The 144,179-nt window shown below is 31.6% G+C and overlaps 8 protein-coding genes and 1 long non-coding RNA gene across 13 annotated transcripts in view; 3 read left to right on the forward strand and 6 right to left on the reverse strand.

Annotated features, from left to right (window-relative positions):
- Nucleotides 1-8,812: 8,812 nt before the first annotated feature.
- On the reverse strand, nt 8,813-36,723 carry LOC139491085 (protein henna-like). Its single transcript, XM_071278394.1, has 13 exons — nt 36,587-36,723; nt 27,837-27,929; nt 26,484-26,643; nt 24,004-24,092; nt 22,943-23,010; nt 19,033-19,083; nt 18,266-18,411; nt 17,312-17,447; nt 16,768-16,894; nt 15,978-16,073; nt 13,454-13,587; nt 10,566-10,681; nt 8,813-9,846 (listed from the first exon to the last, which is right to left on the reverse strand). Exons 1-13 carry the CDS (start codon nt 36,599-36,601, stop codon nt 9,791-9,793), a joined length of 1,287 nt encoding a protein of 428 aa, XP_071134495.1. The 5' UTR covers nt 36,602-36,723; the 3' UTR covers nt 8,813-9,790.
- On the forward strand, nt 31,473-32,235 carry LOC139491086 (uncharacterized). The gene is made up of 2 exons (XR_011656460.1): nt 31,473-31,552; nt 32,117-32,235. It is a non-coding gene; the product is annotated as an uncharacterized lncRNA (long non-coding RNA).
- Nucleotides 36,724-54,742: 18,019 nt separating the features above from the next.
- On the reverse strand, nt 54,743-56,528 carry LOC139491087 (isopenicillin N synthase-like). Its single transcript, XM_071278396.1, has 2 exons — nt 56,399-56,528; nt 54,743-55,952 (listed from the first exon to the last, which is right to left on the reverse strand). The coding sequence occupies exon 2, from the start codon at nt 55,935-55,937 to the stop codon at nt 54,945-54,947; it is 993 nt and encodes a 330-aa protein (XP_071134497.1). The 5' UTR covers nt 55,938-55,952; nt 56,399-56,528; the 3' UTR covers nt 54,743-54,944.
- Nucleotides 56,529-58,305: 1,777 nt separating this feature from the next.
- LOC139492751 (uncharacterized) lies at nt 58,306-59,221 on the reverse strand. The gene is made up of 2 exons (XM_071280902.1): nt 59,132-59,221; nt 58,306-58,608 (listed from the first exon to the last, which is right to left on the reverse strand). Exons 1-2 carry the CDS (start codon nt 59,219-59,221, stop codon nt 58,306-58,308), a joined length of 393 nt encoding a protein of 130 aa, XP_071137003.1.
- Nucleotides 59,222-61,961: 2,740 nt separating this feature from the next.
- Nucleotides 61,962-76,973, forward strand: LOC139491088 (protein henna-like). Of its 5 annotated transcripts, none has more exons than XR_011656461.1 (14): nt 61,962-62,144; nt 68,896-69,018; nt 69,339-69,516; nt 69,908-69,996; nt 70,605-70,672; nt 71,024-71,074; nt 71,728-71,873; nt 72,709-72,844; nt 73,620-73,746; nt 74,230-74,325; nt 74,649-74,782; nt 75,161-75,276; nt 75,690-75,835; nt 75,901-76,973. XR_011656461.1 is itself a non-coding variant. In XM_071278397.1 (13 exons), the coding sequence occupies exons 1-13, from the start codon at nt 62,061-62,063 to the stop codon at nt 75,746-75,748; spliced, it is 1,407 nt and encodes a 468-aa protein (XP_071134498.1). In that variant the 5' UTR covers nt 61,962-62,060; the 3' UTR covers nt 75,749-75,845. The 5 variants fall into 5 exon arrangements, 3 of the variants coding, with proteins under 3 accessions (XP_071134498.1, XP_071134499.1, XP_071134500.1); XR_011656462.1 differs by lacking the exon at nt 61,962-62,144 and adding an exon at nt 63,516-63,738; XM_071278397.1 differs by lacking the exon at nt 75,901-76,973 and having other exon boundaries at nt 75,690-75,845.
- Nucleotides 76,974-80,806: 3,833 nt separating this feature from the next.
- LOC139491089 (peptidase M20 domain-containing protein 2-like) lies at nt 80,807-89,821 on the reverse strand. Its single transcript, XM_071278400.1, has 7 exons — nt 89,697-89,821; nt 88,652-89,028; nt 87,650-87,798; nt 87,119-87,261; nt 85,886-86,040; nt 84,847-85,090; nt 80,807-80,977 (listed from the first exon to the last, which is right to left on the reverse strand). The coding sequence occupies exons 1-7, from the start codon at nt 89,773-89,775 to the stop codon at nt 80,850-80,852; spliced, it is 1,275 nt and encodes a 424-aa protein (XP_071134501.1). The 5' UTR covers nt 89,776-89,821; the 3' UTR covers nt 80,807-80,849.
- Nucleotides 89,822-97,531: 7,710 nt separating this feature from the next.
- Nucleotides 97,532-108,545, reverse strand: LOC139491115 (charged multivesicular body protein 1b-like). Its single transcript, XM_071278486.1, has 7 exons — nt 108,362-108,545; nt 104,808-104,905; nt 103,772-103,918; nt 102,622-102,690; nt 101,136-101,287; nt 99,102-99,183; nt 97,532-98,180 (listed from the first exon to the last, which is right to left on the reverse strand). Exons 1-7 carry the CDS (start codon nt 108,366-108,368, stop codon nt 98,139-98,141), a joined length of 597 nt encoding a protein of 198 aa, XP_071134587.1. The 5' UTR covers nt 108,369-108,545; the 3' UTR covers nt 97,532-98,138.
- Nucleotides 108,546-110,542: 1,997 nt separating this feature from the next.
- LOC139491112 (nucleolar pre-ribosomal-associated protein 1-like) overlaps nt 110,543-144,179 on the forward strand; it is a 51,487-nt gene continuing 17,850 nt past the window's right edge. The window contains exons 1-17 of the mRNA XM_071278484.1: nt 110,543-110,752; nt 112,295-112,434; nt 113,606-113,893; nt 114,700-114,796; nt 115,686-115,768; nt 116,101-116,259; nt 116,949-117,079; nt 117,695-117,890; nt 126,648-126,785; nt 127,438-127,611; nt 128,332-128,428; nt 129,262-129,515; nt 130,052-130,153; nt 131,072-131,324; nt 133,615-133,696; nt 134,572-134,639; nt 135,182-135,333. Coding sequence (XP_071134585.1) covers nt 110,614-110,752; nt 112,295-112,434; nt 113,606-113,893; nt 114,700-114,796; nt 115,686-115,768; nt 116,101-116,259; nt 116,949-117,079; nt 117,695-117,890; nt 126,648-126,785; nt 127,438-127,611; nt 128,332-128,428; nt 129,262-129,515; nt 130,052-130,153; nt 131,072-131,324; nt 133,615-133,696; nt 134,572-134,639; nt 135,182-135,333 — 2,553 coding nt within the window. The 5' untranslated portion in view covers nt 110,543-110,613. The remainder of the gene's footprint in view (nt 110,753-112,294; nt 112,435-113,605; nt 113,894-114,699; nt 114,797-115,685; nt 115,769-116,100; nt 116,260-116,948; nt 117,080-117,694; nt 117,891-126,647; nt 126,786-127,437; nt 127,612-128,331; nt 128,429-129,261; nt 129,516-130,051; nt 130,154-131,071; nt 131,325-133,614; nt 133,697-134,571; nt 134,640-135,181; nt 135,334-144,179) is intronic.
- Nucleotides 138,314-141,356, reverse strand: LOC139491114 (toll-like receptor 4). Its single transcript, XM_071278485.1, has 2 exons — nt 141,245-141,356; nt 138,314-140,849 (listed from the first exon to the last, which is right to left on the reverse strand). The coding sequence occupies exon 2, from the start codon at nt 140,841-140,843 to the stop codon at nt 138,660-138,662; it is 2,184 nt and encodes a 727-aa protein (XP_071134586.1). The 5' UTR covers nt 140,844-140,849; nt 141,245-141,356; the 3' UTR covers nt 138,314-138,659.

Consider the following 144,179-nt stretch of genomic DNA (forward strand, 5'->3'; position numbering starts at 1 on the left):
AGAATTATCACGATTTCCTGTGACAGCAATTTTTCGATGTATAAAAACTGTAAAAGAAACAACAACAAAAATACCATTTATTTTTGACGGAAATAGTGAATTTATCTATATATTGCACCATACCTCTGTGTAAGGTAGCAACACACAGTTAGGAAAAAAACTTAAAATAAATTTTTAAACACCCTCTTTCACCTCCTGTCTGACAAAGAAGGCTTTATATATGCGTGTTATGCATGTATATACTTATAGAACGAGAATCTTCCATAGATTTTATTTCTCATGGTCATAAGGGTGAAATATAATCCCTTTTGGGTGTAAACATGGCAACAATCTGCATTTCTTTAATAGTTACAAAATATAGCACAAAAGGGGGTGAACATGTCACAAAAGTCTCCAAAATTTGGTCTAAAGAAAAATTTCAATCAATTACAGTGATACCTTTCCTGAATCCATAGGTTTATATCTATCAAGTGGTCCAAAAAAAATCATATGCATTTCTGCTCGTTTTTCCATAAAATTGAATTTAAAAGATCGAGCGCAAAAACTTTGTTGATACATAAACACTACAATAATTAATGGACCTATGGACGGTACGAATAGGAAAATACGGACTGTCAATCATATAAATGGCCTATAAAACATGTTAAAAACAATCTAAATGTTCATATGAACCCACTAAGAAGGCTATAATATTCTTCAATTATCTAAAAATCTATTTTATTGTACAAAAACTTTCATATTTAAAAAATTCACAGGGGCCATAATGCGAAACTAAACTTCTAACTGTGTATTGCTACCTAAAGCCCCAATCACATTGTCACGTTTCAAGAGCTACGTTTTATTACGTTTTTTGAAAGCGTAGCGAAATTCGAATAAACGTAACGAAGCGTACCGAAACGTAGTGATCCTTTCTTCAAAACGGGACCTGCCCCATATGTTGTGAAAATTCAACAACAAACATAGCGAAAATTTAAATTCATTACGGTAGCTTCAATTTTACGTGAAAGTAAGGTCGAATTTTTAAAACCACAATAACGAACTGCAGATCACCGACCGTACATTATCCAAATGCTTAACTTATTTGTGTTCTATTGTGATGACATTGTCGTACGTATTAGCAAAATTGCTTCATCAAAATTGTATATCAATTTTATAATTATTCATATCACAGACTCAGATGTTCGACTTAATATTTTTCTAAAGTGTTGGCTACTGTTCTTTCTACAATAAAATATGGCCTTCAAAAATATTGTCATTAAATATTCGGTGGTATCATCAGCTGTGGATTTTCCCAAATTCTAAAGATCAACTACTTAAAATTGTTATACGCTTTACAGTCACTCATCTCACAAAAAAGAGCTTTTTATGTACAAATGGGAATCGAAGATATTAATGACTTATTTTGGGTCATAATACGTTTTTTTTTTAATAATCACACTGAGTCTTTGGAGAAAACAATGAAGAAGATACTATTTAAAGCTTGATTTCTTAATCGACAATTTATTTATTAAAATTTGGTGGATTGATATTTCCACAGACAGTCGGTATTCCAATGGGTACTCATAGTGTACACCCTCTGGTTGACTTGTTTTTGTGATTGTATCACCAACTAAACCATATTGCAGTCAGAACTTGCATCTCATATATCCCACCGATCAAGAAAAAATGATTCATACCTTGCTTGTCCTCCATATTCGACAATTTTACACTACAATCTATGACAAATAAAGGCAACAGTAGTATACCGCTGTCCGAAATTCATAAGTCGATTGAGAAAAAAAAAATCCGGGTTACAAACTAAAACCGAGAAAAACACATCAAATATAAGAGAAAAACAACGACACAACAGAAACACAACACTAAAATGTAACACACACAGAAACGAACTATAATATAACAATTGCCATTTTCCTAACTTGGTACAGGACTTCTAAGAAAAAAATGGTGACTTGAACCTGTTTTTTTGGCTAGCCAAACGCGATGATTTCAAATCCCAATTATCTGCAGTAACATACCCTCCGCTCCGTCGTATGGTAATCACATGTCTCATTTTATACATTATGCCCGTGCATGATCCAGTATACTGACAACATATACAGGAGTGTGCTCCTTACACAGACACTGCTCCAACAGAGTTATAAGGAGGACAGATTAAAAATGACACCCTGTAAATTTGATGGACACCAACAAACGTAGGTTGATCTATACGATGAGTCTGTATCTCAACTAACAAATGACATTTTAACATCGTCTTAAATTGTGTTTTAACATCTGTGTCGTGTGTCTGATGAGTACTAAACGTGAACTTTACCCAAATATGACTGATATGCATTTACCGAGTGATAATTTGCATTATAAATCTACGTGTCTCAGTATTTTATACATCTAATATTATGGTATTTATTTTTCACGTTTCTGTTATGGATCGATTCGATAATTGTTATCTCTTATCGTTTTAGTCAAAATAATTATAAAAATTTCTTTCCAATACCATCATTGTTATGGAAAATGTTGCTACACAGAAATTGAAAGTTTATATTAGGAAAAATTGATATCATCTAGTATTTTGTCGCGAAGTTTAGTTGTCAACCGACCTTCAGTGTCGATTTGTCGATGTTAGTAAAGACACGAGATAGACCGGCTTTATTTCTGGTATCCTTTATTTCCAGTTCATTCATATAAAATTAGAGAAAAAAGTAACCAATTTGTCATTTATTTAGGTGGTACTGAACACCTTGCCTAAAAATAATTTGGCTTGTTTAATTTTCATAATAGTTAAAAAAAAAAATATATATATATTTACTTTGACTTCATGACAAAAATATAAAATTTTTCAATAAAACTGACCTAGAAAACTTTATTTGAAAACCTTCATTGAATATATAGAAATCTGAACAACACTAGTTCTGATATCAGGAAGCTTCATATTTCCTTTAAAAACAGAAAATGATTAAAACGTTCAGCTGATTTTTACAGAGTTATCTTCCTGTACTGTTATGTACTACGTACGTGTACCTGAAATGAAAATTTAGTGGATATTGAAATTAAAAGATAGAGTACCGTAAAAATAAAGAAACAATTCAGCAAGATTTATATTGTTTATAAAAGTCATTTACATATCAAGAAGTACATCGTAAGTCTAAAAGATAATACAATGCGTTTCTAATAATGTAGCCTTGTTGTGTTTACATAGATTTTTTTATTTTTATGAAAATTAGAAATTAGTCATTGTTACACTTTGTGCTGATTCTATGGTACTGATGTCATAATATGATTTTATAATCAATCAAATTGAACAATTTAAATTGAACATTTATGGTTTAGTGAAACATTATCATAACTATTGGAACAATGCACTTAATTTAGATATCTGAGTAAACAATATCTTTTTTTTATATTATATAGATGTTAGTAGTGCAAATAAAAAACACTCCTTTCAAGTAACAATTTGAAAAGTAAACCATTATAGATAAAAGTACGGCCTTCAACACGGAGCCTTGGCTCAGATAAGCTATAAAGGTCTTGGCTCACACACGCTATAAAAGGTCATAAATATTGACAAGTGTTAAACCGTTCAAACAGGAAAACCAACAGTGTAGTCTATATTAAAACGAGAAACGAGAAGCATTTATGAACCACATCAATATACGACAACCAAGGAACATCAGGTTCCTGACTTAGAACTGGTGTAAACAAATGCAGCGGGTTTAAATGAAAGGATGTTGAAGGAACGATTTTTTCTGGGACAATGATCACTATTATATATACACTTTATATTCCTACAATATCAAATCACATTCCTATGTCTTATTTACATTTTATTTATAATTCGCCAACAATTTCATTCATACTTTTTGTTGAAAATCATTAATCTATTTTCACATATTGCAAACTTACGAGTTGCATTGTTTCTATTTTAAGCAAACATTTGTTAAAAGTTCGAATGTTGTGTCTAAGTGTCCTCTACCTAGTTTATTCTTTTGTGTATTTAATAAAATGACTAAAACCAATCATTATTTCAATGTATACAGCGTGTATCAACAAAATACCTAATTTTAAACTATATACTTAAAATACAATTAAACATGCGATCAGTTTTCTCAGTAAACTGTTTCAAACAACTAAATGTTGATAATTATGATATATTTTATTTGATAATAACAAAAATATTCATGATTTTATGTGCCAGCAGTTAGCCGATGTTTAAAAATATGATATTTTGCTGGAAAAAATGAATTGTCTAATTTCACTAGACTTGTGTATAACAAACAAACAGCTCGTTTAGTAAACGAATTCTTTATACATTGCAAAATTAAACTTATTGATTCAACTATTTTCATGACGATAACTTAAATGTATATTTTTACGTGCAAGTAAAGTCGAGTTGTCACAACTGCTATAACATTACACAAATGCCTAACTTTTTGTTCAATTGTAAATACATTGTCGTACGTATACATGTATTAGAAAAATCGCATCATCAATATTTTATATCACTTAAAAATTTGTAATTATTTGTATAACAGACTTAAATATCTTTCTAAAGTGTTGACTACTATTTTTTCTATACACATTAAATGATGGCCTTCAAATATAATTATTGTGATTAAATACATTCAACAAGTGGTGTCAATCAGATATTTCTCAAAAACTGTAAAGATCTATTGCTTAATCTTGGATCACAATCTCTACAATTATGAAGCAACAATAAGACCTTTGATTTTTCTACTATTTACACAACTAATCCCAATGCTTAATTCGCCATTTCATTAAACAGAGCTTTTTCTAAAACAATGGGAATCGTAGAAATGAATATCTTGTTTTCGGTCATAACAATTCTTATTTTTTTAAGAACAACTCTCATTCTATTAAAAATACAATGAAGAAGATATTATCAAAATGCTGGGACTTTTATTCGACAATATATTTCTTGAGTTTGAAGGTATGATTTTGCAACACAGACGGTATTAGGGACGAAAGATACCAGACAGAAAGTCAAAATTGTAGATCGAAAATAAACTGACAACGCCATGGCTAAAAAAGGAAAAGAAAAACAGACTTATAATAGTACACAACACATACCATAGAAAACTAAAGACTAAGCAACACAAACCGCACCAAAAATTAATGGGTAGTCATTGTTCACACCCTCTGGTTGACTTGTTTTTTTCTCGTATGGAGCAAAATTCATGCAAAACCTTCTAAATGACCTAAAGTAAAAAGCACCAGGCATAATTCTTTGATTTCAATTTCAGATATATTTATGATGTCCTATCACTGAATAACCCATATTTCAGTCAGAACTTGCATCTCACATATCCCAACGATCTTGACACAAGCAGGACTGCTTCATACCTTGATATTTTCTTGAATATTGACATGGATGGACAATAATACACTAAAATATATAATAAACGCAATGATTTCAACTTCCTAATTATCAGTTTCCCATTTTTCAGCAGTAACATACACTCTGCTCCGTCGTACGGCTACTACAAATCTTATTTTATACATTATGCTCGTGCATGCTCACACTTTTCTAACTCTAATTCTATACAGGAGAGGCTCCTTACACAGAAACTGCTCCATTAGATTAATGAGAAGGAAAGATTAAAAAAAGACAGCCGGTAAATTTTATGGAAACCATCAAGAATTGGTTGATCTTTCAGATGAGTCTGTATCTATACTAACTTATGCCATTTCGTCTTAAATTGTGTTTTACATCTATCTCGTCTGGTTGCCAATTTCCGAAAGTGACTGATATGCCGATTGAGAATTTGCATTGCTATACGACGTGTCTCGGTATTTTGTACATCCAACATTCGTGTATTTTTAATTGATGTTTCTGTTACGGTTCTGGTTTGATGTTGTGTTGTCTTATCGTTTATAATCTTAATAATTATAAAATTGCCTTTCAATACCTTCATTGTTAGGAAAATTGTTTGGACTGTTATTATGAAAATAATTGTATAAAGTTCGTTATTTAAGTGTTTCAATGTTTGTGATGTCTGAATTTGATGGAAGATTTTTTATTTTGTCCTGCCGTCTGCTTTCTGTGTCGACTGTTATATTATTTTTTTTTTTGCCTTTCTCTGTGATGATTGTTCTTGCTTGTGTTTATACTGTATTTTTGTCATGACTGTTGTCATTTTAGCGATATTTTCAACACTACCATATAAGCGGGAGTTTTGACTAGCCATAAAACAGGTTCCACTCACCATTCTGTTCTTAGTCAGGAATATGGCAGTTGTTGTATGATTAAACGTCTTTTTAAAGGAATTTATTGGTGTATAAACTCGACCAATTCACTCACAAACAAATAAAATTCTGATAGACTTTTATGATATGTTTGTGAGTGACTTGGTCCAGTTTATACACCAATAAATTCCTTTATAAAGGCGTTTTTTTAAATCCTTACAAATTCTTTACAATTGGAGATAGGGAATATAATTTTATACACTCGTTACCTTTATTACACGTTAATTAAATTTTATGTCATTTAATAGGCCTGGCGCTTGACAATATTTGTTGGTTAACGCAAAAATATTTACTCAATGAAATTTGCTATCTGATAAAAAATAAACTGCAAAAGCTCTTTTAATTATTCAAACGAATGTTTTTGTGTTTATTATTTTATTTAACGATTAACGTGCAGTGAAAATAAAATTTGTTAACGTCTGTGTTATTCTCGCCACCATCTTGTTTTACTTTGGTTACGGAAGGAAGTTCGGTCAACGTCGTCTGTCGAAAAATAACCAAAGTCAAGATCAACTACCGAAAGTCCTCTCGACCAATCATGCCAACGTATTCCCATATATGAAAATCACATACGAATTTTTATCAAGTAGTTCGTTTTTATCAAAGTTCAGTTGGCGTTTTAGTTTGTTGCACTTCAGTGTTACTGTTGTTCCTTTTTGTTTGATAACTCATTATAGAACATAGATACCATGAAATTTTGTTTTTACGCCAGACGCGCGTTTCGTCTACAAAAGTCTCATCAGTGACGCTCGAATAAAAAAAAAAAGACACAATAAGTAATCATCATTAAGTTTATTAGTTTTCCTAGGCTTAAATTTGTAACCTTGATTTGTTTTCTCTTAATCGATTTATGGCGTTTGAACACCGATATAATTCTGTTGCCTTTTTTCATGATGCAGTGGTTGTCGTCTAATCTTTACTTTTAAGTTTGAAATGTATATTCTAACATGACGTCCTTCAAACGCTTTGAGTACACACCAGTGGTAAAATATGAATATATTTCATGGGCTGTTCCCATTGTACCCCCACGTCATATGTTTTTTTTAAATGAATGAGGAACCCGACGTCATAGAAGCATTTTACGGGAAAATTCACGTTTGTGATTCCGAAAGTCATCACAACAAGGAAACGTAAACAAACGATGCTAAAATGTGGTATAAGCCATTTTTTTTATACATGTTAGACATATAAGTAAATTATAATTTAAATTCATCCAAAACTATCTAAATACGTTATTTTAAATAATTAAACATGTCAGTAATTCAGTTTGCTCCGTTCTTTTACGTCAATTTAATAGTGCGTTTATTTATGAGAACGGCAAATATTTGTCTCCACCTTGAGCGCTTTTATCCAAAAGAATTGACGTATTTGTCCTGTTAGAATCGAAATAATTCATCGGGGCTTGAATATATCTATATTTTACCACGGGTTGTCCCTTTATGTCGAAATTTAACCCCTCGCTAACGCTCAGGGTAAAATATTTGTCATAAAGGGCCAACTCGTAGTAAAATCACGATACATTCAAGCCCCCCATGAATTATTTCTTAATAAAATCATATTTTCGATTAAAAAATCTGACACTTTGATGTAAAATTATAGCAAATCAAACTATTAATCCTACTAATCTATTAACAATCTAAAGGTTATGAACTGAAACAAATAAATAGACAATTCTGTCAAATTAGCCTGTTTATAGTTTCTTCCTCCAGTAGTTTTGCAAAATGCGAACATTGGTATAAATTCATCATTGAGAGCAACAATATCTTGAAGGACTTTATTGAGCACTTCACCCACGTTGTTAATTTGTAGTTTTTTTCTTGCTGTTAAATCTTCAAGCACATATAGGTCTTATATAGCTCAATTCGGTAAACATCAATATAAAAAGAATTCATTGCAATAAGATCTAGTTGACTACACATCTATATTTAAAAGATTTTACTCACACACATGTTAAGTTGCCATCTCACATTTGTTTGTTATTTTTATAACCGAGCTCATCATTATTATAAGAATTGCTGTGCATTTGTGATATAACCCCAAAAATACTGACAATGATCCGGATTGAATACTAGCACGTGCATATGAGATGGGGTTAAAATAGTTCAAAACTGGATGTACCTCAAGAAAAAAACAGAGGTGTATTTTATTCTCATTACTAGATACTAGCATACTAGTGTATATAGGTCACTCACAACTAAAGCATATCAGTTCTCAATTGTTCAGACAGTAATGTTGCTGCCTGAAACTACTTTTGCAGGATAACATACTTGAACATTGTTTTAAGAAGTATAGAAGTAGAGGCTCAATATGATATCGAATTTCTTAACATAAAAACATGTACAACAGAACAAATGAAGGTGTAAACCACAACTGAGGAAAGCTGAAAAAGTCCAAAAGGTGTAAGACCGGATAAGTGGACAGGATAATCGTCTCGTGTATGTGTGGTATAATAGTACGGGAGCATGTTTATGTGCAAAAAATGAAAAAAAAAGTGTATGATTCCCCTGCACCCCGGTTTTTTTATGTGTATACTTTAAGACAATATACAAGAAACTTTAAAATAAGCTACTTCTTTTTATTTTATGAAAATAAAAAATAAACATATAAAACAATAAATTGTGATAGCATACTTTACTACATACATATGTTACAAAATAACGAATGTAGAGACAATAGTTGTAACAGTCTAAATACATATGTGAAAATACAATAAGAAAAACTCATATTTCATAATGACAGATCTGTAAAGTTAACAAATTACGATATACTTTAGCGGTATCGGTGTTACAGGCAAACTGTTCCTGATGCAAAACGTGGAACATCGAAAGTTAAATGGATGCATCGTGTTGGATTTTGCATTTATTGGTTTCAGATATTGGACATTTGAAAGCGTTTCATGCTCAAAATAAACAACAACAAACCCAAAAAAGAAATTATATGGACGAAAGTGATAGCTTAGGAACACCTTCACAAAAGAAGGTATGTTTACCTGTATAAAACCGTACGATATAGTTTCTTTTGTACTGATAGCATAGCAGGAACATAACAATGAAGTGAATTCCAGTCTTATAATACACAAAGATTTTTTTCTAATAATCATTCATTTTGTGTTCTTATCTATCTTTTTAAACTTTCTTTCGTTTAGCTTTCCACATATTTTCTTCATCAATTTAAATTTTTAAAAAAATGTTTATATAATATAGTTTTCTTTTCATTAAATATATTAAGAGCTGAGAGAAAACTAAAATTTAAAAAAAAAACGATTCCAAGAAAGTAAATCTTTAAATGCATGAAAGTCATGACACACCTTGTGTGTTAATGGTTGAAATGTAAATTGTCTCAAATGGTACCTTAATGGAAATGAAGTTGATATAATCTACATTACAAGAGACTAAAAACTTAATAGAATGATGCAGTGTTTTCTGTATTAGGTCATAATAATGTCTGGTGATATGATCATCTCTAGCTGTGAGATTAATCAAATAATTTGTACACTATGGTATTGTTCAAAATGTTTTCAATCGTGCACCATTTACTCTCTAAAACTTCCAATTTTTGTAAGTGTATCCTGAAGCATGGTGACTTCACCTGAAATATATATAAAGCAGATATAATAGCTATCTTGATGGTGTTTTTTTCTGTTGTGAGAGATATAAATGTAAAAAAAATATGGACATTAATGATTGTTCAGATTGATTTCAGGGTATGACTTTCTCAGTAAAGATACAAAAAAGGTGTTGCATACATACGTCGCAACGTTAGGAGCTTTAAACCCAAATTTTGGGAAAATTCATTAAACAGAACAAACCTATGGAAGAGGGTTTTTTATATGTAGCTCGACCGAAGCGAATTAATGCGTGGTATATGAGGTTGAAATTTGATTATTTTTAGTGAAGAATATTGTTATCTGTTAGTATTTCGCCTTATTGATTTGTCATCGGAGCATGAATGCCCTATATATATTAGAATTAATGTACTTTGAATGCTTTTCGTGACACAAACTTGTTAGGTTGTTTTAAACTGTTCGTTTCAACTTCGAACCACATATGGTTTTTTTCAAATACAGAAATCCTCTTTACATAAATATCATTACGCGATAGACATATCAATCTTTATGGTTTGAAAACTTTCAATAAATGAATAGTTTTGGTTATATTGCATTACTGCACTGATCATTTTGTTGTTTTAATTAAGTTTGAAGTTATAAAAAACACGATGATTTTTTATTTCTTTGTATTTCGTTTACTACAAACTATCATATCTAATCTATCTCTCAATTAATGAAAAACTTAATCTTAAAATTATACCTTGTAATTCTTTGACTAGATTAGCCACTCCTTTTGTCCCATCGATGACATCTATTCTTTTGGTGAAAGGGTTGTAACGCACATTAAATGAACGTGGAATTTTAGATGCATAATCTCTAAATAAAACAAAAAAACATAATGAGATAATATAAACGCTTAACAAGTAACAACCATGAACGCGAATTTTATGTTGTGCAGAAACATCGACATGTTGTTTCAATATCCATTCTATCTATCTACCCGTTAGTGTGATATGTATCAGAGCTTGTGTTTGCCAACTATGAATATAGGTCTAGTACTATGAATATTGTCACAGATTACTCCAAGCAACCATTTGGCCACAAAAAATCACTACATGTTAGACATATCTATTGATATGTGTCCTTTTGTCTTTTTGTGAACAGTAATAAGCAATCATGTGGAATATTCAAATTTTATATCAGTTCATTCCGGATATGTCACAAGATATTAACGTCATATTCTCCTATTGTCCTATAATTGCGTATGACGTTGCTGTATAAAAACTGCTCTGAAAATGTTGTATTAAAACTACTCTAAAATAAGCCACTAATATATGAACGTCGTAATTTCATATGAGCCACTTTTGTACTTTGAGATTCCTCACATTAACTTTAAACACCTTCAGTTATTGTTTTGTTTATTATTATTGCTTTTGTAAATATGTACTTAACAATTTCACATATTATTGAACTTTTCTCTTTACCCTTTTTACATTATACCTTTTTAGCTCACCTGGCCTAAAAGGCTAAGTGAGCTTTTCTCATCACTTTGCGTCCGGCGTCCGGCGTCCGGCGTCCGGCGTCCGTCGTCCGTCGTCCGTCGTCTGTCGTCGTTAACTTTTACAAAAATCTTCTTCTCTGAAACTGCTGGGCCAAATTAACCCAAACTTGGCCACAATCATCATTGATGTATCTAGTTTAAAAATTGTGTTTTTGACCCGGCCAACCAACCGAGATGGCCGCCATGGCTAAAAATAGAATATAGGGGTAAAATGCAGTTTTTGGCTTATAACTCAAAAACCAAAGCATTTAGAGCAAAGCTGACTGGGTAAAATTGTTTATCAGGTCAAGATCTATCTGCCCTGATATTTGCAGATGAATCAGACAACCCATTGTTGGGTTGCTGCCCCTAAATTGGTAATTTTAAGGAAAATTTACTGTTTTTGGTTATTATCCTGAATATTATTATAGATGGAGATAAACTGTAAACAGCAATAATGTTCAGCAAAGTAAAATTTACAAATAAGTCAACAGGACCAAAGTAGTCAGTTGACCTCTTAAGGAGTTATTGCCCTTTATAGTCAATTTTTTAAATTTTTTCGTAAATCTCCATGATCTTTTACAAAAATCTTCTCCTCTGAAACTACTGAGCGAAATTAATCCAAACTTGGCCACAATCATCATTGATGTATCTACTTTTAATATTGTGTTTTTTGACCCGACCAACCAACCAAGATGGCCGCCACGGCTAAAAATAGAACATGGAGGTTAAATGCAGTTTTTGGTTATTACTCAAAAACCAAAGCATTTAGAGCAAATCTGACGGAATAAAATTGTTTATCTGGTCAAGATCTATCTGCCCTGAAATTTTAAGATGAATGGGACAACCTGTTGTTGGGTTGCTGCCCCTGAATTGGTAATTTTAAGGAAAATTTGCTGTTTTTGGTTATTATCTTGAATATTATTATAGATAGAGATAAACTGGAAACAGCAATTATGTTCAGCAAAGTAAGATTTACAAATAAGTCAACATGACCGAGATGGTCAGTTGACCCCTTTAGGAGTTATTGCCCTTTTTGGTCAATTTTTAACCATTTTTCGTAAATCTTAGTTATCTGTTACAAAATCTTCTCCTCTGAAACTACTCAGCCAAATTATTCCAAACTTGGCCACAATCATCTTTGGGGTAACTAGTTTAAAAATTGTGTCTGATGACCTGCCAAACTAACCGAGATGTCCATTATGGCTAAAAATAGAACATGGGGGTAAAATGTATATTTTGGCTTATAACTCTGAAACCAAAGCATTTAGAGCAAATATGAAATGGGGTAAAATTGTTAATCAAGTTAAGATCTATCTGCCCTGAAATTTTCAGATGAATCAAACAACCTTTTGCTGGGTTGCCGCCTCTGAATTGGTAATTTTAAGGAAATTTTGCTGTTTTTTGTTATTATCTTGAATATTATTATAGATAGAGATAAACTGTAAACAGCATTAATGTTCAGCAAAGTAAGATTTACAAATAAGTCATCATGACTGAAATGGTCAAATGACCCCTTAAGGAGTTATTGTCCTTTATAGTCAATTTTTAACAATTTTCTTAAAATTTGTAAATTTTTAATAACGTTTTCCACTGAAACTACTTGGCCAAGTTCATTATCGATAAAGATAATTGTGAGCAACAAGAATGTTTGGTAAAGTAAAATGTACAAACACATCACCATCACCAAAACACAATTTTGTCATGAATCCATCTGCTTCCTTTGTTTAATATTCACATAGAACAAGGTGAGCGACACAGGCTCTAGTTTTAATAACTAGTCGATATCATTAGAGGCTAGATTTCTTTAAAAAAAAAAAATATCCGGCAGTCATTTTATTGGTATTTCTTTACTTTCTCTTTGAATATCATAGTGTATTGCATCAAGAGAATGTGATACTGATTGAAAATTATGCTAGATCTAATGAATAAATTTACAAAATGTTGCAGATCGCATGTTCATCTTCAGATACATGTATGTTCCAGTATTTGGGTCGATGTTTTAAATGCATATTGAAAAGTTTTTTTTAAGAATCTTCTTTACCTAAATGACCATAAACTTTTATCATAAGTTCATTTAACCCTTCCTTAAACTTCACATTGCTTACTTCATTTTATCTTTAGCAGACTTAAACGAATCAGCAACATAGTAAATTGGTTGAAATCTAGTGATAGGATATTCTTGAATAGCTGCCTTTTCTGGTTCAAAATTGCGTCTCTCTGGTTCATCTGTCTGACAGTACTAAATAGTAAACACAGAAATGGTTAATCACTAATACAATAATCTTTATGTATGAATATTAATATGAGAGAATAAAAAAAACCGCTCACTTGTCTGTCTTTCAAAAGCATCGAAAATAGTGGAATAAATTACTTTTGGAGTGTCAAGAACTCGTTGGAAGTACTTGATAAATTGCATGCTTATATTGGTGATTTTGAATCTGTTCAAAGTTTTGATTTTTCTACCCTGTATACCACATTGCCTCACATTCTCATTAAGAAAAAATTCACACACCTAATTAAATGGGCATTCAAAAAATCAGAATGTGAATATATATGTTCAAACTCTTTTAGGTCATTTTTTAGTAGCAATAAACAAAAAAACTATGTTAATTGGACATGCTTTGATACTATATATGCCCTTGAATTTTTACTAGATAACATTTTTGTTCGCTTTGGGGATTCCGTATATCGTCAGATTATCGGAATTCCAATGGGGACTAACTGTGCACCACTTATTGCGGACCTGTTTTTGTATTGTTATGAGTTACAATTTATGACAAAAATAAGCAAAGACCCATCGAAACAACATCTGATAAACAAATTTAATAATACTTTTAGATATTTGGATGATATTTTGGCTCTCAATAATGACGACTTCAGTATGTATATTAATGAAATTTATCCTGTTGAACTTACTTTGAATAAAGCTAATACTAACAATGACCACTGCCCTTTTCTCGATCTTGATATCTATATCACTAATGGAAAGCTGAATACAAAAATTTATGATAAAAGGGATGATTTTTCATTTCCTATCGTTAATTATCCGTTTTTAGATGGTGACGTTCCCTTGTCACCATCTTACGGTGTTTATATATCTCAACTTGTACGATTCGCTCGTGTATGTAACAATGTTTTAGATTTTAACGAGAGAAATTTATGTATTACTGAAAAATTATTACACCAGCGTTTTCGATATCACAAACTAGTCAAAATATTTACTAAATTTTATCATCGGTATAAAGACATCATTCGTAAATATAGCTCAACATGCAGACTTCTAATACGTTCAGGTATTTTACATCCAATTTTTTATGGTAATATTCTTTATAAAGCACAAAGGTGTCAGTATTCACCTCAGAAACTTACAAAACCTTTGAATAGACTTATTAAGAAGGGATATAATTACGATACTGTTGTCAAGTCATTAAAGATTGCATATTTTGGCGTTAATATTGAGTCACTGATAAGGTCTTTGCATCGGAACTAAACACATTTATTCTAAAAACAGTTGTTGGCATGACACGGGTTATGTTCTTCTCATATATGTTATGATGGTATGATACTAAACCCCTAACGGGAAGGATTGTGCCTGATGTTCATATGATGAAATCATAATCTTTCAGTCAGTTTAATTGAAGTCTGGAGCTGGCATGTCAGTTAACTGCTAGTAGTCTGTTGTTATTTATGTATTATTGTCATTTTGTTTATTTTCTTTGGTTACATCTTCTTACATCAGACTCGGATTTCTCTTGAACTGAATTTTAATGTGCGTATTGTTATGCGTTTACTTTACTACATTTTTTAGAGGTATAGGGGGAGGGTTGAGATCTCACAAACATGTTTAACACAGCCGCATTTTTGCGCCTGTCCCCAGTCAGGAGCCTCTGGCCTTTGTTAGTCTTGTATTATTTTAATTTTAGTTTCTTGTGTACAATTTGGAAATTAGTATGGCGTTCATTATCACTGGACTAGTATATATTTGTTTAGGGGCCAGCTGAAGGACGCATCCGGGTGCGGGAATTTCTCGCTACATTGAAGACCTGTTGGTGACCCTCTGCTGTTGTTTTTTATTTGGTCGGGTTGTTGTCTCTTTGACACATTCCCCATTTCCATTCTCAATTTTATATATCATAGACAAATGTATCCCATATCAGTTAAAAGTAATTTTAGTATAGCACACGATATATGTAACATATGGGTTTAAGTGGATTTACGTTATGCACGGAATATGTTTTTAAGAAATTCAACAGTCGAAATCTTTCTGTGAAAATAGGAATTACAATTAAAGATCATTCTATCGAGCACTTAGATCATATCGCATTAAGTGCATAAACTACGTTTTTATATCATATAATAGATAAATAGTCTAATAGCTGACGAAATTTTTTACTTGACAATAAAGTAGATACTTTTGCAAATATTTAAACTTTTATATTGTGTTTTCACTCAAGTGAAATGATAAAGGCTCTTCATTTTTTTTTATTACAATTGAGTCGACGCCATTACTAGCGATAGTTTATCAACAGTGATGTGGTATTCCTAAAACATATTGTAACAATTTAGGTAAATACATAAATTTATTTTCATATCCATTTCAATTGTGTCTTTAAATATGTAAATGCCTACCTCTATTTCTCCAAATGAAGACAGAATACCAGCACCATACGCTTTTACATCTTTTCCTTCACGACAGAGTCCAAACTCTATGGTAAACCAGTACAGCTACAATTAAATTAATTAAATATGAAAATCATATCACTATAAAGATAACGGCAACATTAGTATACCAGTGTTATTAATCGATTGAGAGAGAACAAATCCAGGTTACAATCTTAAGCTGAGGGAAACACATCAACTTTAAGATGAGAACAGAAAGAAGGTGTTTTCAATTGTCTCAATTTATTCATACATCATACCAGTTTTATATGGATATTATAGTATCAATTGTTTTTTGATGATAACATTCCAACTGAAAACTGATTAACGAGATGAAGTATATGTTTTAAAGCATCTTACAAAAGTAATTATAAAACCGTTGTAGTATATTCATTGTGCACCTATTTGCGAAAATGGTCTGTTAAACGGGGTAACAAATCATTGATTGCTGACAGAAAACGATCTGTTAACTTTCGTATTCGAATTCTCTCTTAACGTCTGCTGTTTGTACACTAAAGCCAACTTTCAGTTTCATGAAACAATTTAGTTTTCATGACAGCCGCTGTTTACTTTTAACCCAGTAAATAACTGTGTTATAAATCTCGATATCGGTAATATCAATTTAGACATAAAAAGTATAACGAGAACAATACTACTTGTGTTAACAATGTTACTGTTTTTAAGTAATGAAACACATTATTTATTACAATACAAATTAAACCCTCCGAATTCTTAACTTGACTTGAAAATTCTAACATACCGTTGCAAGCTTTTTAACATCCTCTTCTGAAGCTCCCAAACTGGCTAGTCCTAGTTCTTGTGAAAACTGTGCAAAATCAGGATCTGCAAACATTGGCACGTGACCTAGTAACTCATGGCAGACATCTCTGTTAATTCAAAAACCAATTTAAAACACAATGATATATATAGAGAGATATAAGGCATTCAAACATCAACTTACACAACCGGTTAACCGGTAAATCTGTCGAACGATTACCCGAGTAACCGGTTAGTTAAAACTGTACGATTTGACAACACTAATAATTATAATCCTGGTACCTTTGATAACTATCCAAGTCAACACATAAGTGCTGACAACTATGGTTACAATGAATTATAATGACTTGTTCATTGCATTCTTATTTTTGGATGCGCCAACTACTCACATAGATTAGTCTTTCAAAAATCATGAAAAAAAATCATAAAAAATCCTATATTGATATATGAATATATAGTTGTCTCATACCACATCATCTTATTTATATGTGTACATTCATTAATACTTTGCGTAAGATGATACTTACGGTTCTGGTGTATAGAGTGGTTTCGAACCATGTCTAATATACTGAGTTGCATGAAAGACACGAAAAGCTAATCCTGCCAGAAAATCTCTTGATGATAGCAAACCAGCTACTGGTCGTAGAGAGAATCCGGAACGATCTGATTAAAATAAATGATATCAATGTATAAGTATTAATGGGTGCTTTGACGATATCAGTTCTCTCTCATATTTTAGAAAACGTTGTTAACAGTATTGATATTTTAAGGAAAGGAAGAAGTAATTTGATATCCAATGAGGCATATAACCAGCAGATACCCAACCAATAAGGCTAATATACACGAAAGGACGACGGTTTCTAGTTCAGCCCTTGATAATAAATAAAAACTTTACAAAATATTAAACTACAAATGAATCTGACGGGAGGAGTTTTAAAACAACTAAATAGAATTGATTTCAGATTAATAAAAAAAAATAACAAACAGAAAGTATTAAATGGACAACAACCAATGACTAATAGACTCTTGACCTTTCGTTTTGAGTTCTAACTTTTAAATAAGACAAATCTCCTTTTCTAATACTAGCAGCGTCTCGTATCTGCCTTCCTTAATGCACAATAAAACATACAAAGTTGTTTAATGTAATGGAAGGCTGTATTTGCATATTGAGACATCTTGCAGTTTTTGTGATATTCAACCGCTTGCAATAGTTACCATGATTTTCTTGCAGGAAAGTTTCAATTAAGAGCTAGTAGTTTTGGAAGAAACAGATCTGAAATCATCTTATCGAAAGTGTGATATGTGTCATCAAAATTAAATGACTACGACATTCATGTGACTTCGAGGACAAGGAACATATTCCGCTTGTCGTACGTTATTAATTAAAAGAAACCCCAATAATCGCTTTATTTTCCCCTTCCTTGAACAAAATATCTACCTATTTTAGTAAGTTACTAGATAATATATCGTAACATGCTCACCTCTCAGAAAGTTTGATATATCTTCCAGCTGTGGAATGTTATCAGCACTATATCCACATTTCTGTTGTAGAAGTGGAAATGCTTCCAGGAACTCCTTACAAGCATGTTTTGGATATAATGCTGTTAATCTTGTATAGATTGCGTTCCTATCAAAATGCAAAACAATATTTAAAATACTTTTCTTAATTCATGTAGCCAGATATTATTAGTAAAATTTCTGCCAAAGATGTTAATGTATACATGCTATCATTTTATGTTCATTCCCTATTTTAACAATCATTTCTTATTAAAGGTATTGGTTATAAGACTAACGATGTAATCTCTAGTTCTTTTCGATCGTTTTTTATTGAAGACGTCTCCATCAATATGATTTTAAAAGACTATTTAGAAATATGGGTATCCTATTACGAATGGCTTTCTTGTCTTGATGTGTTGACTTTTGATGCCATGTTCAAGTGTTATGAAACTAAGAAAAAAAATTAGAATACCGTGAAATGTAAGATTTGATTGTCTGCTGTTTTGATAATTTTATATTCTAGGAGTTCTTTCACTCGTCAAACTAAATATATTTTAAAGTATTTATACCTCTACTTCACTAAAACTAAAAACTGGAGTGATTGGCATGCAAGCTTGTCATGTATTGTGTTCTGTTATGACGTTGTTTTCCTCTTAAAGTTGATGTGTTTCCCTCGTTTTTAGTTTGTAACCCGGATTTGTTTTCTCTCAATCGATTTATGACCTTTGATGGAAATCTCGTAATAACTTACCACGTTTTTACTTCATCCTCTGTATACTCTACACGTGGAATAGATTCTCCACTGCAAACAAAATATTTTAGGTGATTCATACATTTGTATTGCGTCTCTTTTTCAATAATTCTTAAATTGATTATTTGAAAAGAAAGTATTCGTGTATCTTTTATTATCTTTTTTTTTCTTAATTGATTATAAACATAGACATATGGAACTCCAACATATTAAAGTTTTTCTTTCTTTATTACGCATTTGCTAATCTTGAGTTTGTATTTACAATCGTATTACAAAACTTTTCTTCGATTCGGCATAGGTATTAAACATATATATATATATATGTTATGTACAAGTTATTATTTTGTAAAAATTATAATTTGTACAAAAATATCGTGCAAATTATAATTTGTATTTTGACTTTGTACAAATTGTAATTTGTACAAAAAGTGCCTATCCACATTATAATTTGTACAAAATAAGGCATAATTTCACTTATAACTTGTACAATATTTTACATATAATAAGTGCACAATCAAATGATAAAAAATAATTTCAATTTTAATTACGAATTAATATGAAACACACTGACAACTCTATTTACAATACTATACAATAATATACAATGCTTTTATTTGTTGGAGCAGGTGAGCGAACCATGACACCTTGAATTACACAATACATTCTGTTTTTTGCATTTACACTTCGAATTGTTACAGCCGCCTTCGGATTTGCAAGAGAGATAACCCTGTTCACCAGTTTTTGAAATTTTTTTCGCAGCTTCCATCTGGGAAAATTGAAAATCTGGAATTTGTGCAACGGACAAAGAAGAGTCACTAATTCATTCTAGTTGGTTTGTGCTAAAGACTCCTGATAAATTACCAGCTATTGTCCCTACACGATGGCCAAAATTTACTTCTTCTACAACAACACCTTGTATATTCCTCTTTCAGATTCTACCGATTCAGCATCTGTGTTTCTCTCCCATTATCTCTTTGGAGGATATGGGTGAACCAAAGAGAAGAAAAATGTCAAGTAATTGATACGCAACTTCAGCAGCTCTCTTAGATTTCAGAGCTCTAAGCACGCTAAATTTGGTCAGATGATCTTGATGGTTAGGGACAGATTGAAGGTCTACAAGGTCAATCTGCCCTCTACAGTTGAAATCAGCAGAAAGTATTGGTTTAACAACTAGTTTTGGTATGTCAGTACGTTTTCGTTTCAAGATACATTGTTCACAATTGGTTGTAAATCATGCGTATAGCTTCCCGGCTAATGTTAGCAAAATGTTTTTTTAAAGGTCTTTGTTAGTTTTATGGAGACCTCAAAATGGGTTTTTATAATATCATACATACATTATCCTCAAGGGGTAACCATTTTTTTAACACCTTCACTTTTACTTGTGTTAATGACCATGTGAAAGACAATTGAACAGAAGTTCAATTTATAACCTCAAGGCAATATAAATGAATCAATATGACTTTAAAAATAGCATTGAAAAGTTTTTATAGTGGGTATCAACACTTTTTTTGTCACAATATCCATATGATAAATTATTGTACAAGTTATAAGTGAAATTAAGCCGTATTTTGTACAAATTGTAATTTGTACAAGCACTTTTTGTACGAATTATAATTTGTACAAAGTCAAAATACAAATTATAATGTGTACAAGTTATCATTTTATACAAATTATAATTTGTACAAAAAAATTGTACAAATTATAATTTGTATTTTGACTTTGTACAAATTATAAAGAAAGAGGGACGAAAGATACCAAAGGGACAGTCAAACTCATAAATCTAAAACAAACTGACAACGCCATGGCTAAAAATGAAAAAGACAAACAGAAAAACAATAGTACACATGACACAACATAGAAAACTAAAGAATAAACAACACGAACCCCACAAAAAACTAGGAGTGATCTCAGGTGCTCCGGAAGGGTAAGCAGATCCTGCTCCACATGTGGCACCCGTCGTGTTGCTTATGTGATTACAAATCCGGTAAATAGTCTAATTCGGTAGGTCACATTCATGAAAGAGAAGGGGGTTGTAGTTACGACGTAAGGAACATATCCGATATCATTTGTGAAACGGTTATTCCATAACGGGCAACCAACTCGTGATGGCGTCCGTAAAATTTACGAAGGGATGATTTCAACTTCACCATTTGGAACTCTTGGTTTAATAGCTTCCTTGTGAGCAGTAACCCTCTATTAAGAAAATCATGATAGGAAATGCAAGCACGGGAATATCGTATCAATTGGGAGATATATACCCCGTATGCAGGTGCTGCTGGAATGTTGCTACTTAAAAATGGAAAGTTCACAATTGGAAAGCTGAAATCATCTCTTTTGTCGTAAAGTTTTGTTTTCAACCGACCCTCATTGTCAATTTCTAGATGTAAGTCAAGATATGAAGCCGACTTAACTGTATCTGTAGTATCCTTTATCTCCAATTCGATGGGATAGATGCGTTCCACCTAGTCACCAAGTTTTGAATTGTTTAGTGAAAGAACGTCATCTATATAGCGGAAAGTAGAATTAAAGGATATTGCTAACTTCTTATCTTTCTTTCTAAGAAGTTCCTGAATGAAGTCAGCCTCATAATAATAAAGAAACAAGTCGGCAAGTAAAGGGGCACAGTTTGTTCCCATTGGGATGCCGACAGTCTGTTGAAAAACACGTCCTCTGAACGTTACAAATATGTTGTCAATCAAGAAATCAAGCATCTTGATAATATCGGTTTCAGAGAAGTTTTTGTTTGAATCAGATTGATTCTTTACAAAGTATGATTTATCCCTACCTAAGACAAGATACTTGTATCTACGTTGGCCATTCTTTTTTATGAAGCAAAGTAATACCAACTCTTTCAATTTGTATTTTAGTTTGGAATGTGGAATACTTGTGTAAAGAGTAGAAAAGTCAAATGTTTTAATACTGTTACAAGATGAAAGATCTTTGGAATTTTTAAGTATCCACATCTGATTCACGCCACCTCTAGAATAGGCAGTTTCACAATAACTTTGAAGCCCGTCTTTGATTGCTGATAAAATAATTGTTAATAATTTAGAAAGAGGTTTCGTGGAGCACTTGGAAGACCCAGCAATATACCGTTGTTTGTAAGGACACTTATGTAGTTTAGGTATCCAATACAGTGATGGAAGATCCAGTTCTTCATCTTTGTTTGAAATACCAAAGGAACAAATTTGTACAAAAAGTGCTTGTACAAATTCCAATTTGTACCAAAAAATGTAAGCCTCATATACATATGAAACATACAACTGAATACCCAAAGAAACAACCAAATTTAAGACGAACAGTATTATATACTCAATTCTCCCGGAGCCTCTGACATCACCCAGCTTTTTATTGGGTATTTTTGTTCAGTGGTTAATTTTTATTTGTTGTGTAATGTATATTATTGTTTATTTTTTTATTTTGTTTTTTAATGCTGTTTGTTTGTTTGTTTGTTGTTGGTTTTTTTTTTGTTTACATAGTATTGTTGATATAGTCATTTTATTTTCGATTTTCGATTAGTTTAAATATTCCTTTGATATGTTTCGCCTTCCTGGCTAAGATGTGTCGAATATATTTGTTATTTGAACTCAGCAATTGTTTTAATGATAATTGAAATAAGTGATGAATAGAAATATTCTTAAAAAATTTATGGAATCATGGACTAGTAAGTGGTATCGAATGACATGCTATTTCAAAATGCCATCGCATTCAACATGGCAAATTTGAACTTTCATCAGAACTGCCTTATCAGTTAAATGTGATAATTGGACATAATGACAGTTGTAAACTCCGCTTCATTAAGTTGTGATATAAAAAGGGAAAAAAACATCGTTGTAGCTAAACAGTCTTACAATTGCTTTAGAAATTTTTACAATAAATTGTTTTAACTGTATAAGTTAACAGTGCTTACTGTTTGTAATTTAAAGCTATATCTGCAAAGTATTTCCTTCTCTTCCGGTATACTGCATCTGTAAATCCCTATGAATAGAAAAAAAATATTTACAACTTTTCAATCTGCTTCCAAATTTAGATATAGATATTTGGATTTATCATATATTTAGTAATACATATAGTAGTTTTGAAAATTAAATAAATAGCTTGCTGTTTAATCCATATCGCGTAACTTTCATGGGCACCCTTTATCATACCCTTTATGACACCCTACCCTTTATCCGACCCTTTATCTCAATTTATTTTCATTTTACACAATTTCCGTTTTAATCTATGCAAGTTTCTTGAAGACATATTTTTCCTCAAAATGGGTCTTAAATGAACGGTCATTCGGGCGTGACGCAATTAATTGAATGACGTCATTAATTGTCATGTGACGTCACAAACGCCGAGTTTTCATATTTTCTGGCACACTAAATGCAACTTTAAAACAAAATCAATGAAATACAATACACAACACACAAAAAATACAATATACAAAATATTTTTAAAACAACAGTACGCAAATTGTAAGGTGACCCAGGTGCTTCGAATGAGTAATTGAGCAGTTATTTTGAACTTTTAAAACACGAAAAAAGTAGAACTGTAGATAACCCAGTTGCTAGGGATGAGAGAGCAGTTCATATATCACCCTCGATCAATATCTAAAGGCCCTCGGGTTGATATTGGTATCTCGGGATGATACGGCATATGATACGGATTTTGCCATGTATTATTCTCTATTGAACTTACTGTGTCGATACAAGTTGGTATGTATAGCGAATAGAATCTGTGATTCAAGAGTAAAAAAGGGTGTAGGTCTTAAAGATATTTTAGCAGTCAATTGTGAAAAATATGTATCTCAAGTCGATCATCATGACTTCATACTGACGTTAATGTTTGTATATTATAATACAGTGTTTATGCAAAGAAGTTCATAATTGCTTTATTATCGCAAACATTTTAACGAATTAATAATGATGTATCATTGTCGTCGGTTTCTATAATTTTGAAGTTACGATTTGTGCTTGTAAAACTTACAGGATGGTCTGCTTCTAGATCCTCCCCAGCGCTCAGAACTTTGTCCACATATCTGTCTAGATCCGAAACGTGTTTAGGGATCCATATGTCTGTAAAAAAAGTCAATAGTTTATTTAATAAGTTGTAAATAGAAAATTGCAGATGACATACTATGAAAATGGTATAAGAACAAAAGATGAAGTGTTTTTTTACAGCAGTCACCTTTGTTTATGTTGGCTGTTCTTTTAATGCTTTAGACTGGACTTCCATGCGACTGTCATTAAAGTGAATGGTTTAGCTAGCTCTAAAACCAGGTTTTATCTACCATTTTCTACACAAGAAAATGTCTGTACCAAGGCAGGAACATAACAGTTGTTATCCATTAGTCTGATGTGTCTAAGACTTTTATTTTGCTATTTCATAAGGGATGTTCCATTTTGAATTTTCCACGGAGTTCGGTATGTTATCTAAATTTTTTTTTAATTTTTATTGGCTAAATCGCTTATTAAATGTCATTCAATTTTAAAAGCCAAACGTGTGACATTAATTGGCGTTTCTGGTGTGTACTAATCCAGAAATACATATCAGGTGTATAGACATAGTACGAATAAGTTTGATTAAAGTTTTCAAAAGAAAAATCCAAGCGTCAAGACATAGTGGACAACCATAATATTTTACGGACCATTATAAAAAGTAATCTAAAAATATCCTTTTCTGAAATTTAGAACCAGCAGAGGACAACATTTCTGTAAGTTTTCACTGGCTTTGAAATAGCTGGCAGTAGCTGCAAATACTAGTACTCTCAAATGGATATTTACTCAGTGTCTTTTTATTGTTGGGATGTACAAGTAGCTGTCCACGTCCACACTATGTTTTATTAGATGTATTTCTATTTGTATCCATCTTATTATGATTTGTCTAAATTTGTTTTATGTTGTACTGTTACACCACTGTCATACGTTAAGAATTGTTTAAAACTTATTTAACCCCGCCACATTATGTTCGAACCTGTCATAAGGCAGGAGCTGTAATTCAGTGGTTGTCGTGTGTTGCTGTGTTACAAATTTGTTTCTCGTTCATTAGTTTGTACATAAACTAGTTCATAGGTCTACTCGTTTAAATTGTTTTACCTTTGTCATTTCGGGGACTTTTATAGATTAGTTTACTTTAAACATATTTATTCATAGTGGATTAGGAATAAAGCAATTACAACTTATATTAATCCATTTCCACTTTGCGGGTGCAAGTGCTGCCTTGAAGAGGCATACGCCTGCTCTTTTTCAAAAAGTATTTTACGTGCAAGAGATATGACTCTCTCTTAACACGGGTGAGCTATTTGTTCTCCCATTCCGACGGACTATCATCGCTTCCGCAAGACCATACACGCAATTGGTGTCAAGAGAGAGCCGAAAATTCAGTCTGGAACGGGAATCGAACCAGGAACCTTCGTGTTAGTAGTCAGATGCACTAACCACAACATCACGGCTCTAGATGACTATGTGGCATGTGTCATTTGTTAAAGGCCGTACAGTAACCTATAGATGTTTATTACTGTGTATCTGGGTCTCTTATGAAAAGTTGTCTCTTATTGGCAATCATAAAACATCTTCTTTATATAATTAAATCCCGGAATATCGTATCAATTTTGAGATATATACTCTGTATGCAGGTGTTGCTGGAATGTTGCTACAGAAATCGTTTCTTTCGATGCAAAGTATTGTTCTCAATCGACGTTAATTGACAATTTCAAGATGTAGGTCATTATATGAGAAAGACTTGTGTATTTCATCTCAAGCTCGATGGGATACAAGCGTTTATCATAGTCGCCATATATCAAACTATTTAGTGAAAGAACATCAACTTTATATTTGAAAGTGTCGTTAAAGGATACTGCTTACTTCTTTTTTAATCGTAAGAAGTTTCTATATGAAGTCAACCTCATAAGAATAAATGAAGTCGGAAAGATGAAAAGCACAATCGGTTCCTATGGGAATTCCGATTGTTTGTTTAAAACAAGTTCTCCAAAGGAAACTAATATGTCTTCAATCAAAAAATCATGCATCTTAACTGTTCACGTGTTATGATCATGATGATTTGGTTCTATTTAGTATTATTGGCATGTGCCTCTTTATGTCGTCTATGATACAGACAATAAAACATATATTAACTCTTTTCTTATCTCATTTGTATGGTTCCTCTGTGTAAGCTTTGTTATTATACTGATCAAAACTGATAGGGATATATCAGAACTATTGGTAAAAATATCTTTGTTTGGTTTTAGATCCATTGCAGTTTAACAGTAATGTTGATCACTTCCGCACGTTTAATATTGTTCTAAGCAAAACTTTGAGAAAATCATCTTCCACACAAGGTGCATCATCTTTTTTTAATACCTTATACATGTAATTTCGTTTAAATCTCTCTATCATTTTAAAATAAAATATCTAATTAAAAATAAAAGTATACGCAAACAAAAATATTTATGAAATAACATAACGTACCTTCGCCAACAATGGTGACACATTTGCCTATTTTCTTCAGTTCGTCGATAGCAGTTTTTAAACCATTCATTTGTGTTGTTGGTACCACCATAAAGTCATGACAATCTTTAAACTCTTTTGATTGACGTGATTCGACATGAGATATCTTAACATCATGTTTCTAGAGAAAAACAATATTCAAACATTCTTTTAATCAGAACATTGAGAACTGTTTTGAAGTACTGTTATCAAACGAGTTTTTAATACAGAAACACCATCAAATAAGGCAAGTATTTAACATATTTATAGATATTTTAATAACTTTGCATTAATAATACAAATAAGTGCTACAAAGTGTGCGCCATGATACGACTATACAGATTTAGTTTTAAAGGAAGTTTGACAGATGTGTATGATATTGAAAGCAAGTGTGAGCAGTAAACAGTATTCCACAACTATCCTCTTTCATTACAACAGTTAGAATATACCATCAGCATTATATTAGAAATAAAAATAACGCATCCGTCTAATTGATAAAAAAAAGACAATGAACAGGAGGTATACTGTACGTATTCCTTTGCATAGCATAATGGCTTCGATTGCATGTAACAAATGTATATAGATAAGACGCATATGTAAGGTAGTGTCGTAAATTAAGGCAACAGTAGTATACCGATGTTCAATATTTTTTGATGAATTAAAACAAATTCGGGCCACGAACCAAAACCGAAGAAAGACATCAACTATAAAATAAAAACCAGAACAACAGAATAACTGAACTATAAGAAAAAAATACTAGTTACATAGAATCGGACTATTTGATAACAACTGCCATATTTAAGACATGATAACAGGACATTTTAAGAAGAACAAATGGTTGGTTAAATCATATGAGTTGATATTTATTTGAGCGCTATTACAGACTATTTGAGAAAGGACATTTGAGCTGAATGTAAACTGAAAACATTTTGTTGTATATTAGAAATTTAGGGCAACTAAAACGCACCGTACTCCAACTAGAAATGATTATGACTTTGTTGGTAAACCAGTTGGGGTCAATTACTTCAGAATGGAATGGAGACCTTCATCAGAATCCATGCAAAATCCAAAAAATGTACAACAAAACTAGTGAACACACTATGCAAGGTTCATTTGTGTATCACAAGAGGTGACAGAAAACAAAGACAATTTCAGACTCAAAAATGAAAACAAACTGTTTACCATGGCAATAACACAAAAACAGCATCAAAATACCAAACTACATTATATAAAACACAACTGAGAAAAAATAAAACTGAGGAACACAAACTTAAAAAAAAACCCAAAGGTGATCTGATGAACTACAGAAAGGTTAGCAGTGCATAATTATTATACCTCTAATATTGTAAGTGCTGGAATTAAATTATCGAACTTAGTAGTAAACTTCACAGCTTCGATGTTGCCTATCTGGGCCGCACTCTTTGGTTCCTAGAAAAAATTATAAAAGAGTTATGTCGGTTAGAAATATTAACGGTATAGTAAAAGCGATACTGCTTTTTTTTTGTAACCTGTTTGCCTAATGCTCGTAAAATTGACTTCTGCTTGATTTTCAAACGACGAACACATAATCTTTCAATGAATTTATTTCAGATCTGGAGCTGGCATATCAGTATTGGTAGTAGTCTTTTGTTAAATATGTATTATTATCATTTTGCTTAGTTTTCTTTGTTACCTAATCTGACATCGGAATCGGACTTCCTTTAAATCGAGTTTTACTGTGCGTACTGCTGAGTGTTTGTCTATTGTACATTGGCTTAAGGTATAGGGGAGAGGGTTGATATCTCATAAAACAGTTTTAAACTTGCCGGATTTTTGGCGCCTGTCCCAAGTCAGGAGCGTTTGCCCTTTTTAAGTCTGGTATGTTTTTAAGTTCATTTATATTTTTTTAAGTTTAATGACGTCCATTTTCACTGAACTAGTACATATTATTGTTTATTGACCATCTGAAGCCCACCTCTGGTTGCAGGGTTTCCTCATCGTTTGGTGGCCTCGGCTGGTTTATACTCCTTTGTCTTTGTTGTCTCTTTGACACAATCACATTTTCAATTTTCAATTCTATTCTATTAGATATTCACTTTTATGCCTCTTTTTTTTATTATGCAACGGGCAATTCAAAATGTATCAGCACTTAAAAAAACTCGAAAAGTACATGTAAATGTATTCTTTTAATCAAGTTATAGTGATAAGACAAAACATTCTTTCATTTCATTTCTTAACCATTACATTAAGTATTGCTTATAACCCATGGAAGCTTATTTAAAATATTCATAGGTTCTCTTGTGAGCGCATAAAATCTCTACTTTTAAATACGCATTTAATATAGAAAAAAGCCTTTGCATGATCCTTCTATTATTCTGGTACAGGAAATACGTATTTGAATCTGCAATTCATTTTGCGCCAAATTACCGGTATATATATTTGACAAATATCCTCAATTTACCAGTTAAAAAATAAATATAGATGGCTATTTACTCGTGTGATATACACAGTAGCATCACTACCTGAATGAAACATATACAACAGCCAGAATAGATCAGAATAAGCAGACACTAATCATAAAAGTATATATATAGAAAAAGGTGCAAAAATTAGCCTTCAATTGTTAGTGTGTGTCGACATGCTGTTTTCACGATAATAAGATTAACATAACCACAGGCATAAAGATAGGGATATCGGGATTTTGATTACTAACCCACAATTATCTTCTGATAATCCTGTAGCACTAGTCGTACTAAAATTGTCAATATACAAAGTGAAGTTTTATTTTTTTAATATTTTTTCGTTCAGGAATGTTACTTTCTTATTCTAAGGAGGGATGTTAATAGATGACCTCTCTTATTTGAATTGTGTTTTATCTGTGTTGCTGCATATGATAATAGATAATGTTATAAAAATAAGAGCTGCAACGAAAGCATTGGCACAGATGAATTATGGCTCAAATGAACGCATTTTGCCGCAAATTTATATACCTGCTTACAACATATTTGTGATCAGAAGCCAAATAAGTTAATTTCTTTGTAATAGAAATGAAAAGATTCTTATTTTTGTTTCAAGATCAAAACAGACGTAGATATTGCGGAATGTGATTATTGTAAACTCTGACCTTTCGTGTTAGATTTTTTCGTACTGATTTTTAAATATTATGCAACTTGTAAAGTACATGTATTATTGTTTTTCCTGTTGTATCAACATTTCTTTGAATGACGTCTGTTAATTGTTTAATTCTTAGTTTTTAGCTACCGCTTGATTAAGTATGACTATGTACTCTCATTTCTTGTAATTTATATGGGGAACAACTATGAACTCTTCATATAGATTTTAAGGTCTCAATATCAGCCGGGATGGTCATGAAAACAAGATTCAACCATTTGCTATTTAGTATTTCTTCAAAATATATACATACAAGATAAATAGCTTTTCCTTATAGGCACATACTTCATTTTTTTATGTAAATTATACTAGCTACTTTGAAAACAAGTAGCACAATGGTAGCATTGCTGCATATACCTTTTATCTCAAAATAACGCATCTTGGCGCAATTGGATATTTCCACCGAAGCCTTATATATATAATCAGTACTTTGTAAACTAAAGACTTTTTTAAGGATACCAAACAACGAAATTCCGTAATGTCACTTCCTTATTCTCAGGAAGGGTGTTGTTAGATGACCTCTCTTATTTGAATTGTGTTTTATCTATTTTCAAATATTAGGCAATTCGTAGTCTTTCCTCTTGAATCACACGTGATACGATTGTTCGTCTACTTATTGTTTAATTCTTGATAATTATCTTCCACTTGATAACTCTGACCTATTTACACCAATTTCTTATATATAAGTAATAAACTAAGTACTATTTATATATTTTTAATTAAGTTTAAATAGCCAACCGGACAAAGGGCACAGCGATTGGTTTGAACTTAAGTGGAGATCGGAAAATGGTGCAATCAGGAATTTAATCTAGTCTATACAAGGATTTGACACGTTTTTAAGTATATGATAAAAAAGAAATGGGATCTCGTGACAGTGAATTTGAATAACTATGTTGAAATTATTTATTTTCTCTTTGGGTTTTGTTTCATAACCTTTAAGCAGAAACTCATTTTCTTGGTTTTAATATGATATGAAACAAAAAAATATATATTCTTCTTTGAAATTTAATATCGTGTCAATCACCCTTCATTTATCTTTTCATTTGTTTTATTCTATATCTAGTAGTAACATTCTGTTCGTTTTAGGTGTAATACCACCAAATCATGATACGCCACATCCGGTTGCATACGAAAGTAGGTCTAAAAAAATATTCCCTTGAATTTGACAGTTGTAGAAAATTAACCCTGCATTTCAATGCACTTAAATTTTTCTGAGTCATAAACATGTATGTTGGGTGTCTGAAAGCATCATTCCTTTTTTATTTGATGGTCTTATAAAATATTTTGGAAAGTTAAGGTTACATAGTTGCCAAAGCAGGTAACCAGTAAATAACCTGGTAAAAATGTGATTGTTTACTTCCGGTGCAGGTTACTTTCTTATATGCAATGAAATGTAGTGTGAAATTTTCACTGTAGCACTGGAAAGGATTAAACTTTATTCATGCAAAGTATTTCTTTGGTTGAAATAAAGGTAAATTCTGTACATTTTTTTTAAAAGTACCAATTTAACAAAGACTAATAGGGAAAAATCAATGGTGGTATTACACCTATTTAGGGAAACTACATGTGCACTCGTGACCTTATTGTACTTTCATTTTTAAAAGTTATTAATAAACCAGTTCATACATTGTAAACATGGACTATTCGGAATGGATTGAGACACAGAAAGCACGTTTGAGGTAAAATTGCCTTGAAATGGGGGTTTACGGGTGTTTTCTAAGTCAAATGGGTGGACAGACAAAGCTGTATTTAGTTTACTGTGTTAAATTTTAAATAATACCCTAACAGTTTTGTTTATACAACATGTGAATTTTTTATTTCAGTGTTCACATGTTCTGAAGAGCATTCTGTTGAAAAATCTTATATGTGAATTGGTCTGCAGATGACACTTCAGCATTAAAGTAAGTATCAACTATCATCATGTTTTTTGTGTTTTTTTTGGCCGCAAAAGTTTGCAATTTGCCATTGTGCCATCTACATTTTGCACAGACAATAAATCATCTAAACACTTATTTGCCCTGGATTTATACACATCAGAATCCAGTCTCACATACTTAAACTTTATAATTCTTACCAATTATTTTTTGTACCAGCATTCCAAGGGACATAACCCTTTTTAAAAACATTTTGAGGTATTTTTTATTACTCTTTCTCCCCATTTTCTAATGTAAAATACAAGAAAGTGGACACTTTGTGTAAATCTATTAGAAATATACTGTTATGAGTAAATAAAAAGACTTTGATACCAGTAACAATAAATGGTTGACTGAAAGGGAACCGTTATTTGTCACACTAGGCGAACAGACTAAAAACTCGAGTTACACATAAGGGCTTCTAGAAACTTCCGTGTAGACTGTTAACATTTATAGAGACAGTTCTTTCAGCTAAAACACTTTAATTATTGATTTAACATTACATTTATATCATTTTTGTGGGGAAATAATCACATTTGTTTTATTTTTTAGACAAAAGATATCAAGTTTTGATGAAAAAGGAAGGAAGGAGGAAAAATGGACCAAAACAGACCAAAACAGACCTTCAAATGAACTCTAAAAGGTGCAATAAAATTGTTTATCATCTAAAAGTTGTCTTTTGTATTCTATTTAATTGTTTGAATGCATAGATCATGAGTTTTTGATCAGATATTAGTCAACACTGCATTTTATAATGATACACTGAAATTTGGATTTGTCGAAGAAATAAGACTGAAATTGCCGTAGGATATGGCCTTACATTATAGTGATTTTCTCTGAAACTATAGATCTGACTGAGACAAAACTTGGCAGTTATGCTTGAAATAACTTGCAATTGGAGGGAAAAAAATTACATTAAGTTTATTTGACATTTAGGTGTTCTTTAGGTGTAATACCACCAAATCATGATACGCCACATCCGGTTGCATACGAAAGTAGGTCTAAAAAAATATTCCCTTGAATTTGACAGTTGTAGAAAATTAACCCTGCATTTCAATGCACTTAAATTTTTCTGAGTCATAAACATGTATGTTGGGTGTCTGAAAGCATCATTCCTTTTTTATTTGATGGTCTTATAAAATATTTTGGAAAGTTAAGGTTACATAGTTGCCAAAGCAGGTAACCAGTAAATAACCTGGTAAAAATGTGATTGTTTACTTCCGGTGCAGGTTACTTTCTTATATGCAATGAAATGTAGTGTGAAATTTTCACTGTAGCACTGGAAAGGATTAAACTTTATTCATGCAAAGTATTTCTTTGGTTGAAATAAAGGTAAATTCTGTACATTTTTTTTAAAAGTACCAATTTAACAAAGACTAATAGGGAAAAATCAATGGTGGTATTACACCTTTAAAACTTTTTTTCCTTTAATTAACATGTTCTTGATCATACTTACAACATATTCAAGTAACACTATTTTATATGTACCCATGTTAACATTACATTTGTTTTTTGTCTTTTTCTATTTCTTAATTCTATAATATTATCTTCTAAAATGTACATTTAAATTCATATCTTAAAAATAATTATACTACAACAATATTGCTTCAATAACATGCTTGTTTTTTTTGTTTTTTTTAATATATATATATTTTTCTTTAATGTTTTAAGCGATGTGAAATGTGTTTCTAATGTGTAAATAATCGTCTCTCATAATTCTATATGAATGGCTTTTACATATGTGTAATTTGTTTTAATCTATGTGTTATGTTCTGTTTGTAAAAGGTGAAACGTTAATAAAATATTGTATTGTATTGTATTGTAAATCACTCAGAACCAATTAAAAACATTTGATAAAACTCATATTTCGGAGTCCTTTAATCTTCATGTAAAAAAAACTTGAAATATTCATCTCACTGACTTTTATTTATGCATAACCTCTCCTTCAATTTAAATTTTCATATATAATGTATACAGAATAGTTAGATTTTTAGCAATATGGTTAAAAAAAATAATCTTCAACCGTTTGCATAACTAATATTACTTTAAAATTATACAAATGCTATATATAAAGATCAAATGTAGTCTTTTTTTCGATCTTACAAAAAATTCAATACATCTGCAGAGTCCATTTTAATCTGTAATAGTATGAAGAGTTCCCTACTATATAAACACGATTTATATCGATTTCAACACACGTGACTTTTCCTGCTATTTCTATTGAACTGTAAATCTATTTTCAGGTTCTCATTTTAGCTGTCATATCGAAAGTAATGATATTATATATACTTGGAAAAGTATGTTAACTTAAAATTAATATTCTTTAAAATGTCTTACGTTCGTAAAACTGACGATTCAAATACGTTATTAGGTGACATTATCTTCTTGAAAGAATTTGAAGAATGTCTTAAAATCTTAAAATGAAAAAAACATAAGCAAATACCGGGTCAAAAGATTTCCTTCCAATATGGTTGTAAAAAACAATTACCGCTTAAAACTTTAATTTATGCTATGAACTCTTTTTCTGTTTAATTTTCATAAACATAAGTAATTTTTGGTAAATGGCGTGTAGTTGATTAAAGGGACACTAGCTACGAGATGTATAAAAACAATACTAATTTATTTTTGCTCAATCAATAATGAAATGCAAATAGTGAAACAATAATTAGCTTTTAGCAGCCAGTATGGTTCAATTTTTTCACAATTAGCTAAAAAAAACATTGATTATGAATTATTCACTTGTAAGTGAATAATTCGACCTCATTGAATCCGTATGCATGTGAACTTTAATTTAACCCCTTAGCTTGAGATTGATAACAGGTGCATTGTATGTAAAAAGTTATTTAAAAAAAAAGAATGTCAACATTGAAAGTGAAACAAAGATAAATCATTTGAATGACTGATTCGATCCACAAAAATTCATTCTTATACAGGTAAAAACGATGATAAACATTTATTTATCATTTATTATATGAAATTAAATAGACCTAGAATAAAACAACAGCACGAGTTTGCTTAATCTATTTATATCTATATTTATGTTTACATCGCTTATATGGTCATCGTATGACTTTTGAGGTCAACTCGATAATTAATTAGATGGCTTCTGGACTAAAATACACATGAAACGAAGCTACGTATTTTCATGCTCGTGCCCTGTTTATTAGTTATTTTTGACTTTTAAATGTTTGAATAAATGTTTTAATTGTTATAAATAACATATGAGAATTTAATCAAAATCGGTGAACATGAATTTGACAGCTAGTGCCCCTTTAAGTATATATGTTCTCAACAGATGTATAACATGTCTAGGAATTAGAAGTTTGGTGTATACAAAGAATGGAAATGTATTTTATCGCTTTTTTGTACATTTTTCCTTTGATCTTTTTGTGATAATTTTTCATATCATGCTACTCGCTTGAGATGGAAAACTATCGCTAGAAACAAAGGAGGCACACGGCGTTGCTAATGAAATTGACATGCAATTGACAACGTCGTCATATGTAAAATAGCGATAAACAGATTATCATTGATCATCTCAACGTAAATCTATAAATATGAAAAAACCTATATGGAGACTTTCTTAAGTGTTGGTCAACTGCAGTGAATACAAATATTTCATTTTTGGAGCAAATATATTACATAGTATTTTTAGAAATAGAGGATCAACGGTAGCATTGGCACAAAGGAACACATTTTTCTGGCGCAACTCAGTGACGGATACAGAGGGGGTTCCGGGAGTTGGGACCCCCCTTTTAAAATGACTGGATCCGCCCCTGCAACTGGATATATATCCGTTAAAACATACTTGTTGTCGAAAGACAGTTAATCTTAATTTCATTGTAAAATAAATTCCGAGAGATTTTACGTTAAAGATTAAGATCAAATGAGACAAAGACATAGCGGAATGTTACTTCCTTTTTAACTCTGTGGTAGAAAATATGTCGTTTCATACTTGCATTCTGTCTTGCTAATTTATAAATATTAAATATTACGCATCTCTTAAAGTACATGCATTATTGTCTTTTGTTTTTGTATCACAAATTCACAATTCCTGGTAATTAGCTTTTGCAAGAAGAGATAAGACAAGATATGTACAATGTGACTCATTTCTCGATATTAATGTGTATTACAAAAATAGTCGTCATATATTTTCTTTTAATATCAAGTGCAAATATCCGCCGCGATTTACAGAACAACGATTGGTTTACACTTAACTAGAGGTGGGAGAATATGGAAATGGGTATTTTGGTTGAGTCTGTATTAATTATATATGCAAGCTCTAAAATAGATTTAAGTATATGATATAAAAAAAAAAAAGCATCATGGGACCTCTTGTTAGTTACATGTACTGTTGATAGCATGTGTTAAATTGGGTTTGTCTCATATCTGTTTGTTCACATTATATTCTTTAATATAATATGAAAGAAGAAATATCTTTTATTTCAATTTCAGTTTGTGTCATTGATAAATGCCACCCCAACACTCATATTATTGTATCTAATTTTTATTCCTCAATTTATTTTCTTTTGTTATAAACAGATACATTAGATGGATTCATAGATTTTTTAAATTTACTTATTCTTGTTTATACTTTAGTTATACAATTTGCAGTATCTTATATGTACCGCCCGTTTAATATTTTGACATTGCATTACGTTTACCCTCAGTGAAAACAAATTCAAAAATTATATTTTATATGATAATCTAATTTATTCAATTTGGTGACTTGGAACAAATAAAGCATTCTGATTCTATTATTATTTAAGATTGTCCTTCATTTTATATACTAACATATTTTAATGTTAACTCAAAATATGATGTCGTTGTTTCGTATCTTTTCTTCTTTTTTTATTTTGCATTACGGTCTCTTATAAAAAATCAAATATTATTTGAATATATTAACTCAATCTTTTCCATAAAATCAACCACCAATTTGCCTGATTAGTATATCATTTTTTAATTCATTGTTTTATATCAAATGCAGTACCTATTTTTACAATACAGTGCATCATTTCTTACCTCTGCAGAGTCCATGTTGATAAAATATTGTTCTAAAAGCTCTTTCTAAAAGCGCACTATTTTATATTGATTTGGCAAGGCACGTGACGTGATTTTTTTTTTAAACCAATGTGCACTGAAAAACTATGAGAAGTTCCTAATTTTAGCCATTAAATAGAAAGAAGAAAAATGTATTATATCTTTACTTGGAAATGCAAGTTTATTTTTAAATGGTATTCCCTTAAATTCTTTCGTTCGTACAATTGACGATTCGACATAAACTTTATGTGACATATCTTTAATTATCAACTCTGTCGAATTCATAGAACATTTCTATAAAAACATTCATGTAGAAAGTATACACGATCTTGTGACTATCATTTCTTGTATCTGCGAAAGATAGAAACTGAATAGCTAGTTCAAAATTTATTTATTTTTTAAATTGCGTAGACACAAGATCTTCCTTGAAATTATTCATATCTAATTAAGGAACAAAAATGTGGGAACATTTACATAGAGTTTACATAATATATTTTTCATCATATATATAGTAATATCAAATTCTAATATCTTCTTTTTCTGTTGTAAGAAAAAAGTTCAAAGTTTATTTCTTAATAAAAGCTATACACCTTATTTTATTCCACGGTTTTAGGAAACAAGTATACATGACCATTAGTAAATCACATCGGTAAAAGAATTCATTCTTTTCAGAAATGTAAAACTTATCTGTAAAAGTATTTATATTTTAAATTTTTCCTTATCTATTTTTAAACCGAAAAAAAATAACGTTTTAAATTTTTTGATCTATTGACACACTTTAAATAGACTTGCTGCAATATCGGAAGGTTTATACATGACACTACGTGGGACTGTTCATTAATCATAAACGTTCTTGACATACTTGGAGGAGAGCCATTTTTAATATTGGAAAATAACCAAATATATTGATATATATTTTTAACACATAAAACATTTGTATTGTAGTTTTATGCAATAGTTATGCACATTTATGATTAATCGGATTTCTTTTAAAAGAAAATGTAGCTTAACTTTTGTTATTTGGAATGTAATTTACTTTTCAGAAATTCATGAAACATATGATATCATAACCACAATTATCGATATAAACATAAAAGAGGGACGAAAGATACCAAAGGGACAGTCAAACTCATAAATCTAAAACAAACTGACAACGCCATGGCTAAAAATAAAAAAGACAAACAGAAAAACAATAGTACACACGACACAACATAGAATAAAATATGGAAATGAAAACATCAATGAAGGATAAAATAAAGCGCTAACCAGTCATGTGTTTGTCGGGGTCATTGCTATATTGACTCAATTGTTTTATTCTGAATTTCATGAGAAAATTATTTTATTTCTAAAGAGAAATGAAATAAGAAGTTGGTTTTCTTTCAAAATAAGGGGTATACAACCTTGAGTTTTATTTAAGAAAAAAAAAAGGATTAATGAAAGTACAAAACAATGTGATTGTCTCAAGAACAAATCCCATGCCTTCTTAAAAAGATGAAGAACCTACTTCAAGGTTGATGTAAGGGCACAATTATTTTGTTTATCTTTTTAAAAAAGTTTTGAATAGCTTGTATTATACAATTTATAAATCATTTGGACATCAGATAAGAAGTTGCAAAGCATTGTAAACCAATATTTTTAAACGGGTTTATACCAAATCTAGCTAAATGACCCCATCATTGCTATTTCATAATAGCACAGGGGATCTGACCATTATTATGTTTGAAATACAATTTTTCCCCGATCCATATTAGTTGTTATCCTTGAAAAGAAATGGATCTAAGGTAAAAAGTAAAAAGTAAAAAGTAAAATAACAAATATACCGAACTCAAGGAAAATTTAAATCGGAAAGTCCGTTATCAAATGGAAAAAATCAAAACATCAAACACATTAAACGAACTATTGGAAAACAACTATTACAATCCTGACTTAATCATGTTGACAGGAATTTCCTTATGTAGAAAATTTAATGTCCTTTATTTTGGATATATTTCACTAAATCCATGCATTCAAAATAGGCAACTTTTTCAACATTCAAAGCATACATTTGTTAATGTGTATCACTAAAAAAAAATATGACGATATGTTGTTTTCATGCTTTCGAAGCGTTTTCTGGATTTACCTTCATCTGAATCGCTCAAGGTTGAATATTTGAAAACAAAAGAATTATAAGAACCGAAATAGTTGAATTTTAAGTTACTGAAGGTGTTCATAATTATAGATGATTGTAAACTTCAAACAGTTTATTTTGTAGGTACAATTAGAGACCGTTATCAAGGCACAAAGTAGAAATTTCATATTTTAGGGTAAAGTAAAACTTACTGTTACTAAGGATAGGACATATAGTAATAGGACTTTAAGAAATGTAAAGAGGAAAAAAATAATAATTGGTTGCGCCATTGCAATTCATTTTGTGTATTGTCTTTGGAAGCCAATCTTCACGTACGTTGGTTAAAACCTGAATAATCAATTGCACAAAGTCTCGATAAATTACAATCTAATTACAATGTAGATCTCTGGTTTCATTATACTAAATCCAATGAGAGTTCCATATTTTAATTAGATTGGATAAATGAGCAAAAAGGAGAACACCCCTTTATCTAAATAATAGTGTGATGTTTATATACATATAGAAATAACGTAATATACATTTACTCCGAAATGAAAGAAGAACTATATATTATTTAAACTGTATATGTATAGAAACGCACTTCGTAAACAGTGTATAACACTCAATGTCATATTATCAAATAATAGGATCGATGGTGTTTTTCAAACAGGAGTTCCTTAAATATATTTAGTATGCACTTTAACTAGCTACAAAAAATTGTAATGATTAAATTAAACAATGTAAGAATCCTTTGTGGTTTACATAACGCATTGTTTTTCGTTCTTACTAAAACCGTTTGGAAAAACCGAAAACTTCAAAGTAGAACACAAATTTTGTAAACACCTACATATCTAGACAGCCTTGTGTGCATAGCTCAATTTTACGGACTAGGTTTCAATTGCCTATTTACAATTGATCGTTTTAACCCTACTGATTTGTAATACGAGATGACATTATTGACAAATTATTCGTGACATGCTTGTCATAGCATAGCTTGCGTCGGCCAAAATAATCCTGTGTATATGAACTATTCAGTGGCGAATTCAGATTTTTTTTGTATAGAGGGGGGCTGACTGACCTAAAAAAAAAAGGGGGGGAACTCCAGTCATGCTTCAGTGATTCCCTATATATATAATCAACTAAATTCTGCCCTCCAAAGGGGGACCGCTCTCCATCTATGCTTTTATTTTTTAAAAGTCTTAATTGCAAATTCAAATCGTCCGCTCGGCGGGATGAGGAATATATCCTTTAGTTTAATATGTTTATATATTCATAAGCTGGTATTTATTCAAAAATCTTTACGAAAATCTCGAATGCAAAACGTTACAACTGTCTATATTGCATGCTAATCATGCTCTTTCTTACCAATGTTTTTTCTCTCTCTCTCAAGATTTTTTTAGTTGCTTTATATTTCTTAAAGTTTAAATGAAAAGTTCAGAAATAGATAGTACAGATCATGAACGGTACTGTTTACTGAAATTAGCTAAATATCTATATACATGGTAGTCCTACAAGATTGTCGTTGTAGGTCGAATTAATATATTTTGTGAATTTTTTTCTCTTCTTGACGTGATGTTTGTTTTTCCTGTTTTACTTTGACTGATATACATTTTTTAAACGTCTCCCCCTTTTTCTCTCTTGATGTTTAGGAAAACGTTAACCAATATACTTTGATTTATTATTTAGACTAGTTTTCATTATTAACAAATTGAGGGAAATCGCACTCGAATTCAAATAAGATATTATTTAAAATGACATCATCAAGATGCAATTGTTTTTATTGACAAGATATTTGTTACTTTAAAAAAGAAGATGTGGTATGATTGCCAATGAGATAACTGTCCACAAAAGACCAAAATGACACAGAAATTAACAACTATAGGTCACCATACGGCTTTCTACAATGAGCAAAGCCCATACTGCATAGTCAGCTATAAAAGGCCGCAAAATAACAATGTAAAACAGTTCAATCGAGAAAACTAACGGCCTTATTTCAAGGGGGAATCTACGTCATCACGCAGGGTGTCGGCGATTGAAATTGGACCACCATCTTGTCGCTTCAAGGTAAGAATTTTACTTATTATGCCAGTTATATGAGGGTTATGATTATACAAAATAGTCCACAAAAGACTATATAAAGTAGGAAAATAAATGAGCCATCGCTCAATATTATTTGTTATCTCAATTTTGCAAACACTTACTTTAAACATATATTTTATTTCAAAAAATCATGTACATGGCATACACATATAAATACAGTGATAACATATTACAAAAGGATTCGGAAACAAGGTTTCCCTTATATTAATCCGTCTCCCTGTAGAAAAAAGATAAAGGGAAATAACTGCAAATAAAAAAGTAGATTTTTTTTTTCATCAGATCTTTCCTATATATATATGTACCGGCGGCGGAGTGTGTTTACAGGACTTTGTCAAGACTGTCTCACCCAATTACGATCTTTGTCATGCACGAACGACGCTATTAGCCAAAACGCTTCGAATCTACCAAAAATTGTTGCACTTGTTTAAACACGAGTACATTTTCCTCTTGATTGAGGTTATTGCAGCCAAATAGGAGTGTTTCTATATTGTATGGGAAGGGAATTTTTTCTATCGTACGTTTTCGGACAAGGGAGTAATTATTACACTCGAGGAGAAAATGCTTACTGCTCTCGATTCTACCACAGGTACAGTTTTTACTTTCTACAAGATTTCTCTTAAATAAATGTTCGTTCAGATTGCTACAATCCATCCGAAGTCTGGCATGAAGTATTTGTCCTTTCCTGTCTCCATAAAAATAATAATTTGGCATTTTTCTTACATTTTGATTAAGGTAACCTTTAAGTGTTAACTTAGATGGACTTAGTCTGATATCGTCCGGAATAGCATTCCAGGATCGAATAACTGAGGGGAGAAAGGATTTCTGGTAAAATGCAGTTCTACACTTTATATGTTGCGTGTCATTCGTTCGTCGTGTGTCATAATTATGAATATTGAACAATTGTTGAGGGATAATGTCGCTTAAATAATCAGGGGTCTTATTGTGAAACATTTCATGAAATTTTATAATTTTGTGTTTTTTACGTCTTTCTGATAGTAACTCCCATCCTGTTTCGTCGTATAATTTATTTATGGACGATAACTTAGTACCACCAGTAACTATCCTAGCCGCTTCAAGTTGCATATTTTCTAGTTTGTCACTTAAATAGTCTGGAATGTTGTCCCAAATGATATCTGTATATTCAAATAAAGGTCGGATAAAACTTAAATATATAGTTTGTAAATACTTTCTTTTCAATTTGAATTTCAAGGCACGAAATAAATTTAATCTAGGTGTTATCTTTTCAATTATTTTATTGACATGAGAATGCCATGAACCATCCTCATGAAAAATTAAACCAAGGTGTTTATGGCTTTCTACTTCTGAAATCATATCATCATTCATATAAAGAGGTGGATGATGGGGTTTAACTGATTTCTTGGAAACTGTCATAGCTTCAGTCTTTTTTGCATTAAAATTTACCAGCCATTGGACTGACCAATTGTTGATAGTCTCTATATCAGAATTAAGTTTGCTCGCTGCTGCATATTCATCTTCAACTACTATGAAAAGGGAAGTATCATCAGCATATAGTTTTATGTTACAGTCTATGTCGTTTACAATGTCATTTATATATACTAAAAAAAGTAAGGGGCCTAATATTGATCCTTGAGGGACGCCAGCATTTACACCAAAAGTATCAGAGGATTGACCTGAAATAACAACTTTTTGTTTCCGATTTGATAAATAGCTCATAAACCACTTTAATAGGTTTCCTCTTATTCCAATATTTTTAAGTTTATAAATAAGACCTTCATGCCAGACTCGATCGAAAGCACGACTTATATCAAAAAAGACAACACGAATCTCTTTTCCTGCGTCAAGAGCTTTGCCAAATAAATCTGTTATGTGTAAGAGTTGGTTAATTGTAGAATCTCCAGGCATGAAGCCTGACTGGGCACTTGTTATTATTTTATGTTTTGTTAAAAAGTTAAAGAAGTGCTTAAAAACACAACGTTCCATACTCTTACCAATGATCGACAAAAGTGATATCGGTCTATAGTTTGATACCAGTTCTCTATCACCACTTTTGAAAACTGGTATAACGCTTGCTAATTTCCAGGTTTCTGGATACACAGCTTCACGTATAGATTTATTGAAAAGCTGAGCCAGGGGCCTACTTAACTCTCGAGCAGCATACTTCAGAAGCCTACCGCTAATTTCATCAGGGCCCGTCGCTTTAGTGACATCTAACAAAGACAAGTGATCAAACACTTCCTCTTCGGTTATTATAATATTGTTTAAAATTGGTATATCATCGGACATGGGGGTATTAGGAAAAGACGCTTTAGAATCATCCACGGTAGCTTGCTTACAAAAAAAGAGATTAAATGCGTTTGATTTTTCATTATCGTCTTCTATATATTCATTATTTACTAACAAAGGGGGGTAATTTGACGCTTTCGAAGGCTGTCCAGATAAATTTCTTAAAAGCTTCCACCAATTCTTAACATTGGTTTCTGGATTCTCTAATATATTTATTTGTTTGTTGAAAAAGTCAAGTTTAGCTGTTTTTATGAAATTTATGCATTGATTCCTAACATACCGAAATTGTCGCCAAGAATCAGCAGTATTTTTCTTTTTTGCCATTTTATGAAGTCTTTTTCGGCGCCGAATTAGTTTTTTTATATGACCAGTTAGCCATGGCGGGTCTTGAGATCTAAACTTGACAAATTTACAAGGTATATGTTTTGCAGCTATTTTTAATATAGTTTCTGTAATTTTTGTCGCGGCAACATTTACGTCATTATTATTAATAGTATCATCCCAATTAACTTCACTTAGATCAAATTTATATTTAGTTAGGTCTGCGTGGTCATAGTCCCAAATCTTCCTATTAAAAACTTTATTTGGTGTTTTTTTAATGTTTATTATGCCACTCACAGGACAGTGATATCTTACATTAGCTTCCAAAATATTATCACCGACTTCAGTATATAAAAGTATGTCAGGATCATTTACTAAAATTAAATCCAGTAAAGATGAACTGGTCTCGCAGAAGAATGTCGGCTGATCAATTGCTTGGTTCAGGCCGTTTTGCAAAATAATATTTGTAAGTTTTGTGTTTCGATAATTCAACAAATTTTCGTTGAAATCGCCCGTTACTACTATTTTATCAATACCCGAATTGAAAGCATTTTCTATGGACAAATTCATATTATCCCAGTATTGCGCATTAGAATCAGGGGGTCTGTAAAATACTCCAAACAGACATTTACATTTTTGTGTGTTAATTTCTATCCAGAGACACTCAAGATTTTGTATTTCAAGATCATGACGTCGTTTACTTGGTATATTATCTTTTACATAAACTAAGACCCCACCACCGATTTTGTCTCCATCCCGATCCTTTCGATATGGATTTTTAAAATTATCTAATTTTAATTGGCTATCAGCTATGCCGGACTTGAGCCATGTTTCGGTAAGTAAGATTATGTCCCTGTCCCCCAGCTCAGCTTCGACTATAGATTTTTTAGGGAGCAGACTTTGTATATTTAGGCATGAAAAAGTCAAAAGATCTTTATAACGATAAAAATCTAACATATCAGTTGAACTATCGTTATGGTTATGCAGGTAGTTATTCGGTGAGTCGGACGTTGGCCCCGGATTTAGTTCGATATCACCTGCCATATAAATAATAAGAAAAATATATAAAAATAACTGACAAATCGATAAACAAATGTCATTTGTATTTTCATATCTACCCATCAAAGGAGTTTCTTTTTTGGTGTCTAAAACCCATCTTGTACTTTTTAAATGCGAATTCAAACTTGATAGCAAATAGGTAGAACAACTTTGATTTTTAAAATTTGTTTTTAATTCGAAGTATAAATATATTGTGAGAGCCTTTGTGCCAATTTGGGCAAACAAATTAACTAATATAACGGTATGTAAATCGATCGAGTGAGACAGTCGAGTAGACCTGACATAGTGTAGCCCAACACGTGCCCTATATGTATTTAGGTCACTTCCCATTGTTTACATTTAGTGTAGACGAATATATTACAGAACAAAACACATGTTGGGAGCACTACAATAATAATAATATTAGTGGTAAGAAAATGATAAGTATAACACTGATTCACACATCCGACGCCGGGACAACAAAAAGGAAGCAAATAAACAGTAAGTAACAAAAATGTAATTATATAAACAAGTTTTAGCATTTTCTTTGGCTTGGGAGTTTTACCCATGACAGGAAAATAAATAAATTGTACACAGATCACAATGCACGATAGAGAAATATTAATGCACATTTTAATTTCAATTTGAAGTATCCAAAGAAAGAGTAACCCTTTGTTCATTTATATCTGAATTCATAAAGTGATTATCATTTAGAAAATACCGTCACAATTAGTCACACACCTTCAAAAAAAGAAAAAAGGGGGGGGGGGGGGTTGGTGTTACAAAAGGACAAAAAAATGATCACCTATACATGCACGCTCAACTCGTTCTCAAAGAATCACTGCATAACTTAATATAAAGTGGGGAAATCATTGGTTTGGTTTAATTTGATTTGTTTTTGTATGTATTCCCGCTCGCCAGTTTACATATTACTGCCAAAATAAAATAAGCTCACCCACACATCCACACACATTGTATAAACACATTCATTCCCAATTCAATATGTAAAGGTAAATATAGAATGATTAATACAACAGTATGATGTAGCAAATAACATAAAAAAAAACAAACCCAAAAACAACAAAAACACAAAGTAAATTAGACAGAGTCAAACTGAACATGGTTAATTTTATTAGCGTCCACCGTTTCCAACATCTCCGGTAATGACAGACATAGCATCATCATCATGTGTCAATAATCGTTCTCTAGTAGCAGCTGGTGCTTCATCTGGTTGTTCGGACCATTCGGTTGGGGGTTCAATTTCAAGCTCATCTAACATTGCAATGAAATCATCATTATTTCGTACTATGTGTTTGTCATCTTTGTTGTCTACAATATATATTTTGCCGTCGACCACCCATGTTGATTTGAGCTTCTTGTTTCGTACCAGAAATCTTGCATAGTATGCAAGTTTACTTCTCAGCATTGTTAATTCTTGGTTAATGGATATATTAGCAAGTTGAGGGTTTTTTCTGTTAAATTTGCTCAATCGAAGTAGAGATTCCTTAACTCTATGACTGGATAAACGAATGATGATTGGGCGCGGACGATCAGAATGTTGCTTCCCAGTGCGGTGACTTATTACTATGTCACTCTGTGACATTTGGACATGCATTTGGCTTGCGATTTGGAGTATTTTGTTGTCAGTGTTTTCACCATAAGAGAAAGGAACCCCTGTAAAACGGAGCATATATTTCCTACTATGCTGCTCTAGGTCATCGCATTTGTTTTTAAGATATTTTATTTCTGCCTTTAAATTGTTGCTGACTTCAGAACTTTCATGAACAGTAATAATATCCTGAAAACTTTCCACTTTTTTGTCAAGATCATCATATTTGATTTTTAACTCTTTTAACTCGCGTAGAACAGGTTTTTGTTTTTCATCAATAAGGTTATGTAAGTCACCAATAAGAAATTCTTTCACAGTTTGTGCTATTCTTACAATGTCTTCCTGACTTATGCTTACTACAGGTGCAGCTGTGGAATTACTCATGCTAGTTTCAAATAAATGCTCATCAGATGAAGAGTGTAATATATCCACAGAGTCTGTATCAAACGTTTTTTGCTTTTTATCTGTTTGTAGATTTTGGGGGGATGGTTGAGAAGATGGGCGACGTCTTCGCTTTTTAAATTCACTGTTTGTAGTATTAGATTTCTGCATCAAGGATTAAAGATCCGTTTTACATAGTTAAATACACAGATATCTAATAAGTTGCTGGCATTAATAAAAATAAAAGTTCTTGTAGAACAATGGTCACGTTGGCATTCGGTCCACTCGACTGAGTATCAGGTGTGCATTATGTTTTAACAAATTATATGTCTTTTGAAAGTCTCAAATTATATACAGTTTATACAGTTTGTTTGTGCATGACTTACTAATTCTTTCCTGTCATTGGATAATTCAAAACAAAATGCTTATTCACATTATTTTACTGAAGATTCGACCTGATATATAAACACGTCTTTCCCATCCGAGCATGCGCAAACACTTCGATACCAGTTTTAGGAATTAGGTCAAACATGCAGGATATCGGCAAAAATTTTCATAACAACATCTTGATTATCAAGAACCGCCTACTTTATCAACAAATGAACATGTCCGAATTTTTTATTGTACTCGGGAAAATACTTGTTACTCACAAATATCCGTCATTATGGTCGAAAAACGTCTTATTTTAAAAAAAATGGAAAAAGGATGTCGGCAACACATCGAATATCGAAGGATGTCGGGGACACATCATATACTATTTTTAACACTTATGTTATTCAACATGTGACTAGATCTAATTTCTTATTTTTTCAGATAAAACTAATGGTCATGACAAGAAGCAAATCAAACTTAAACTTGGCCGTGTACTTGTACATCCCAACATTAAAAAGACACTAGGAATAGATCTGAGAGAAAAGGATCATTTCTAAATTTCCGACCACGGTTAACAACATTTCTGTAAAAATTAGGATGTGCTATCCCGTTTGAAATAAGTTTTCTACAGGTACAACCAAACTTCAAAACCAAATCTTTATATCTATGGAAAATTTAGTAAAGGTTTTAAGTAATTTATGGTAACGATATCCCGGGTTTAATACGTTTGGGGAACGTGCTTTCAACAGAAAATGGGCATTCATAGACGAGCAAACAGTGCCCCTCTTCTGGACACTGGAACATGATGCAATCTTCAGTGTATGAGCTTCTCGGGAAAAACGTAAAAAAGCAAACATCCTTTAGTTTCGCGTGCTTCTATATACTAGTAGATAATGTTTCCTCAATTAATAAATGTTAGATTGTTATGTTTACGCAAACACACTTTAATCAACTGATACCACAGATTGACCAAAAGAGTTAGTTGAGAACTAAACATTACGACCAAAATAGATGGTTTCAGCTTTTTAAATGGTGACATTTCCCCTTCTATGTAGCATCATTCCAGCCGAGCCTTATATGGAGTGTATATATTTAAGTTGATACGATATACGAGAGATTGTTTTTCATAGAATTTTGATTTCTTTTGTAGAGGTGTGCTGCTCCCAAGGAAGCTATTGGAACAATGGTTTCAATTGATAAAGTTGATGTCCTCCCTTCGAAAGTGTTACGGACGTCATCTTGATTTGGTTGACCATTATATATCTAAGTGATAGTTGACCACGGATACGTTGTAATTGTTGTAGCCATTTTTGGCATCATCGAATGCGACTTAACATCAAAGACTTATATGAGAAGAACGAATGTTTGCACTACCGAAACACATGAGATCATCCTCGGTTTTTGTGAGGCTCATGTTGCTCAGTATTGAGATCTAGCAAATTAATTTGCTATAACAGGTGATTGGGTCGTCTTGGACTTTTAGTGAGGTGTGATCGTTAAGACCTCGTCTGTGACTTTGAAATACAAACAGCAGAAGAATTGCTATTCCTTGTCCTGTTGGTATTGTCAAGTGTGTGCATGATTTTGTGTTGTTGGTTTCTAGTTATTTACACAAAATCATTTCTTTTCAATTATAATAAACGTTTTTATATTCTTTTGGTAGAAGGCAATGTTTTCACGTGGAGACTCATTTCTACAGTATGTGTATTTATAATTAAAGCAACTTTGCTTAAATTTACGACTTAATTGGGTTCCTTTTCAGTTCACTTAGCTTATAGCAATTGTATGCAGATATATTGAATAATTTGCCTTCTTCATATATTCTGAACTCCCCGCCAAGTCATCTAATATTTATCTTACCTTAGCTGTATTTGGCAAAACTTTTAGGAATTTTTGGTCTTCAATGCTCTCCAACTTCGTACTTGATTTGGCCTTTTAAACATGTTTTGATTCGAGCGTCACTGATGAGTCTTTTGTAGACGAAACGCGCGTCTGGCGTAATTATAAAATTTTAATCCTGGTATCTATGATGAGTTTATTTGATGTGACCAGTAACTGCCTTAATGATCATAACCAATATTTCTGTATTTACGATGAAATAGTCGACTTTATTATGACAATATTTAGTATATATCTTTGCCTGAATTGAACCTGCAATGTGGTGTGCGATTTAGCTTCATGTTGGGGACGATCTCACAGCGATTTGAAGCCCAAGGACAGTAGAGTTCCTCTCTTTTTTTGTTTTGTCAGCGTATCATGTATGCAAACCGTAACCATAAACTTCCTATTCAATGTGATCGAATGTTTTAAATATTCGATGGGGAACATTAACATACTTTACAAACAAATAACTTAAATGGTATTCTGAAATTTTTAAAAACGAACATTTCTTAAAACAGCTGGAACAGTTCCAAATGTTAAAAACTGTATTTTGTGAAATCGTATTAAAATAACTTATAAACTGCCACTCTGAATTTTTTAAAATGATACAATTATTGGAGAAAAAGATTTGTGTAATGTATATTTTTAGTCTACTACTAGTATTTACTAAGTAGACTAATCAATGATTTACTCCGTAGCCTTGATTATAAGTGTGAATAAAATATTTTACAACTAATGTTCTTTAAATACCTCTAAATTTTCATATTTTAAAATTCAGTTTAAACATTAACACGATTAAAATTATTAATGATTGTCGCCAAAATGCAGACGTGGAAAAGGGGAAAAGTAACTGTCTTCAAATAATTACATTTTCTTATATTTGATTTGTACTCATTTTTGTAATCTTGGTATCTTTAGTTATATTTTTTTACTTTTATAATGTTATTTTTGGGACTTATAGGCATACATTGAGATTAACTGTTGCATATTCCAGGTTCACAACGGCTTCTTTTTATGTATAAGATATTGGTGTCAACAAATCTTAAGAGGTTTGAAAAGGGAAAGGTTAAGGAAATCAAGTAAATTAATTACTAGTAATATGAAACCCAATTTGAAAGACCATTTGTCTGCATATTCAAGTTTAACACACTCTTTCTACAAACAAAAATTACCTTAAAAATATAGAATAGCCTACACTGACCAGAGGTCATCATCAACGTTAACCATACACAAGACAAGTATTGCAAACCGAAATCTTGGTATTTGCCTTTATTTCTGCCTTGCATCTTTGCGCAGTTAATCTATTCAGAAAAACATGCCATCTTTCAATTTTTGCAACAAGCAATCAGTAGATCAGAAGTCTGCATTATAAATGCCATTTTAGGAATGACTGTAATATTATTTCTGTCTATGAAGAAATAACATACAAAATTTGGTGCACACTGAATAACGCGCGTAATTTTAAATTTCATTTTAAGGTGGTACCTAACACTACAGGGAGATACATGTAACTCTGTAAAGTCAGCTAAACGTTTTAATTACGTTGTGTTGTAAAAGGAATATTAAGCTTCTTAATGATCAAAATTGATGTTTGTCAATTTGCTATATAACCATTGTAATTTTTCTGACAAAACGATTGGTTCAAATTTTTTTTTATATTTTAATATTTTTGTTAAAGGGTCAAAGTGAATACTTGATAAAATTTTATGAAAATTAAACGAGCCAAATTAATTTTAGTGAAAGTGTTGGGTACCACCTTAAATCGTAGAAAACTATGAAAAAACGTTGATGACGTCACGGTCACATGACTAAATTATGTCTATGGGCTGATAACAAAATAACATCAGCCAATCAGAAGACGTGTTACATCCAAAAATTAAATTATATTGATATAATTGAAATGAGGTTGGAAAATCATGCTTAGGCAACAGCATTCTGACGACACAACTAACAAAAAGGTATCTACATGAATATAATCAAATGATGTTAAACAAGAGCCTATAATGCAATATAAACAGCAGTAGAAGTGATATTCCTTTTCATTTTGGTACTGTCAAGTGCGTGCATGATTTTGTGCTGTTCGTTTCTAGTTTTTACACAAATTCCTTTCTGTTCAATTATATCAAAAGGTTTGATTTTTTTGATTTTTTTTTTAAACATGTTTTCACTCTTACTTCTACAGTTATTATGTATCTATTATTGAAGCAACTTTGCTTATATGCACGACTTTTTAGTTCACTTACATGTAGTTTGTCGCAAATGTATGCAGATATTTTGAATAATTTACCCTCTTCATATGTTCGGAACCTCCCGTCAAGTCATTTAATACATTTCTTGATGTGACCCGTCTCTGCCTTAATGATCGTATTGTTTCTATTTTTGTCGGTGGGATTGTTGGACAAATAATGACAATATTTGTTATATGTCTTTGCCCGCATTGAAGCTGCAATGAGATTTGCTATTAAGCTGCATGTTGAAGACGATTTCAAAGCTACTTGAATTTCAAGGTCACTATTCATTACTTTTGGTTTTGACTAGACTAAGTGTATCATGTATGCAAACACCATATACTTCCTATTTAATTTTATAGTCTTTTTTAAATCTTCGATGGGGAACATTTACATACTTTATAACTTGAACAGATAACTTGAATGGTATTCTGAAATTTAAAAAATCGAACATTTCTTTAAATAACTGGAAAAGTTCCATATGTTAAAAACTGTATTTCGTGAAATCGCAAATAACTTTGAGGCTGCCGATCTGAATTTTTTAAATGATGAAACTATTGGAGAAAAAGGTTTGTGTAATGTACAATTTTAGTTTACTATTTAATAGTCAATTTGAATTTCATTATTTACTCTGTAGCTTAGATTTTAAGTAAAATTTTGTAAATATGGCGAAGCATTCTTGTTATATTTTAGGTTAAACTAAGTCTTGTAAAGTTGTTTAAGATTAGTATAGCAAAATGCGTCCAAGTCGTCTCCTTTTTTACATGAAAATGAAGAAATTACCCTTTTTGTCGAGAAAAATCAAAATACCAAAGGTAGTCTTTCTTTTCCTAAAATGATGAATGAAAAACACGTTATGAATTTGGTACTTTTCAGTCTGGATTTGCCTTTATCAGAATTTCTCAAGCATATAACTACTCGAAAGCAATAGATGAATAAATACGTTAAACACAACTTACCCGAGTTTATATATGTGATTTTTTAATTATTTAGTTACAATTACGACATTTAAATAAAATATTGGATGAAAAACAATGTCATGTATTAGCGTTATTTTTTTCCCTTTGTAGACTATTTGGAACGTTATCGTCTAGCTCACTGGTTTCGTTATGAACATGATGCAATTTTTAATTAATGACCATGAAAAGAAAAGAAGCCAGCATATTATCATTTGATTTCGTATTCCTCTATATAGATGGTGTCCCCATCCTTAGATTATTATTTACATAAACGCCATTAATCACAAGCACTTAAAAAAGAGGGGGCAAAAGATACCAGAGGAACATTCAAACTAAATTGAAAATAAAACGGACAACACCATGGTTAAAAAAGAAAATGACAAACAGACAACTAATAGTACAGAAGACACAACATAGAGAACTAAAGACTAAGCAGCACAAAACCCATCAAAAACTGGAGATAATCTCAAGTGCTCTGGAAGGGTTAGCAGATATGATAAACAAGTTTTGAGGCAAGTGCCTGTGACTTGAATCCAAGGATTTCACAGATACGTCTACCTCATATTTTGACGTACATCTAGAAATTGACAAATTTGCATACAAGTGTAAATACGTCTATTGTCAAGTGCGTGCATGATTTTGTGTTTTTATTCTAGTAATTTACACATTCCTTTCTTTTCAATCATAGCAAATGATTGGATTTTCTATTGGAAGAAGATCATGCTTTCACGTGTAGATTTTACTTGTACAGTTATTGTGTATTTATTATTGAAGTAACTTTGCTTATACATTCGACGTAAGTGTGTTCCTTTTCAGATCACTTAGTTTATCACAGTTGTGTGCATATCTTTTGAATAATTTGCCCTATTCATATATTCTGAACTTCCCGTCAAGGCATCTTAATTAAATATGTATCTTGATGTGACCCGTAACTGCCATAATGATCGTGTTGTTTCTGTATATTTTTATGGGGTTGTCGGGCAAAATAAGACCCAAAAAATATATATGTCTCTGTCCGTATTCAAGCTTCAATGATTTGTTCTATAAATTCATGTTGAAGAAAATCTCAAACCGACTTAAACCTCAAGTACTGTAGTAATACGCACTGTTCATCTCCTTTTGATATGTCAAGTGTATCATGTATGCAAACACCATATACTTTAATTTCTATTCAATTGGATCAAATGTATTAAATCTTCGATGGGGAACATTAACATACTTTACAAACAAATAACTTAAATGGTATTCTGAAATTTTAAAAACGAATATTTCTTTAAATTGCTGGAAAAGTTCCAAATGTTAAAAATTGTATTTCGTGAAATTGCAAATAACTTGGAAGCTGCAGGTCTGATTTTTTTTTTAATAAAAACGTTATTGGAGAAAAACTTGGGATTTGTGCAAAGTATTTTTTTAGTCTACTATCTACTTTTCAATTTGAATTCCATTATTTACTTCGTAGCCTAGATTATAAGTGTGAATGAAATATTTTACAACTAATGTCCCATAAATACCTCTAAATTTTTATATTGTAAAAGTCACTTAAAACATTACCAACATTAAAATCATCTAAGATTGTCGCCAAAATACAGACGTCGAAAAGGTCGGAAAATCACAATGACGGAAAGACAAAAGCTGGCAGAATATTTTGGAATAAGGCGAAACATTTTTTTAAGGTTAAGTCATGTTTTGTGATTTTTATATTCTTGAGTTATATTTACGGCGTTTCAATTATAAGAATTGAATGCTTCTTTTTGTAACTTCATTTGAGGTGTCAAAGCGTTGACCAAAGTAGATTTTGTATGAAGCGCGGGTGCTCTTCTTTCTTAAAAATGTGTGCACGGTCAACGCCTTTACAACCCTACGAAGTTACAAAAAGAAGCATTCAATACTTATAATTACATTTTATAGCTAGGATCATGAAAACACGATTTTTATCAAGTTTTAATTAACTTACCTGTGCACTTTATTGTGGGACCTCGTGTCATCATGAATGATAAATTTTATTGTGTTATGAAGTTGATTAAGCAATAATAATATAACGCGAGATTGCAGTTAGCCAATCAAAATCACGTTTTATGATGAAACATACAATATTAGAATATGGGATGAGAGCAATGTCTTATATGCTTTTTTTCCTTTGTAGACCATTTGGAATGTTATCAATACTTTGTTTTATTCATGTTTGAACCTGGCAGGTATTTGTGGGTTTCAGAATTTTTGAAAAATTGCGGGTCGACTGGGGTATATAAATATGGCTACCTGGATTCCCGTCGCATGTAGATCCATGCTTGTTGTTTGTCGTTTGTTTGATGGTGTGTGATGTATGTATATGTAACACTTACACTTACAATGACTCTTTTGGGGATCCATATGTGGCCTGCTGCAAAGTGGACATTTGAAATTAACCCTCAATTTCAAAGGTGGCAGTTCATATTTCTAAAATCATTATTACGGTCATTACAATTTGCAGATTGTACTTTTCAGATTGTTTATTATAAAAGCTGTTCCAATTCTGAATAAGCATGAAATATTTGTCACTGGAAGGTTTGAAATTCAGGAAATCGGAAGACCGCATTATTATTGACATATACATGTACATATAAATGAAAGGAGACATGGATATACATGATGTGGAGACAGCAATCTATTACGACACAAACAGAAAGATACATAAATGATTACCATTGCACGGTTTTCAAAAAGAGTCTACACATTTTGTTAAGCTCTAAATCGACACACGAGTCTGAAATTATATGAATGGATTTATTAAAGGTGGCTATAAAATTAAAGATAATATCATACTCATTTATAATTAACAATTGTTTGTAATCATATCTCATTGTTGTCTTTTGCTAAAAGAAGGAGAAACTGTTTTATTTATTTTTTTGTATCTTTGTATCTAATTGGTTAATTGGTATAATGTTTGCCTTTTTGGAAATAAAAGAGAAGAACTTATTTACATCTATTTATCTCAGAGGTTAATCGGTAATTAGTAAATTTGAGTAAATAAAATATATAGCCGACTTTTGATATTTCTAATTTTCTAGCTGCAAATGGGTTTTTTTTATACATGTTTCGTTTAATCTTCTATTTCAGGCAAGTCTCTATATTCAAAATATTTGATTTCGTGTTTAATCCGATGAAGGAGCCATGGACCGAATTTTTCAGGAACATGCTCGGGTCCATTTGAATTGAATTTAGACATAAAATTGACTCCAATATCACTGTCAAAAGATGGAGACAAGAAGAATGGAACTGAAAATCTATCTATCCCGATGTCTAAAACCCGGTGTCTTGTTGCTTTAAAACGTCCAGCCATCATCCGTGAGAACGTTACACCTATATTCATAATTAAACTGTTCCGCCGAGGTGGAACAGCTATCCATTTATTATCCATGTTAAGAACTTCGAGACCATCATAATTAAATATATGAAGCAATGTTAAAAAATCAGAGTCCATATGCTCTGGCGTAGTCACAACTTTTCCATCCTCAATTATTGCGTTTTCAGGAGGTGTCCCTTCCCATGGAGGATAATGCATTATACGGAAAGTCGAACAAGGTTTATCAGAAAATAAATGTTCGAATGCGTTTTCTTCTATCCCTAATCCAAGGGCAGCCAGTCGTAGTATTTCCTGTGATGTTTCGTGAACTATTTCGTACATATTTTGTAAGAATTCCTTAAAAGCAACGGTGCCGTTTTCCTCTGGCCAAACTGATTTTTCATACATCCAGTTGTTCGGCGAAACTGTTTTATCGTCTGCAGGAACATCCCGCGCGAATTCAAAACCCTCCTTCCGGCTTGGTTCACCCTCTACCACCGGAAAATATCCTCGATATAGGTTATTGTTTTCAGATTTGAAGTTTTTTCTTGTTAAATCCATTTTTGTTTCGATCGGCAAACCAAAGAACCACTGACATATTTTGAATAACTTATCAAAATCAATTCCTTTCACATTATCAATGTATAAAAATCCTATGTTCTCAAGGGCATGAACTACTTCTTTTGCAAGTTGTGTCCGGTCCGTCTTGGTCCTAGATAAATCTATCACCGGTATCGGAAGTTCCGACATTTGTGTTGTTCAGTTCTGTAAATGAGAAGCAATGATAATGTTTCAATATTTAAATTTTCCCTGTTACTCGGAGTATGTGGATGAACGAAAGGAACAGAATAAATTCAGAGTTATACAAATGATAAGAGAGCTAGGAATGAATAAGCGAAATAATCAATTTTACGACAAATCTTTCAAATAGCGAATTTTCTTTTATGAACAGTAATGTTCCTCCATGTTTTTATTTGGTCTTTATTTACTCAACTTTTGCGACCGCATGTTTCTTATAGGGTGAGTGTTAGATTACTCAATTCTGTTCATAGGAAAAGATATTTGACATAGATCAGCTGTTTAATCTGTCAATATTTTTTTCACTATATCAATTGACTATACACAATTCAAGACTGAAATTTACAAAGTCTCTCACAGATTGATAGGGTTTTTATTTGATATTTAAAGGAAATTATTGTTGATCAACTTACCTGTTTCGTCAGGATGAATACCTCTGGACACAGTCCAGTTTTTATCTTATAACTATCAATCGTTATGTTTGAAATGCAAACATAAGTACATATAAACGGAAGATATATGTATGATTACAAGTACATGGAAATGTATAGTTATATACATGTACCTTTATATACATAATATACACCGCTTTATACAACCACGATTATGATACTTCTTCTATATTTTAAAAACTCGTAACACATGACAGAGGCAAAATTCCTTTGATCTTACTGTGGCATAATATGGATAATGCACAGGTCAGGTGTGCATTAACTACTTCAATTATTGCACAGGTCACGTGTACTTCACGTCCTTGACATATGTTTGTTGTACAGTAATTTACGTTTGTTGATTCCATTGCTACTACAGATATTTGTCTTTCTCCATTTTGTAAGAAATATCAAGTAGACACATGTATCTATACTCGGACATAAAAATCAGTCACTTGATAAAACATAAGAATAGAAACCATACAAAACAAATGTAGTAGTATTACAATCAACAAAATACAAATAAGATAAAGAACACAGGTTGTTATAATACTCAAATCATTTTTTCATCAATATAAAATAATTGTCATTAGAAAAAATGAAAATAAATAATCATCGACATCTTCCTATTATTTTCTGATCTGTAATTCAAAAGATATGTCACCGTGACCTGACACAGTGAAAACTATAAAAAAAAAAAAAAAAAGGCTTTTTCATACATTTCTATGTACGGCTTAAAAACAACTTAAAATAACGATTCAATGTTAAAAATTGATGAAAATAAATCTGTGAAGTTCACACCTGACACAGTGAAAACTATAAAAAAAAAAAAAAAAAAAAGGCTTTTTCATACATTTCTATGTACGGCTTAAAAACAACTTAAAATAACGATTCAATGTTAAAAATTGATGAAAAAAATCTGTGAAGTTCACATCTTCGTTACAAAATTAAACACGCAATTCTGAAAAGAGCTGTTACTTGGCAGTCCCCGATATTTTCCATCTGGTTTTGAAATATTTAAAAATGCATTTTCTGTATTTTCAATATAATCTTGTTCAGTTAGGATTGCACGAGTATCGGTTATTGGTTTGGGATCCTCAAGTTTTATCTGCTTATTAGATGGATTCAAAATGTTAGAGACATCTTTTAGCATAGAATCCGCAGGTCTTTTGTAGGTACGAACAGCCTTTTCACTCCTGTGACCTGTTCTATCCATTATCATCTGCTCACTGACTCTTGGTACAATCTAGTTGCAAGTGGTTTTTTCCCCGAGCGGTTATTAAAATTCCCTTTAGTTCTCCCTTTTGGCATATGTCTTCATGAGTGACCATAATCTATTAGCACCCAGTATGTGGTCAAACTTAACAGAACCATCTGATAAAACAGGTCTACGATAAAAAGGACTGCTAACAGAATTATCAATTTCATATATTGCATTCATATACATCTTATTCGAGTCAAGTATCTGACAATCCTTCTCTAAATATTTTCTGACAGATTTTGGTGCAATATAGCGATGGCGTAGCCCTCCATTATACGTTTTATTATCCTTACCCCGGAATTCAATATAGTTTCCGTTATCATCTTCTCCTAACTGTATTTGTGAAATTTAACGGTGCTCGTCACGACCACGTAGACCAAAATATTTACAGTTGTGGAAAAAAACAGTATGCAATAAACTTTCGGATGAATGATTACCAAACACAGACTTGTTTTCTTCCTGTTCAACTGAAATCGGATCTGCTTTTTTTTACGTTTATACCATACCCATCTGATGTTAGTTTTTCCATCTGTGCGTCAAGTATTTCTCTAAACCTCAGAAATTTGTCATCAGACTCGTTCATAAAGTTAAGATTAGAAACACCTTGTGACCGCATTCCTCTTAGAAGTCAAGTTACAAGAAGATAAAGTGTGTTCGCGGGATATTTCTCTCCATTCTTTTTTGGAACTTCTACAACAAATTTTCCTAAAATGCTGTTAATATCTTGAACAGACAAATCCTTCAGGTTTGGTATAATTAAACCACTACCAATTTTAGAATTCTTCCAGTCTTCATAGACATTATCTGTCCATTGTGTGGCTTTCTTTTTGTTTTTGTTCTCAGTATCTTCAATAAGTGTATGAATTTCATGGTCTGTCATTTCTGCAAACCTTGATTCGAATCCTTGTCCCTGTTCTCCAGGTTTTTCATCCTGAAATAAGATAATATCACATAATATAACATATGGTAGAGGCAAAATCCGGCAGTGGCAAATATCTCATGATATTCCGGATGATAACAATTAAACGATAAATCTAAACGGAAGTTTCCGCAAAAGATTATATCAAGGGTCCAAGTAGCGGATCCAGAACTTTTTATTAAAGGGGGAGGGCTGACTGACCTAAAAGGAGGGCAGTCCAGTCATGCTTCATTGATCCCCTACATAATTAACAAATATTTTCCCCACAAAAGGGGGACCCGGGACCCCTCCCTTGGGTCCGCCTATGAGTTCACACCTCAAACTATGCAATAATGGGTCTGCGCGTGGCAGATAATTCTAAAAAAAAACGTACCTTGACGGTTTTGGTCTTTCCGTTTTCAGAAGGAACATACAACCATAGATCTAAGTCTAGTCCTAAGTCAAATGAAACAGCTCAAGTGTCGATAAAATCTCCAGATGCATTCTCATCCATCACATTACTAGGAAACTCTCCAAAAAAGTCCTCTATATTTACATTTCTCAGTTCCATTTCATCCTCCAATGTTTCAAATACTTGTGATAAAATCATATCATCCTCCGATAATTCATGATGAAATCCATCCATTTCAGCTTCTTGTTGGGAAGATGTGATTTATGCGGGAAAATAGTTGACGTCATGTGTTAAAACAGTTATTGGCAAATCAAATCGGTATACATGTATACGTCGTTCGGGTTATTGAGTCATCTCGTGCTGTGCAAATTAAATGACATATACCGACTTGCTTGGTCAATAACTATAACATATGTAGATATTACAACACAAGTTTATGAAATTAGTATTCAAAATTTCACGTTTTTAGTGTCGTCGTGCATTCTATAAAAAAATCATAAATGATATCAGACACGCATGACGCGCGTATCGTCTACCTAATACTAGTTAGTTACATAGGGGACACTTACAGACAATTTCATGCGGTACAACTGCGTGGTCGTAATAGTACATGTCATCGCTATTTTGTGCATATTTCCTTTGATCTTTTTTGTGATAATTTTACATATCATGCTACTCGCTTGAGATGGAAAATTATCGCCAGAAACTAAGGAGGCACGTGGCGTTGAAAATGAAATTGACATGAACTGACAACGTCGTCATAGGTAAAATAGCGATGAACAGATTATCATTGGTCATCTCAACTTGATTGCTTTTCTCACGCTTTCGCCGTACCGGCTCAAGCGAGAAAAGCAATCTCGTTGAGATGATCGACGATAATCTATAATTTTTGTCTGATGAATGATTTATTCATATTGAAAGATGCTTGAAGAGTGGATGCTCTTTATTTCAATACGATTAACGTTTCGGTTTAATTGTAATTCCTATGTTTCTTCGGATTATACATAGATTGATAATTAGTTAGCTGAACATTGGTATTCTAGCTTTAACCATAGTAGGATAAATAAGTACATATCCATCCTTAATTAAAAGACAGAATTTCTTTTTCATTATTTATGAATAATCTGACATTCATAGTAAGTGATGTTTAAAGGGGTTATGAAAACTCACTATATCGAGATTCAGAATTAGCAAAATATTATTTCCAGCAATTCTCTTATAATATGAGACATATAGAGAAAAAAAACATAAGTTATATAATTTAGCATTCATTAACTACGTATATAATACTACAGTTGTAATGATATGGACGCTGAAACATATCTTAAATAGTTTCTGGGAAAAGGGAGTTAACTCAATTTAAACTATATGTCTTATACGTATAAAAAAATATAGAAGCTGAGGTATGATTGCCAATCAGACAACTCTCCACAAGAGACCAAATGACACAGAAATTACCAACTATAGGTCACCATACGGCCTTCAACAATGAGCTAAGCCCATATCGCATAGTCAGCTATAAAAGGCCCCGAAATGACAAATGTAAAAACAATTCAAACGAGAAAACTTACGGCCTAATTTATGTACAAAAATGAACGAAAATCAAATATGTAACACATCAACAAACGTCAACCACTGAATTACAGGCTCCTGACTTGGAACATGCATGTGTATGTTTAGGTTATGTCACATCTCATGACGCCTTTGATCACTTTCCTGATAGAGTGTTCATTCTCCGTTAAGATTATAATATTTTGGTTAAATATCTTTTTTAATGATTACCTCGGGAAGAAGGACGCTTACATCCGATTAAGCGTGTCTATGTTGCGTTCAAATAAGCATTCATGTTCATATTACACTAGTGATCACTATTTTTTCACTCGTCATGCAAGTAGTATTTGCCACTGGACATTAAAACAAAACCATCATCATAATCAATACCCCAAGGGTGACTGGGGAATAGAAATATGGTCACTTGGTCTTCTCCCGACCGGCAGTAAAACGCTTGCTGAAGTGGGGCGTCCGTTTGGCTGTGCGGGATGTATCAAGTTCGCAGTCACGTCCGTCGGAATGGGGACGTTAAATCCGATGTCTCGTGTAAAGAGAGTGCCACGCTCTTTGCACGTTAAGAACCCTTGCAACAACTCTTTGAGGGGTCCGTAGGTGGCCTGTTGCAAGACAAAATTTCTGTCCCTATCCAATATACCCTCATTTTCCAGTGGCAGTCCAAATTTCCCCGACCATCATCCCAGATGACCTCTGTTGTGACAAGACCTACCAATTGTATTTATTGTGAACTTGTTCTCTTCCTGAATATGCATGAAATATTTGCCACTGGACGTTAAGCAACCAACAATCAATCAATCAATCATCATAATCAACATAACTGGGTTTGAAGTTAATAGCATGTCTTTTTTTTAATAAAATCTCATTGTGACAAGTTCATAAGATCGAACATTTTGATATTCAAATAAGTTTTAATTCTTACTGAATTGATTTTCGTGATTTTATTTACACGTACTCATTAAATAAACTGATTGTAATATATTTCTATATAATATTTGCTGTTATTCAATTGTTTCTAGTATTATAATGGTTAGATTATTTTGCTCCCCTGGGATCCTCATATAGGGAATAAAATTCTTATTCTCAATTATTATTTGTCTTATTCTTATTCTTATTCATGTTTACCTAAATTGAAAGATCTCTAACCTGCGAGCGTTTTCTTTCAAAATTTAAGTTCTTTATAATATATGATTACAATTACTCATTCAACTGTTTCGTCTTGCAGTTAATTTCTATTGTACTTTGTTTTGATTAAGGATCTTTCCAATCCATGTCCATCACTTAATATTATATCTATGTAAGCTTGTCTGTATTTACGTCTAATAGGCTTATCACAAATGGAACAAAGGTGTGTCAGGTTTAACCAATGAAATCCTTTGTTTTCATGTTTAGACCAATAATATTATTTATTCCATTTAAAGCAATGTGAAGGTCGTGACTTTTACGGTAAACTCGCCAACTGTAAAAGTAAATACGGGCAGCATATTTGCATTAAATAAATCTAAACATGGACAATGGAATCAGTTCTAAGGTCGGTAATGGCCCGACCCCCGAGAAACGACAGAAGATTGAGAATGGAACGGGATCTGGGGTAAGCGTAATTAGTTTTTATAATTAATATCTGTATGGAAAGTTTTGGAAATGCAATTTGATAAGCATAATGATATTGAATGTCCTTCAATATGTGCCATGGTATAAACTATAGTCCTTTCAATATATTAAATAAGAAACTAATCGCAAAATTTGTAAATATATATGGATGACATACATTTTTTTTATTGATTTCACAAAGAGAAGACCCAAGGTTGTGATCGATTTCCTATAACCATATTAACAAATGCAATTTATATTTAAAATACTGACCCAATATTTTATCATAGATAAAGCGTCCTGACTTTGTAAACTATGTGGAACAGCCGTTTTTTGTTGGTGCACAGGACAAAACCATTATTTGGATTGCATAAGTCTCTTTTTTTTTTACCAATTTCGCCTTCAACAACGATTCATTATATTTTGACATGTTCTCCAGTATAAAATTCCCTTTTTGTTTATAAATGTGTCAGTTCATTCAGTTTAAGTGTTTGTATATAAATTGTATGTAATTTGTCATTTTACAGGTTTAATCATTTCCTTTAAACAAATCCGCGTTTATAAATAAGTATATTTACTTATTGAATTACAACGTTTGACCTAAAGTTTTACAATGAATCCCATGGTGTTCATAATGGTATGCTATTTTCTATTTTCTTAATGTAATACCCTCTTGAACATTTAAGAGTCAGCGGTCATCTCTTGTGGTCATTTCTCGGCACCCCAAAAAACGTTTCTCATACAAGGAAAGGGGAGAAACAGTGTGCTCATGAACAAATCCCGCTTATTTATAATCAACTTTTCCCTTTTCTCCCTTCTTGTTTTCAATTCAACCTTTTTAAGCCCTATATCCTGCATTATAAAAAAGGTGCCATTCCTATCATACAGATAAAAAGGGGGTTCAATTACCTACCAGGTAGTATATATGTATTGTTGTATTGATGTTTACAAATAACTGTGACGCTCTTGTGGGAAATAAGGATCCAATATATGCAGTTTCGAATAAAAAGAATAATCTATCTGAGGACACGAATGACACCCCCCTTTTTAATCTTGCCTATGATACTATAAAATAGAAGATGTGGTATGATTGCCAATGAGACCAAAAATTAACAACTATTAATATGTGAAAATACTTTTGGGGCTTAGATTAAAAGCATTAAATTAAACTAAAGGGGACGTTGCTGTTTTTAATTTTATAACCATTTACTCTAAAAATCCAACTAGTAAACATCTGTCTAATAAAAATATGCAGTTTTCAAATTTGCATCCTTTTCTTTTTATTTCTTTGACCTTTTTGGCATACTAATTGAATGGGGGTCGGCAGGTGTATACAACAGTGATGCAATTATAAAGGAAAATGATGAAATACAAGTAACTATACATTTCATTGTCGATCAAAAATGTCAACCGTATATAAACCGATGATTGAAGGTTTTCGGATATGGTATAAATGCATTCGAAATATACATGCAATACTAAAATTAGACGGACCCAGGCACAGCTGGCGAGTTTAGAGTTCTATCCATATTGGATATTAAGCGTTAATTTATTTTATTATAAATATGGAAGGATTTATGTTTTATTGTATTCAGGTCAGTTTAATGTTTTACACTAATGCCCTTGCTCAATATGTAGTGGATAAATAAACGTTTTTTGTAATCGCTATATAAGACCTTTTAATCGGCCTAATCTTTGTTTACATTTTATTTTTGATGAACGATTGCAATATTATTCAATTGAAATTGTCAATTCAGCTAAATAGCTTTGATAACATTGAACGTTAAATAACACAAATGTAAATTTCAGTCAGATAAAAATTTATTAAACGCAAATTATACTGAAAATTCGTATTTGCAATGCGCATAGGCACTGCACACATCCATCTAGAACATCAATATATTTAATATAATTCAAATTATTCTTGTGTAATGATGTGCGATTCGAGAATTAGAGTCAATTAATCGTCTATATAGTACAATTTCATACCCGAATGTGAAGTTTGTTAAAGGACAGACTAGCGTTGACAAAATTCTTTGGACACAAAATGCATCTTTACTATATATATTGCACCGAAAATAGGACATATCTAGTTGGAAACACAGACTGTTTTAAACACTAGCATTAGCAATATACAGACACATTTGCTCATCTTCTGAATTTGTCTTCGTGAATGGATACTTTACTATTTAAAGATGCTATTTGCAAAAATAGAAAGAGGGATTATTGTTTGTCTATTTGAACAGTGACTGTTGTATAATGAATCAATTTGTATGTATTATAATTATTCGTCTCAAGGCGATATATAATCTTCACAGCAATTTTCTGTAGAACATTATGATTTGTAATTATACGTCGCGACACTTTTTATTCATAACTTAACCTAGATCAGAAGAAGTTCAGACGGGTCATTTATTTGTAGTCCGAGATTGCTCTGACATCCCACGTCTGGCAAAATAGCCGTTGGACTTGTATCTGAGTTTTTTAAAATTACGATTTTTCAAGTTTTCTTGCATTTAAATTAGGGAATTAATTCAAAAGCGAATTGTAGATTTTTTTTATCAATTTTTTCCAGCTAGATATACAACCAGGGGAGTTATTTATTCGGTTGTCCATATAAATATACAATGTAGCCGTTTATAAGTCGTTTTGCAGCTGGATATACAGCCGCAGGGGGAGTTATTTAGTCGGATGTTCAGTTTTATAATATAGTGTTATTAACTGACTGTTTCTGTATTTTACACTCGTATAGATTCAAGGTTTGCTGTAAGGGGCCCATAGGGTCAAGGGTCAATACAGCTGAACGAGAATCTATACCAGTGCCAAAACAGAAACAGCCAGTTCATAACACTTATTAAATAATCCACCTTTTGCAATACAGACTTGTTCTGAATGTTGTATTACATACATCAAATGTGAATATAGGGCCAATATTTCCAATACGGACTGGCAATGAACCCTGAATTACATGCACAATATATGTTTACATGTAATTCAGGATTCATTGCCAGTCCGTATTGGAAATATTGGACCGGGCCAAAAAGCAATATAGATCACGTGATTTATATGACCAGGACGACGTCACCAGTATGACACATGCCGTTTTTGTAGTATTAGGACTGTTTTAATCGTATTATTTAATAAATATACGCGTTTATACTAAATTTAGTCCTGGTATCTATGATGAGTTTATTTACGACCACTGGGTCGATGCCACTGCTGGTAGAGATTTATTTCCCCGAGGGTATCACAAGCCCAGTAGTCAGCACTTTTTGTGCTGACATGAATTGTCATTGATATGGTTATATTTATAAATTTACTGTTTACAAAATTTTGAATTTTTTGAAATACTAAGGCTTTTCTACCTCAGGCATAGATTACCTTAGCTGTATTTGGCAAAACTTTTAGGAATTTTGGTCCTCAATGCTCTTCAACTTGTACTTTGTTTGGCCTTTTTAACTTTTTTGAATTCGAGCGTCACTGATGAGTCTTTTGTAGACGAAACGCGCGTCTGGCGTATACTAAATTTAGTCCTGGTATCTATGATGAGTTTATTTACAACCACTGGGTCGATGCCACTGCTGGTGGAGATTTATTTCCCCGAGGGTATCACAAGCCCAGTAGTCAGCACTTTTTGTGCTGACATGAATTGTCATTGATATGGTTATATTTATAAATTTACTGTTTACAAAATTTTGAATTTTTTGAAATACTAAGGCTTTTCTACCTCAGGCATAGATTACCTTAGCTGTATTTGGCAAAACTTTTAGGAATTTTGGTCCTCAATGCTCTTCAACTTGTACTTTGTTTGGCCTTTTTAACTTTTTTGGATTCGAGCGTCACTGATGAGTCTTTTGTAGACGAAACGCGCGTCTGGCGTATATACTAAATTTAGTCCTGGTATCTATGATGAGTTTTATATACATGTCTGCTCTATGGTTGGGTTGTTGTCGTTTTGACACATTCTCCATTTCCTTTCTCAATTTTATATACAATGTAGCTGTTTATTCGTTTTTCCAGCTGGATATACAGCCAGGTTTATTGAGTCGGTTGTCCAGATTTATATGTATAATGTAGCCATTTAATCGGTTTTCCAGCTATGTATACAATGAAGCTGTTTTGTTGGTTTTCGCACTTTAATAATAGGTTCCATTTATACTCGTGGACAGTAAATTTGTCGACTTCCCAACAAATATTGGAGTACCCCGTTCTACTTCGATTACATAAATGAAATATAAGCAAGTGTAATTTTTATATCATCAAAATAAATAACTGTAGCAAAAGTGGTCAAAATTGTCAAAATTATATCCTTGGTCAAATACCCCGTCTGCCAAAAAAACACCAACAAATATGAGTTAATCTCGGATAAAACTGCATTTAAAATTAACTTGTCAAAACCCCAATTTTTGAACGACCGTATCCGGAAATATACTAATATACTATAATACATGAATATAATTCATGAGAAAATATTCTTCATTCATAAATTTCTTTAATGTATATTTCATTCAAGCGGAAGCATACGCATGTTTACATATTTGGTTCAAGAGAAAACATATGTTCGCATATTATAAAGAAATGAAGAAGTATTTATAAATATGCGTCTGGATGATAAAACTAAACGCTCAGAAGAAACGACATGCATTTATAAATAAAGTTTAGGTTGAGAGAGATTTTAATACGTGGCAACATGTCTACTTATAAATTAAATACCAAGTATACTTGTTATATACTACACTCATTTTATGCAGAAATCGTTCCTATGGTAAATTTCCTCTGTACTGAGAAACGCGGAAGGGTATAATCATGCATACACTGTGCTAAAATAATCTTTTTGACACGTATCCCTTATATCTCAATACTATATAATGAAGAAAACTAAAAACCCATATATTAGCTGAGCTGAACTAGAGAACACAAAAGTGGTGTAAAGCTTAAATTAGTATAGGACCACAACACAGCTGTTTTAAGCTTATATGTGTATCCACATTTAGGACAATACCGTTAAGTCATACTTGAATATGGAAGGATTCATGTTTTATTGTATTCAGGTCAGTTTACGGTTTTACAATATACTATACCTTATATACATTAACATTACACATTTTTTTGTAACTAGTACACATTTTTGTCTAGGGGCCTGCTGAAGAACGCCTCCGGGTGTGTAATTTTCTCGCTGTATTGAAGACCCATTGGTGGCTTTCGGTTCTTATCCGCTCTTTGGTCGGGTCGTTGTCTCATTGACACATTCCCCATTTCCATCCCCACATTTATTCAATATGAAAAGGACAACAAATCCAACAACACAAGACATGTAGTCATTTGAAAATTAATGAAAAAGTTTAACAAATTAACGAGGTCCTTCTAAACAACTTGACCCCTTTACCGTTCAATCTTTTACATGATTGTGCTGACGAAGTAAGGTTACTAAGTCAGATTAACGTAACCATGAAGTTCATGTACATACTTAGCAGCCTTCGTTACATTTTTTACATTATCTTTCTAGAGAACAAGGTGATTACTCCCAATCATTCAAAAATGTTAACGAAGCAGATTCATTGGTAATTCGAGTAACAAGTCATTGATGAAAAGGTCTCAAGCGAGAGTGAATACAATTATTCTGTGTCAGAAACCTATTATGTGTCAAATATTTATTAATAATTATAATCAAAATTCAGACCTGTATCAAGCGCGAATATTGTGTCCATTTTTGCCCAAACTTTTCAGGGTTGGACCTCTGTGGTCGTATCCAGCTGCGCTCGGCGAAGCAATTTATTTTTGTATAAAATGTCTGCTATCTGCAGTCAAAAACATGCAATATTGCAATTGTCACTAATAAATAATGAATCGAACCAATTTTTCGCCTGTAAGGGTTATTTTAAAATTTGAAATAAAAATCTTTGACACACTACGTTGAGCTCTCAAAGGGCTCATTTTTACCAAATTACCATAGACAACACTATACTAAACGTGGAACAAACAGTGGCAGATCCATAACTTTTTGTAGATGGGGGGGCACTGACCGTCCTAAGGGGGCCCACACCAGTCATGCTTCAGTGATTCCGTATATAATCAACCATATTTTTTTTTCAACAGAAAGAGGCCCTATGGCCTCCGGGATCCGCCTATGACAAAATACAACGAAACTTTCGCAAGAGGCATCAAAAGAGAATTCTACATCAAAGTCCTCGTTCAAAATCAATTATGATAGTAAAATAACTTTCAAATTACCAAGAACAAGTGTAAGATGTTCCCCAAAAATACAATTCATCGATAACTTTTTTTTTTATGTTAAACAAAAGTTCTAGCTTTCTTTACAGTGCCTTCACTTTTTAGCCTACCGATAAACAATTCAGAGACATTGACAAGCGTAAGTTTATTGTTTATGTCTAAATAGTAAACCCAAAATAAATAATTAGGTCATAGGATTTAAAGTTAGTTAACACAAATTATATTATTCAATTCTCGGTAAATGTTTGTTTTTCTTTGGTGAACAAATAAATATTTATATACTACATTGATTGTTCTCTATTAGACCATTGCTACCAATTGTATATACATGTAGACCTATTACCTGACTACTTGGACAGAAACGTGAGAAGACGACTTCAAGATAACCTGATCTACATAGATATTATGAATTTCTATAGATAAGTGTGCAGTGAACATGTTATTCTGTGAGAGACATGCATGAATAAAAACTTTAAAAAAAAATGAGTATTCATAACAATGCACATTTCGGTTTATTACAGCATTCATCAGTGCAGTATCACGGGTATCTAGACGAAAAACAGGATTACGATGGTAGCTTTAGTTTAATTTTTACATTGCCAGAGAAAGTCGGGGCACTTTGTGGAGCATTGCGAATATTCGAGGCAAGTAGATTAAGTAAAAAGTATATATTCAAAATAAATACTCCTAAAAATAACTACAAAATACATGTATCACATAAATACGTATAAGAAGAGACATATACAAATAAACGAAAACCTTGGATACTAAACAAGTAGCATTCATAAGAAATACCCTATCGAAGCAGGGAAAAGAAAAATAAGTTGGTAATGACCGACAGATAAAACTTTAAAAAAAAAGTCAAAACAATACACTTCACAGTGCATTAAATATTATGTATATACTTTTAGTTTCCTTCTTATTTCATTGTAACCTGATTAATGTTCGAATATAATTATTTCAGAAACACCGTGTAAACTTACATCATATAGAATCTCGTCCCTCCAAACAAGACAAGGCATTGTATGCGTTCTTCGTATCATGTGACAACAAAACAGGAGGACTAAAAGAAGCCATACAAGAACTTAAGGAGAAATCTACAACATTTAGTATATTATCCAGAGATTCGGATAAAGATGCTAGTAAGACTTTAGTATTATCTTTTTTTTTCAAACAAGTCTTGCATAAGAGTATCAACAAATTTTTAAAATCGTTTCTACCGAAACTTTGCAAACGTAGAGCGCTTTTATTCGCTGTTTTGAAGGAATATGCAAAGCTCTTCTGCTTTGTAGAGGCTATAATTAACTGTCTGATTATTCTGTCACTTTGTGTTGTTCACAATTCTCAATTTATAACCATTATATAGTTCTGTTTAAAACCAATATACAGGTGCTTTTTAAAAACGGAATTTGTTGTATATACTTTTGAGCCAAGGCTTGAAATTCGCGCTTTCTCTATAAGTGTCAGCATATACATTGTCTGGTTTTATTTGCCATCTTACATACCCAATAAACATTATTTTGTTTACCATAGTTCCATGGTTTCCACGAAAGATAGTTGAGCTGGATCGTTTTGCTAACCAGATTTTAAGCTACGGATCAGAATTGGATTCAGATCACCCTGTAAGTTTAGAAATATAATATTTGTGCTATCTCTTTAAAAGTTTGATATATTTTGATAATAGGTTATTGAAACAATTTCATTTGTACTATACATCGATTTCTACCACATAAATTAGCGTACGTAATATACGTACAATATAGTAGTATACACAGCACAAGTTACGGTTGTGGTAATTTTTCATTCTTTCAAAGACTGTACAGAGTGAGTATATTTTCCTGGAAAGAGTGAGTATATTTTCATGGTGCCATGACATTGGATACTCACTTTTACACACATATGTATATATTTTATATATGTCAAGTAATGTTAATAACAAATTAAAAACTATACGATTCACAAAAAAATAAACTTAATCTTCACGAATTTGCAATCTAATTAAAAACCGATCTCGTCGCTCGATCCCGTTTTCTGATATGTCGCGTGGCATATCAGAAAACGGGAGCGACGAGAGATCGGTTTTTAATAAGATTGACGAATTTGAAGCGTATATTTAACGTCGAAAGTTCTTCCTTTGTCTCTCCTTTTGTCTTTGGTTCCTTTCTTTTCAATGATTTACATTTTCCGCAATGGAATTATTACTTTGATGAAATTATTATTTTCTTAACAGGGGTTTACTGACAAAATATACAGAGCAAGACGAAAAGAGTTCGCAGACATAGCATTTAATTACAAACAGTAAGAGAACTTTGTCAATGGTTATGCATGAATAAGCTGTTTATGTTATTCAATTAATAATCAAAAAGTAGATGGAACATATATTTACTTCGGCTTTGTGGTTGAAAAAATTCGGCATATTAACCGTTGTTCCACTGTAACAAATGCACAGTTTTGTAAAACCAGGTGCTTTTTTTAGCAAATTTGCATATATACAAATGCATTTTAAAGATCACTTTTTCGTTAATACATCTTAGATGAACAAATAAAAAGTAACTACTTTTAACTATTGGCAAGAATGATTATTCTTCGTTTATAACTTACCAACTTCAGTTTTATAAAGCAAAGTAAAATAGGTAAATTTTCTTTCAGTGGTCAAGAAATACCAAGGGTTACCTACACGCCAGCCGAAATAAAAACATGGTATGTATGTATCGGTAGAATTTGTTTTTAATTGCAGTGTGGGCTTTTTAAATACTTTGTTTGTAAGATCTGACCACACAAAATGGCTATCTGCATTAGGCTGTGGAGATCGCATATTTCGTATATTTGACAGGGGACGATTCCTTGATTTAACAATAATTATTGCCGTTTTAAATTATATTTGCAACATCAAAACAATCACGTCTAAGTCATTATACAATATATCAAACACACTACGCATGCATCGGCATATATGCACTTTGTTCCAGGACACAATTTTCAAACCCAGATTTTGTCACAGGCAACAAGTGTTTGCAAAACAGACATGCACACACATACGTGATCTAACATTTGTCTTTGCCAATTCTCGACGTTTCTGCAGGGAATATTGTTACTTGCTTGTTGTCTACAGTATCGTTTTCGGTATTTAAGATCAGTCTTCTTAAAGCTCACAAAGAATAAACCTATGTTTGGTGCTATTGATTAAGACCTCTGTTTGACTTTGGCAGCCATTCAATCATATTCAGATTCTGTTGCGTCAGCTTAAAGATTACACGACAAAGTCCCTTATTTTTGTTAATTTTATTAATATTGTAACATTCAAGAAAACATAAAAATTATCATTTCTGTGACATGTCTTATTTTGTTTGTAGGGGAACAATCTTCAGAGAATTAACAAAGTTATACCCAACACACGCTTGTCGTGAATTCAACCACATCTTTCCCCTGTTGTGTGATAATTGTGGTTTTAAAGAGGACAACTTACCACAATTACAAGATATTTCAAACTTTTTACAAGGTAATTACCTTTAACAAGGATATTTACTGTAGAAACATGGTTGAAAAAGAAGATTGATTATTGAACATCAAAGACATCTTCGATCAAAAATAATGAGAACATCTGTTACCGAGAGCAGAGAACCAGACACCAATAGTGTTATATTAGTTCACAGTGCTAAGGGTGTCAATATAAAGCTTATTTACAGCTGATTTACAACATTTAAACACAATGTATTGTAAAAAAAAAAAGCCGCTTTCTTTAATCTGCCTTCATCAGAAACGCTGAAACTTAAACACCTGACTGTCAACGATGTAGAAGACTAAAACACGTGCAGAGCGTGCGTGAAGACTAAAGAGAACAAAAGTTACATAAGTTGCTGAATAGTATTTGGATATATCAACGGCGAATTTTGGAAGTTTGTTAAAAATCATGTTAGTATCGAAACACAAACTACGAAGTTGATGATGCACTCGGGAATTAACAGTCCACTAGTAGTGGTACTAACGTAAGAAGACAATTATTACAAATATTTACACATCAGTTTTATTCATACAAACCTTCATATGAAGACATTAGGTTTTCACGCACAATGGCGAGGTTGATACATGCATACATACAATAGCACATGCTCATTTTAAAAAGCAACATGACGTTAACATTTCTATAAAAGTATTAAAGAAACTTTTACTGAGATGGAAAATGTATGTTCAAATCATTTATCGCTACATGTATGACTTATCTTGATAATAATTCTAATATGTAACCCTATGCATGTACAGAATGGTCAAAACAACAAAAGAATCAAAAACTAGTATTTCTCAAAGTTTGTTCAATGAACATTTTTTAACTTTAGACTGCACAGGGTTCAGATTACGGCCTGTTGCTGGATTACTCTCGTCACGTGATTTCCTAGCTGGTCTAGCGTTCCGAGTATTTCATTCTACACAATACATTAGACATGGATCAAAACCAATGTACACCCCAGAACCGTGAGTAGCTAGTATTTAAGATATTTGATTTTGCTTTATTGCATAGACATATGTCATATGCTTTCTTAAGACTTCACCTGCAATAGTCTCTCAAAGCGATAGCTTTATTAACAAACAACTTTGACAGTAATGCAGTTCTTTTCACTTAGTATCGAATAAATTGAGAGATCTTCACACAGTGTTGAATCTTAATTTTCTTCAAATAACAATTTTCATTTTCTGTCTGTTTGTTTGTAAACAACACATTGTTTTCGTTTTAAAATAGACTAATTATGGTATTACATTACAATTAACACACTTTACCTTGACATATTTGGTGTATTATTGGACATAACTTTTTATGGAGAATTGTGCAAAAAATAGTCATATTAACCTTGTTATTTTATATGACTAACTAACCTTTAATTGTTAACATTGTTGACCGACATACGTTTTTTGTCACATGTCCTTTTGTATGTGCCTGTACCAAGTTAGAAATATTTCATTGATTGGTTGTCGTTTGATGCTGTATATCATTTTGTTTTTTGTTCATTGTCATTGTTTTGTACATAAATCAGACTGTAAGTTTTCTCGTTTGAATTGTTTTACATTTGACATTTCGGGGCCGTTTATACCTAACTATACAGTATGGTTTTTTCACATCGTTGAAGACCGTATGGTGATATATAGCTATAGCTATAAATAGCTATTAACCTCTACCGGTATGTCAATTGTGGAGAGTTGTCTATTTGACAGTTACCACATCTTCTTAATGTTTATATTTTTATTTTCATAGAGATATATGCCATGAAGTACTTGGACATGTGCCTTTATTTGCTGATCCCTCATTTGCACAGTTCTCACAAGAAATTGGATTGGCAAGTCTTGGTGCACCAGATGAATACATTCAAAAATTGGCTACGGTTAGTTACAAAACACATGATTTTCTTTTACGTTTTGCTTTTTATAGATGCAAACAATATTTTCAACGTTTGTATTATGGGCAAAGGTTGGTTTGACAAGACGATGCTATAATGCATGTACACAGCTTCAATACCCGTATATTCATTCAGTATAGAGCTTATTCGTACATTATAGAGCTGAGAGAATGAGAAACTTTCATTTCTTAAAATATAAGATCGTTAATCATTTACCATGTTTACGTTAGGGTAAAACGCATTTGTGGTCAAGCTCCATCCACTCATTATATAAAATTTTAACTTTTTACTTTTGATTATGACATGCTTCTATGGAAACGATAGCCATTAACAATTAACTAATTTGGGTGCCTCCACTTCTTCTTAACCACTTTCATTTTTTAATAGCCCTTAGTTTCGTGCATATTAATTTAATATCAAATAAATACCACTGCAACGCATTTATAAATATTTGTATTTTCACTTCAGTGTTACTGGTTTACGGTTGAGTTTGGATTATGCCGACAAAATGGTGAAATAAAAGCTTATGGTGCTGGACTGTTGTCTTCGTTTGGTGAATTACAGGTAAGTTAAATGAATTAAAAGTATTTTTGTTGACATTGTTAGAATATGGTTGTAAGAAATATTACATCTCACAATCCAACTTATTCAATCAGTACTTAATTTCTTAATTGCATACAAATAAAAATAAAGAAACATAAATTTGACAATTTCTCTGTCTGTAGATGGTACTCGACATTATAAACTATCAAGATTAATCCTTTATTTTTCTGGAGAACATACTACTCCTGAAGGGGTTCTATAAAAACTAGAACCGAAAAATACCAGCATAGGGCGTCATGCTTATCTATATACATAAAATATTATGTTCCTTGTACTTATTTTAGTATTGTGTTAGTGACAAGCCTGAAACAAGACCATTTGAACCATCAAAGACAGCTGAACAACAATATCCTATTACAGAGTTCCAACCAATCTATTATGTAGCTGATAGCTTTGATTCGGCTAAGGATAAAATGAGGTAATATCAGGAATAACATATAGAAGTGAATATGTATTTATATATATATATCGAACCATTAATGTTTATTAATGTCAACATTCAACATCAAAAGTCAAAATGTAAAATAAATTAGAATAAATAGTTGTCAGTGAGCAATTTTGTACTCTGATTCAAATCATCTTATCTTAAACTATATTTTTTTCTATGAGAACAGTTCTTTAGATACAATTGAAAATTGGTACTGATCATCTGCGTGTAGAACTTTATATAGATAAAAACGTGAGGTCTACATGTAAAACATATTTGCAATGATTGGAGTGTATTAACAATTTTTAATCATTTTCACTTTAGAGACTCTTCAAAGTGTGCATTTAATAAACATTGTCTGTCTTTCAGGGCATTTGCATCGACCATTCCCAGGCCTTTCAGTGTCAGATACAACCCTTACACACTCTGTGTTGAGGTTATTGACAGCAAAGATCAGATAATTAATCTTACAAAGACAATCAAAGGTAATTTGTTACACAATTATAATTGTAAATAGTAAAAAGAAAAAAAAAGTCAGTATATATGTTACATTATTTAAAAGAATTCTGAAACAAATTCATATCAAAAGTATTACCATGGTCCACACTAACGAAGCACAAACTTTAGTTTTATTTGAATAAAAATCGACAATTTAGTATGTATGTCTAACAGTTTTTGCAGTTTATGATATTGAATCCGTAAAAAATTTCCTTGGAAATGTCAAGATATAGAAATTCCTTCATAATATAAGTTCGAAGTGGAAGAAATATTCTGCAATATTGTTTCCATTGAATAAAAATTACAGTACTTGTTTTTTTAAGGGAAAACGGTATACACAATAACTGGAATAACCAATTTAATATGCATTATACATTTAATTCGTTCTCTTTTTCTACAGGCGATTTATCACTGTTGGAGGATGCTTTGGCAAAGTTGGGAAATAACAAGAAAGCATAATTATCGTATCATTTGGCAGTAAACATCTGACTGCAGATCATACACATGACAAGAACTTGATCTATGTTGGACTTTTGTGTATGCATTGTTGACAAAATGTAAACCTGTATATTGTATAAGGAGACTTAGTTTTCTCCTTATACAATATACAGGTTTACATTGTTCATATATGTTTTTTTAATATATGTTACTTTGTTGATTTTGTTTTATTTTAATTTTTACACAAAACGAGAATTTTAACGGTTATTTATGCATTTAACGTTTAATTATTTGATATAATGTTACATTTAAACATTGTATATATTTGTGCTTTTTGGTAATGATAGAAATTGATATTTTTAGAAGATTTGAATTCTTGTAGTTATTGTATTTGTGTATGGATTTATATCAACACAACAATGATAAATCTGCTGTTCCTCACTCGCCGGGATTCGAACTCATGTATATATAACATGTATATAATACATAGAAATTTTATTCAAAAGTTTCGATTAGCAAAGAAATTTCGCTCTGAAAAATTGTTCTTTAAAAAATGAAAGATTAAATGTGTGAAATATGTCGAAGTTGTGCTTTATTTTAGTCATTGCAATACAATTAAATGATGACAGTATTAATTCAATATAATGATTTTGTTAACAACATTGTTATCTTAAAATGTGAAGGTTTGTATCAAAAACTCAATAGGGCATATTGTATTGCACAGAGATTATATGATTATAGAAGGTGGGTGTTAGGGCATACGGAATTCAGGATTTGCTTTCGAAATACAAAACTGGGTTGAAGAATTCTTACATTTTAATATTTTTAATTGTTTACACATTATACAGGTTATATTATACATAATTTAAATGATAAACACTTTGGATACTGGTATCTAGTCATTTTTTTAATTTCATAACATATTTTACTGTTATATTTTGATACATATATGTTGGGTTTTTTAACTGCCAAAATTTCATAAGTTTATCCTTGCTAATTGGCATCGAGAAAGATACTTTAAATACTGACAACATAAATTGCAGAATTTAAATAACTTAGGGTTTAGCTACAAGAGCTTATCATTGTTAGCTTCAAAAGAAAGATCACCAAGTTAACGAGAAACATTTTTGAAAGTATGCTTGTATTTTTGATGTAAAAATTGTCCTAAAACCACAGATGTTATTAGAAATTGTTATTTTATTCATGTTTGACGTGTTATTTGTTGACAATAAACAGGTGATATATGTGATGTGTTCATGTCTCCATGTCCATGTATGACAAGAAATTAATTACTTATGTGACACCATATGTATTGTTTGTCTGTAATACATCACTGTATTTTAAATAGGTCAGGTATTCACAGTACAATAACGCTAACTAAAAAATCATGTGTAATTTGACTGTGTAGATTACCTTGTGCAAATTCAAAATTTATTCAAAATTGTATTTAATTATTTTTAATTTACCCAATATTCTACAATATAAATGCAAATACTTTTCAATAAAAACTATAATGTATTTTGTGGCATAAAGTTAAATCATAACCAGATGCTCCGCAGGGCGTAGCTTTATACGACCGCAGAGGTTGAACCCTGAACGGTTGGGGCAAGTACGGACACAACATTCAAGCTGGATTCAGCTCTAAATTTGGATTGTGATTAAATAGTTGACACAGCATAGGTTTCTGACACAGAATGAATGTGTTCTAATGAACTTAAAATTTTTGTTTTCTCTTAGAGCAATTCACTATGCGGTTGAATAGTAATCCTCTCAAAAAAATGTTTGAAGAAATTTTCTTTTTTATTTATGAAATTTCAAATGAGAAAAATTGAACCCAATTTTTTTAATCACATCCCCCTTTCCCTTATTCCAAAACTAATCTCAATTAAAATTTCTAATGGAGTTTGCAACAATAACTACTCATCTAAATACATCATAAAATATTAAGATGTAAAAAAACTGCTTGTTATCACTGAATGGTAAAGATTATTTTAATTTATCAGTTGGTAGTAAAAAGTGAATATACATTGTATATTGTATATAACAAAGATTTAAGTTGATTCTGGACAAAGAAAGATAACTCCAATTAAAAAAAAATCTTGCTATTGCACAATATTTTGCAATTAGATATTTCTTGCTTACTATTCTGGACAAAGAAAGATAACTCTAATTAAAAAAATTTTTGCTATTTCACAATATTGTGCAATTAGATATTTCTTGCCATTGCGCAATACTGTGCAATTGAAAAGACTTGCTATTGCACAATACTTAATATAATAATTTTAGATCCTGATTTGGACCAACTTGAAAACTGGGCCCATAATAAAAAATCTAAGTACATTTTTGGATTCAGCATATCAAAGAACCCCAAGATTTCAATTTTTGTTGAAATCAGACTAAGTTTAGTTTTGGACCCTTTGGACTTTAGTGTAGACCAATTTGAAAACAGGACCAAAAATGAAGAATCTACATACACAGTTAGATTTGGTATATCAAAGAACCCCATTTATTCAATTTTTGATGAAATCAAACAAAGTTTAATTTTGGACCCCGATTTGGACCAACTTGAAAACTGGGCCAATAATCAAGAATCTAAGTACATTTTTAGATTCAGCATATCAAAGAACCTAACTGATTCATTTTTTGTCAAAATCAAACTAAGTTTAATTTTGGACCCTTTTGACCTTAATGTAGACCAATTTGAAAACGGGACCAAAAGTTAAAAATCTACATACACAGTCATGACAGTTAGATTCGGCATATCAAAGAACCCCAATTATTCAATTTTGATGAAATCAAACAAAGTTTAATTTTGGACCCTTTGGGCCCCTTATTCTGTTGGGACCAAAACTCCCCAAATCAATACCAACCTTCCTTTTATGGTCATAAACCTTGTGTTTAAATTTCATAGATTTCTATTTACTTATACTAACGTTATGGTGCGAAAACCAAGAAAAATGCTTATTTGGGTCCCTTTTTGGCCCTTAATTCCTAAACTGTTGGGACCTAAACTCCCAAAATCAATACCAACCTTCCTTTTGTAGTCATTAACATTGTGTTTAAATTTCATTGATTTCTATTTACTTAAACTAAAGTTATTGTGCGAAAACCAAGAATAATGCTTATTTGGGCCCTTTTTTGGCCCCTAATTCCTAAACTGTTGAAACCTAAACTCCCAAAATCAATCCCAACCGTTCTTTTGTGGTCATAAACCTTGTGTCAAAATTTCATAGATTTCTATTAACTTAAACTAAAGTTATAGTGCGAAAACCAAGAAAATGCTTATTTGGGCCCTTTTTGGCCCCTAATTCCTAAATTGTTGGGACCAAAACTCCCAAAATCAATACCAACCTTCCTTTTGTGGTCATAAACCTTGTGTTAAAATTTCATAGATTTCCATTCACTTTTACTAAAGTTAGAGTGCTAAAACTAAAAGTATTCGGACGCCGGACGCCGACGACGACGACGACGACGACGCCGACGCCGACGTGATAGCAATATACGACGAAAAATTTTTCAAATTTTGCGGTCGTATAAAAATACTGAACTTCCGAGGAAAATTCAAAACGAAAAGTCCCTAATCAAATGTCAAAATCAAAAGCTCAAACACATATATAACGAATGGATAACAACTGTCATATTCCTGACTGCGTACAGTCATTTTCTTATGTAGAAAATGGTAAATTAAACCTGGTTTTATAGCTAGCTAAACCTCTTTAAATGTTTGAAGAGGCTAGGAACCTTCAACAGATTCTGATTTTGTCTCTGAGTTAAAAAACAAACTTTACGAATTAGACATATTCACTTCAACTTCAACACAATATGAAATAGAACAGTAAATCAGTGTTGGTGATTTGACGGAAGACGCACCAACGAAGATATTTGTAAAAGATTGACTCAATTATAAATATTTTCTCAAATGGATACATTTGATGTGTGTGTCTACGTCAATTTTTTGTTGTTGGAATATTTATTTAGTATTCCTACAAATAGAACTGTCCTTCTAATTTAAGTTGTGCTGCCAAACTAGTATATACTGAGAGTATATAATTCACAAGTATAATAATTTTACTTGTATAACAATAAACGAATATATTGAAATCTCCCCCAAAATATGTATACCTATTGGGGATTATGACGGAACTATATATTCCTTTTTATTACCACTGGGTGTTAGATTGTATCTGTTTGTGACAGCACATCGGTCCATTTTTGGTTCCGTTTGCTACACCCCGCAATTCAATAACCAGCTACATCTTTTTTTTTATAATTAGGAGACTTTAAATTCATTAATATGTTATAATTAACCAGCATGAAGAAAAATAATGTTTAAAGTTGAAGGGCTTCCTTGTGTTGTATCCCTTTCTTTAGCAACATAATTATTTTTGCTATATTTGTTATTCTGCATATAATTAAATAAATGCAACATGTTCATGATGACAGAGACAAAAAATATCAGACACTGCCTTATATATATTTTTTTATATCACGCTAGTACAAAGAATTTATGTCTTATCAAGCGTAAGATGAGATTGCAATACTTATGAATTAACCGTTTTTATTATTTTGTATGTTAGTGAATACTGTCTACACTAAAACTACATACAACATATTGTTCTATCATGTTGTTTTTAGTTCACGTACTAATCCCTGCAGATCTAGTTGTGAGAGGTTTTAGCTAGCTATAAAACCAGGTTTAAACCGCCATTTTTCTAATAATGAAGTGACAGTACCCAGTCAGGAATATGACTGTTGCTTTTTTTTCTTTGATGTGTTTTGATTTTTAATTTTTCAATTTGAAAAGGGCTTTTCGATTTAAATTTTTCTTGGAGTTCGATCTTTTTTTTCCCTTGCATATTGTCTAATTCGAACAACCTAACCAGCGGACCATGGAAATAAGGTCGACACAAATACTAATGGATAGGTTTATATTATGCAATCTCTATGTTCTTTGAGCCTTTTACCTTTGTAAAAAAACACTTAAATAAAACCACTGATCCAACACATACAGTACCAAATAAAGTTGGTAGTACGAACAATATCAGTAGGACACATTCAAGTACAATACGAATACGGGCGCAAATTGTTTGATCATTTTAATTACAAATAATATGTTAAAATGTTATTTATTAATGTAACTAAACTCTTCCTTTATCTCTTTAAGAACAGCTGGCTTTGTATAGATATCTAATGCTGTCATTGCCAATGCTTTTGATATAGCTAATGTGTATGTTTGTGCTGCTGGGTCGCCTATAAAATATTATGAACATTTATAAGCAGTTAATGAGACTTCCATTATCAAATCTAATTTGGAAGATACCACATGTAGCAGAAGGTGTATATTATACAGACGATTACAGACATTTAATACAATAGATAGATACGGTATTCGTCAATTGCTATTTGATCAATGTTCCGTCTTGTTTCATTGAGTTTTAATTACTTTTCATTTTTAGTATTATCATATCTTGACCATATTATTTCTTTTTAAAATTGAAAGTGAGTTGTCACATACAGAGAAACCATGGAAAAAACTAAAATCAATTTACGTCACATTTATTTTTCTACTTGGAAATGCCCGTTACAAATCTATACAAGAGGCTCTCAAGAGCCTGAATCGCTCACCTTAATTCTTTTGGTTAAATCTCTCATCAATGATTATTTTGGCTTTTCAATTTATTTAAATGTTTTTTGGATCGTCCTATTTTCTTCAAAAGCCAAAAAAATAATCATTTTCTCCTATGTTCTATTTTAGCCATAGGAGCTATGTTTCTTGACATACAAGGAAATAAAATATAAAATTTATACTAGATACTCTGAAACTCATTTAGCCTAAGTTTGGCTGAAATTGATACAGCAGTTTCAAAGGAGAAGATTTTTTTAAGTAAGTCAACATGATGAACAAATTGTGAAAAAAAGTCTTTAAAGGGCAATAACTCCTTAAGGGGTCAATTGACAATTTTGGTCAAATTGACTTAATTGAAGATCTTACTTTGCTGAACATTATTGCTGTTTACAGTTTATTTCTATCTATAATTATATTCAAGATAATAAACAAAAACAGCAAAATTTCCTTAAAATTATCAATTCAGGGGCAGCAACCCAACAACAGGCTGTCTGATTCATCTGAAAATTTCAGGGCAGATAGATCTTGACCTGATAAACAATATTACCCAACGTCAGATTTGCTCTAAATGCTTTGGTTTTTGAGTTATAAGCCAAAAACTGCATTTGACCCCTATGTTCTATTTTTAGCAATGGCGACCATGTTTGTTGATAGATCATAACTTCGGATACAATTTACAAACTAGATACCCTAAGGAACATTCAGTTAAAGTTTGGAAGTATTTGGCCCAGTAGTTTCAGAGGAGAAGATTTTTGTAAAAGATTACTAAGATTTACGAAAAATGGTTAAAAATTTACTATAAAGGGCAATAACTCCTAAAGGGGTCAACTGACCATTTCCGTCATGTTGACTTATTTGTAAATCTTACTTTGCTGAACATTATTGCTGTTTACAGTTTATCTCTATCTATAATAATATTCAAGATAAGAACTAAAAACAGCAAAATTTCTTTAAAATTACCAATTCAGGGGCAGTAATCCAACAACAGGTTGTCTGATTCATCTGAAAATTTCAGGGCAGATAGATCTTGACCTGATAAACAATATTATCCCTGTCAGATTTGCTCTAAATGCTTTGGTTTTTGAGTTATAAGCCAAAAACTGCATTTGACCCCTATGTTCTATTTTTAGCAATGGCGACCATGTTTGTTGATAGATCAAAACTTCGGATACAATTTATAAATTAGATACCCTAAGGAACATTCAGTTAAAGTTTGAAAGTATTTGGCCCAGTAGTTTCAGAGGAGAAGATTCTTGAAATAATTTACGACGACAGACGACGACAGACGACAGACGACAGACGACGGACGACGACGGACGCCAAGTGATGGCATAAGCTCACTTGTCCCTTCGGGACAGGTGAGCTAAAAAGAGGGACGAAAGATACCAGAGGCACAGTCAAATAGTTATCAAAAGTACCAGGATTATAATTGTATACGCCAGACGCGCGTTTCGTCTACATAAGACCCATCAGTGACGCTCAGATCAAAATAGTTCAAAAAGCCAAATAAATACAAAGTTGAAGAGCATTGAGGACCTAAAATTCCAAAAATTTGTGCCAAATACGGCTAAGGTTGTCTACTCCTGGGGTAAGAAAATCCTTAGTTTTTCGAAAAATTCAAAGTTTTGTGAACAGAAAATTTATAAAAATGACCATATAATTGATATTCATGTCAACACCGAAGTGCTGACTACTGGGCTGGTGATACCCTCGGGGACGAAACGTCCACCAGCAGTGGCATCGACCCAGTGGTGTAAATAGTTATCAAAAGTACCAGGATTATAATTTTATACACCAGACGCGCGTTTCGTCTACATAAGACTCATCAGTGACGCTCAGATCAAAATAGTTCAAAAAGCCAAATAATACTTATACGTTATAGCAACACAATAGGACAGTCAAACTCATAAATCGAAGCCTGGCTAAAAATGAAACAGACAAACAATAGAACACATGACACAAATGACACTATAAATGACAGTGTTCCAGCAACTAATAGGTTAGCGTTTCCTACTTTATTCCTCTACCTCTGGACTTGCATTGTCCTATTGTGTTGCTATAACGTATAAGTATTATTTCACATTCTTCGTATGATTTCAGGAACCCAACAAATGAGTTAGAATATAAGATGCAGCATATACCAAAAAATGGATGAAAACTCTATAGTCGGAGACAAACTTGCACAATTATGACAAAACATTAAAATTATCGGAAAGACCAAAAATCCAGACTTCAAAACACTAGGTAACACTAAAGGAAGGAAATCAAACCCAGCCAAAAAACCGAGGTGATCGCATGCGCTCTGGACAAGTCCACGTTTTACATTTAAATTATCGGGGACAACCCTGAAACAACAATCAACATTCTTTTTTTAAAAGTGTTAAATCTTACGTAATGAAAACATTGGTAATCTTACACCATCAGGGTATTTGATTTGTTTTTAAATTTACCTAAAATATCAGTAGAGTTCGATGGACTCAAAGAAAATTATTTGTAATTTTTAAAATCTTGTCGACGCATCCATATTGTGAAAATAATTGTATAAAGTACGCGATTGCATGTTAGTTACGTAAGCGCGTCACTGTTTTGATACCCTGTGGTGATTGTCGTTGATGGAATAGGTTTGTCGTTGTTCTGCGGTTTGCATGTTGTGTCGACTACTATATTATTTGTGTGTGCCTTTCTCTGAATATTAACGTGTGTTTGTGCTGTATTTCTTTCACGTAGTATTTAAGCGATATATCTTTAACATTGTCATAAATCGAAGTTTTCATGCCATTAAACTAGGTTTAACCCACCATTTTGTCTTAAAATGTCCTGTACCAAGTCAGGTATATGGCAGTTTTTTTTTATAAAATAGTCCGTTTCTATGCGTTTTAGCGTTTGTTTTTGTTGCACTTCGGTGTTCCCGTTGTTCCTTTGTTTTCCTCTTATAGTTGATGTGTTTCCCTCGGCTTTGGTTTGTATCCCGGATTTGTTTTGTCTCAATCAATTAATGACTTTTGAACACCGGTATATTACTGTTGCCTTTGTTTATATAGAATATTTATATCGGTTGATGAGATCTAAAAGACCTTCCTTTTCTAAAAAAAATAATACTGTACTTCAAACGTCAAAAAGACATATAAACAATTATCTTATTTCATATGATGATACTAACAGAAAAAGTGTTGGACCCAATTTTGTATTTTAATTTGTATGTGGGAAAGGAAATGCCTATCCAAACTTATCATTGTGAAGCAATATTTTCACTTATAGAAGTATTCATAGATAATTGACGTAGTTAAAATGATAGTCTAACAGATGGTATTAAGTTAACATTGGAATAGTACCTAATGCATACGAACACACAAGTTTTCAATTGATAAAGTTTTGTATACAAGAAACAATCCATGATGTGTGTGTCTATTTGCCTGGATTATGCAGATTAGTGACGAAATTGGGTACTATCATGTATTGTAAACAAACTACGATACAATTGATAATGACTTACCCGAAGCTGTTGTAAATCCTTCGTTGTGATTGCATATTTTTGTTCCGATATAGTACTTCGGATGTATACTCGGAACAATCCTTGATACATTTCCCATGTCCGTAGCACCACCATATTTAAGTACAACATCCAGATCATTGTCAATATGGACGCCAATAGATGAAGCATTTTGTTCAAACAGCTGTGCCATTCTGTTATTTGACATTAATGCGGAATAAAAGTGGTCGGCAAATTTGTATGTTGCCTATAAGTGTAAATTAAAAAAAATGTGCGGAGCTTTCTATCTCTGGATGTCTTTAAAAGCATTGTTTAAACTTATTTAAACCAGATTAAGAAAGTATAATGTTGAAGGTTTCTTTTTTTAACAAGCACATATTTGAAGGGTAATAAAGTTATGAATATATTTGGTTTCTGTACACGGTGAAGGGTAATCTAAAGAAATTATCAAGTTTTCACAAGACGTGCAGCACATTAAGAACAAGATTTGAATAATATCAAGTTGTGAATTGAAACAAAGACAGAAAGACAGAAAGAGGATAAAATGAATTAAATTATACTACATCATGATTGATACAATCGTCAAAGTTGCAGTTGATAAAATTTTAATGTAATCTTTATCCATGGCTCGAATGAAAGGAGATGTAATATATACATAAAAAGTAAAATCACAAAAATACTTCTAGTAAACTCCGAGGAAAATTCAAAAATTCAAACCGGAAAATCACTAATCAAATGGCAAAATCACAAGTTCAAAAACGTCAAACGAATGAACAATAACTGTCATATTCCTTGCATCGTACAGACATTGTCTTACGTAGAAAAATAGTGGAATTAATATCGTTATAGCTAGCTAAACCTCTCACAAGTTTTTTTAACTAGTACATATTTGAAGGTTTATAAAGTGATGAATATATTAGTATAATTGGTACAGCAATACAACTTAAATAAAACAAACATAATAAGTCAACAGGGTCCAATATATATAATATACCAAGCCTCTAAATTGTTCCTAGCGTCAATAATATAATAAAGTGTGTACCTTACATCCTGTTGCAGTTGCTGCACCTTCAATACAACCGACAAATTTCTCTTTTAAAATATTGAGCTCTTCATCTGTTGGTGTGCTGAGGTAGTACTCGAGTTCAGCTTCATTGGGAATAATATTAGGAACATCCCCTCCCTTTTTAATAATACCTGGAATAAAGAAATGTACGTTGGCAAATGTGACGCATTTTTATCAATTAAACATCTATATTCGTTGTATGCAACAAAACTATGTGATGAATGTGTCTTTTTGTGACTTTACAGATTCGGATACATTATTAATTCATAACAATGAGAGTAACAGAAAACAACTATCGATGCCACTGCTGGTGGAATTTAATTCCCAGAGGTTATCACCAGCCCAGTAGTCAGCACTTCTGTGCTGACATTGATTATCATTGATATGTTCATATTTGTAAATTGACTGTTAAAAAAACTTTAGAATTTTTGAAATACTAAGGCTTTTCTACCTCAGGAATAGATAACCTTGGCAAAACTTTTATGGAATTTGGTCCTCAATGCTCTTCAACTTCGTACTTTATTTTGCCTTTTTAACTTTTCCGATTCAAGAATCACTGATGATTCATTTGTAGACGAAACGCGCGTCTGGCGTAAATACAAAATTAAATCCTGGTATCTATAATGACTTTATTTACAACCACAGGGTCGATGCCACTGCTGGTGGAGTTTTAATTCCCCGAGGGTATCACCAGCCCAGTAGTCAGTGCTCACATGAATGATCATTGACCTGTTCTCATTCATAAATTAACTGATTACAAAACTTTAGAATTTTTAAAATACTAAGGCTTTTTTACCTCAGGAATAGATTACCTTAGCTGTATTTGGCAACACCTTTAGGAATATTCGTCCTCAACGCTCTTCAACTTCGTAATTTATTAGCCTTTTTAACTTTTTTGGATTCGAGCGTCACTGGTTAGTCTTTTGTAGACGAAACACAATATAAAATTAAATCCTGTTATCTATGATGAGTTTTTTTAGTGGTCTATAATTCCGACATTCTTGATAATTGATTCAATCAACCAGTTTGTTTAAACCGACTTGAACTTGTACAGTTTTATAGATTTAGTACTTTGGGGAATTTATTGGTAACCAAACTTTCAAATTGGCTACATAGTATATGATACCCTTTGTTATTGCCCAGTAAAGGTTGAATACGTGGCAGCGACTGAGGTCACCTTGTGCGAATTAAACTGGTATTACGTCTTACCCATAGCTCTCCACATTGGTTTCATCTGCTGTCTCATACATGATATATTGTTATAACAAGTTACAGCTGCGTCTAAAGCATTCACTCCGTCCCAGGGGAAAGATGATGCATGTGATGCCTTTCCGGTAAAACTAATGTTGACGCTGAAATGTAAAGATGAATTGGTATAAGGAACTTAACTTTAAATAATGAATATAATCCATGATTGTTTTGTTCCAACAACACGGATATGTACATTGTTATCCCTATTTAAATTAGTCATAGTCTCAACACATTTCGTAACATTTCCTAATTCGTTGTTTAATATCGGATTAAGAATTAAATAATATGATGATTGACTGATAGAGGCAAAACTATTTACACTTTCAGAACATCTGAAATAATAGAATATGTAAAAGATTTGTTTTACTTACTAAAAAGGTTCATTTTTTAAAGACAAAGAAAAGAAATTAAGTAGTGATTATTCTTGTCCATTCATCAATAATATATATCGATACAGAACTTGACTCTACAGTATATATAAAAACTTACGGAGTCATAGCAACCATAAGAGGTTTAGATAATGTGAACTGTGAAGGATGAGCCATCATGGCGACATCTACGTCATCAAATACACCTGCAGTTATCAGATAGGACTTCCCACATTTCCCTTCTTCTGCTGGTGTACCAATTACCGAAAGCTTTAAACAGATGCAAATGACATTATCATTAAAAGATGTTAGCAAACGTCTGTGTTTTGTCATCTTTTATAAACAAAAAGACTCAAAATCGCCTCCTGATGCCGGATTTTCTCGCTTTGTTGAAGACCCATTGGTAATCAAGGGCTTTTTTCTGCTCTTTGATCGGGTTGTTATCTCTTTGACATTTTCCGCATTTCCATTCTCAATTTTATATCTTTCAATATTTTTTTTCGTAAAAAGCAATGCTATTTTAGTTCAGTGGTACACAAAGTAGTTAACAAAGAAACTGAATGCAAGACACTTGATCAACATTGACATTCGTGTCTTTGGTAACATGAAAAATAAGCCTAAATCAAAGCAAACCAGACTTACATTATTCAAGTGTAATATAAAAAGATTTTTTTAAATATCTTACACTATATGAACTAGCAGATTATTGGGTTTTTTTAAATTACAGAATATAAATATCAATTAATATTTAATGATATTGCACAAAAGTGTTGTACTATAAATGTGTCATTGTAGTAAAGTCAAAGGTGTCATTAAAGTCGGATATTTTCAAAAATGGAAACATTTTGCGTTCTCAACGGGCAATAAATTGTATAAATAAAAGAACGGTATAGCAAATTATTACAAGTCCTGAAAAACCTAACCATGCTGTCTTGGTTGACATGAGAGTAAAAGAGCGATAATTATTTGAATTCAAAACAGGGAATCAATGTTACAGTGCGCAGGTGTAGTAAAGTTCCCTGTAATGCATAGTTATTACATTGTCTGGCATAACTCTAAAAATATCCAATTAAATATTTAAATTTAAGCAAACGATGATGTTAATTTTGATTTATATCCTTACCTTTCCACACTTCAGGTTTTGTGTTGACATTGCTTCCTTAATCGCAATCCCTGTAGCCACGCCTACTTCTGCGATAAGGTTATGGCCACATGCATGTCCTATATTTGGTAAAGCATCATATTCACAAATAACTGCAATATGAGGTTTTCCCTCACCATAAACAGCTCGGAAGGCAGTGTCTAGTTTGTACTTTCTAGTCACATCAAATCCATTTTCCTCTAGAAATTTTGTAAGCACCTCATGTGCATGGAATTCTTGGAAACCCAGCTCTGGAGTTTTCCAAATGTCTTGGCTGATGTCATTGAGTCGATTCTTATTTTCGTCGATGAATGTACAAGCGACGGACTTTATATCAGACATACTTTGATGGTTGACTTCTACAATTAAAATCAAAATTAATTCCGACTTAGGTATATGTATGTGATGTTGAATAAGTTAACTACCTTCGTATGCATTAATTGTAATTAATATTTATGGGAGTAGGAATGTCCTTTATTATCAAGCGTCAATTAAACGCGTCCATTTTCAGCTACCGTAAGAGTCAAATGAGCCTGAATTCTTTATCATCAGCGTCAAATCTCATTTGGTGGCTCCTGGTAGCTTCATGCATGGAGACTGTTTATCGTATTTTACATGATTTTAACACTTGAAATATTGTACCATCATTCGTCATGTGGGGTAGGTATCCCGTTCATAGTCTCAGATGTAAGCTGTAGTTTAGTGTGATATAATAAGTCAAGATATTCAAACGATTCTGTTGATAAAACGTGCTTTAATATGTTTCACCAAATTCAATTATATTTAAATGCTACTACTATGACTACACATTAATTGATTAGTATAAAATACAAAAGAAATGTGAATTTAGTACATGATATCACTTCCTAAAACATGATCCCAAACAGTACAAGCTTAATAGAGAGATTTTGTAAATGTTAAATCGGCTTTCCTTAAGTTTGGGTGTTACGTACACTTAGTAAACTTTGTAATTAATTTCTGTCAATGAAATTATGTTATAAACATATCAAAATTGTTGTATACAAACTGTGTAAACATAGTGTCCTTGTAATGTTCAATGTCTGACAAAATCTTGTCCGAATTCTAAAAACTGTGGCTATAAACATTAGTACTGAAATTTACTGGATTTTAGATTTATGGAAGACCATTAGTGTAAACATACCCTGTATAATGTTTATATTATATTATAGTTTATGTTATAGATACACATTAGTCCTCACCTGTTTTATAGGTATACACAGTTTGAAGTGTGTATCGTTCTAAATTCATATAGCAAATTTTTGCTTATCAGTTATGTTTTCAAAGGACGTTTTGACCTCTAGGAAGTCATATATATATTATATATGTTCGTCTTTTTCGAGGATGCATATTTAATAACACTTATCAATTGTTAGTTTTTTCTTATTAGGGGTGACATCAAAAGATCAATGTAGGATAAATAACTTAAATCAAATAGTTTAAAATTGGAGGGGGTTTGTGAGGGGGGGGTAAAAATTGCTGCAAGTTTTGTTTATTTGACATCGATTTTACATATTTTGGTCAATCAATTTTTCCCAAATTAAGTTACGAAAGGGGGAGGGTGACAGTGAAAAAACTATGTGAATTAATAAAATTGAGAATGGAAATGGGGAATGTGCCAAAGAGACAACAACCCGACCATAGAAAAAAAACAACAGCAGAAGGTCACCAACAGGTCTTCAATGTAGCGAGAAATTCCCACACCCGGAGGCGTCCTTCAGCAGGCCCCTAAACAAATATATACTAGTTCAGTGATAATGAACGCCATACTAATTTCCAAATTGTACACAAGAAACTAAAATTAAAATAATACAAGACTAACAAAGGCCAGAGGCTCCTGACTCCTGACTCCGGACAGGCGCAAAAATGCGGCGGGTTTAAACATGTCTGTGAGATCTCAACCCTCCCCCTATACCTCTAGTCAATGTAGAAAAGTAAACGCATAACAATACGCACATTAAAATACAGTTCAAGAGAAGTCCGAGTCTGATGTCAGAAGATGTAACCAAAGAAAATAAACAAAATGACAATAATACATAAATAACAACAGACTACTAGCAGTTAACTGACATGCCAGCTCCAGACTTCAATTAAACTGAGTTTTTTTTTTTTTATCCTACATCGAACTTTTGATAAATATCGAAATTCCATTTTATTTTATTTTTTAAATTTTCATCAAATTTTGGAAATTATATTATGATCTTCGTTTAAGAATTAAACAGTTTCGATAATTAAGAAAACTTTACTAATACTTAGCTGAACGTAAAGTTTTAATCATTTTGATTTTTTAAACTGACGATTTGACAGTTTTTATTTTTGAAAGTTTGGATATTAAAAGTGTAGTATGTGTATTTTAAATTTGATTCAAACTACTTTCATTCACATTTGAACAATTATAAAACTTTGGATGATTGTTTTTCTGGGATGGGTGGTTTTCTTTGTTTCTCATTTACATTGATCTTTCTAAAGTCTAAACATTAACTATAAGACATAATCAGACGCATGTCATCTACATAATGATAAAACTACATACCCAGACAACATTGGTACGTTGGCACAACGTTGGCCCAACGTATCTACATGCATTGGCCCAACGTTATTTTTAAACGTTGGCCCAATGTATAAGTGCAAAGTGGCCCTATGTTGGCCCAACGTGATGGCTAAACGTTGGCACAAAGTTGTAAGGTTTTATACAATACATTGGCCCAACGTTGGTCCAATGATGGAATAATACAAAATGTACGTGCTGATGTTGAACAAACGTTAGGCCAACATAGGCATACAAACTGTTAGCAAACGTTGAAACTCTGTTGGTTCAATCTATAAACCTTTTTATCCAAATGAAGGATACAAAAATCCCTTCCAGGCAACAACTGCAATAACTCCTGGTTCTTATATCAGTTCAAAATAGCGAAACTATTACTTTTTTAAATGTTGCAATTATTGCTTTTCCATATCCACTATACCATGTTGTGTCTTACATACTACCCAAAAAATTTGTATTTTGCCACTTTCTCTCCATCTTCCTGAACATGCATGAAATATTTGCCAATGGACGTTTCAGTAACCAACAACCAATCAGTCTCTCCAGGAATTGTACTTCTGAATTTTACAAATTTTAATGAATGCAATCAACATATCCATGTTACCCAATTACTTAAATAAGGTAAATACAAAAGTATGATTAAATATAATTTATTATTAGCTAGACAAACAGCAAAGTTTTAAAAAAAATCTTTGTATCTATACGTTGCTCAATCAGATCTAGAATGAAAATTATAAAGTCTATTCATGATAATTCATTTTTCCCGTTTGCATTAAAAATATCATTACAGTTTAAGTAGAAATATCAAAGCTCTGTATGAAGGCATTGATAATTCATTTCATACAGCTATTTTTCTAGTTCTGTATTCCAACATGGTTTTTATTCACAAGAGTTTTCCCTTTGTTTTCTGCTACACTTTCTTTTGTCACTATTTCTGGCTCCGTCTTATGTTAAATCCTTTATCCAGTTTAGCATATCTTCATATAAGTTATTTCACTGACTCTGTAATAAAGTAATGAATAAATGAGTACTCAATGTATGTATATTTTGAATATATTAAATCCTCCTAAAAATAAAATAATAAAAAAAAAATACAATGTTTCTGGTGTCCTGGCACTTTAAATTTTTGTACAATAGTTAGAAAAAATACTCTTTTTTTAATATTTTCCCTAGCCTATACAAGCCAAGGCAAAAAGCATATTGCATGCTGTTTACCATAATTGTTAGACTTCTCCAAACTAGGTAGGTTAAGCAGGACAATTGAGTGTAGAAATGGTTACAGAAAACTTTGTCAAAAAATGTTCGAAGTAAATAAATAAAACTAGTGGAAAAAAAATACAAAGTCAAATCTTAATACACTAGCATTAACGAAAGTATTAAACATGTTATGCGTATCAGTATATCTGTGAAATTGGAATCCGATGTAGCATAAAGGATGGCTATTATGTTAACTTACTTTCTTAAAATTATTCATTCTGGGCTATCAAATGGTAGAATGCTTTTTTTTCCCATCTCCATTCCCATGCATTTCCTAACTAGGATGTTGTCAATAATTCTTATTATTCCTAGTTCTCTTTTTTTCCTTTTGCACTCCGATTTATTTTGTCTTCTGTAGTACTGAAATACCTGACCTGTAAATTTATATTAAAATGTAAAATTTTATATTAAAAAGAAAAGCTACTTCAAGTAATTCAGACACTAATTTATAGTCTTTTTTCTTTTATAAATATCCGTCTGTGTAGTATAGTTTTTTACCGCACCCCCCCCCCCCCCCCCCCCCCCCCTTTTTAGGACAAAAAAACTAAATTCAGCCGAGTACGTATAAATATATACAAATAGCAACATATTATTGCAATGAATTTAGATAATATTTGTAAATAAGATTACGAAATAAATACTCTATTTAATATCTAATACACTGTTACACATGCAAGTGTGTATATGATCAGTTTTCACAAATATATCGTATATGTTTGCATGCGATTTAGAAATACAATAAAACTAACAAATTCATTTATATTTCAATGACGTCGAAATCATTTTACCACATTTCTGAAACATTACGGAATAAGGTACATCTTAAAGATTTTTTCCATTAACTTCAGTAATGGTAATAAATGTTATCGTTATAGATTTTAGAAAAAAAAAGCTATTAAAATATTTATAACTTACAATTTGTTTGAAGATAATAATGTTCATTGGCAAATATTTCATTATGATTAATACATGTAGGATTGAAATGATTTAAAATCTAGAAAATATTTCGCCCGAAACGTATAAACTTTAACTGTTTAAGATAAACATTATAAAATGATAGAAATTAATATAATATTTTAATTTTTAACAACATATCCCTCAGATTATAAAATAATATTGCAATTGTCATTTTTAATCGTATTTAGATTTTTTAAAGTTACAACTTACATGTTAGTGACTTTCTTTCTCTTTGAACCTCGGATGATATGATTTTCTCTATTGTTTTCTTCGTTTTACTGCTTTCTTACAAATACACAACAGGAAATAACCACAAAAGTGACCATCCCATTAGATTCAGATTTCTTATAAACTTAATTACCATAGCAACTATCTTTGAAATTTGTCGAACATATGGTCAACCTTATCAGAATGTGCTTGATTAACAGACTGGCTGTATCAAATATCACTCTGCATATAATTGCTAAATTATTATGTTTCAAAAAGTTTAATGAATAAAGTTATTATATATAATGATTGCAATAAATTTAAACTTTTAACCAGGCAATCTATGTTTACCATATACATTTTTTTTATTACAATAATAATATTCCATAAATTTTACCTGGCTTATATATAAAGTATAATATATGATCAACGTTGGGCCAGCATTGGCCCAACATAGAGTTGTATTAAGCATGTAAATGTAATTTCAGTTGATAAACACTTTCGGTATAACATTAACTTTTCATAAAGCATACAACAATCAAAATTATCCGCCTCCCAAGAGAAATAAAGCGTAAAATATTTCATAATCAATTTTTATTAACAAAATTTCATATCGGCCCTATGTTGTTACTAACATAATGCCAACATTTTCCCGATTTTTTATTACCAGCATGAGATAATAATATGGATTTATAACAACAGACCAACGTAGGGCCAATGTTGTGCTGCCAACACCAACGTGCGACCAATGTACCGACAATTTGCCAACGTTGGGCCAATGTTGTGCAGCCAACATAAACTTGCGACCAACGGACCGACAATTTGCCAACGTTGGGCCAAGGTTGTGCAGCCAACACCAACGGTCGACCAACGAGCCGACAATTTGCCAACGTTGGCCCACTGTTAGTCTGTTGACTGGGTATAAACCAAGTTTTGTTGAAGAAGGCACTCACACCACATCTTCCTATATCTATATATTACGAGATTTGTTTTTTTAATTTTCAATAACCAATAAGTAAAAGAAGGAGAAAATTCATAAACAATATCTTTGCCAAAGGATATTTTTATATTTTTATGAAAAATTCATATTGTTAAATTTGTTTAGTGTAAAAAATTGATGTTGTACATAAAATTACGTGCTTTTGATGATTCTGTTGATTGTATAGATTGTTGACTTTTCAACTGTACACTACACTTTCACACGATCTTATCAAACAAAAGTTTCCCTATTTAATAAAATAGTCCTTTGACCGTATTTTTGTGATTTTACTTTTTGATAAATCTGAATGTAAATATATTTGCTGCAACTCATTTAAAGCCTTCTTCTCTAATGAGAAAGGTAATTATGCTAGATATACTTTCTGGAGGTGTGATGAGATGATTGAAGCTGTTAAATTTCTTATTGATAATATTTATGTACGTTTCGGCAACAAAGTTTATCGACAGGTTGTAAGATTTCCTGTGGGCAATAATTGAGCCTCTTTCATAGCAGATTTTTTTTGGTACTTGTATGAATCACAGTTTATGATCAAACTCAGTACAAACCTGCCAAAATTGCATTTAATTGATAAATTCAACAGCACTTAGGGACGACATCAAAAGTTCAATGAAGGATAAAAAACTTAATTCACATAGTTTTTTCACTGACCCCCCCCCCCCCCCACCCCCCTCTTAACTTAATTTGGGAAAAATTGATTGACCCATATGGATATATGTAAAAATCAATGTCGGATAACCAAATCTTGCAGCCGTTCTTATTGGCTTTAAACTAGCTGTCAGTAACTGTGAGCACTCTCGGATCTTATTGTTGTTGGAACGTACAAGTACCCGGCCATGTCCACTGTGTGTTTTGTTAGATGTATTTCTTTTTGTATCCATCTAATTAGTTAAGCCTTTTTGTTCGTTCTTATGTCTTAATCATATTGAATTACTTGTAATCAATAGTATGAAATTAATGTTGATTGTTCTGCTCCTTGTGGGCGCTATGATTAGCAATAAAATATTTGTTAGTTTGTTTGTTATGTTGAACCCTGCCACATGTTGTGTGTGTGTGCCTGTCAGGAGCCTGTGATTCAGTGGTTATAGTTTGTATAGACAGTAGGCCATTAGTTTTCTCGTTTAAATTGTTTTACATTTGTCATTTCAGGGTCCTTTCAAGCTGACTATGCGGTAGCGGCTTTGATCATATTTGAAGGACCTAGGTATGGTGACCTAAAGTTGTTAATTTCTGTGTCATTTGGTCTCTTGTGAAAAAATTGTCTCATTGCAATGTTTATCATACCACATCTTTTTTTTTTTTTTTTTTTTATAATAACAGTATTGACAAGCACAAAGACAATTGGATAGTGAAGTACCTCCAAAACAGAAAACAGATAGAAGTACTGTAGATTGGGGTACCAGTATAACATTCTTTACAGAAAACAATATAATAGAAAGTAACATGGAATCTAGAAATGCACAACTACAGGGTTGAAGGCATAAAACTTTGCTCAGTGCTCGGAGCACAAAAATCATGCTCGAAACATGAAATCCAGCAATTTGATTGGTTGATTTTCGAGTCTGAGTACAAAAATCATGCTCGAAAGTTTTATGACCGTGAGGCAACTACACAATTTGTTTAGAAAGGAGGTATATCAATGAGAAAATGTCCTTCAATCCATGCATGAGGGGGGATAGGACCTTTATTGGGACTCCAGGATCGGGTGTTTTTAAGCGTGGGATTTCGGGATTGACCCTTTCGAGATCGGGGAATTCTTTTTTCTAATTTCGGGATAAGTTTATTTAAATAAGCCTGGGATTTCGTGATCAGGACCCCTCCATCCCCCCCTCATGCATAGAAATGTTCTTCAAGTTACTAATCAGGACATCCATTATATGAACTTAAAACTAATGTCTTTCACTGTACAAATGTTGTTGTCCTTAGATAATAATCTATATATACATGTATGTACATATATTATATTATGTTTCATTTTAATCCCAATGAGCTAATGATTTAATGATAAATTAGTATAGGAAAGTAACTGGGTCTGTATTTACAATCCATTGTATGCGATTAATAATGTTAAGAGATTCTTTTGCAGTATTTATATTATGGATTCATCCACTAATAGATTAAAATGGGGAGGGTGTCTTTATGTATATTAAGGTTGCTATCTGATAAATGTTCAAATTCTCCCTTTATTCATATGTAATATTTCTATAACTGCAAATAAAAAATAACAATCAATCAACCATAAATAGGCAAATTTTGATTACAGAAACTGATAATTTGAGTTCCATAATGTTTAAACTGTAAATTAGTACACCTACTCTAAAATCAATTCGAAAAATTTAAAGCAAAGTGCTGTCATCTTTAGCAATAGCATCACCAATGAAAATAATATAACTATTGCAGACAACAACCATTTTTAGTCAGTATCAGTATCGTACCTGATTCAACATTATACTTCAGAATAACCATCAGATATAAGAAAGCTATCTGAGTTTCATGTTTCAGATCAATAAAGTCCAGAAAAAAGGATTTAAAATTATGAAAAAAAAGGCACCTCACCAGATTAAGAAGTCAACCATAGGAGTTGGACTCCCCTGGGCTTCAACCCTACCTAAATCTGCCAGTAAAATCTCATCATTTTCAAAACTGAAAGGGAACTAACAGTCACCAATCCCAACAATAATATCAAATTGTTAAAATCCTATAACTCTGAAATTGAAAAAAACAGAAAATTTCACAAGTGAGGGTGAGGTACCTTTTGTTTATTCTAATAACAGTGTAAAGTTTCTAGTAAATCATTTCGTTCAAAGCTGCTGCTGCCAGATAGTTATCCCAATGTCTTGCATTATGCAACTTTCATGGCAGCCAAGACAAAACTAAACCAACATAATAAATATGTACTTTATGTAACATTCACTCATACAACATGTCTAATTAATATAACAAAGAGAAAATGAACAGACGAAATATTATTTGTACACAATTACATAATAAAACATTGTAAAATCATAATAATATGCACATATTTAAAAGTGTAATATGTGTATTTTTATTCAATCTACTTTCATTCCTATTTGAACAATAATAAAACATTGGATGATTTTTTTGTCTTGAAAGGGTGGTTAACATTAACATTGATCTTTCAAGATATAATTAAGACAAATATCATCTACTTCATGATGAAACTACATGTAGAAATAAACCAAGTTTTGTTTTTATTACCAGTATATTGATTTGAATTTTTTAACCAATAGTCAGTGAAGAAAAGTCCAACAATATCTTTGCCGAATAATTTTTAGTCAAACAAAAGATGTAATCTAGTAAACAATACAATACACCTTTTTAAGGAGTCTTAGTTGCATAAACTTATCATGCAATAAGTTTTGTATGAATTAGAAGATAAGTGTCTATGGAATTCACAGTTTTGATCTTTTGCTAGATATGAAATATAATGCGCTATAATTATCCATGTTCCTATTTTCAATAATCCTTCACATCTGCCGTAATTTTGCCAGTCTATTTGATAATTCATCCTAAAAATAGAAATAATATTTTCAATAAACATCCAAATATATATAAATAAAGAGCACACAATGCTGTTGAAAAATTCTTTTGTCATGATTTTTCAAAGTTAATATTGGTATTAAAGGACAACTACTTTGAAATACCTGTCTGTATATTCAAAACATATGGTACCTTGTACTTATTAGAACTGGGTTCTTAACCAAAATTATTGTCTCAATTATTCTGTTTCACAGTGAAAAGTGTTGGAAGTTTAAACATACTAAAGAGATCGATTAAATTTTTACCAAATACAGTGCATTTTCTTTAAAAAAATTTACTGTAAATTCCGAAATTATTGCTTGCATTTATTATTGCAATTTGGTTGATGTTGTTGAGAAAAATCCTGTTTAATTCATATAAAGTATTTCAAAATGAGAGTTTAAATTATTGCATTTACAACTCTGTCGCATTCTTCCCAACAATAAAAACCTCACAATAATTTCTGAATTTACAGTATTCAAAAGGATTTTCTTACTTTCTTTTTCATTTGATGAGAAATGAAATGCTTGAAAATTTGTAAACTATATATATAGGAACCTCAAAACAAATTTTGGGGTAAAATATCCCTGTGCGTGCAACGTATACGCACATATATGTACATCTAATGTATTAAAGAAATTTTGGGTAAAGTCTAGATATAATCAGGTTTATTTGAATTTTTGTTTTTTCACCGCTTTAAAGCACCACTTTTGGCTATATTAAGGCGGCCAGTTATAGTATGCTCTGTACACTATGAAAGGCAATGAAGCGATAACAAGGATTTGTCTCTACAAGGGAGACAGCTAATTCTAACAACTTAAAGTGCTCATTATTGATCTTTGCCAAGCATTAAATTATCAGAACTTGTGTGTCCATTTATAGAACTTAATGATATAATGACATAAACCAACCTGTTCTGACGATGCTTGTGTTGATGATGCAGTCCCAATTGCTGACCCCTGAGCTGATGGCAAGTCCATATTTAATTCAAGTCTGCAATATAAAAAAATGTCAAACTTAATTATTCAAATTGAAGGGTTTTATTTTCATATTGAAAGCACTGAGTTTAATTGTAAGGAAATAAGGCATGGGGACTATGAATTTCATATCCTTTAATGCTTGTGCATGTTGTGTGCATGTTTAAAACATATGCACATACTCTATGCAGGGTTAATTAGTGGGCTAGGGAATGGTCAACCTTCTGACCCAATCCATTATATACTGTATTTAATTTTTTATGTGGCACACTGGCAGTGTAAATCTTTACCTTTCCTTCTAATAAACCTACTTTGCACTTGCAGTACCTACATTTGTACAGCTATTCTTAAATGTATATTATTGTGCGTATTTTTATGCGTTTACTTTTCTACATTGGCTAGAGGTATAGGGGGATGGTTGAGATCTCATAAACATCTGTTTAACCCTGCTGCATTTTTTGGGCCTGTCCCAAGTCAGGAGCCTCTGGCATTTGTTAGTCTTTTATCATTTTTATGCCCCACCTAAGATAGTAGAGGGGCATTATGTTTTCTGGTCTGTGCGTCCGTTCGTTTGTATAATATACAAATCCTTGTATTAACCATCTAATTTTTGAGAGTAGAAATATATATGACTGTAAGTTACCACAAATACGTATAAGTCAAATCTTCCCTTATATAAATACCAAGGACTCTGCAAATTCAGAAATTTATACATCACTTTATTTATTTCTTCTGATAACTAATAGAATAGCTAGGCTTAATTATAAGAAGTCAATATTGAAATTATGCATGAAATATTTAAGTATTGCAAACCTGATAATGCAACATTTATAAAGACATGACAAAAATTTCTGAATATACAATATTATAAAATTGTGTAAACAAATAGTTGTAAAGTAGACAAGAATGGTCTACACATGAAAAAAGTATCCACAAATTACTATGGATTAATTTATTTACGTGGGTATCAATTTCCATCGATTGCTGAAAACTTGCATACTGTGAAGTACTTTTATTAGTGGGTACCAATTTTCGTGGTTTTCGTGGTTGACTTTATCCATGAATTTAAGTGCCCAACGAAATAAAACAACCATTGTCCAAATCAAGACATGGAAAGATCCCCATGTAGGTTTGACTACTGTAATGATCTAGAGAATATATTGAATAACGCAAAATCTGAGAATACTATAAAAGAATTCACAGGGCAAACGCACTATGAACTACAACTGCATGCAGGATAATACCCATTTAATCTTTTATAACATAAACTGTACAACTTCTGATCTTTTTATTCTCATAAAAAATATTTTTGATCGATGAAAGTCAGATTTCCGGTATTGATATATATGCTAGTATGTTAAAGTGTTCATTTTATATCCTTATAGTTCTCGTACATATATCTGGGAAATAATAATTTCATGCTGGGCTTGATTTTGATAAGAATCATTTTACAATTCAAGATACATGTACGTTTATAGCATTTGATTATGTTACTATTTTCTTTAGGTGACATATTTATGAACTAATTAACACATTTGATGGTCTTTAATCTGACTCTGTTGATCACTTTATCTTAGGTTTATTAGTGTTGTCACTACGATTTATACGGGTCAATGTTTACTTTGCAATTTCCTTCAATCCAGATTAATTGTAACCTTCATTTCTTATGGCTTCAATATTTCAATTTTTTTTCTTAAATCCACAAATTTAAAAATCCACGTACCGGTACATGTAAATATTGTTGAAACCACGAAAATTGATACCCACGAATTAAAGTACTTTCACCGAATTTGTGGATATTTGATTTCATGCTTTTTGCCAATCTCTGTATACAAGGACTATTGAAAATAAGTTATTCATTGAAAATTTTAATTCGTGGTACACCTGTACCTACGAAACACAAAAATTGGTTTACAAGGAATAATAATAAGTTCACAGTAATTTGGTTTACAAGATTATCTTCCTTACCCTGCTTCATCTGCTACTTGTTGCATCAATCCATCCACCTCTCCTTGTGGTGTGGTTAATGTTGAGGAATTACACATGGTGTTCTCCATTACTTGTGATTGCACATCTAAGTTCTCAAACTGTGTTTCAAATCTGTCCATTAACTGTGATACCTACAATGGAATATTTAGTCATCAGTTCTACTTCAGATTTTCAAGTCATCATCATCATCATTCATGATAATGCACAAATGTTCCCAATGTAAAAATTTTACTACTGGTACATTTAAATACATACATTGCTTGTATTTAACTAAAAAATACCAGGAACTTACTACAAACAGTAACAGACTAGTCAATCAATTATTCAACAATTTAATCATTGATTGGTGTTTATCACCATTTTCATTAAAAGTCAGCTGTGTGTTCAAAATCTTTACAACAAAAGAGTTGATATCTTCTTCCAAATTGTGAACTTTCCATATATATGTAGCAACATTCCAGCAGCTCCTGCATACAGAGTGTATATCTCCCTTGATACTATATTTCCTATTTCCTTGATAGAGAGTTGCTGCTCACAAGGAAGCTATTAAACCAAGAGTTCCAAATTAAATGGTGAAGAATTTTAAATATCCCCTCGTAAATTTCATGGACGCCATCACAAGTTAGTTGACAGTTATGGAGTAACTATTTCACAGATGATATCATATATGTTCCTAATGTCAATACTACAGTCCCCTTTCCTTTTCACAATGTGACCTAACGAATTAGACTACATACCAGGTTTGTAGTAACATGAGCAACTCAATGGTTGCCACATGTGGATCAGGATCTGGTTACCCTTCCGGAGCACCTGAGATCACCCCAAGTTTTTGGTGGAGTTTGTGTTGCTTAGTCTTTAGTTTTCTATGCTGTGTTTTGTGTACTATTATTTGTCTGCTTGTCTTTTTCTTTGTTGGCGAACAAGATTGCTGGGACAGAACCAACAACCTCAACAGAAAAACTTAATCAATTTAGATTGTAGTCGAGTGCACCTACCATTTGCTGGGTTTTGAACTCACAACATCAGTGTTGACAGACTGGTGATACATATTAAGTTTAACTTCTTAGACCACTCATCCATCAAGGCCCTTTTAAATTAATGACAAAACTTTCTAAACCATTAACATTCTTAAACATTTTGTATTATATTGTTTGATTTTACCCTTCTGCTTCTGTTATACAACTACTTTTTACCCTACTACATCTGTTATACAACATGTATTTATCCTACCACATCTGTTATACGGCTACTTTTTACCCTACCACCTCTGTTATACAACTAGTTTTTATCCTACTGCCTCTGTTATACAACTAAATTTATCCTACCCCTTTGTTTAACAACTTGTTTATATCCTACCGACACTGTTGTATGACTAATTTTTTACCCTACCGCCTCTGTTATATGACATCTATTATAAAACTAGTTTTTATCCTAGTCTCTATTATACTGGTCGATGTTACCTTACCTTTTCTAAATTCATTGATTTCATTGCAGATTCCATAGACTTCACAACACCTGCCATAGATCCTGTAACCTGAAAATTCCAAGGAAATATTTTGTTAGAAAAAAAAAATCAGCTTTTTTCATTATAAAGGGGTATAACTCAAGAACATCAAAATAACGCCACCCAATTTTTCAACTTGATCTGTATTATGTGGACAGTGGTTATAAACTTATGTATAAGTTTCATAACAATTAGTTGAGGCAAACTCAAGTTTGAGAACAGAAAAGAAAAAATCAGCAATTTTCCATATGTAAAGGTGCATAACTCTAGAAACATATAAGTGATGTCGACCCAATTCAAGTTTGATCTGTGTTTTGTGCTTATAAGCATTGTTTATAGTTTCATAACATTTGGGTGAGACAAACTTAAGTTAGAGTACTAAAAGAATATGTCGGCAATTCTTCAATTTGTAAAGGGGCATAACTCTAGAATGTTAAAAGTAGTGCCATCATATTTCAATTTCCATAGATCTGTGTTTTGTTGTTATTAGCATTGTGTTTAAGTTTCATAACATTTGTTTAAGCTAAGTCAAACTTATGTTAGAGAATGGTTACCTTTTTCAGGACTACAAACAGACAAGGGTAAAACTTCATGCCCCTCTGCTGATGGGAAGACATAAAAATATTACCTAGCTTCTGATCAATAATGGTGGATTCATTTATTTACAGGAGTACCAATTTTGTTGGTTGAATTGAAATTGTATTTTTGTGGATTTTTTATTTCAAAGTTTTGCCAAAGTAAAGTCTTCATATATCATTATATAATCCCTATGAAAATTTATACTTTGTTGAACATTTAAATTTGTGGTTCCCAAATACATTGATATACCCATGAAATCAACACAAGTTGGTACCAAACAAATAATATTGAACCACAATATCATAATTGTAGCTGTTCATTTAGAATACTTTTATGTTTTTTTAGAGGTATTTTTTTAAGATGAGGAAAATGGAATGACCCTATATATAGTTCCAATAGTTCTAAAATATGTCATGTATGTCACTGGATAAGGTTGTGTCTGATGATGACTGAGTATATAATATTTCAAAAACTTAATTCATGAACGTTGCCCGTCATGTTTGTATTTTTATACAAAAATCAATGTTTATACCTGTTTTGTGGTTAAAGCCGTCTGGACTCTAGCAGCTACAGCATCAATTCTGGCACTCATTCTACGATAATTTAGTGCTTGGTTCTTTTGTCGTATGGCACTTTCTGCATGTATTTTGGCCCCCTCCATGTTACCTTTCTGAATTGCCTATATTTTCAAATATAAAAACTGTCATTAAACATGTTAAATTTAAAACTACATCAATGTAAACACAATTTTAAACTTCCTTTCATGCTGGGCTTCTTTTCTCTGTGGTGTAAATTTTATACCTCAAACTACAGCAATGTAAACACAATGTTACACTCCATTCATGCTGAGCATCTTCTTTTCTCTGTAGTGTAAATTAAATACCTCTGATTGTTGACTATGTATAGAACTCTTTTAAAACAAGTTTAGAATACATTATGTTATGTTTGATACTTATTACTATATATGACATACAAACAAATCTTTATCATATATATACAATGTAATTGTTTTTTCAATGTTTTTTTGTATACATCTTCATAAATCAGGCCATTGCTTTTCTTGTTTATTTTTTTTTCTTTTTGTCAGACTAGGCATTTGATACTTGCATTGCTATAAATACATGTATTCAAAATATAAAAAAGAATATTTGGTATGATTGCTAATGAGACAACTCTCCACAAAACTTGTCAAAAGACCAAATGACACAGAAATTAACACCTATAAGTCACTGTATGGCCTTCAACAATGAGCAAAGCCCATACCACATAGTCATCTATAGAAGGCCCTTAAATTACAAATGTATAACAATTCAAACAAGAAAACTGAAGGCCTATATTCATGTCAATTATTATGACGTGGGTTTTGCTCATTGTTGGAGACTACACAGGGCCCTTTAGTTGCTACTATCTATGCATATGGTCTCTGGAGAATAGTTAGTTGTCACATGGCCATGGGCAATTTTACTACTTCTCCTTACTATAATTTCATAATGCAATCATGATTATTTACATGTATGATAAAATAAAATCAATAAATGTTGATTTTACAGCCAAATATTATGGTTTACCTTTTTCAACTTTGTTTTTTCTTCTCTTTCTGACTTTTCACTTTTTTTGGCATTTCTTTCAAGATCTTTGGCAGCAAATTTAAGATTAAATAAATGTTCTGAACATAAATTAAGGAAAATATAACAAATACAATTTTTTTATGAGAATTGGTTTAAAACAGATGAATGAATATAAGTCAGAACATCTAGATCTGTAATCCAATGTCATGAATGAAAAAGTCAGTTATTTTCTAAATTTTATCCATTTGCAAAGTCTGAGATGGCAAAGAGTAATATGGGGACGAAGTCCCCAATAACAGTAGAAAATTCAATAAAAAAAAAAATTCGGGAAAATTTCCCGAATTTTTCATTGTACTAATGAACTCAAAATCGTTCAATTTTTTTTATGTCATGTTTTGAAATCCCGGACCTGCGCAGAAATGTACAATATACTTCCTTTTTCCGGTCTCGTTTGTATGAAACTTTGAGTAAAATATATATTTATCAGTCTAGTATAAGATAGGAAGAAACGCGCAATACCAATTTCATTTTTAATAATTCCTTGATATGAAAAAACGTTACCTGATGATAGCGTTTCTTTGTTTTCATTGCATATGACGTCATAATTTAAATAACGTCACAACTAAAATCCTTAACAACAGAACCAAAATCGGAAACGTTACGGTATTTCCGTTTCTTTTTTTTTGACAAAAAATTTAGTTACAAAAAAATAATTCATACAGACTTCGTCCCCATTTACAGGTAATGCCTGCCTCATATTACAAAAGGTAGAAAATATACTGTCATTTTAATCGTTCCAAGTTCATTTCCAAATATTGATTAAAACATTTTTAAAGGGCTGATGATTATGCAGTGAAGCAGTCGCAGTCTACACTGTTTTCCACTAGTCTGATGCCCTAGACAAGTCATGCTAGTAGTAAAATTTTATTCCCTCCAGTAAGTTTCTGCAAAGCTTTGTTTAGACACATAAAGAAAATGTTGGCATATTGATTCTTTGGACTAGTAGTCAGAAGAGATTTTGGTGCCGACTGAGTCCTTACAATTTCATTTATGCAGAGCTAATGACTCCTGGTTTTAAAACATAAAGAGGAACCCATTTTTTGTTGATTAGGAATGTCCCGTAAGAATTACCTACATTTGTAAGTGAAATTTTTTGTAACAAGATTTTCAGATCCTTTTTCTCATCTAAATCATTTAGCTTCGTGTCAGTCAAATCATGCAATAACTGTCTATATTATATTTGTACATGCCTGTAGCCTTTAAAGATCCAGGTTCTTGAAGTGGGTCTCATTGGGGTCCAAGCATGACGCGGGATTGCCAATTTTTTGTAAGTGCGACACGTGAAAATCAAAAATATTGTGCCATGGAAAAAACGGGACTTGCAGGACACAGGAAATTACAAAAAAAAATAATTGCTTATGTACATAGTGGAAGCGGGATACAGGAATCCGACAAAACAATAAGCGGGATCTGGGATCAGAACCCCCCAATGAGACCCCCTTGAAGGACTTGCCCATATGTAAAACTAGAAATATATATCCTTGGTCCCCTACTTTATATGAAAATGAAATTTATTGCATCTCACATAAAAGTGACTATAGTATTGTACTCAAACTCCTGGCTGAAACAACTGTTGTTTACCTTTTTACAAAATAAGACAATGTATGACATGCCCTTTACCAGTGGTCTCGCTAGCCCAAAATAGATGGGCGCCGCGCCATGGGTGCCCTCAACTGCGCCCTGGGTGCCTTCATCCGCGCCCTTCTGCCCTGAGGCTGACGTCTTTTCCCAAAATTATCTTGCCGTGCCGTTTTGGTAAAATTTTGTTTCATCAATTTCTGATCTCCAAGTTAATTACATATATGACACCTGTGTGATTGCCCCCAGGTTAATCATGTCATTACAATCAATTACAATGATAAAGACTTCAAAGGTGTTAATAACTAGGTAATTTAATTAGGACAATGTATCTTTTTGTCATACTTTTGATGAAGGCAGTGTCTGCGCGTACCCGCATGTGGGTACGAATAGTCAAATTGTCGGTCTTGGCTGCACGTACCCACATCCAGTTTTCTATTAAAATGCCAACGGATCGGCAATGAAAAGTGAAATATATACGGAAATTATCGATAATATGGGGATTTCGTGTAGAACGAGTGAAGAGGATGAAAAATAATATTTTCAAATTGTATTTATTAAATAATGATACATAATAAACATTGCAGCGCAGAGAAAAACAATCTATTTTTTTCTCGACAAGTCGAAAACAATTTTTTTTTTCAATTTTAGCATTACATATAGTGATCTATAGTGGCAGCTGAGGGTGAAACAAACAATTTTTTTTTCTCAAAATCAAAAACAAATTATTTTTTTTCTCCAAAAACTGGAAACAAACTTATTTTTTCCAAAAAAAACCAAAAACTGGATGTGGGTACGTGCAGCCAAGACCGGCAATTTGACTATTCGTACCCACATGCGGGTACGCGCAGACACTGCCTTTGATGAATGTGTCAGCGAGTGTGTTTAGTTTGGGTCGGCATTTTCGATCTCCAAGTCACATTGGAAGAGCGTATATACATGTAAATGAAGACTTTCATGACTTTAGAATTGAATTTAAGTCAACAAAATAAAACTATGCCTCCATCCATCTCAACTTGTTAGCGACAAGCAGAGTTTTTAATTAACCCAAATGTGGTGGAAATTGATTTTGGAGTTACTTCCCCTGTTTTAGCTTATTACAAATTTGTGCTCTAAAAATATTATCTAGTACCAAAAAAAAGGAATAAATTACCAATTGAATATATAATAACATAATAATGTTACCTTAAAGATATTAACTGTCTTTGAACATATTAAAAAATATATATTGCAATTTCTACTTGATAATTATACTTTTAGCAATCCATGTTCTAAACATTGTTATATATTAGTAATGCTCTCTGTATGAGGTTATATGATGTATACAAAGCTTTAATTCCTATATAGATAAAAAACAAAAAAACAAAAAAAAAACCCACATATTCTTTGATAATGGGTAGAGTGAAGTTGAACTGTAAAAACATAATATGTTGATGAAGATGTACTATATCAATCATAACTACACAAACAATGAAATAAAGACTATAGTTGAAAAGCATCTTTACTTAAAAAAAACAACATATACAGTAAAAAAAAAAATAGATTCGTTAACTTGTGATACACACAGAAACGTAGACAAAAAAAATGAGCAGTGCCTTTTCTTATCATAAAAAGTGCCCTGCCCTCCACTGGCACCCTGCCCTGCCCCTTTTGATTTCTAGCTAGAGCACTGCTTTAGAATTATCAATCAGTGAGCTAAGGTGCCCTTTTCATGACTGGCTTCCATTTTGAAAACCAAGCTGGAACAAAGTAATACTCTTTGTGGGAATAATATCCATTTATAAGCCTGGGGATCTTCCCCAACTTGTAAAACTTACTTCCGTTGTACATATTTACATTTAAAATTTAAATACAACAAAACTCGTATCTTTCTTGAAACTTAGACACAAATTTTCTTCATAATGTATAAAGGATACTGTCCATTTTGTCTGTGTATAATTCTGGAACCCTAGTTTGTCAAAAGAAGATTTATAAAATGACTTTTTCTCTTGTGATCCTGTGTTGTTTTTGTTCGTGATGTCATTCAAGTCGTGAGTAAAATCTGGAACGATTGCTGGTTTTTTTCTAATTTTAGAAACAAATTATTCGGAACTTAAAAACGGGTTACACTAAAGACCTGAAAGTGGACCTGAAAAGACCTGAAAAGACCTGAAAAGACCTGAAAATATACAACTAAAATTATTCAAATTGCAATAACTTTTTTATTATTGAATGGAATTTCGTCAAGTTGGAATTTTATTAGTTGTCAATATCCACATTTCATTGAAATTAAAATTTTTTGAATTAAAAACAAAATTTTGATGCCAAAAGTTGGACCTGAAGGGAGAAATTAAAAGACCTGAAGGGACCTGAAAATCTATGTTCGGACTAGTTCTAACTTCAATAACTTTTTTAATATTGAATGGTTATCTTTCAACTTTAGATTTTGTGAAACTAAAAATTCAGTATAAAGATAAAATAAAAAAAAAAGATATGAAAAATATCGTTGGGGTGTGAAAACTCGGACCTGAACGGAAAATTAAATAACATAAATTTGCTTGAAAAGACTGTGGTCAAATTTATTCAAAATCTTTAACTGTTTTCAATCAATCTCCTTGAAGTATGAATTTTGTTATAGGAAAGGTATAATTTATCATTAAAATGATAAAGAATTTTATCGAAAATATAATGGTTGAGCTACAAAATTCGGACCTTGTCGGGGAAATAAAAGACATGAATAACAGGATCATAGGGGTAGATGTATTTAAACTCGCACAGCATTGTCTTTTCTATTTGTTTTAATTTTAGACAAGTGTCCATTGAAGAGAAAGAATGACTTTATATTTATACAGGAACATATTTGAATACAAAATACCTTGTTGATGATGAATCCTAAACCTAAAGAGAAAAAGAAGATTGCCCGGTGAAATTATTCAAACTAATTCAACTTGCTTATACTGCATTAATTTATATATCTTAAACTGTTTTATTTATAAAATAAAAATAATAGTATTGCTACCCCATGAACCAAATATGTAATTTAAAGCCGTGTGTTCGTCCATTGGAATTTTTATTTACATAACGTGTGCCAGTTGTAATTTACACCTTGTATTGATATTAAGTGATAATTGGATCAATAATCTAAATAAACATTTCACTTTAATCTTTTAATTGGATTATCGTTAAAATTAAATATTTTTATCACAATTTAAGTTGCTTTTGACTCTTCTTGAATGAAAATGCAAATGTTTTATAAGCTATGTTGAATTAACTATATATGTACACAGGTTCATTCAGGACTTTATTTTTCATCCAGCAGGTCCGACATTTGTCACAAAGTGCAGGTTCCAGACTTGGGACACACACACAACGATTGTGATGGGGTTATCATAGTTTAAAGACACCAAATCTTTTTCTTAATTATTTATTTCTATGGTATATCATGTCTCTTTGACTTATGAGTTTTGACATGTGAGTTTTGATTATTCTTTGGTATCTCCCGTCTTTTTTGTATCAGTTTTGCGTATCATATTAGTATCTTCCGTCAATAAAAATTAGAAAGAAGGATGACCGAAAGAAAGTGTGATCCCAATGAGACAGTTTTCCAAAAGAGAACAAATGACACCGAACATGAAATGTTAACAACCATATTTTTCGTTTCTGTTTATTATTTTCTTTTGAAAAAAAAATAGCGGAATTTTAGGCACATTTAGATTTTTGAATTTACGTTCAGGTCCGAGTTTTGACACCCAAACGATATTGTTCATGTATTTTTTTATATTATCATTATATTGAACTTTTTGTTTCACAAAACCAAAAGTTGAAAGGTATCCACTGTATATTAAAAAAGTTATTGAAGTTAGAATTATTCCGACCATAGATTTTCAGGTCCCTTCAGGTCTTTTCATTTCTCCCTTCAGGTCCAACTTTTGGCATCAACATTTTGTTTTTAATTTAAAAAAAATAAATTTTAATGAAATATGGCTATTAACAATTGATAAAATTCCAACTTGAAGAAATTCCATCCAATAATAAAAAATTTGTTGCAATTTGAATAATTTTAGTCGTATACTTTTAGGTCTTTTCAGGTCTTTTCAGGTCCACTTTCAGGTCTTTAGTGTAACCCCTTAAAAACGACAGAAAACTCTAGAGGTCATTAGAAAGGAGGAAATGAAAATCACATGTGAGCATGAAGGATAAAACTCTAAATAAGAGAAAATCAGATTCGACTGTAATTAAATCACCCAAAAAGAAGAAGACAGAAAAAGATGAATACACAGAAGTTCATTTCAAAGTTGAATTAAAAGATCCCATCACCACATTCTTAGGTAAGACCAAAAAATATTAGTTTTGAACTTGATCATTGATAGTCCAAATAATAATGACGTCTTGAAAGGCTATTATAATTTTTTTCTTTGACGCCTTACTTCGTCGAAGTAAGGCGTCAAAGAAAAAAATCTGATTATTATTTATCGCCAATAAGAAACAAATTAGCTCTATGTTAAAGATATAAATTAGATGTGGTGTGATTCCCAATTAGGCAACTCTTTACAATAGATCAAATTACACAGAAATTAGCAACTATAAATAACTATGAGTCTTGAAAGGCTATTGTACTTTTTTGCTTTGACACCTTACAGGGACGCTGATGCTGTAAGGTATCAAAGCAAAAAAGTATAATAGCTTTTTAAGACGTCATAGTCACAATAATTTTTAGGACTAATCAACGTCTTTGAACAGTCTTTCACCAGAAAAGATCGCCAATTTTGCACGCCTTTATGATGTCATTTCACAGGCACTTGTGTCATTTACCAGATAGAAGGCACACCTGTATCCCTGCTCTTTAAAAGTTTCCAGCACTTTCATACTCATCATTCTGTAAGGTAGTAGAGACATAATTAATGTTCAGTAAGTACATAAAAGGGATTGCCGTATGACTGAGGGAGGGTGACCATCCTTTTAGATTTTAATTTCCCAAATATTTTGTGCAGTATAAAATAAAACTTTTCACCTGTTTGCTCAACATTTGTTGGAAATTTCTATGCATGCATACATTTTTGTCACGTTGTGATGGAAGTCACATGACAGATTCGTCTGAAAACCGTATCCCGGAACTGGCCTATTATAATTATGACGTCTTCAAAGGCTATTATACTTTTTTGCTTTGACACCTTAGGCCTAAAAAAAAAAGATATGTGTTTCCGGTAACATCATTTTGAAAAATAGGGTCGGTAGGTCGGAATTTTTTTTTTTTTTTTTTTTTTTTTTTTGACATCGTAAATGAAATCTGGAAAATTATCATGTTTTTTTCCAAGTCCGGATCCGTAATTAGTTTCAAAAACCGGAAGTGTGCCATTTGCAATGTTTTTCAAGCACCTGCTGTGCAAATTTCTTGGATTTTAACCTATTTGGAATACCTTTTGACATTAATAAAATGTTTTACTGGCTTTCTATGCAAGAGGAAGCAAGAGAGAAAAAATATTATGTCATCTATCAGAAGCCTGTGTCAATAACAGGGTCGGTTGATAAATTTTTTTTTTTTTTTTGGAAGATCCAATAAAAAAGTTAGGGTCGGGGCTAAAAAAACAGGGTCTGTCGGGTTACCGGAAACACGGATCTTTTTTTTCTCGGCCTTACAGTGAGGCTGTCAAATAGACAAAAATAAAAACGGCTAACAAAAACACAGTGGACATTGCCAGGTATTGTACATCCAAACAATAAAAAGACACAAAGTACAGATTGGTATGTACTAGCAGTAATTGAATATATGCCCTCCATAAAATGGATCCAAATTTGTGTAAAAAATATGTAATAAACAATTCTACCTACATGACCTATGATATGAATATTTAATTTATATGGTTTTGTAGCTTTAGACAAATTCCATGATGCTGCGGACAAGTTTTTAGAGGGAGAAGGATATGACATCGTAGCAGGTTACTGTAGATCATCAGAAGAATGTACAGAAATATTGCAACTGTTAGAAGGAGGGAAAAGAAAACCATCAGAGGTATTGTACTAGTATATATTTGTTTAGGGGCCAGCTGAAGGACGCCTCCGGGTGAGGGAATTTCTCGCTGCATTGAAGACCTGTTGGTGACCTTCTGCTGTTGTGTTTTTTTATTTTGGTCGGGTTGTTGTCTCTTTGACACATTCCCCATTTCCATTCTCAATTTTAATATTTTACATTTATCATATACTTAGTGTAAATACATGAAATAGCTTGTATTTTTATGCCCCATTTATGTGACATTATGTTTTCTGGTCTGTGGGTCCGTTCGTCCGTGCTTTCGTTTGTTTTCGTTCCGTTTCAGATTAAAGTTTTTGGTCAAGGTAGTTTTTGATGAAGTTGAAGTCCAATCAACTTGAAACATGGTAAACATGTTCCCTATGATATGATCTTTCTAATTTTAATGCCAAATTAGAGATTTTATTCCATTTTCACAGTCCACTGAACATAGAAAATGATAGTGCAGATGGGGCATCCGTGTACTGGGGATAAATTCTTGTTTACAGTCTGATAATAGCATTGAATTTGCGTGAATTCCCTATTTTCTGAATTGGTGTTTAGCAGGGTTATCACATGGCATTCTGGCATTACTCTGCAAATTCTGGTAAATACACCTCAATGGTAGGATTTCCGTGAAAACAAAAAAGTTGGATACAAAACAATTATTAGGGAACAGGAAATATATAACATGTATAATGTAAATGCCCCAAAAAATTGGTACAATAATTGCATTTTCAAAGTTTTCAGCATAATTTAAAAAGTTACTTTACACAATTGTTGACCTTTCAAAAACAGTGTTCATTATGTTTTGTTGATTTTTTAATCATCTATATAAAAATATATTATACTTTTGTTTTTCACCTCTGTTGACAATGGTTAACATGGTTAAGGTATATAATAGAAATATTTCAAATCGAATGCATTACATTTATTGTATGACCTCCCTCCCCCTATACCCAGAGACAATGTGTAATAAACAAACATACAGAAATAATCACAATAAACTCAGTTTAAGAGAATTCTGATGTTAGAACAGGTAACAGAAGAAACTAAGCAAAATGACAATGATCAACATAAATTGATAAAGTACTTCTAGCAGTTACTGACAGACCTCTACTAAATTAAATAGTTTACAAAATTGGAATAATGAAATTTGTATTTTGATTTACAGCTACAGTTGATATTTGAAGCTTTAGAATGCATTTTGATTCGTTTGGTTGACGATTTGTCCAAGTATCAGTCTGTTGGACATACGATTGTAAGGAAAATATGGGGATCCCACACTGGTTCTTTATACTCCAGTTTGTCACAGAGGAACAAGGCTAGTCAGATCAAAACAACGCTGAAACTGTTGTCAGCTATGACCATGCTAGGAGAGACTTCAGCAAGAGCTATCCTTACACAGATTGACTTTAGTAATCCTAACATACAGTTGTTATATGGGAGAAGAGATAGAAAGGTTAGTTCTAATTATGTTGGCAGTATTATGGTTTAACTTCAGTCTTAAATATACATACAGGCTTTAAATTTTTAGTATTAAGACAATTGAAACATTTTCACTAGTTGCCATGGTAATTGTAGTGGCAAGGTATAAATGGCACAGTAGCATAACCAATGTAAAATGTTGTGATAAACTGTAACAAATGTACATGTATATCGGCCTACTTAAAGTGGAAAATGGTAGCCGGTTTCTATATTTACATTGGCATACCACCAAAATGACTGTGTATTCATCAACTATGCAATGTACATGTACCACCATATTTAAGGGGGGGGGGGGGGGGCAAATAATTCTAAATTATTTATTTAGTACTTTAGCTTACATGTTATTGATATAAATATATAGAATGTATAGGAATATATATATAAACATGGATTGTTGATTTATCATGTTAATGAACAATAGCTACTACAAATGTAGAACTTAAATTAACAAACAGATCTCTGAGTAATGCCAACAACCTCTTATCTTACATTGCCTTTAAGTTTTCCCAGATTTCTGTGTGTTTTTGAGATTGTATCTAACAAAAATGTATACATACAGTCTTTATTTTATTTAATGAATACAAAGAGATGTGACAGCAATCTAACAACATAATAAGACAGAGTAAACTTGATATGCAAGCAGACAAGAATATTTATAACATGATAGATGTACAAAAAATATAGCAAATTTTCAAAAAAAATGAAAAATCATTTTACTAATTGTCTGGTCATATATTAGATTTATTTATTATCTATAAGTTTTATCATGTTATTTTTCAGGATCCACAAGATGTACGGACTTGTATGATTCATTTTGTTCTAGGTTTTCTGTTGTCAGGAAGTGATAGTGTTATAAGACAGCTCATGGATTTGAAAGGTAGATAAGTAATCTGCATAATAAAAAATATATAAGAAAATACCAACAGGGGCTGATTGTTTGTGCAAGGAGTAAAAAACTGAAGGACAGAAACAACCGTTGTTGAAAAAATAAACAAAAAGACAAATTGTTCCATAAAAAATTAACACAGAAAAATTGAAAATTATGAAGGTGACAAAACAACAGTGATTAGGCCTGGGCTCTCTGTCATAAAACTTTACTAGGTACAAAATTTGTTCTCTGAACACCAAATCCAGTACTTTGATTGGTTGATATCTGAGTCTTGAGTATGACACGCATTCATTTTTGGCCAGGCGCTCTTGAGAGGTTTAGATAGCTCTCTCTCTCTTATAGTGGCAACTGTCATGTACCTTTCAATTAAAAATTCATTGTTATATTGTATGAGCATGGAATTTTCTCGATGTGTTATATGAGTGGGGTATTCTTTGCATAAAGTTGGGTTCAACTCCTTGTTCTCCTTGTTAATCTTTAGGTATGAGCTTTAGGTTATTTGAAATTATCTTTGAAATATTTTCTATGATTTTTGTTATTGCAAAAATTGAGGTTGGATAGGTATTGCAAAAATAGATGGAACATATATATAAACAATAGTAAATATCAAATTGCATTCATATGGTTATTCATTTTAAAATATAGATCAAAAGTTCATTTGTTATTAAAGTAATGGATATCAATGTTGGGGTCAGATATAGCAACATATAACATTCTTTAATCCCTTTAGGTGCAATTTAAATATGTGTGAAGTGATAAAGTTAATTATGTTTTAATCTTTAACATAGTATAACAATGTATAAGACTACCAACAATGACCAAAAGATATTCTTATATACATAAATGAAATTGATAAACAGCTATTTCTGCATTTTAGATTTTTCTAGCGGCTTATTTAGTGGTCTATGTTATGACAATATAGAAACAGTACAGCTTGTTCTTAATACATTACTGGAGAAGGTAAGATTTTACTAACTAATTACTTACACACTATGTTAAACTACTTGTTAAAGGAGATAGGTCCAAAAAAATCTTCAAGCATCAACAAAACAGTTTTTATAAGTTGTTTCAGAAACATGCTTACATGAACTTTGATAAAGATGTTGTATATCAATTCATGTCTTATTTCGCATGTGTAATTTGTTCACCCAACTGCTCAGCAAGCCTTACTTTTAAACCTTTGTTCTTGTTTAAAGAAATGCCATCCTGATCTGAAAGTAGGATGGAATCTATATGTTGATAAAAGTTCTTCATTTGTTTACATGTATTCATGGTATTTGGCTATATTACAGGTGATACAGAATCCAGTGATTAGTAAGACTCAGAAAGTGAGAATATTCACTGAAGAAAATATGAAACATTTAGGAAATCTCTACCACTGGAAGGGTATACAAGAATGGAGGAAATATGACAAGTACGACAAGCATGATAAGCAAGATGATGCTATGGAGGTAAGGGAATATAGAAGAAATGTACTGGTCCAGTACAAGTTATCGGCAGAAATTCATCTTTTTTCTAAAATAATGGGAAATACTTTTGGAAATATTCTTTCAAACATGTAAAGGGTATCAAAAGTTTGATTTAGGACCATCGACTCAGAATTTAATTCATCTTATTTTATAGGTATTGGACCTATGACTGACACTTACAAATCGAGATCCTAGATAATATAAATTTCCAATAAATTAATAAAACTAATGTCATACTTTGCTGTTTTGATGCAAACAGAAAAAGAGATTTGTCAAAAAAACCAATGAAATTGTCATCCTGACCATAAATTTTGAATCTCTCAGACTTTTGCCTAATTCTAAACTGATGTCTATGTTTCAGCCTGTTGGTCAGGTATTTTAGATTACATTTTTTATTAAGGTAGTTGATTATCAAGTTGAGGTCACATAAACCAGAATCTTAGTACACAAGGTTATGAGGATATGAACATTTAAAATATGCCAAACTATGGTTTTGATCCCAATTCAGCAGGTAACTAGATTTGTCCTATGGACACATATTCTTGTATTTAAAAAAGTTGTAAGGAGATTCAGAAAATTTATTTAAAACAATCAGTTTGCATTATTTGGTCATTTTTTGTTCAAATCATCACTACGATGTTAATTATTACATCTCAACTCATCATTTTCAGGTAGAGGAGACTGATAATTCGGAAGAAAAGCAGATGGCAGCTGAGATGGTTCACCAAATACTGCTAGAACTTTGTACTACATATAAATATGGAATTATTTTCTTTGATAAATCTTTTGGAACATCTCAGAAGTAAGATAACCTGTACATCATTTTAAATATCAGTCTATATTATACTGGTGTGAAACATCCCAGCTAATCCTGCAATTTGATTGGTTAAGTTTATGTGGTACCTGTAGTAAAAGCTTTATCTTAAAGATTTTCAAAGTAAAATCATTCATACTCGGAGAAGCAGACCAGGCATTTTAGCTTGTGCATTCTTGATAATTTTGTTTTCAAGTAAACCTTTTAATGTTATAAATATTTATTTATCAGTCAGACCTCTGACAGACATATACAATCTGTTTATGTTTCTGACTAATATAAGTCAAATCATGTATTTTGATAACAATGTATTTACAATTTCAGACTTATCTGAGACTGAAAACAGCAGGCTTGTTTTATTCTTTTTATGCGTCATAAACAGGATGAAAACACATTATTTGACTTTGTTGTTGAAGTACATCACCTATGAGGCTATGACAATAATATATTTTCTGAGAGTTTGCAAGGACCTGAGCTGTCTACAAGTAGAAGATATGATTTATAGTACATATAAATATACAAAATATATGGCATACACATTTATAACACATAAGGAATTAATCTGTTTACTTCAAGTTATTATAATAAATGTTTTTCTTTCAGAAGCCAGAATCATGTTATCACAGCCTTTTTAACATCCCTGACAAAAGTAATAGAAACTCCACTGATACAAGAATTGGTTGTAGCCTCACTGGTGGCTTCCCCTGATCAGCTACAATATTATCTCCCTTCGTTACACAGTTCTGTTACACCTAGAGTTTCAAAAAAGTGGATAACAACAATGGACTTTCTTATGAAGGTATGATAGATTTCTACCCTTTTTGATAATATACCATATTCCCTTGCTTTTGATATTGTACTGATGATAAATCATTGTAGATGCTTGTAAACACAGAAATTGCTATTTTTTAAGGCAGACTGGTAGAGATGCAGTGAAACATTACTAGGCTGAACCCTGTTCAAATCAGAAACGTGCCTAGACTGAAAGTTATACATAAAAGAAACCTGTGTAAACTTTAATAACTCATATATATAGCATATAGATGAGTTTAACTGTACAAATAATGTAATTGAAGCCAAATAAAAGAAATATTAAGTTTGTATTATATTTTTTTATTAGAAGATGAAACATGTTATGCCCCACTTACGATAGTAGAGGGGTGTTATGTTTTCTGGTCTGTGAACTCGTTCGTTAGTCTGTCTGTTCGTCTCACTTCAGGTTAAAGTTTTTGGTCAAGGTAGTTTTTGATGAAGTTGACGTCCAATCAACTTGAAATTTAGTACACATTTGCTATGATATGATCTTTCTAATTTTTATGCCAAATGAGAGTTTTTACCCTAATTTCACGGTCCACTGAACATAGAAAATGGTAATTTTTGAAATCTCAAGAAGAGATTTTATATGAATTTATAGGGTTAAATATACTTACCATGAAAATACATTTATATTATATAGAATATGTTTGCTTTCACAACATGTTCTCATCGCAATTAACTAGGTGATTAAAAATTACATCCATGAGATGTACTCACCTACGTCATAGTTCACCTGTGTAACATACACTAGCTTTAGTTTTAATTTGTCGTTTAATTGAATAATTTCAATTAAGTGAACAAAAAAACTGAATTTATTCCAGGGGTGGTGGTGGATTGTGGTAAGTATATTTAACCCTATAAATTCATATAAAATCTCTTCTTGAGATTTCAAAAATTACCATTTTATATGAATTTGGTTAAATATACTTACCATGAAAATACATTTATATTATATAGAATATTTACTGATTAACAAGCAGTATTTCATTTGGTGGAGGATAAATTCTCTCACACACATACAATTTCAACATATAAAAAATTATGTGAAATTTTTTAAAAAGTAACTCCATTAAATTTTGTAAATACGGATACATATTAGTAAAAACCGAAATTACTGAATTTATTATACAATGAAGCTATGCTGCATAACTATATGTATCAATGGCAAACTTTGCAGATTGTATAAATACAAGTATGCAAAATTAATAGACTTGATGTAGAGTTGTCTCAATGGCACTCACATGTATATATACCCCATCTTTCTATATCTGATGAATAAATAATCTGCAGGTCAGTATAGAAATAATTATATTAAAGCTCCTTCATTATGAGCTAAATGTGTTGTAATATTTATGCAACAGTAAATAAGCATTTATTTCTGAATAGGTTGTTCTTGTTGCTTGTACAAATCGACAAGAACTAATCCAACCTTAATTTCATTACTTTCCACTTTGAAACTTAAGTTTATTTGGAAACATTATTACCTTTCTTTAACTTTCCATTGTTTTCTCTATGTTAATATAATAACAGAATATATGATTGCTGTCATCTTTTGATAACCTGATCAATATCACATCTTTGGAAATAAATTTTTTTCTACTTAATTAAAGAATTATAATCAATTAAAATATACTTTGTAAATAGGTGTCCTTAATACAATCAAAGTTTATTAAAGACTCAAACCAAAGTTGTTTCATGATTATGCTAAATCTGGATTAATCTTTAAACTTTTTTAAAGTTATAGTCCCTGAGAATTTGCTTCTCTGCTAGATATACTACTTTTAATATTTTATAGATTTAGAATTAAATATTTTCATCAAGAGAAGTCTTGTACTATTGTATAATGACAATTCTCTAAACTGACTAAATTTAAAAAATCTGATAAAATTTCTATGAGTGGTAGAACCTTTGAATACAATTTCTACCATTTCAACCATGACCAATATTTTTGTTTTGTATTGGACTACTCCAGTGTAAAAATACAGAAATGGACAAATCAGTGGAAAAGTTTCAGTATACATGTTTCCATTGATATACTGCTTCCACAGAACATTTGGATGTTGAGCTGAATTAAAGCCATGATTGTTGTCCTTATAAGTCCAAAAAGAATGCTAACAGATGATTTTCTCCAGCTATGAAAAATCTGTCTAAAATAAAATGTTTTGATATTTCTAATTAACATTTGACAACGGTTAACTTTCTAGAATATCTTGCCATGTACAGTTCCAAATTTAAAGAAAACAAAAATTTGACATAATGAACAACTCTTGTATGTTGCTCTTGATAATTGTTTATATTAATTTCAGAAATTATTTCGCTATCAGAAATACTAAAATGCAACTTGTCAAATATAGTTCAATAGTTGTATTTAAAGAAAAACACTTGTTTGGCAATATGGAAAACACTTGTACTAACTTGCAGTATCCTTAAGTGTTCTTAGTTATTTCAGAAATCGTTTCACTATCAAAAATGCTCATTTTATTTCTGTCTTGGTTCACCTCATCTGAATCCTATACATTCTGATATGATTCAATATATATCAACCAAACAGCTTTTGGTAGTATTTTGTGACTTCAACCCAGTCATGTGGTTAACTTAGTCACTCAGAAGAATTTTGCATTTGTCCCCAGATTTGGCAAAAACAAAATTAATGTGATTTAAATAATCACATCTTTCAAAACAAAATTGAATCAAAATTCAAAGTAATTGTTTAAAATAAACACATTTCAATTTTGTGTAGCATATTCTTGCATAAGATACTAACTCTATGCTATATATTTATATTATTCTGGCTGGTAATATGGAAATTGAAAAGTGAATAAGGTAATATGGAAATTGAAAAGTGAATAATTACCATCAATTCCGAGGTTAAAATCACATGCATTCGGAAAACCTTCCTGCATATAGATAATACACAACTTGACTTTGACCAGACTAGATTTTTGTAACTTTATGCTTATAATGAGCAAAAATAAAAAATAAACAGTGACATTTTAATATTTAGGTATAATGTTAAGAAAATGTCTCGCATTTGATTTGATATAATCATGGAATTATCATACTATATTTTACTTCCATGTACTATTCTTAGACTATTGAAAGCTATTTGCTAACTATTAATCAGTCTTTTAAATAAATTGCTTTTCCTACATTTTGCTGTTAGATTAACTGCTTCTACACTGGTGCTAAAATTTGAGAACCAATTGAAAAGTATATATATTACAGTATATGTTTATATTGGTACATCATGTGTTACTCCAAAAAAAAAACTCTTCTTTTTTTTTTCTGCATCTCGTAAAGACTGACTAATAAAAGGTTTATATAAAGAGCTGTATAATAGATAGTTTCAAATCTTGAGAACTACTTCAATTTCCTAGACCATGTCTAGCATTTTAAATAAATCCTGCATCCACAATGCTTTAATCTTATTTATTTATTTACCAATATTTTTATACGACCGCAAAATTTGAAAAATTTTTCGTCGTATATTGCTATCACGTTGGCGTCTGCGTCGTCGTCGTCGTCGTCGTCGTCGTCGTCGTCGTCCGGCGTCCGAAAACTTTTAGTTTTCGCACTCTAACTTTAGTAAAAGTGAATGGAAATCTATGAAATTTTAACACAAGGTTTATGACCACAAAAGGAAGGTTGGTATTGATTTTGGGAGTTTTGGTCCCAACATTTTAGGAATTAGGGGCCAAAAAGGGCCCAAATAAGCATTTTCTTGGTTTTCGCACTATAACTTTAGTTTAAGTTAATAGAAATCTATGAAATTTTGACACAAGGTTTATGACCACAAAAGGAAGGTTGGGATTGATTTTGGGGGTTTTGGTTCCAACAGTTTAGGAATTAAGGGCCAAAAAAGGGCCCAAATAAGCATTATTCTTGGTTTTCGCACAATAACTTTAGTATAAGTAAATAGAAATCAATGAAATTTTAGCACAAGGTTTATGACCACAAAAGGAAGGTTGGGATTGATTTTTGGAGTTGAGGTCACAACAGTTTATGAATTAGGGGCCAAAAAGGGGCCCAAATAAGCATTTTTTTTGGTTTTTGCACCATAACTTTAGTATAAGTAAATAGAAATCTATGAAATTTAAACACAAGGTTTATGACCATAAAAGGAAGGTTGGGTTTGATTTTGGGAGTTTTGGTCCTAACAGTTTAGGAATAAGGGGCCCAAAGGGTCCAAAATTGAACTTTGTGTGATTTCATCAAAAATTGAATAATTGGGGTTCTTTGATATGCCGAATCTAACTATGTATATAGATTCTTAATTTTTGGTCCCGTTTTCAAATTGGTCTACATTAAGGTCCAAAGGGTCCAAAATTAAACTTAGTTTGATTTTAACAAAAATTGAATCCTTGGGGTTCTTTGATATGCTGAATTTAAAAATGTACTTAGATTTTTAATTATTGGCCTAGTTTTCAAGTTGGTCCAAATGGGGGTCCAAAATTAAACTTTGTTTGATTTCATCAAAAATTGAATAAATGGGTTCTTTGATATGCCAAATCTAACTGTGTATGTAGATTCTTAATTTTTGGTCCAGTTTTCAAATTGGTCTACATTAAGGTCCAAAGGGTCCAAAATTAAACTAAGTTTGATTTTAACAAAAATTAAATTCTTGGGCTTATTTGATATGCTTTATCTAAATATGTACTTTGATTTTTGATTATGGGCCCAGTTTTCAAGTTGATCCAAATCAGGATTCCATATCAAGTATTGTGCAATAGCAAGAAATTTTCAATTGCACAGTATTGCACAATAGCAAGAAATATCTAATTGCACAATATTGTGCAATAGCAATTAATTTTCAATTGGAGTTATCTTTCTTTGTATAGAATAGTAGTTGATAATATATGTTGGAAATTTGCCAGACATGACTATGATGTCATTTTCTATTTTTATTTGCCAATAACTTTATGTAAATAACTTCATTGGAAATTTGCCAATATAAAATGTTGCTGATGAAGCTTTTTTTCCTTATCTTATCTAAAATGTTTTAGATAATGTATGTTGGAAATTTGCCAGACATGACTATGATGTCATTTTCTATTTTTATTTGCCAATATAAAATGTTGCTGATGAAGTTTTTTTTATTGTTTTATACAATAAACAATGTATATTCACTTTTACTACCAACCAATCTTTACCATTCAGTGATAACAAGCACTTTATTTTACATTTTAATATTTTATGATGTATTTAAAAGAGTAGTTATTGTTGCAAACTCCATTAGAAATTTGAATTGATATCAGTTTTGGAAAAAGGGAAACGGGGATGTGAAAAAAGGGGGGGGGGGTTTAAATTTTTCTCATTTCAGATTTCATAAATAAAAAGAAAATTTCTTCAAACATTTTTTTGAGAGGATTAATATTCAACAGCATAGTGAATTGCTCAAAGGCAAAAAAAAACTTTTAAGTTCATTAGACCACATTCATTATGTGTCAGAAACCTATGCTGTGTCAACTATTTAATTTTAGATTTAAATAAGAAGAAATCTTTAATTGATTTGTAAAATCTTGACATTTGTTTTGTGTAAAAAAAACCATGTAATGTCAAAAATTTGATCACAATCCAAATTCAGAGCTGTATCACGCTTGAATGTTTTGTCCATACTTGCCCCAACTGTTCAGGGTTCGACCTCTGCGGTCGTATAAAGCTGCGCCCTGCTGAGCACCTGGTACTAATTTTTTTACAAGATCTAAATTAATGATAATCTTGTTTCTATAAATCAGCATATTTGAGTCCTCTATACTTCAGAATTCTGAATCAATATTTAACTCTAGAAAAAAACAATGTGTAGCCATTGCATAAACTGTTGGGTTCTACCAATCTCACATTAAGAATAAAACAGACCCAATGAATGAATCCTTATAGCAGAAAACTTGCCCATCTGTTGGCATTGCTTAGAAAACTTAAGATGTAAATTAAGGCATAATTTTCTATCTTAAAAAGAACATCCAAACTCCTTTTGCTTTCATGATTGGAAGATATATGTATAATTTGACAGTGATTCCCATATAGTGAGGGTAAGATAGTCTCTTAAGTCTTACGTTATCACCTCTTTTTTGTGTACTCAAAACAAAACAGAATTAGTACATATTATATTTAATAAATGCATTGGCAATGTACACTCTGAATTATGTAATCAATATATAAGCTATTACCTTGAATGAGTCTTTGTGAAATGCATCATGGCATCCCCTAAACTCTTTATTCAATAGACAATCTAATGTTTACATAAAAACATATAAAAGCCTTTGTTTCCTTACTGCCGACAAAAACAAACAATTGGTTATAGCAGTTCATACTTATAATATTCATGTTCTTCTTGTCATAAGTAAACTGACCATGAAATTTAATATTAGTAAAAAGAGTTGTCACAAGCTATCAACTGTATTTAAAACAGTGCTCCATTCTTACTGTCTCCATGTCTGTTAGATCATTGGAGAATTATTTATCAGTAAAAAAATAATTAAATATTTACAGCAATTTGCTGTTCTGGAAAAATATTTCAGGCTTCTAGAATTACTGTCCTGATTTAAACTGGACATATTTAAAAGAAGTATGTATTGGTATGCTTAAACTACAATCACATTTGTATTGTACTAGATAACAATGTATCATTTTAGTGTCTTTAATATCTGTCTTGACTATTCCAGACACTTGTTCAATATATTTTCAATATGAGCACATATGTTAATTGACTAAACTGTTGGTTCATCACAAAAACAATGTGCAACCAAATATTAGCTATGCTTGTGTTGTTTTAAAATATAATAAAAGTAGACATAATGTTCCCTGGGTGGAAGGATGTCTAGAAAAGTCAGATAGACCTGGACTTAAATTCACTAGTCTGATTCTAATTTATTTTATTTGCAACAATCATCCACGTGCAATTCTATGCTCCATAAATATCAATGTGCAATCAATAAATAGTTATGATTTAATTTTATGTAAGATATCAAATCTGTATTTTATTAGAATGAATGCAACTTATAGATTCTAAATCATGCATGTTGTTCTAGTTTCTATGTTTCCTGTATGAAACATGTCAACATTAATCAAATAGACTTGGGCAAAATCCCTATTCTATTTTAAGTCTATAGTGATCCATTGAGCACGTTTTATTTTCAATAAATATGGTTTATGTTCCCTGAATGGAAGGTTAACCAAAAAAAACATCATCAGTTGTGGGCAAAATCCCTATTCTGATTGTGATGTATTTATCAACTGTTAAAACAGTATCACTGTTGGTCTACGCTCCCTGTATGGAACGTTTTCCAAATAAAACAATCAGAAATGGGCAGATTCCCTTTTCTGATTGAAATTTATTGAACCAATTGAGGTTCTAGTCACAATAGTGGTATACGCTCCCATACGGACGTTATCCACATTAAAATAATCAGATCTGGTCAAAATACCTATTCTGATTTAATAGTTATGTGTTTACACAGTCTCGTGTACCAGGTGTACACGTAACAGACTGAAAATTGTAAACAATCGAACCAATTGAGGTTCTAGTGACAATAGTGGTATACGCTCCCATACAGACGTTTTCCACATGAAAAACAATCAGATCTGGTCAAAATACCAATTCTGATTTTAATATAGTGATGTGTTTACACAGTCTTGTGTACAGACTGCAAATTGTAAACAATCGACTTTATCCAAACTTTACACTCGACCCGTTTCGTAGCATTGCTCTAATGCAGTGAAAAATCCGGTCAGCTGAGCGTGAAAAAAAAAAATAAACATCCGTTTAAAAATATATCTTTTTAAAAACGTAGCACTCACGTAACATGTCCGATTTTGACAGCTAAATTCTGCCTTTCCTCGGAACCGATTTAATGTTTGAAAATGGCGGCTAAACAAAGGTCATTTTCTATGTCGTCGTATTTCCAGACTCGTAAGCTGTAAAAATGACGAAAACGTGCATATCAGAAACTTGGCAGAAGCGCTGTATTCTGATTCACATTAAATTAATCGTATACCGATATTCCGAAAACAAATAATGTCTTTTATAAAACATAAGGATTTTCAACAGTAAACTGTTAAAAATCCTTGCCGACGAGAAACATGCGTTCTCTTGAACGCAAAAATTAAAACTAAAGCTAGTGTATGTTACACAGGTGAACTATGACGTAGGTGAGTACATCTCATGGATGTAATTTTTAATCACCTAGTTAATTGCGATGAGAACATGTTGTGAAAGCAAACATATTCTATATAATATAAATGTATTTTCATGGTAAGTATATTTAACCAAATTCATATAAAATGATAGTGCGAGTGGGGCATCCATGTACTTATAGGACACATCCTTGTTTTTATTGATGTTTCAAACCACTTTCTTTTTATGCCCCACCTACGATAGTAGAGGGGCATTATGTTTTCTGGTCTGTGCGTCCGTCCGTCCGTTCGTCCGTCCGTCCGTCCGTCCGTCTGTCCCGCTTCAGGTTAAAGTTTTTGGTCGAGGTAGTTTTTGATGAAGTTGAAGTCCAATCGACTTCAAACTTGGTACACATGTTCCCTATGATATGATCTTTCTAATTTTAATGCCAAATTAGAGATTTTACCCCAATTTCACGGTCCACTGAACATAGAAAATGATAGTGCGAGTGGGGCATTCGTGTACTGAGGACACATTCTTGTTTTAAAGATTAAATAACCTTAATTTTGATCAACTATTTATTATAATTGCATTAGTTTTACAAAAACTGTTTTATTTTGTAAATAGATTTATAGTTGCCAGCCTGAGAATTTTAGTTTGACAAAGATAAGGGAGGTAATGCCTGTCAGAAAAATGATGAGAGTTCTGCTGACGACACTCCTCCCACCATCACAGATATTTCATTCGGTAATTCAAGGATTAAAGGTAAGAACATTCTGCCTACCATAAGCATGTTGGCCATCGATAAAAAAGTAAAACCATTGGTATAACAACTTTAATTTTGTATGCTATGCTTTTTTGATAGATAGTTAAAAAAAAATGAATTTATGGTTCACCTAGCAAGCAATTTACTCAACTTTGTTGTAACAAAATAAACACTGATGGTTATTTTTTTATGCTGTAATATTCTACAATGAAGATAATGTCTGAAACTGTCAGAACAGCAAGCTGTATGTTAGAATTTAATCTAGAAAGTCTATTTGTGTAAAGCCTACAAGAAGAAAAAAGAGCATATCTTTAAGTAAAAAAAAATTAAAAAACAAAAACAAAAACAAACTTCAAATCTGATATTTTACTTGTATCTTTGGGATAGATTATAAAATATTAAATCCCTATAAAAAAAGAAAATTCACCAAAAAAAAAAGATTGAGAAAGAAAGTTCAATAAAAGTGACATACCAGGACAAGGGAAATACCATTATTCAAGATACAAACCTAACTCTGTGAACATTCACAATTAAAAAGAAACAAAAGCTTTTTAAGATTTTTTTGTAAACAGGTGATGCATCTCCATAGTGACCTGACAAGGTACCAATATCATTTATCTAAGCTTTTTTTATATTATTTTTCGTCTTCAGCATAAGGATTTAGCAGTCAGACACGTCGTACTGGATTTTCTAAAGATAGTTCTACAGAGGCTTTCAGCACTACTCAAACTTCTGTCTGGTCCCTCTGGATCAACCTTAATGTCTTTATACAGTCAGGAAGATTGGAAGAATATAATTGAGGGAGTAAAGGAAGATATTTCTAAGGTATTAACATTTTCTGAATAATTAACAAAAGTATACAACTTACAGACATAAGGATGACAATATGAAGATATTTAGAAAGATGTGGTATGATTGAATTTCCAATGAGACAATCCACAAGAGACCAAATGACATAGAAACTAACAACTTTTGATCACCATACAGCCTTCTGCAATGAGTAAAATCCATTCCACATAGCCAGCTATAAAAGGCCTCAAAATAACAAATGTAAAACAGTTGAAAAAACCAGCTAAGTTTGAATGCAGATTGTCTAATAAAATATAGATAAGCTTTATTTTAAGTCTGCATAATATAAAACACAGACATTACATATGGAGCTTTTAACTGTCAATAAAATTGTGCCATTTAATGAAAATCTCTGAGGGAATGCAGTACAATTTATATGTGTTCATATGCCTGTTTGATGTAAGATAGTTCAAGTTACAATAGCTTTGTTTAGGCATATTTAGGCCAAAACACAATTAACAGTCATATGGTTTTTTACCTTCTTTGGAAAACTTATCATACTCATCATGTGGAAATTAACATTAGTCAAAATCGTATTCAGTTTTACTTGTAGCAATATGTGGTATTTATTTCAGACAATGTCCTTGTATTTTACTTTCTTTGAATATTGTGAATCACTGTTTTATATATGTATACATAGTGGAATGAAATATTTCATAAAACAGTTTTTAATTTTAATTGTATTTTGATATTTAGGCTATACCAGATGTGCCATCATTGTTCCAGTGTTGGGATAAACTTGTCACACAGATGAAAGACAAAGAACCAAAGTCGGAAGAGGAGGCTTCATTAGGTTTGTGGTGGATTTGCAAATTCAAAATAGCTACAAATATTTGGGAAAAAAGAAACTACTCTTTAGTCATTAATTATTTCAATATTTTTCACAATTTAATTGTTTTGGCGGATTAAGATATTTGAAGAATACCCTATTCTTAAGTATAGTCTCTATAAAACACTATCTCATTTTATTTTGTTTCACAATCTCATATAAACTAATATTTGTTTTTGCAAAAATGTAAATGTGATTAAAAAATTATGAGATTTACTGTAAACCAACTTATTTTCGCGAGCGATTTATTTTCGCGACTTTTGCGAGTAGAAAAATAACGCGAATATAAATCGTCGCGAACATGTAAAACATAGATCTTTCCTTCAAGTAAATAAGAAAATCGCGAAATAAAATAGCCGCGAAGTGGTTAAGAAAGGGTAGAACGCGAAATAAAGTATCCGCGAAAATAAGTTGGTTTACAGTATGCAGTTGTCTCCCATTGACCTGCAGAAATAACAAACATCAGACTTGTAATTTGATGTACAGAAGATGATCATGAGAAAAAATAAAAAATTATTTTGACATAACCTAGCCTCGAATTATTTATCATTTATTTAAATTTTAATTTATATTTGTTTTCCTGAGTAAAAAGCAGAAATTAGGGAAATTGATTGGAATGGAAGAAAATTATAACTGGATAAGACGTTTTGGAGACAAAGTAAACACCATTGATTTTATCCAGATAATAATGAAAGCAATGTTTAATGTCAAAAGGTCACATGTCAAGACCCTAACAACGGAAATAGAAATATTTATAAAACAAACAAGTCTGAAAGTATGATAATATTTTTTTACAGAAATGCCAGCAATTTCTGAACCCAGTCATATGATCAGACTTGAACAAGTTCTCTCCCTTTACCAAGAAGTTTTTCCATCCTGTCTGACAGACAATCCAGCCAATATTAGTAAAATAATGGAGGGAGTGAGATATTTGACAGAACAGCATGTTCAATCTGAAGACCAGAAAGATTTGGATGAGTATTTACCACAATTGTATCTTCTCAAGTTGTTGTCTGGAGCTGATTCTAGGAAGTTACCTTGGGTCAAGGAGGTGAGACAAAAAGTTGATTATGGAGTCCATATATATGAATAAAGGGTCAAATATAGTTCATTGATCAATGTGGTTTTAGTTTTTGAATTATGTTAAAAATAACTTCCAATACCTGTCAATACTGTGATAAAGTCTGTTTACTTCTCTAGTTCTCAGTAATAAGAAAGATAAATTGCTGCCAGTATTCTTAAAGCTTACAATCTCTAGTGTCATCATAAAATTCAATTTCCAACAGTCAAATTATTAGTGTTAAAATAAATCATTGTGCTGGTTTTTTATATCTCATGAAAGCTGTACATGCTGTATATAACTTTGAAAATGTAATCATAACCATTCACCTTTAATTTGAGGATTGATATATATTATATTGAACCACAATATCGATAAACAGATTTGCTCTCCCTGAATATTACTTCCTGAGAAATTATTTATTACACATAAGATTTATACAAGAATACATGAATTTTATAATGACAAATTTATAATTATCAGTTGCTAATTTTGAAAAATTATATGCCAATTTTATTTTTTTACAGAGTCAGGAAGGTCATACTTTGATGTATCTATTATTGTCAATGGTGAAGAAAGTTAGAAATAAAACACAGCTTGTCAAAACAACACAGCATCTCATTTGTCAGGTATTTTTGTTATAAGATATATTCAGTACTTGATTGGTTATCATGGTAATAATAGATAGCTAGACAATAATTTAAACCTTTCTTAAGTTTGACAATTATCAGCACATAAGAACAAACTCTAAAAAATGATTGACTCATCAAATTGACACTAAGCACACCAAAAATATAACTCACTGATACTTGCAGCATGATATTTAGCTTTGCTAATTTGTTAATTGATAGTGCCAGAAATTCTTTTCTCGGTATAGATAATAGATAGGAAAATCAGGTTCTTTTGTATTGTTTTTTCACCTGTTATATGATTTGATTTAATTATTGTTTTATTTAATTAGGTAGGTAATATATACTTTGTGCTTTGTGGCAATCTGACAAGTCAAAACTTTTATAACAGATTTTTTTTGCTTATTTTTTCAAAGCATTTTTAGTTCATGAAATTATATTTAAAAAACAAATCGAGTTCCTGTTTTAGTTAGATTTCAGATAAAAAGTAAATTAAGATTTATAGATTATCGTTGATCATCTCAACAAGATATATTTTCTCGCTTCAGCCGGTACGGGCAAAGTGAGAAAAGCAATCGAGTTGAGATGACCAACGATAATCATATTAATGCTATTTTACCTATGACAACTTTTCACTTTCATGTCAATTTTATTAGAAACGACATGTGCCAACTTAGTACATGTATCTATCATATTACTTGACTCCGCTGAGAAAGGAAATTATCAGTCAACAAGATCAAAGGAAAAATTCGTAAAATAGCAATAATAATATTTATTCATAGGGAGAGGAAAACAGACCGACAGATAGAATACGAATATTTGCTATATTCTGTAGAGCTTTGCAAGGTTTTAGATACATTTCTAAAGTGTTCTGATTTATCTCATAATAATGACCTGCATTTGCATATGTTATTTCAGCTTCTCATCAGCACTGGACTGTTTGATTTCAACAAAGACGAGCTTTCCCTGTGGATCAGACATTACACCAGACATGAATGTGAAACAGATGAGCTAACTAAGTTCCTGTCCAAAGTCTTCACAACATATGTCAGTAACCCATACCCCTATAGTGACAAAGTCAATGATTATGTATCCGAGGGAATGAGTTTAGAATCCTCAGGGGCTGATGTTGATACACTGAGTATAGGGACCACTGATAGTAATATTGATGGTAGGTTGTATTTTGTCAGTATTATAAGAGCTGCATTTGGATAGAAATCGACCTTATGCAAATCAACATCAATACATTAGATAACCTGTTTCGGTCTGGGACTGTTTGCAAGTTGAATTGTTAATAGAATGCTACAAAACGGACCAAACTTCATCTTTTATTTTTTCATTTTTTCGCATATGAATGTTCCAAAATCAATCTACATGTAAGTCTTATACTCAACCTATTTACATACACTTGCATAAGGTCGATTTCTATTCGACCCAGACATGGGGTAATCGTAATCAGTAATCGTAATCAGCTGTAATCGATTACATTTTGCAGTGTAATCCTATGTAATCAGTAATCATGCAATTTCTGATTACATGTAATCGTAATGTAATCGATTACATGGCAAAAAACAGGTGTAATCATGATTACTTTTAGATTACTTTAAGATTACATTCATATGATTACTTGCTGATTACAAATCTTGTATATATTTGAAAATAATTTATGATATACAAGAAGAAAATGTAAAGCTTGAATGAAAAATCATGAAACTAGTATTCCCAATGATGGGACCTTGTTAAATGTGATAAATTGTATAACAAGTTTGTATAACCAAGTGTTTTATTTTGTTAACAGTTTACTAAAGAAAATTGCCTCTCCAATATTCCTGTGTGAGATTGAGCTCTTATGATACAAGAATATGCCTTGAAAGCATTTATTTTCTTTGATTGAAAACTTCTGATATTAACTCTAATCTCATAAAAGTTTACCCAATATTTTTACATAACTACATTGAAATTCAAATGTAGAAAACATTTAGTTCCTATTTGACTTTGATGGTCGACATAAATAAATGAGCCCACTTTATTCAAAATGGAAGTTAAAACCAGATTTCATTTATTGATTTTTTTTAGTTTTCCATGAATTTGTGTATAATATGTGCTTTCTAATTTTTATTCTTTATTAACTTTGAGTCTAACGGCTCATCAGTATAAACAAGTACATGTTCAGTATATACATATGACATAATATTACAAACAATATGCATAGTAAACAATAGGTGATGTCAGAAGTTTCATCAATACAAAATATCTTTTATTACTCTAAACTGTTTCTTAATTCAAAGAGAAATATATATACTTTCCAAGTTACAAAGCTGTTTTGTGCTTTCACCTGACAATAATTCTATTAATTAGATTAAAAATTAAAAATTTTCAAAGAAATAATGACAATCAAGCACTTTTAACTTTATTGATATTGTTATAAAGACAATACAATTTTAATACCCAAGCTCACCTATTGTTTGTTAAAAATTAGGAAGTAGTGATTAACACCTGTAAAAACATTCATGGATGTGTCAATTATGTCCCAACAGACAATAAAAGTATACTTAATTAATTTTTCCTTATTTGTTCAAGTTTTTTGTTAATTGGGGAGTTGGTTAAAATTTGTAGAAAAAAATCAAGTTATATCTTTTACATCATGTACATAGAGAAATGACACTTGTCTATAGCTATTTTATCAAATCCACATGTTACACTGTACTTGTCTTAATTCTTTTAAATAAGATGAATAAATTAAGGCTTTACAAAAATCACCAAAATTAGCTTTTTTGTGAGGATAAAAAGTTATAAAAAAACTTTGTTATTGCAATATACAATGTAATCATAAGTAATCTAAAGCAATCATGATTACTTTAAAGAAAAGTAATCTAATGTAATCGATTACATATAAAATATGGTGTAATTGTAATGTAATCGATTACATTTTATTAGCAAAGTAATTGTAATTTAATCGATTACATTTTAAAGTAATCGACCCCATCCCTGATTCGACCCAGATCATATATATTTCTGGATCTTCATAGGGAATATTCCCTGTCAGTGTTTATATCTCCAGAGCAGTCAGCTTTAATTGAGTTCAGTAATGATTCTTGAAAGATATCTGTCTATTACTCTATTTTCTTCATACAATTGATTTTCCATGAACATCTGATTTAATGATTAAATTAATTCTTCACCAGAGCCTAAAGAAAATTAGTTTAGTGTTGAACATTAAATCCCTGATTCACACATAGACACAAATCCACAAAACAATATAGAAACCTGTGTAACATTTTGCTTTCACATTCACATATTCATAATTATAGGTATGCTGTTGTCTTCTTTCCCTCAAAGTAAATTCAGCAGACATCCAAGGCCTCTCAAGTTTCTCTTTCCCTCAGAGGCAAACACAAACAAAACTACTTATTCCCAAGTTTCTCAATTCAAGATAACACATATTTTCTCTGTAATTCCAGCTCTGTTAGAGATGGAAGAAGAAGATATTAATGAACAGAATACAGACATTGAAGAAGATGATCCTGTACTGAATCAAATCAGGTACTATATATTAAATATATATTTTATATGTGCATATTCTTAATTAGTTACTCCTCTATGTTCCTTGGTTTGTGTTGGCTTCTATAAAAAGTTATCAAAGAGGAACAATGAGGTGGATGCTAGTTTTGTTGACTTTTCAAGAACTGTCAAGATGAAGAACATCAATAAAAGCCACATTCCATTAATATGCTTGTGATGTCCTAGTATTTTATAATTATATTTTACTATAAAGCTTGTAGACCCTTAAATTTCTTTCCCTATACATTGTAAGTAAATATTGTAAGAGAAACATGTCATTAAATGCCAGACTAAATTTGTTTGCAATAATTAGTCAAAATAATTCCTTCTCAGTCATGATTAGCAGTTCAAAATGCTGATTGGAGTTTAAAAAAATAAAAACAGTTAAGATAAATTAATGCGTAAAATTGTATGCATGTTTCTAACCGTAAATAAAAATAAAACGTGAAGTAATACAATGTGCTTGTACGTATGTGACCAAATGCCTTATTCACAAACACATTAAAAAAACTGATTATCTTAAGGGGGAAAGGTAGAAAAAAAATGTGTTCTTTATTTTTTAGCTCACCTGGCCCAAAGGGCATTTTCAGCGCTAGATCTACCATTCTTGTCAAATCTTTGTGAAATTTACATCAGGGTATCATGTATGGTTTTAAAAAAAACTTGCAAATCAACCATTCTCCCCCTTGCATAACATTTTTATACAACTGAAATAAATCAATGCTGTTCAAATGGTTTAAAATTGGTTACAGAGGAAATGTTGATAATCCATTTTTTTTTTGCCTTTCTTTTATGGAATTTAAAAAATGTGATTGGAAAAATAAAGTATAAAAATATGTCACATATTTTCATTTCAGGTTCCCATTCAGCCCTCTAATCATAGTTTCTTATGACCTGTTGGGTCACAAAGATCACCAGTCACAAGGTAATAAAAAACAACTGGAATGAAAATACAAATATCTTGTTTCCAAACAATTTCATTATATATGAAATGTATTTAAACTCAATTATGATTTGCTAGCCTTAACACTGTTTCATAGCTCAAACTACAAAAAATAATTTATCCTTTTTGAGTTATTCACATAACAAACATTGAAAATAGTACACCTTCTAGTGGTGGATATGTTATGAACAGTGGCGGATCCAGAAATTTTCATAAGAGGGGGCCCGCTCCAGTCACGCTTCAATGATTCCCTATATAAGCAACCAAATTTTTTCCCAAAAAGTAAATCTGCCTTTGATGAAGTGCATTCTGTGAGATTTTTGTTTTTTTACACCCAAATATCTGAATGGCCATGCATATATCTATTATTCCCTTGAAATTGTAATTGAAGTCTCTTCTTTTTTCTTTAACACTGCTGTTTTAAGAACTAGTTCTTTGACACAAAACTATAATTGAAATTCAGCTAATTGTTTGAACAAAATTCTGAAAGTGCGTTGAAGATGAATTTCATTTTTTCATTACAGTCACAGCAGGTTATATCTCCAGCTTACTGGTTGACTTATTGCACTGTCAGCTGAACCCATTACCACTGGTATCCCTTCTACAGTCTCATGAAGATGTCACTATTGATAAAACTGTCATTTTATATTTCAAGTCATTTATAAACCCAGGAAAGGTAAGGACATAATGATTTACATAGAATGCTTGCCAGAATTTGTTGCTGTCAAACTCTTGCAAATATACCAGGGCATTATGCTTTCATCCTGTCTGTCTGTCCTTTCAATGTCTATTGGATTTCACAGTGTAAATGTCTTTGTTTTTTTGTTGAATGCTCTTTTTAGCTCACCTGGCCTAAAAGGCCATGTGAGCTTTTCTCATCACTTGGCGTCCGTCGTCGTCGTCGTCGTCGTCTGTCGTCGTTAACAATTTTTCAAACATCTTCTACTCTGAAACTACTGAAAGGATTTGAATGAAACTTAGCATGATTGTTCCTTAGATTATCCTGCACAAAGTGTGTGCTTCGATTTTTGATCCGTCAAAAAACATGGCCGCCGTTACTTAAAATAGAACATAGGGGTCAAATGCAGTTTTTGGCTTATATCATAAAAACGAAAGCATTTAGAGCAAATCTGACAAGGGGTAAAAATGTTCAATAGGTCAAGATCTATCAGCCCTGAAATTTTCAGATGAATCAAACAAACCATAGTTGGGTTGCTGCCACTTAATTGGTAATTTTAAGGTAATTTTGCAGTTTTTTGTCATTATCTTGAATATTATTATAGATAAAGATAAACTGTAAACAGCAAAAATGATCAGCAAAGTAAGATCTACAAATAAGTTAATATGACCAAAATTGTCAATTGACCCCTTAAGGGGTTATTGTCCTTTAATGACAATTTTTCACAATTTATTCATCACATTTGCTAACTTTAAAAAATCTTCTCCTCTGAAACTACTGAATGGATTTGGATGAAACTTAGCATGATTGTTCCTTAGATGATCCTGCACAAAGTGTGTGCTTTGATTTTTGATCCGTCAAAAAACATGGCCGCCGTTACTTAAAATAGAACATAGGGGTCAAATGCAGTTTTTGGCTTATATCTCAAAAACGAAAGCATTTAGAGCAAATCTGACGGGGGGTAAAAATGTTCAATAGGTCAAGATCTATCAGCCCTGAAATTTTCAGATGAATCAAACAAACCATTGTTGGGTTGCTGCCACTTAATTGGTAATTTTAAGGAAATTTTGCAGTTTTTGGTCATTATCTTGAATATTATTATAGATAAAGATAAACTGTAAACAGCAAAAATGATCAGCAAAGTAAGATCTACAAATAAGTTAATATGACCAAAATTGTCAATTGACCCCTTAAGGGGTTATTGTCCTTTAATGACAATTTTTCACAATTTGTTCATCATATTTGCTAACTTTAAAAAATCTTCTCCTCTGAAACTACTAAACCAAATTCAACCAAACTTCAACTGAATGATCAGTAGGGTGTATAAAATAAAGTTTGTGCTTTATTTTTTATTTCGTCAAAAAACATGGCCGTCATGGCTAAAAATAGAACACAGGGTAAAATGCAGTTTTTGGCTTATATCTCAAAAACTCCAGCATTTAGAGCAAATAAGACAAGAAGTTAAAGTATTTATTAGGTCAAGGTCTACCTGTCCTGAAATTTTCAGCTGAATTGGGTAACTGGTTTTTCAGGTATAATGCCCCTGAATTGATGATTTTAAAGAAATTTTGCAGTTTTTGGTTATTATCTTGAATATTATTATAGATACAGATAAACTGTTAATAGCAAAAATGTTAAGCAAAGTAAGATCTACAAATAAGTCAATTTGACCAAAATTGTCAATTGACCCCTTAAGGAGTTATTGCCCTTTAAAGACTTTTTTCACAATTTGTTCATCATGTTGACTTACTTTAAATAATCTTCTCCTTTGAAACTGCTGTATCAATTTCAGCCAAACTTAGGCTAAATGAGTTTCAGAGTATCTAGTATAAATTTTATATTTCATTTCCTTGTATGTCAGAAACATAGCTCCTATGGCTAAAATAGAACATAGGAGAAAATGATTTTTTTTTGCTTTTGAAGAAAATAGGACGATTCAAAGAATATTTAAATAAATTGAAAAGCCAAAATAATCATTGATGAGAGATTTAACCAAAAAAATTAAGGTGAGCGATTCAGGCTCTTGAGAGCCTCTTGTTTAAAATTAGTCCCCTACTGAAGTAGAAGGGGACTTTTAAGTTTGCACTCCATCTGTCTGTCCATCAGTCATCCACACTTGTTTTCTTCTGCTTAAAGATATTGATTTGATATTTATTGGTATATAGTTTGATCATGACAGGTTACAGATCAAATTTGAATTTAGTTCTGGTCTGATGAATTTGTCAAGAGTTATGGTCCTTGAATTTAGAAAATCCACTCAAATATTCAGTTTTCCACACTTGTTTTGTCAGCTTTGAAGATATTGACTTGATATTTGTCATATAATTCTCACCATTACAAGTTATAGATCAAATTAGCATTTTGTTCCTGTACAATGAATTTTTAACCAGTTGGGTACCATGTATTGCCTTGTAATACTATCAGAATGGTGGGTTTTTGAAAGATGCTTGCTAATAAAAAAAACAATGTATGACTTTGATATTAATCAGAAATCGAAAACTGGGGAATATTTTTATTTCAGGAAATGGCCTTTGAATTATACCTGACTACACTGTATTTTCAATTTCTTATTGATGAAGGCCATACGGTTGCCTATAATTGCTTAAATCCCCTTCATTTGAACTTTGGTGGATAGTTGTCTTGTTTACAATCATTACATCTCCTTATTTTTTATAGTAATTCTTTATTTCCATGCCATTTTTTTTTAGACTTAGGGGAATGGCTGGGTCAATATCCCCTGTGTGCCCTAAAACAACATGATTAAGGTGTATATGCATATTTAAAAATCTCTGAAATGATATTGAACATGGTACTATTTTCAATAATTTACAGGATTTAACTGTTGTGCTCTTTTGAAGAGAAAAAGACCATATAACATTTAAAAAAAAAAACTTTATAAAACAGCTAAAGCCTCGTGCACATATCATTGGGCCTTTTAGTGTTTAAGATTTACCTGAAATGATTTGTGAATATTGACCCAGATGCATATATTTTAATCAAATAGAAAAATGCACATTAAACAAAATAAAATATTTGTCAAATAGAAAAAATAATTTATTACATTAACCAGAAAATAATGTATAAATCTCTGCCTCTTTCCTCAATACATATAAAAATCTTTGGTTAATAAATTCTTGTTTTTACTTCCTTTTGAGTCATTCATGGTATGATATTGTTTATTTTCTCTCATTATAAATGGGGATGGTTATCAACTTTTCTTTGTTATTTTGTAACTTTTGTTTCCTTGTATTATCCTTTGCTCTCTTAAATTATAATTCGTTTATAAATCACAATAATAAGAATCAGTCTGTTGCTGAAATGAATCAAATTTGAAGTGCTTCTTTAATTTTTCCCCAGAAAATTTTATTGCCATACTCATCATTTGGATATTCAATGTAGGTTTGTTTCTGAATAATTTCATGTAATACCAAAGGTATTTCTTTTGGCAATAAATTCTCATAGAATATGAGAAAGAGAACATTTTTACCGTTCCTTGAATGAATACTTTCCATACGTGCCATGTTAAATTCAAACATGCAATAATAAGATTCTAAAAAAGCTTTGGAAATGACACAGATTGTTTTTCGGCTGTTTTGTATAGCATTGATAATGTTGTCTGCAATGTCTTCGCCAGGGGTGAAATCTCGCTGATGTAGACACAGTTTTAGATTTCCATCTTCTTCCAGATTTTGAATGCAGTCATTGATAACAAAGTTTCGGTCATTGTCTGAATATGAAACAAATGCATCATAATGATATTCACCCAAATCTTTGTTTAAGTTCAACTTTGATGTAAATGTAAATTTTGCTCTGTAGTATTTATATCGAAGTTTTTGTCTCTTTCTATAGACAATAACTGTAAGTAATACTCCTATACAGCTAATAATAGCAAAAGACATGATACCGATTATAACCATGTTGAAAAATCTTGTGCAGTCTGCATGTAGATGATTAATCTTTTCTTCAAGTGAATTTGATACTACATTGCTTCCATTTACAGTAATGCACTTGTATTGTGGGAAATTGATCAAATGTTTTTGGTTTCGCAACATCCATTTCAAGAATCGTAGTCTGTTGCAAGTACATTGAAAAAGGTTGTTGCTGAGGTCAATTTTTGCATTGCTGCTTTTTATAAGAGCTTTTTCTATATTCAACATTGATAAGTCATCCAAAAATGTTATTGAATTGTTCGTAAGATTCAAAATCTTTAATTGTTTTATAGGAGAAAGATCAAAATGGACATCAGTCAAAAAATTAAAACTGAGATCAATAAACTTCAAATATGGTTGTTGGATGAACATTGCTGAATTAAGTTTATAAATAGAATTGCTAGACAAACTTATATATTCAAGTACACTGTCCTGTGTAAGCATATAGCTATTCTCTGCAAGGTAATTTCCAAGATTATTTTCTTCTAAGTTGAGATATTTAACGTATGTTAAGTTTAGAGATATCTGATGGAAAGAATTCCCACTAAAATCAAGTTTCTGAAGACTAATTGGCACTGGTATCCTTTCTGCTTTAAGAAAAACTATACCAGAGTTATTTGCAAGTGTCAGTTCACGAATTGGTGGCTTGTGCAATATCAGTGCATTGTTGATTTCTTTATAAGTGAAAGTAGTATTCCTTTTCAAGATATTACTTAGTACCAAAATTTCAATAGGTGACTGTGATACTGCTAAAATCAAATTGATCAGCTCAGTTTCTGAATACAAATGCAAGTTAAACCTAGAACTCATACTCAAATTAAAAATTCTCAATTGCTTTAGTTTAGAAAAAGCATAAGGAGTCTGTAGAACAAATCTATAACACACATGGAAATATAAATTTGTTAAGTGTTGTGTATATTTGAATGTGTTATTTTTTATAAAAAGATCACATTGTTCAGAGCTTAGTGAATATAAATTATGCAGAGAAGAATATCCTTTCCCTAGAACTAATATTGGTTTTTTTCTTACTTTTTCATCGTCCATATCTAGTTCTAATTTTTCCAACATTTTTAAATCTGAAATAGTTTTATCTGGAAAAATAAAAGGTTCAATTTCAAGGAAATCCTCATTGTCTTGAATTCTAAGATGTGTTAGTGATTGAAGAGATCTGAAACTTCCTGGTGGGAATTGCTCAATATTGTAACCCAGCTTATTATTGTTCATTTGAAGTCGACGAAGGTTCTTTAGTCCAGTAAATGTCTGTTGATTGATAGACTGTAATTTGTTAAAAGATAGATCCAGCACAATCAACTTGGTTAAATGTTGAAATATATTATTTGGTATTTCCTTGATGCGATTGTGGCATAAATTTAGGTATTCAGTGTTGTTAGGTATTAAATCTGGAATCTTTGTCAAATTTTTACGTGAACAGTCAATGTTGAGCTCTCCTTTTTCATAAAATGAAGTGCAGTTTAATTGCATATCAGGGTATCTATTTTTGGGCTCAGTTATATCCAAACAGTAATTGCAGTAAAAATGAATTAACAGTGTCAATATGAATATTAAGATTGATTCCATTATGTCCTGAAAAAAATGTTTAAAGATCTGTATATAAAATAATTGATTGATGTTCTTGAAAATTCATTGGAAGTGAAAGAAAGTGTTGAATGACATTTTTAGCAACAAGCTCTTCTTTTTGGTTGTTTAAATGTCCTTATGTACCCACAGGGACTTACACAGGCCAAATGAAAATAAGTTGCCAGTATGGAAAACAAATTTGAATAGTTTGCTAGAGTCTGAGATAGGAAAATAGCATGCATGGCATGAAAGGTACTCCTCGTTGATTGCAGATTTTATAATATTAACAAACTAACTTATTATGAATCAATCTAGTTAAAAACATTTTTTCTTCAATATTTTATAGTTGAAACCATGTTAATCTGCAAAACTAATGAATACAAGAAAAAGAATATTCTTACCTTATAGTAACAATATTTTTTTAAATATTTGTAATAAGAACTAATTTAGATGTATAATTTGTTTATGTAAAGTGAGAATAGAAATAAGGATATGCATAAGTAATTGAAAAGTGAAGTTGAAGGACCGTTATCCTGTTTTTAATAATTATTTTGAGGTTTAAGGAAACATTCTTTTTAAAATTATTCTTGTCCTAAGTAGTAATTTTAATTTCTTTTTCTCCCTTTTGATTCATAGACAAATTTTTTCAAATCTAGAGTCACAGATAACTAACGCATACTTCAAGTTCTGTACTAAATGATTTAAACAAAATCAACTTGTTTTTTCTGTCCCAATTTGGATACAAGAAAATCATTTACTAACCAGATGCTCTGCAGGGCGCAGCTTTATACGACCGCAGAGGTTGAACCCTGAACGGTTGGGGCAAGTATGGACACAACATTCAAGCTAAATTCAGCTCTAAATTTGGATTGTAATTAAAAAGTTGACACAGCTTAGGTTTCTGACACAGAATAAATGTGGTCTAATGAACTTAAGCAATTCACTATGCTGTTGAATATTAATCCTCTCAAAAAAATGTTTGAAGAAATTTTATTTTTATTTATGAAATCTGAAATGAGAAAAATTGCCCCCCCCCCCCTTTTTTTTTTCACATCCTCCTTTCCCTTATTCCAAAACTGATCTCAATTCAAATTTCTAATGGAGTTTGCAACAATAACTACTCATTTAAATACATCAAAAAATATTAAAATGTAAAAAAGTGCTTGTTATCACTGAATGGTAAAGATTGTTTTAATTTATCAGTTGGTAGTAAAAGTGAATATACATTGTATATTGTGTAAAACAATGATTTAAGTTGATTCAACTACTATTCTGGACAAAGAAAGATAACTCCAATTGAAAATTTCTTGCTGTTGTGCAATATTGTGCAATTAGACATTTCTTGCTATTGTGCAATACTGTGCAATTGAAAATACTTGCTATTGCCCAATACTGTGCAATTGAAGATTTCTTGCTATTGTGCAATACTGTGCAATTGAAAATTTCTTGCTATCGCACAATACTGTGCAATTGAAGATTTCTTTTTTTTTTTTTTTTTTATTTGTTTTTCAGTAGTCAGGCTTTTACAATCCCTTTACATCACCACCTGACTATGGTGTTAAGGGGTTTAATATATACAACAAAAAATTGACTACATTTTTTTTCTTCTACTGTGAATATATATTATTTGAATATTAACATTATAATAAAAAGAGGAAAAGAAACACACACACATACACACATACACTCTCGCAATTGCATTAACAAAACATATATATCAACTTGTGTATTGCAAAGAAAAATGTTATCCTTGTAAAGATCTGCTGTTTCATTTTTTTTTATTTTATATGATTTGAATCAAAAGTAATTATTACTAATCAGTAAAAATGTAATCTACTGGGCCCAGAATTTTTGAAAATAAGGTGTGGTACCATTTTTCTTTGCTATATAATGTTCATTTTCCTGATATTTTCTTATTTTTGCTAATAGTCCTATAATACTTGGTTTCTTTTCATACAACTTACATTTGTATATATAGTTCTTTGCAATAATAATGATCAAATTCAACAGTAAACTTTCATTTTGAAGACCAAGAAAATGTGCTTCTTAGATAATGTAAAGTTCACAAAATATCTTTTCAATTTTTGTGAAAAAGATTGCCATATAAAATGTGTTATTCTCCATGGTTTCATCAGAAATCTTACAAAAAGTACAAAGCTTTGAATCTTTAAGTTTAACTTTATACAAGAAAGTATTTGTTGCAATTATTCTGTATAAAAAATTGTATTGAAAAGTCCCTAAATAAGTGTCTTTACATGATTTTCTTAAAATAATATAATATTTTGACCAATCTGCAATTTCAATACCTATCAATTGAAAATTTCTTGCTATTGCACAATACTTAATATAATAATTTTGGATCCTGATTTGGATTAACTTGAAAACTGGGCCCATAATCAAAAATTTAAGTACATGTTTAGATTCAGCATATCAAAGAAGCCCAAGAATTAAATTTTTGTTAAAATCAAACTTAGTTTAATTTTGGACCCTTTGAACTTTAATGTAGACCAACTTAAAAACAGGACCAAAAATTAAGAATCTACATACACAGTTAGATTTAGCATATCAAAGAACCCCAATTATTCAATTTTTGATGAAATTAAACAAAGTTTAATTTTGGACCCCGATTTGGACCAACTTGAAGACTGGGCCAATAATAAAAAATCTAAGTACATTTTAAGATTCAGCATATCAAAGAACCCCAAGGATTCATTTTTTGTTAAAATCAAACTAAGTTTAATTTTGGACCCTTTGGACCTTAATGTAGACCAATTTGAAAACCGGACCAACAATTAAGAATCTACATACACAGTTAACTTCGGCATATCAAAGAACCCCAATTATTTAATTTTTGATGAAATCAAACAAAGTTTAATTTTAGACCCTTTGGGCCCCTAATTCCTAAACTGTTGGGACCAAAACTCCCAAAATCAATCCCAACCTTCCTTTTATGGTCATAAATCTTGTGTTTAAATTTCATAGATTTCTATTTCCTTATACTAAAGTTATGGTGCGAAAAAACAAGAAAAATGCTTATTTGGGCCCCTTTTTGGCCCTAATCCCTAAACTGTTGGGATCTCAACTCCCAAAATCAATCCCAACCTTCCTTTTATGGTCATAAACCTTGTGTTTAAATTTCATAGATTTCTATTTCCTTATATTAAAGTTATGGTGCAAAAAACAAGAAAAATGCTTATTTGGGCTCCTTTTTGGCCCCTAATTCCTAAACTGTTGGGATCTCAACTCCCAAAATCAATCCCAACTTTTCTTTTATGGTCATAGACCTTGTGTTTAAATTTCATAGATTTCTATTTCCTTATACTAAAGTTATGGTGC

Source organism: Mytilus edulis, chromosome 10, assembly GCF_963676685.1.
Source record: "Mytilus edulis chromosome 10, xbMytEdul2.2, whole genome shotgun sequence".
Lineage (NCBI taxonomy): Eukaryota > Metazoa > Mollusca > Bivalvia > Mytilida > Mytilidae > Mytilus > Mytilus edulis.

Coding starts and splice junctions, on each gene's coding strand:
- LOC139491085 (XM_071278394.1), bottom strand. Junction 18,412..19,032: donor GAGGATGAAGTAAAAACGTG/GTAAGTTATTAC, acceptor GCATTTTGATAG/GAACGCAATCTATACAAGAT. Junction 16,074..16,767: donor ATGTTAAAAAGCTTGCAACG/GTATGTTAGAAT, acceptor ATTTAATTGTAG/CTGTACTGGTTTACCATAGA.
- LOC139491087 (XM_071278396.1), bottom strand. CDS start 55,937: ATGTCGGAACTTCCGATACCGGTGATAGATTTATCTAGGACCAAGACG.
- LOC139492751 (XM_071280902.1), bottom strand. CDS start 59,221: ATGGATGGATTTCATCATGAATTATCGGAGGATGATATGATTTTATCA. Junction 58,609..59,131: donor ATGAAATGGAACTGAGAAAT/GTAAATATAGAG, acceptor ATCTTATTTCAG/GATGAAAAACCTGGAGAACA.
- LOC139491088 (XM_071278397.1), top strand. CDS start 62,061: ATGGACAATGGAATCAGTTCTAAGGTCGGTAATGGCCCGACCCCCGAG. Junction 72,845..73,619: donor CCAATGTACACCCCAGAACC/GTGAGTAGCTAG, acceptor TTATTTTCATAG/AGATATATGCCATGAAGTAC. Junction 74,326..74,648: donor CTTCGTTTGGTGAATTACAG/GTAAGTTAAATG, acceptor TACTTATTTTAG/TATTGTGTTAGTGACAAGCC.
- LOC139491089 (XM_071278400.1), bottom strand. CDS start 89,775: ATGTTTATAGCCACAGTTTTTAGAATTCGGACAAGATTTTGTCAGACA. Junction 87,799..88,651: donor AAAACCTGAAGTGTGGAAAG/GTAAGGATATAA, acceptor ATCTGTTTAAAG/CTTTCGGTAATTGGTACACC. Junction 80,978..84,846: donor AGGATTTACAACAGCTTCGG/GTAAGTCATTAT, acceptor AATATTTTATAG/GCGACCCAGCAGCACAAACA.
- LOC139491115 (XM_071278486.1), bottom strand. Junction 102,691..103,771: donor CGGCTTTAACCACAAAACAG/GTATAAACATTG, acceptor TGGAATTTTCAG/GTTACAGGATCTATGGCAGG. Junction 99,184..101,135: donor CAAGTAGCAGATGAAGCAGG/GTAAGGAAGATA, acceptor TTTATATTGCAG/ACTTGAATTAAATATGGACT.
- LOC139491114 (XM_071278485.1), bottom strand. CDS start 140,843: ATGGAATCAATCTTAATATTCATATTGACACTGTTAATTCATTTTTAC.